This window comes from Denticeps clupeoides, chromosome 5 (genome assembly GCF_900700375.1).
Source record: "Denticeps clupeoides chromosome 5, fDenClu1.1, whole genome shotgun sequence".
Lineage (NCBI taxonomy): Eukaryota > Metazoa > Chordata > Actinopteri > Clupeiformes > Denticipitidae > Denticeps > Denticeps clupeoides.
In genome coordinates this window covers 9,865,323-9,987,218 of record NC_041711.1, presented here as the reverse complement: position 1 = coordinate 9,987,218, position 121,896 = coordinate 9,865,323, and the positions used below count along the sequence as shown (strand labels likewise).

Here is a 121,896-nt window from a genome sequence, read left to right as displayed (position 1 = left end):
GGTTCTGGTGTTGGATCTGATTAAAACAAGGTCATTGTTATGTGGAACATTAATCTCTACAGGGGGCATTGATTCCTCAAATTGCTTTCTCAACTTATTTATGTCTTTCATTAACCCGTGTTGGGGACTAGACCCATTTAGTTTGTAAACTCTAATGGGAATGGAAATTGAAAACTCAGATTTAATTTTGTTACAGGTCTCTTACCTTCAGGGGAATCGTTTGGTTTCCAACACCCTCACTCTATTACTTATAAATCAGAGCAATTACAATTAGCCTGAATATGAAACCGAGTCAATTGAAAATGAATTCTCTTGACCTCGTTATTTGTCTTGCTATACAGTCACAGTCACATGCAATTCAGTATATTATGCATTGGCTAAAAATGCATCCATTGCCTTGCTACCATATTTATATTTATTAAAGGGAAAAATGAAAGTGTGAAAGTGTGTTTTTGGATGTTGGACTGAACCCCGAACATCTAGGGGTATAAAACATAGCCATACTAAGATGGCAGGATACCACTGATCATTGTCAAACTAGAACTTAGGGCCTGTGGTTCTATACCCCACTTCAGTTTCAGTAGATCACATAAAATTGTGGCACTGCATAGGTCCTCAGAAATGGGTTTTGTAGACTCTACATATTTTTATAATCTTTAAAAACTGAAACTACAATGTAGCATTAACCCTTCTTGTGCTGAATTTGAGAAATTTGAGATTTACATTTACATTCATGGATTTATCAGTTTCCCTTATCTAGAGTGACTTACAATCAGTAGTGACAGGGACAGTCCCCCTGGAGACACTCAGGGTGAAGTGTCATGCTCAGGGACACAGTGGTAGTAAGTGGGGTTTGAACCTGGGTCTTCTGATTCATAGGCGAGCGTTTTACCCACTAGGCTACCACTACCACTCTCCTACAGGAAATTACATGGAAGCGTTGTTAATAAATTCTGCCTTTGACCACTATGTTGTAATAAGTTGGGCTTTAATCTGTATGTTTGAACCAAAGCTCAAGACATTTTTCAGAAGATTGAAATGCCAATACAAACAGACCATCTGCCTCTGTCCATGTCTGTGGAACAATGAACTAGGGCGGTATTAAGAGGGCACAATGTGTCCTTCAAACCATGGTCCAGAGGTGGCTGTAAACCCAGCTTGCACCAGATGACATACCCCCTGTGTAAAGGAAGAATATGAGGGAGAAAGGGTGTAGATTGACAGGAGGTGGGTTAAACTGTCCAGAATGAGAATAGGTAGGCTCCTCTCTTTTTTTAAAATAATTTTTTATACCCAGGCTGTTAATAAACCAAAAGAAAAAAATGACCGGGTGGGGTTAGCTAGGTCCCCCTTTCCATCAAGGTAGCTGCTGCAGCTACCTTGTGTATAAAAAAAAACAGATTTATAGGACACATTGTTTGATGGTATGATCACTAATATCCCATAAAGTCAATAATTATAATAATAAAGAAAAACCTGCAGCTGTGGATTAAAGGGGAGAGAACCTATTTTTTTTTTTGTTCACCTGCTCTCATTTCTGATATTGAGGAAGAAGTATTACAGTTTCCTGCTGAGGTGTTGGTGAACGTGTGTTCAGTCTCACTCAGCTCTGCTAAATACATCCCTGAGAGTAAATGACTCTTCTCTATGAGAACTGAGGTCAGACATCGTTTAGTGAGAAACATTGGGCTATTTGTATGGTGTTCAGGAAGGTATGTGAACTTTTGTCTTTATTCCTTACCTTACAAAGTTTATTTAAGGTTGTAATTTTTTTAAACACCATATGAGAAACACATTATGTCTTAAATAAGAGCAAGAGGTGAAAATCTGAGCCTTCAGCTGTGGCATTGTGTTCCCGCCGAAGGTTCTGACCTGTTGGGGAAGGGCGAAGTCAGGTTGCTGAGAAAGCAGGACAAGATTCATTAGCGTAATTAAACACAAAAAATGCATACGTGTGTTTACTGTTGGGGGCTCTGTTGGGGTGACACATGAAAGTCACAATTTTCAGAACAAAATGATACTAACTGTTTCCACAACAGGAGACAATATTTGGAGTATCTTTTCGTTCATGTGATTTCCTGTCATTTGGTGTACCAAAACTAAATTATTGAATGCTTATTGAATTGATTTTTATCATTGAATGCTTGCTAACTGATTAATAATTATATCCCTATCCCCAAAAGCAAAAAATAAAAATATGTAGGGAAAACATAACAAATCTATGTTTGCCCCCTGGACGGAATGAATGGATTCCCATGAGCTATGATGTGAAACTGTGTCTCCCTAGATGCTATGGTACACCAGCACTGTATATCTGTAGGGCATTAAACCTCCCCTACTCTCAATAAACCACATGCATATTCTGAATGCCCTGAGTCATCATTAACTTTCAACGGTTTCCCCAAACGCATGTCAAATACAGTAAGCACCTCCAACCATTTTTAATAATGCATGCAAGAAGTGCTTCATAACTTCCAAAAACTCTTTGTAGTGTCCAATCTGGCTCCCGCACCCGTCCAACTGAGTCAAGACCTCAGAAGTCTTATGAGTTCTTCTTCATAATAACAATGTTATTAATAATACATGCAAAGGAGATGTTAATCGATACCTTCTTTTTTGTGGCATTCTGTGCTTGACACATTGTATTTAAATTATATTTTCAGATTCCTCTATGATTACCTGACATTAATTTTGGGGAAAAAAGTGAAAATAATAAACAACCAAAACCATGTTTTTTTTTATATATATAAAATGTTTATTTGCACCCCTTTCATTACTGTATACAAGAGAGTATAGCAAAATCCAGATTAGCAATCCACTGAAATTTTGTGTAAATAAAAAGGAACTCGTAAGGCATGTCTGCTTGCACGACCCATATTAGCTCAAAGCAGCACAGTTCGATAATAAGTCTACAGTTTTTTTGTTTTTTTTATTCCCGATGTTAAACCATAACTTTCTTCAGGATGGCTTCTTCTAACTCACATGTAAACTCCATCAAACAAAGAATTGCAGAATGCAGAAGATCATACGAAAAAGTGCAATGTCGAAAAAATGTATCTTTTTTTCTTTATACCTTCTCTGGACTCTGAATGGTATCAAAACATCACGCATTCTGTACACCATGCAAAACCGATTGTGACGAGTGGGCCTCAGATTTCAATCGATGATGCCCGTTGGACACAACTGCCTTCGTTTTCAGCTTGTGAGTGCCAAGAATGGCTGAATGTGAGAAAAAAGGAAAGAGGAAGCCTCGCCAGCATGCTCTTTAAAGCCGCTCCTGTTCTTGAGTGCATGTGATTGACAGATGAGGCCCACGGACCATCGTCATTCACCGCTGGACAGCATGAGACAGACATACATTCAACCAATGAGGAAATTCACCCACCAAAAGGCCACCTTCTGCACGGTACAAGCTCTTCAGAGATCATGTAGTCCACAGCCTCCGGCGTTGACCAGAGTGAGGGGAGAACAGAAACGGTATGATGCTGATGTTGGGCGTTGTGACAAGCCCCATGGGGACGTGAGGTCCCACTTCTCAGTTAAAGAATATACCTCTGTGCTGAGGGGGACATGAAAAGACATGAAAATCTGCTGCTTTCAGTAATTCAACCCTCAGCGATGTGTTCAAACTTGACGCTACACTTTCTCTTCATCTACACTCGGCTCTCATTCTCCAAAAAAACCTCAGCCGTACCAAACGCACCGCAGAGGCAAAAATCTGGCAAGGCCTCTCCCCTCCCCTCTCAACTAGGTGAAATCCGAATCGTACATTCGCACTTCAGAAGGGATGGATTTGGTTGGGGGGCTCGCTACAATAGGTCCACTTTTCTTAAAACGAGAAACCACGCACTGGTTGAAAGGAAACCGGAATCTTCCGTGCAGAGGGGTTGCCGCTGTTCGTTACACGTTGTGATGTTCTGTTTGTACCTGGAGTCAAGTTCTCTCAACACAGTAACACACCGCAACAAACCGTGATCGGAAAACAGGAAAACGCTCACTGGCAAGATTGTAAGAAAGCACCGCGAGATGGTAGAACGGGGTTATGAATACTGTTAGGAGAAACACACAGAATAATCTGTGATGAGCGGCGATGGGTTGACGGAGGATATAACGTTTACAGACAGGTCAACCCTGAGTGAGTAGATATAGATAAAATTCTGCGATTACAAAAATAAATGGTTAATACTCGCTTGAAGATGTACAATGATGTTTTCTGGCAGCAGACACACACACACGGGCAGAGCTTTCTGAATGCATCGTTATTTGTGATGATAGGAGGCGGCGTGCGCCACTCTGCTGTAGGTGCGTTTAGCATAAAATGAGTTTTTGGACAGGGGAGATTTGATTTATGGAGCGGCGTTATGAAACTTGTGCAATTTTAAAAGAGGGTGTATGACTTCATTCACGCTCAGATTAATCATACAGGCTACTTGCTCAGTCCTTCACGTTCGTTTTAGATAATAACATCTGCAATTTTTGAAGGTAAAAATAAATTAACGCCCACATTTAAAGGAATAGACATGTCTTTGTTAGATATGAGCTTAGCTTTCAACCAAGGCTGTTAATTGATAAAGGCTAAAATATATTTTATCTGAAAATATAAATAAATTCTCATATCTCTTTATATAAGTAAGGAAAAAAAAAGAAAATTCTTAGCTAATAAAAACATATAAAAAACAAATAAACTTGTGCAATAGCTGAATATGTTTATATTAAGTTTTTTTTTTTTTTTTTTTATAGCAATATGAATTTTTTTTAGGGTGTGCAAAATCTCCTATGCTCCCTCTGTTCCAAAACTGGGTTTTAGTTTTTAATTAGTTCATGACAACAATGGCAGAATCTGTTTAAAAGTTGTAGTCACACAAAACTGCAAGCTCATATCCTCAGAGGTCTTACTTATGCCCGACCCATGCATTTCACAGTGGTACATAAGCAAAAAGTAAAAAAAAACCCAAAAAACAATATATTCAGTCAGGGATGACAGGTGATCAGGGTGGTCTGCTTCTCTTTGCATTAAAGGTCTCGTTTTTGTAGAATAACAAAAATAGATTCTCAATTTTTTGTCATTTTTTTTTCTTTTTGCGTCAGTCACTCCTGGGAATGAAGAGGGTGTGGAACGCTGCCTTGCGACGGAACCAACTGTTCTTTGGAACAAGCAGGATGCAGCGGTGTGTTCCCTCTTCAACCCGATTTGCCATTTTCTCCGTATGCGGGGGAGGGTAGAGGGTGGGTTAGTAAAAATGATCCTGTCCTGTTTGGGGAAGGTCCCCTGCGCTGCTCTGGTCGTCAGGAGAGTCCGAGTGACTGTCTGTCCCGCTCCCCGGCAGCAGCCCCGCACAACAAAAATGCACGCTGCCATTATCTCCACTGCTGCTGCACCACCAACACTGCGAGGGCCGCCACCGCCGCCGCCCATGGTGTCGCCGGGCTCCAGTGGGGGGCGCTGCCAGTTACAGGTCGCCCGTCGCTGCGGTCAGCACCCACCACGGGCACCTCGGTGGTCACGAAGTCGAACTCGGTCGTGCATCCTTCTGTGCAGCCACTGCCGCTGCCAGATCCGCTCCCTTCGTCGCCTGCAACACGGAGCAATGAGTTATGGGTAACGTATAGGGCTCTGTTCAATTCCGATTCCTTTCCCAGATTTTCTGCTTCCCTCCTGTTATGATGTCAGCCTCAGACGATGGAGACATGGCAGCGCTCGGAGTGGCTTGGCTTTCCGTCTGTCAGACAGGATCTCATTTCACTGGGATCGGCAGTGTGCCTGTGATGTGTGTGAGTGTGTGAGTGTGAGTGTGTGAGCGAGACGCTGACACCATCCAGACATTAATGAAGCTGATCGGTGATCTGTTGATGCATTTTTAGACAGAACAGATTCTCCTCTGAGTGACAGTGTGGATTTTGGAATGAAGTGGGGATGTTATTTAGGGAAGCTATTTAACAAAAGCCAAAACCTAAACCGCTAACGCAGCAAAAAAAGAAAAAAATGTCTATCTTTATATGTTACACTATCCAACATACACCGAGCAATGGTTACCACACAGCCACCTATTTCCACCGTGCTATTCCATTTGCACTATGTCCTTTTGCACACTGTGAGTCTCTAAAGCTTTGCAGTCTCATCTCTCTGTGTGCTCCTATATGGTGAGATGACAAAAAGGTCGACTTTGACTTTGACCTGGGGTAAATACAGTAGAATTTAGGGGCCATAGTTTAAGTTGCAATATAAGACGTTTATGGTCATTGTTCACTAATGTCATGTCAAGTATGTTTTTAGCATCTATTACATTATCTGAATATTTCTGCTGACATACTTTATATATGTTTTTAAAAACTAAAATGAGAGACTTACCCTACTTCCTCATTCTGGACATTCTCAGCATCTTTTTTTAACAATATGTTTATTAGTTTTTCTTTAGCCCCACTCCACATCTTAGATGCGGTGGTTGTGCACCATTCTACTGTGCAGCATCACCTAATCAAACATGACCTTCATATGTCCCGTGGACTGACATAGTTAGAATAACTTTTAGGGGGGAAATATGGGACATTTCTGGGAAAAAAAAAAAATCAGATTCAGGCTCATCGGTTAACAGTGTCAGCATGGAGAAAAATGGCAGCTCAAAACTTTTTTTATTACTTCAAAGCCACTAGGAACAGTAGAAATACATCCGTGACCAAGAACGGTGGACTACTCACTGGAGTCCTGGAAGTAGATGTCATTTCCATTGTATGCATTGCGTAACTTGTTGGTCATCACTCTGAGGGCCATGATCTGCTGGCGGATGAGGGTGTCTGGTCGGGTGATGTCCACCTCCACCTCAGGGTTGTTCAGCTGGTTGGTCAGCCCGTCCTTCACCACTTCGGGAAAATACCTGAAATAATTTACAGAGAATCCATCACAAGGGGGCCTTCAAACAAACAAAAAAATTTATAATAATTAACTGTTCTTAATTTAATGGTGGGTCTTAAACAGGTCATTTTAAAACTCGGATTAAGTAGCCTGTTCCCAGGAGGCTTCTGGGTTTTATTTTATTGATAAATCAAAACCCAAAAAATTGTCCAGCCATAACTGCAGTGCAAACGTTGAATGCTTTTCATGATGTACATCGTTTGAAATATTGGCAGAATTCTTTTTTTTTTTAAACAGAAATATTTCAAACATAATCAGACCATTCCGGTCCAATAAAGACCATGAAACCAGAGATCTTCTTCCAGAGCCAACAAAACCACTCAAGAGGAGCGTCGGAGTGGCCATAAAACAGCATAATATAATCAGAGCAGGCAGCCCATTACAGCTTTTCCCAGGAGTCCAGTTGTGCCGTGCCACTAGTGGAGCCACGTCCAGGGCGGGTGGGTGGGTGGAGACCCTAAAAGCGCTGCAGTGATTCCCTGACCGAGGCCCGTCCGCAGCCTGGTTTACCTGTGCAACTGTCACAAGCGCAGAGTGTTTGAGGGGCTTGTCTGTAAACGGGGGGTTACGGGTGCATGGGGGACCTGACTCCTCCGCTGACCTTGACTAAGTATTGAAGGGCGAGCTGCAGTGAGACTCGTCCTTTAGTGGCAGCTTGCTGGTGGCTGATGGCTGTTTTGGGTGGTTTCTTTTACAGCAGAATCACGGCGGTCCGGACAAGACAAACACAACGTATTAAAAATTTACATCTGATTTGCATGTGATTTCTATCCTAGCAGCTATAAGCCTTTGGGGATGTGGGGATGAACAAAAAGGCATATGTAAATAATACTAATAAGATTTACTCAAAGTTAACTAACAAAAAAATTAATAAATTAAATAAAAAATCTAATGAGACAATTAAACTAAACTAAAATAAAAAAGCAACTAAATAAATAAATACACTTTAATTAATATACATTTCTGATAAAAAAAAAATTATGTACAGAAACACAAAATGTGAATTTGCAAATTCATAACACAATAATCATTTTTTTTTATTGTGACCAGAGTTTGAGGCTGGAGTAAGGTCATTTTATTTATCTTTTGATGTTTCTCCTCGAGTTGTAGGAGGGATAAATGTGCAGGGCTTTTGGACTCTTGACCATTACTCCTGACAAGAAGCACAGCGCCATGTTGATGGCCAATGACCGCCCAGACGAGATGTGAAAGTGTTAGTGGGAACTGGACACCCTATCATTTCAACTCCATTTTCACAATGAGTCTCTAGAGTAAGAGACTGTAATTCTCTCCATGATTCTATCTATGATTTCAGCTAGTGGTCATGACATAAGTATCCATAAGTGGATTCTTGAATACACGTCATCATAAAATAACCATTACACTGTATGAGGACAGCATTTAATGTGTTTTACATGCCAGGTATAGGTTAATTAATATTTAACATAGTTGAGGCGGTGTTATACCAAATTGTTCAAATGTATTAAACTATACATGATATATATTATTTACATTAATGTCGGCTGATTTAGATTACATTTCAAATGTAGTTGAAGCTCTAGAAAAGACTCAGGAAGGAGCCTGTCACTTTTCATGTACTCTTACAATAACTCTCAGCCAATTGGAATGTGACACCAAAACTGCTATGACATACATATTGATCCAAAAAAATTAGAACAGGGGTCATCATCCCTGCACCAAACCTGGCGCAACTAGGTGTTAATGAGTAGACCAGTGTGCTAAATGAGAGAAAACCCCAAAATGTGAAGGACACATGTATTCCAGAACCAGGGTTGGTGACCCCTGACCTAGAACCATGGGAAACTAGAGCATTTACAAAAGTGTGGCAATTGTTGTCTCTGACCTGCCCTTGGTGTGACTGTTCCAGCAGTGCTCGTCATCAGAGCTCGTCGCTCCCCCTGTGGTGCAGATACTGTCAGGCAAGGTGGACCAGAACTTTTTCGACTGCTTTAGCTTCTCCTTGATGTCAGTCACCTACACAGAGGATCAGAGTCAGTGAGCGAACACCGCCACTGATTGATTCAATTATGCAGATAAATGAACAGCAATTTCCTCTTCAGCCTCAGCTGAGTGATGCGAATGAAAACTGAGAATTTCTGGAATGCGGCTACACGTCTGCACAGAGAGTAATGTGTGAACATTCAGCATTCAGATGCAGCCTGTTAATGTTTCATTGCGCTGGTGCTTTCTGACAACACATAAAAAAAAGACACACACACAAAGGGTCCCAAGACGTAAATAGCAAACATCACGTTTGTGATATCCACTGATACACCCTGTGTAAAGAAGAAAGGGAAGATATGAATGCAGCAGTAGACCAGGGATCAGAAGTAGGAAGCATGAGAGCTGTCAATTGTGCTTCAGACGCCTCTCTTTTGAAACTTTGTTCATAAAAAAACAAGGTTGTCAACTCCAAGCTAAAGAAACTTTCAAGCAGTCATTTCTCTTATGTCAATTTCCTGACTTTTGTGAACATGCCCATGCAAGCCTGATAAAAAAAAAGAGTTCACATTTACCTTTATGGCACTTAGCAGATGTCAATACCCAGTTCCCCAGGGGCAAATTAGGGATTCAATGGTAGTAAGTTGGGGCTTTAACCTAGTTGACGGGTGAGAATGTTACCCACTAGGCTACTACCACCCTGGTCATTCACTAGATTTCACCACTTAATTAATAATAATTTACCTGTATTTAGAATAAAGATGATTTTTTTCTAAAATGAGACATGAAATCACACTTAAAATGTGTGTTCATTCAGTTTAACTGGTCATGTAGGTAAGCCCACCTAAAATAAGCTTTATGGCCTTAAATAGGGTTTCAGTTATTAAGATATGATTCTTCATTAATTAATCCATCCATTTATCTAATTATTAAACTTGAACTCTCTTTTCTTGACAACATTCATTCCATTACCAACATGACAAAAGGCCATTCTGTGCTTAAACGCTAAATGAAAACCCATTTGTTTGAGGCTGTTAGCATAATGTTTTCCTGTCATGGCAAATTTGTGTTTCCCAATGAACTATTAATGCTCTGTGCCACTCTTCTGAAGACAAACACACTGATGGTTATCAGTCGTGCACCGGGGAGATTTCCCTCTGTGCTGATCTGGTTCAGAGAAGATGAGACAGGAGATTACAGGGGCCCTGTGGTCACGATGCTAACCTATATGAATGGCTTCAAATCAGCAAATGTCACTTTCGGTGGGTGGATGATGGCGACTCGGTTAAAATGGCCAGAGGACACAATTCGCAAAGCCATCTGAGACATGTATTGCTGCTTTGTCATTTAATTCAAAGTATGAATGGATGTTTAATTAAGCGATAAGGGGAGCGTAACGTAAGACGAGGGCATGTGAAGCTCCATCATGATCCTGGACGTCTGTTGCGGTGCCACCATCGCTGCTGGAGACCCCGACGCCTCGTTTGATGTGCTAATCCTGTCACGCAGATACTTGAACAAGTTGAACAAAGTCCAGAAGCTTTGTGCAGCTTGGGTGCGCGGGCTCTCAGAACGGAGTATCCAATGTAGAGCACACTGGACGAGTTCCACAGATGTAAATTAGAGCGACGCTACATTAAGGAGGGCTTGAATAATGGGAGATAATTGAGTAATGTGACAATTAAGCCTGGATAAGCGTTGCTTATGCTAGTGTTTCTGACAAGTGGGAATCTAAACACAGAGGGTGTTCATTTCAACACACTGCTATCCAGATCCAAGCATGTAGACAGGCAAGAAAAGGGCGTTGTGACATGTTCTGGATATTTCAAGGCAACTTTTCTAAGAAAAAAAAAATGCTGAGCATGGTGCAATTCAGTTTAAGACATTTCTTTGAGAAAAAATTACAATTGCTTTATTATATATAATTTCTGAAAAACAATAGCATCTTGTTCCAATGTTAAAATGCTGACTTGAAAGGAGAATATGAGCAACAGAAAATGAAAAGTGAAAGTCATTTCACTGTGAGCACCAGGTGGTGCGCTGTGGTGTGTCCATGAAAGGCGCTCCAGAGAAGCAGTGTGTGGGGACTTACTTGGAAGTATCGTGTTTGAACAGCTACAGCAGTCTATGGCTATTTTCATATAAACGTGGGCGTGTCCCGATGAGCTATAAAGCACAGGCGCAATGGAGATCCTGGGTTAAACCCAACAAAACTGAACCAAATCAGTTTATTAAGGTCCCATTCCACAGTGAGACAAAACATCACCTTTTTACTCAGTTCATTTAACTTCACTTCTTTGCTTGGCTAGAGACTGATTTCTGAATTAGCGACTCAGCAACATTCCGTGTCCACAACACAATAAGACATTCATCTCAGTAAAGACAATGCATGTAGAGCACCAGCCATGCACACACATATCGCATGTACAGCACGGCTACGCTGAAGACCACCACACTCGGGGAGTCAGCAGGAAGAGGGTCGGGAAACGCTTCGTCGTGCGGCTCTGGTGTTGCTGTCAGCGAAAGTGCTGAGGTCCTGTGAGAGAATCCTTTCAGTGAATTCATCACGTCCCCTCCCTCTCCACCCCACCCCACCCCACTGAAGCATGAGTCACAGAGGTGTCCATCAAAACCTCCAGACAGCCATTGCTCATCGTCCATATGCCTGTTCCAGCTGTCTCCCAGCAGAGATGAGCGGAAGAGAGGGAATTTATTTATTTCTTCCATTTCGATCTTTTCTCTCGCCTTTTTTTTCCCAGGTTGGGTTATAGCCCAACTCTAGAAATGAAACTCTGGGCAGACTACACACACTAACTTTAGCCAATGCCGCTAGACATTGGGAAACGGCGCAGAGAGGAAAGAATAAAAAGATGGCAAGAAAGAACAGGGGATGATGGGGAACAGGGAGATCACTCCCCCGATGACCCATGCAGCGCCGGCGACGCACATGAATAAATAAATCAGTGCGTGTTGCAGAGGAGTATTAGCTCTGTGTATTGAAAAGTCCTGTGCTGGCAAAATATGAACAGCTGTGTGTGTGTGTGTGTGTGTTTGTGTGTGTGTATATGTGCTGGTGATCATTTCAGACACACTCATCATTAGCACAGGGTCCCGCTATGAGGGGAGCAACTGGTCCTATTTACCATTTAACTAACAAGATGCAGAAAAAGCATAAAAATAAAAAATATATATTTTTGGCCTTTTAAAAGTAAAGAACAACAAAAGATAAATAAATACATAAATAAATAATTTAAACTGGAATTTTCCTGGATGTAATCCATCATCCGCATGGGTGTTGGATTACTGAACCTGATGATGTTGTTTTTTTGCTAAATACCCCCAAGAGATGGCCATGTGGTGCTAATGGAATCTGAAACCTCCTGGTGTCTTCCTCATGCAGAGGAAGATACACAAAGGCCAATACACACGTGCGCACACACACACACACAATATATATATTGTGTGTGTGTGTGTGTGTGCGCACGTGTGTATTGGCCTTACACACACACACACACACACACCAGTTTCCATTGATTATAACCCTGTGAGGAACATTGGTAGCCCCGGTTTCCCATTATTTTGCAGGGTTGTGTCATTTGTCATCTTCTGACACAATTTCCTTTGGACTCATTGATATTGAGAATAACAGAAAAACATGCAGAAAACAGAACTGATTAATACATGTAATTGCATATCTCCATGACTGCAGTTTGTCCACAGAACCGGATGCATTTGAATTGAAGTTTGGAGAGAAGAGGAACTATTGATTGTGTTTAACCGACAAAACAACTAATCAAAGCTCAAAACCTGCAAGACACTGTAAAAGGTAATAGAATAAGTATGTGTTCTTCCTGACAATTTAGCAATGTAGGGAAGCAGCGACTGTTTTCACCAGATATACAAGCCACTCCAAAAATAATGGAACAGTTAAAGTGAAGTGATTGTCATTGTGAAACACTGCAGCACAGCACACGGTGACACAACGAAATGTGTCCTCTGCTTTTAACCATCACCCTTGGTGAGCAGTGGGCAGCCATGACAGGCGCCCGTGGAGCAGCGTGTGGGGACGGTGCTTTGCTCAGTGGCACCTCAGTGGCACCTTGGCAGTTCGGGATTCGAATTACGGGGCCACTTCCTTACCCGCTTGTCCACGACTGCCCCACTGCAAGGCCAATAAATTAAAATGCATTAAATAGTATTTGTATATGAGATCAAAAGATGGATATGAAAAGAGATATCAGAGCATATCAGTTTTATTGATTTGTTCAATCATTAAGTAGCCTTGATATCTACACTCAGTTTAACTGCTGCTGTTCATCCATGAGGACTGCATTAGTGTTTAAGGGTACAACAACATGAAGACCAGAGAGCTGTCTATGGGAGAAAAGCCTTGGATGAAAAAGTGTTGGCAGTGAGGCCAACTTGCATCGAAGGGCCGTAGCCACGTGGGAGTCCCATCCCCCGGGATCACCGCTCAGCCTCTTATTACCGCGTGAGTAAGACGCCGAGGGAGGGTTACGTGTCTCTGGAGACTTGCGACCTCTCATTAGATCTGTTTATTCTCGCCGACTCGCACCTACCCACAGGAATAGCTCCGGCTCACTGATGCACTTGTTTCATGCTGGTATAGATTAAACGAGCGGACAGAAGTGGAGTGGATTTGGCTAATTGGACTGGGGATTACGCCGCGTGATATTGTTCTGTTTGAATACGTCCCTTGCCGTTTCTCTTTCATAGTTAAAAACGCATTAACAGAAAAACTTTTTGCAGGAGACATTACTGAAATCATGATTCCTGTAAATTTGGATAGCACCTGCCTCAAATGAATGACTCTTGGCGCCGTCTGTGTCAGTGTTCTGCCGAGGATCAGAGGAAGTGGCTAAATTTACACAAGCAAACATCATTCTCAAGTGAGCCGCTTTTAGCGTGTCCCGTGGCGGTAAGAAGCAGGGCCTCGGCACACGCTCCTCAGACGGATATAGCCCGGTGACGAGGCGCTTGTGTCGCACAGCTTTGGTTATTTGCTCTCTGCGGGGAATGCAGGTGAACTGACTGACACCACAGCGATACGTCCACCACCCCACCCCACCCCAACAACCGGAGACCACTTCCCGGGTCCACGTCGACCCCCCTGGATTTTTATTTCCGGATCTGTATGGCCGCCGTCAAGCTCTGAAAGCTGATCTCAGATGGAGGAGACACGAGGGACGTTCCAATTGCTTCCTTTTTAGCACCTGTCACCGGGCGTCCCGAGCAAATCGCCGCGAGACCTTTTAATGAGACCAACTTCTATGCAGTGGCTCTTCGGACAAATGAGTCAGGGACATCTCTGAGAACGTCTTCCTTCTGTCTTGAATTATTATCATTCTAGAGCATACTTTCCCACCTCAAATTAAAAGTGAAGTTCCAATTAGTGGGTGGATGGGGCCCAGTGGGACCCATCAGGACGCCACAAGGTGGGGCCCGGCTGAGACAAAAAAATTAATAAATCATGTTTAGATTCAGGTGGGGTTCAACATTTAACCACCACTCTACATCGAGCACTTCTGACAACTGACAAATCACAAATGTGTATTAAGACCTGTCGTTTCCAATAGCAACCTCCAATTTTTTTTTCAAATGCAATTATGAACATTTTATGCTTTTATGCTTTTCAAAAGCTTTATGAAATTACATGCTTTATATAATTAAACAATAGTTACCATGCTCCCATTTTGTAATCATTTTTAATGCTTAGCAAAGGCTAACTTAAACCTGAGATTCCTTAACTTAAACCTGAGATTCCTCAAATAAAATGAACATACAAAGGTTAAAGGTCCCCTATGAAGAAAATTTCACTTTGTGGGATTATTTAACATTAATAAGAGTTCCCATAGACTGTCTACGGTCCTGCAGTGGCTAGAAATGGCGATGGGTGTAAAGAGTGCTTTGGTCATTCTGCTTCACCATTCAGAGAGCAGCAGACCAGACGGTCAGATCTGGAATTTCTCCCCTTATGTCATCATAAAGGGGGAAGATTACCTCCTCTTTCTCATGCTTTTTTCGCCAGGAGATTTTTCAACCCCTCCTCTACAAAAGGAACTCAACCAACCATCATGGCTTCCAAACATGCAGTGTATTGCAGTTGCGGGGTGATTGGATTTAAAAAGGAGCGCAAAATGTATTTATTTATTTATTTAGTCAGTCACGCGAAAAATGCCAACATGACCTCATAGCTGCGACAAACGCTGTGGTTGGTGAATGGTGTTGATGACGTCCACTCCCTTCTATTGGCCACTCTCCACCTCGTCCCGCCTCTCTACTACTCATTAGCATTTAAAGCGACACACTTCAAAACTGTGCATTGTGGGGAAATCTCATTGTGTGACTGGCTCAAAGTGTCTGTAATTCTGCACCAAGGTTGGATTTAGGAATGGGACTTCAAATACAGTACTAGGGGACTACTAAGACTTCTATAAAAGTAAATAGGGGACCTTTAAGATGCACTGGATGAAGGAAAAATAGAAGAGAGTGAGCAACTCAAAACTTCATATTGAAGTAGCTGGTTTGATGTCAACCAAAGACAATTCTCTGCAGCTCTCTGGGGAGGACATTGCATTCCTTTGACACTACTAAGTCAATACACAAATAAAAAAAAAATCAAGTTGGATTTTTTTTTCCTATGACAAAGTTCACAGAGAAATGCCAGTACAATTAAATATGACTCCTATATATGCCTTTTATAGTGTCTTGATTATCTTTGAATGGAATCACAAGATTATCAGCCAGGGATCTGTGATAAGGATTGTGGTTTCCTTGAGCTGATGAGATCTAATGAACGCAGAAGGGGAAAATTGAGAGAGGGCTGTGTGTCTCCAGCCAATTTGTTATTCAAGCAGAAAACTAACAAAACTCAGAGAACTTAAGGGTCAGTCTGGGAGCAAATCTTTCCATTCCAGCGCTGCCTCCACCCATTTACCCAAACATCCTCTTCACTGAACTACAGTGTGTGAAAAGGGTTTAGTTGCAAAGATATATTAGCTTTGCAAACTGCCAATAAACATGAACAGGCTATGTGTGATACAGCAGCATTAACACTCTGCAGTCATGTGTTATTTTACGAAATAATACATGAGACAAGTGCTATACTGCGAGATATGTACTGTGTACTGTGGATTTAGTCAGGAGGACGGAGGCCAAGGTCGGTAGCTGGTGGCACAGCACTATCTCAAGTCTTACTCCATTTAACCATTTAATAAATGACAAAAACATTGATTCATATACTGTGAAGATATTGTTCCATCTATGATCCAGCAGTTCCTAAGCAAAGCCACCCAGACAGGAACAATATTATATATTAATATTCCATGTGAAACACTATTATTTATCATGAGCTACTGCCAGGATACATATTCCATGATTCTTATCAGCAAATCAAAATGCCAGGTCAGAACTAACTGTTGTAATAAGCAATTTAACTGACTATGGGTTGCAGCTAAGTAACATCATTCTTCATTCAGCAATGTGACAGAAAGCAGATGCAAGCCACTTTATGTCACAATGTCACAAACAGGAAAAAAGATGCATGAGCTTGACTCAAACATGAATAATAATGATTTGCATAACAATGCATGAGGGCCGACATTAAGACTAAATGCAAATAAAACAGCCACGTGTAAATATTGTATGTATAAAGGTACCAATGTTACACAAGAACCCAAAATAAAAGAAAGGAGAAAAGATAGAGAAAGAGAGAGAAAAAGCCAGGAGAAACAGAGAAAGAAGAAAAGGCTCTGGAACTGGAAGGCCCAGTTCCCGATGGAAAAGAAAATGGAAGCCCTGAGACCACAAGAGAACATTCTTTTATACATTGACTCCCAGGAAGTTGCCACAGACTGTCACGTCCCCGGTGTCTCCCGTCTATGGCAGACAAAGGCAGAGTGGGGGATCTCAAAACAAGTGGCTGGCATTTCACACCTCTTGCCATTTGACAAAGATATGGAAAATTGAGGTGATGAATCTCAACCCAAAAACAAAGGTGCATAAATGTCATGGCCCTGCGATGTCCCATCTCACAGTCAGAATGAAAGAGGACAGACAAGGACTGGATACATAGATCTCTACACAATACCACAGGTGAGAAGGATGAAGGAAACCAGGGAATAATGAGACAAGGCACAAAGCTCCGGTCGTGAAAGCACGGAACCGGAGCGCAGATAATGTCAAAAAAGTTCAATGAAGTGTAATGTTACATAAATGATAACTAACAGCTGCTCCAGAATGCATGTATATTTGTATATGAAGATCTGTAATTGGTTTCAATGTAGTTGGTATTTAGTTCCCTGGAATGCTCAAGAGAAAACTGTAGGTGGGTAATCTCCACAATGCAGCCCTGCTGATTTCCAATTTCCACTTTCATAACCGTAGCACTCAATTTTCAGTTAATTCTGACAAGTTCATTTTGTATTTTTCAACTGAATGCTGTTTATATAAAAAGGTTTATACACTACCTGTAGGCACACCTACTCTTTAGAAAATCCATACATTTTTGTAGCAAGAGAAAGCATGTTTGTCTGATGAATCTGTTAATTATATGATCTCCTCCTACGCCTGGTCTGTCAACGGAGTCAGGTGGGAAGACCCGTGGGGTGGACACAAGGAGGCAGAGGACGACAACGATGAATGGTGTTTGAGGAGGACAAGAAAGGGCTTGACTGCCTTGCAAATACTCTAACAGCGTTAAGGCCAGAGCCAACACCTAAAGCCTCTATACCGGCACCCCTGCTGACTACTTACCCTCTACCCCTTGCCCCTTTACCCACTCCTTTCTCCTCTGCGCCGACCAGTGGGACTCTCACCACTTTCGATGTGGTGTATGGTGTCCCGGCCGGCACCCACAACAGCTCTCCAGCCTCAGCCCGCATCGCGCCTGCCCCCAGCCAGTGAATGCCAGACTTTGCAACCTGGAGCATCACCATGCTGTCTGGGAGGGCACGGTGGGCGATGCTGTTGGTCAACCTGAAGCAATGAGCCGGGGTCAGACATGCAAGGTTTCCACCTCCGTTCCTGATGTGAAGAGGGAAGCCATTTGAAGGTCCAGGTCCGCTTCCCTGCCTGCAGCAAAAAAGGAAGCCGGCAGAAACTCCAGGCACTGTGTCCGCCTCCAGTGACTGTTTTTGGATGCTTTGGTGTTGCATCCATAGAGGGGTGCATTGGGATGCCACCGGGCTTAGCTGATTTTTGGGTCCTGATCAATCACAGCTGCCGTTCATTAGTGAATATACGACCCTTTTGATCTATACAAGAGTGTGATGCTGTGTGTGGTTTCATTTAGTTTGAATGTGTTTTAAGGTCATATTTCAGTTTCCTTATTGTTCAGTGTAAATCTTTAGGACTGTTTGAAACCATCCGTTGTCTAACTTAAGGTGGTGGTGCCCTCACAACAAAAATTCCCTGCTTTGGAGAGACTCAAATCTCATTTTTACTTGTTTATTACATTTCATATAAGGGTGCATGCAAACCTTTTGACTGACAATGTATCTAAAATGTTTCTGCAATGCCATTGGTTATTGGATCTTGGGAAAATAGACTGCATTTTTATTATTAATATCTACATAATATTTAACCATTACTGAATATAATGGTGACCTTGCATTTGCATGAATGTAAATAGGTTGCATCTGTCAGCATCAGAGACCACTGTTAAGCTGAAATTTGAATAAATTTCATCACTGCTGGAGTCACTGTGTATCAGGGTGTCAGTGTATAGGACGAGATACATCTCATTAGATGTGATAAATGAAAAGCTAACAAAGGCGTTCTTAATCTCCCCTCTGCGGACGCTTTATTGGACCAGCACATGCTCGTTCAGCACAATGTGTTCTTTTCAAATGTAAGCACAGATGGGGAATTTTATACCTGAGCGCTTTGTCCTCTGCCACTCGGGTCAGGCGTAATAACGGGAATCATAGTGGACAATGTTTTTTTTCATGCCACTGTTTTGACTATGTAAGGATCCGTGATATAGTGTGTTCATCTGTCCTTGGTTTGAAACTTAACCTATGCAGTTGGTAGCTCAACTCAATGCACAACTCAAATAATGGACAATTAACCATTTTGTATTAGTACTTGTATTAGTACTGGGGCAGTAGTGGCCTAACGGTTAAGGAAGAGGCCCTGTAATCAGAAGGTTGCTGGTTCGAATCCCGATCCGCCAAGGTGCCACTGAGGTGCCACTGGGTAAAGTACCGACCCCACACACTAATCCCCAGGCGCCTGTCATGGCGCCTGCCACTGCATCACAATTTGGTCACTGTAATCATGAAAACTTTCATATGAACTGTTTTCTGAAATCGTCAACATTCCATTCCACTCAGAATATAAGCATTTACAATAGAGACCAGGTCTGGATGCGGACCCAAAAGCTCCTGTTGGCAAGAAACAACATTACCACTTAACAGCCAAATCCAGACCCAAATCCAGGCCTTGCTCACACCCTGAGTTCGTGCTTCCCTCCAAAGTCCTGAGCAGAATATGGTTCAATTTAATCAGACAGAAGACAAAATGATTCCTTGCTGAAATATTGCGTTACCCAGTCACACTTGTCACCAATGCATACTAAAGTTGAACAAAAGTGTCTTTTAAAGGGTTACACCCAGCCTGTTGCCGAAAAACAGCTGGTCTAGACACACTTTGTTCCCTGAACATATGAAAAGAAATGATGTTCCCAGCTTGAGCCAACAGATATGGCACATACACACAGAAGAAGATATATAAATGTTTTAAGTGAATTTCATTGTCACCAAGGACCACCAAGCCCAGCTAAATGTGTTACTGATTACTAAAAACACAAATGAATCAATCGATGAAGTAATCAGGCAGAAAGTGTTAATGTTCTATATTGAAAGTGTTAATGTTCTATATTGACCTCCACAAGCTCATTTACAAAATCTGTCACAGTGGTACAGTGGTGAGGAACAGTTGTGGCCTGCTTCAATTTTCATTACTTGGTCAAACGACACTGCAAAGTGTTGAAGTGCAATTGTTCGGTTTAGGCCGAGCTCTCGATGCAAATGCATTGTGGGCTCTCTCTCGCTCGACCAAGAACAGACCACTGGGAAGACTGGTAGGTAATTCAATTCACAGGAGGAGATGAGTCCTTAAGCACTGGTGTAAATCCTCCAAGGGTGCACATCCACACCACGAGGACGGTGAGGTTCACTGCCTCTGAATTGTGCACATTGAAATGCTGACATATTGTAGTCTCTGTGAGCTTTTATCTGAGCTCCAGGTATATATCATTTAAAGGGTTCTCAACGCTGTCTTTTTTGAGTCGTCCACTGTGTCAAGCTGTGTTCATTTAAAATATTCCACCAAAGCAGCTTTCTTGGGGATTGTTGCAACATAAAATGACTGATTTCGTGGCCATTTAACACAATAATAATAACAATAATGTGTGCTTTAGACTTTTTCTCGCAGGCGAAACTGGATATTGCCTGAGAAAAAATAGTTTCATATAATTGATATGAATTATAGAAAGCTCCAAGGAACATTTGTGTGTCAGTTGTGGCTGCCGGATCTGCAATGCTGCTAATGGGAGTGAAACTTCACCTCCACTCCTTCTGGTTTGTGTGCATGCACCTGCATGCAGAGTATCAGAAGTCACATGTTCGGCCTGTCTGCTATTGAGAGATGATGCTTATAATTAAACTCATTAAAATGTTGTCTGGACAAAATTGTGCAGAATTCAGGTGGCTTGGTTGAACTTCCCAGCAGGGGCTAATAGGTAAACTTGCCTGCACATCTGCCTACCGTTAAATAAAGATTGCACGTGACTGAGGTAAAGCTCTTGGAATGCAGAGTTTACCCTCGAGCTGGTAACTGATTGAACAAGATAGAAAGTTGATAGGAGATTATGGGCTGGAATGGGCTTCCAGGGCGCCCTGTTGCCCATGGATGAGAAGGGAGTTCAGGAAAAGGATATGGGTCGATCTACAAAGGAGGGGGAGAGAGGCACACCGCGGGGTCCATTGGCAGGGATTAATGAATGGATTTGCCACTGCGGGGCATGCGCGGAATGGTAAGAGGTGTTGGTGCTGCAGCGGGACGGTGAGGAAGCACAGCAGCTATGGTAATGAAGAAATCGAGAGAGAAGTGGGCGGCATTAAAATGCATTGCCAACCTTCCAGGCCTTCTCTCCAAGTGACAGCGGGGCTAGCAGAGTTCAGTTATGTTCAAATTAATTTACAGAGCTATTTTTAAATAACAGTGCTGCCTGCGTGAACACAAGGACAAATGCAGACACGGACAGACTGATGATGATGTCGCTTGCAACATATGTGACATACGGGAGCATTATTAAAAACACCCCGCCACATGTATCTGTAACCTGCAACTGGACGTTTTATATACTTGAAAAAATGCTTTGTTTTGGAAAAGTTGAGGGAAAACTTGGATCACAGGTTCAAATCCCCTCTGCATCTTCCCTACACATGCCATGCAAGGCAGGTTAAAGAAGCTGGTTGAGGTGATTAAAACTCCTGGAAGCCACTGTAGAGTAAGTGCACAAACAAAAGCGAGGAAACTAATTATTCAACACCAACTTTTTTTCCCTTTCATCCTATTTAACATGCATTTGTTTTATTTACAGATACATTTTATATTCATTTAGATGTTTCCTCTGGGAAAAGAAAATGCTGCACGGTTGCGGATGAGCAGTTAAGAGACGGACGGTAGTTATTCCTGTCATAAAGGCATCTGCTGAATGCGCACAATAAAATGACTTAGCACCATGTCACAAAAAGCCCAGCTAAATGACTGACTGGTCTCCTGCTCACCCCACCGAGCCACACAGTAATTGTGGCTTCGGGGGGAGTAAAAAATAGAGTGCCTATCTGAATCCATGCCTCCATTAAGCTGTAACTTAAGCCATCCGACGGAATGGCTCTGTGTTTTAAAGCGATTCAGCTCCGTTACGGCTGCTCAAAATTGGCGGTTGTTGTGAGCCAGTGCTTTGGAAATCGAGACGAGGTAGGCTTTTTACCACATCCTGACTTGTCGTAGTATTTAGCGCAGGAACGAACTGCCTCTGACCATAAATTGTCACCGCAGAAAGTCAAGCGGATGGCGAACATGGAAAATACTTGACAGGGACATGAAACAGAATCAGCATTGTAGCAATTAAGCCCTAATGGGCAATTTGCTGTGGTGTTAATATTTACTGAAAATGGAGATTATCAAATGGTATGTAGAATGAAACACATATTTACTGTACATACAGTACAGGACAAAAGTTTGGACATACCTTCTGATTCAATGTATTTTCTTTATTTTCATGACCATTTACATTGATAGATTCTCACTGAAGGCATCAAAACTATGAATGAACACATTTGGAGTTATTTACTTAACAAAAAAAGGTGAAATAACTGAAAACATGTTTTATATTCTAGTTTCTTCAAAATAGCCGCCCTTTACTCTGATTACTTCTTGTCACACTCTTGGCATTCTCTCAATGAGCTTCAAGAGGTCATCACCTGAAATGGTTCTCCAACAGTCTTGAAGGAGTTCCCAGAGGTGTTTAGCACTTGTTGGCCCCTTTGCATTCACTCTGCGGTCCAGCTCATCCCAAACCATCTCAATTGGGTTCAGGTCCGGTGACTGTGGAGCCCAGGTCTCCACTTTTTGTTAAGTAAATAACTCCACATTTGTTCATTCATAGTTTTGATGCCTTCGGTGAGAATCTATCAATGTAAATGGTCATGAAAATAAAGAAAACACATTGAATGAGAAGATGTGTCCAAACTTATACATACAGACACACACATATATGGTTTCTGTTTCAGCAGACAGATAACTCATGTTATTATGGGAGTGCAATATTTTAATTAACAAGTATACAAGGGACTAAAAGTTGGATAAAAAAAATCCTATTAATGCAGTAAGTTTATGGATCTCCCTGACACCTTGTGTTAAAGATGTTCAGGGGCTAATTCCCCATTCAACTAGACTGTGCGTATGACAGTGAAACAAGCAAACAAGGGTGTGTCACAAACAGAACCCCATAGAACCACAGTCAAAACACAGCTCATGAGCGCAAGTAAACAGTTTGTGACCGATGGCTGTTTTAACTCTGTTTTATGAGCCAGTGAGGTTCCGATAACGGGATAGAACACATTCCATTTCATGACTTTATGGGAATGAACAAAGTAATGAAAGTGTAATAAAAAAAAGAGACTCACACAAGTCGTAAAACATTTTCATTATTTTGGACGGAACTCCCATGCTGGCACTCGAAGACAGGACTGTTGATCCTGGCCAAAGTCTTGGGAGCATAAATCCGGTGTTTTGTATCTGCGCGGTTAGCACTAGCATTAAAATAAAGAAGCCCTGCTATGTGTTTATGACAAGCTGCATACTTGTCTGAACGCTCAGTGGCCCTGAGACATCTCAGTCAGAGTGTCACGGGGAAATTACAGTTTGCTGGATTAAAATTACAGTAGAAATACTGGAAATATAACACAGTGTGTGTGTGCTTTGAATGTTATTTTCTTTAGTGGACCAGTGGACCACAAACCTCCAACCTATGCCTCAGTTGAAGAATATATGGCCAGAAATATATATAAATTATTGGACGAATATTTATATTTGTGAAAAATGTTTAGAACCGTAGAACTCTCAGGGGACATCAACTTCATCGTCATCAGCAGTAGGTTCCGACTGGTTCCGCCATCAACGGAGAAAAACCAGAGCAACCCCGACCATCACCCCCCATCTACATCTTGAAAGCCCTGCACATCTGTGCATTGAGCGGGAAGGTAATTAGCAGGAGAAGACATATTGTGTGAGGAGGAGCGCGGCCCCATGAACGCCCCTCGAAAAGAGATGGGGCTGAGTGGGCCGATCCGTCTCCAGATCAAATGTTCATTGTGCGTCTCTCTGACAGCTGGGACATTAAATCGTCATTAGAGCATCAGCAGCTCCAGTAACACGGATACACGTGCATTTCTGAGCAGGTTGCGGCAGAATTCGGAGCATCGCGATGCAGGACTCTGGGCAAAATATAGTCAGTGTGACGGCCTGAGTGGATTCCTAAAGGGACACACAAACACACACCTAAAAAGATTACACACACCTCCCACACAACCCGCCCGCCTCACATTGAAAGTCTTGGCCGGCAAATTTACGGCTAGTCTTATTCATCTGTGGCTCTAGTTTTACGCTCAAAAGCGCAGGTAGGAAGGGATTATGGGATGCATATTAGCATTTGATACCGCTTCACTGGGAACATTAAAGCGAAGCACACTTTCTTGCCAGCAGCATTACCTCACAGTCTCGATTGCCGCTATGCGTATTTGATTAAAAAGGGTCTATTGTTCACCGTTGATACGGCAGAAAGTGACGGTTGGCGTCCATAAGGCCTTTGGGAAGCTTTTAGATGCTGGAATGATCTTGCAACGCTTCTCTGGTGTGTTCGCTCCTTTTTATTAAGCAATGTGTGCAGTAATGCCCTCATAATTATCCCCTTTTACATTGAAATTCTAATACTGGAATTATGGCTTCTGCAATTAAAAATCAAGGAATGGAATTAATGGAAATATATAAGAAGCCTTAAGAATTACACTGATGTCAAGTGCACAGCGAAGGAAGAAATAATGCAATATCTTGAAGGAACCAATAGCATATTAGCGCTAATAACTGTTCCACAAAGAGTCAACATTCGCACTACAATTATCTTCTGATGTTTCAAATCAATTAACTGGAAAAATAACTATGTCATTTACATGTGGCTTGTTTTTCTAATTAATAAAATGAACGTATTTGGATGTGCATTGTGGATTATGGGGTTTATTTCTGGGATAATGCCCTCCATACAGCGCCAGCTCCCTGCATTAGCTCTTAGCTGGAGCAGTCATCTGGCGTCGGCGCGGCTCCTCCAGGACTCCAGTCCATTAGCCGGGCCTGAGAGAGGCCTCAGGTGGGCCGGTGGTGGGAATGGATCCACAGGCCGGAGCGGATCTCCGCGGAGGGAGAGCTGACAAGCACAATCAGCCTCATTCCGTACGGCCGACTCTACCGTGGACCCGATGAGGTGGGTATGAAAAAAAAAAAAGCCCCACAGCTCTTTCAGGGATGGGGTATCGAGTTGATTTTAAGTGCACACATTGGTTTAAGGTTGTTCGTTTTAGGAGAAACGGAATTCATGTCTGCAAAAACCGAAGAACAGTCCTTTTAACGTGCTGGCCTGGTCCAACACCTTCACGACCTTTTAATAATAAATCAGCCAGCAACACAAAATGTCAGTGGAACTTCACATGGAGCACAGGAGCACAACAGCGAGATGGCGAGGGGGAATGGGGTTGCATGGGTTGGTGGAGGGAGGGAGAGCATGGGGAGATACAGGCAGAGCTGCAAGCCACAAGACAAATGACTGAGATAAGGTAAGAAAAGGTTCTGGACGCCTTACGCTGTGCTGCATTGTCTTCCAGACAATCCTCTGGGAAGCGGTGGGAAAAAAAAAAAAAAAAAACAGAGAAGAAAGGGATACTTTTTTTATACTTGTTTTTATTGAACAGGTAGATGGAGAGAAGGAGAGAGAGAGAGAGAGACAGCCTACCTTGAGGTGAACATGAGATTCATGCACGATGATGAATTGCCTATCGGGCTACTTTTGCACTGCGCGTATACATTAGCCTTGTGAATATTAATGCTCTTCGCTCATATCTACATTTGTTTTAATGCTGTAAGAAATGAAATCACCCAGCGATTGGACGAAATTCAAGATAAAGAAATTGACGGCACTGCTGACACATTCTTAAAACTTATTATAGAAACTCACTCTAAATGACAAAAAATACAAATATTTTTCCCTTTCAGATCGTCGAAAGGGGAAAGGTTGACGATTCGGCTCTGTGACAGCCACTCTCATCATGCAATTAATAATTCAACACGGCGTCATCTTGATGAATCATTTCAGTCGAACATGAATGGTTCCCTCCTCGGCCTATTTCTGGAAGTGAAGTTATATCTGTCAGAGGAGATGGAGGTCCAGTGTGTGGCATGCAATTCACAGCTTGACAGCCGTGTCTTTCTGTCCTGACGGTGCCTTCGATAATGCCCATCAATTACGGAACATGCTACTGAAAGTCAGTAGCATGGGGACTATTAACTAGATTACACAAGGGCCAGTTTTATTTCGAATATGAATTTACTTATAATTGACTGACACACTGAAAACACAGAGTAAGTGAGGATATTATCTGTACTAACTGTACTCATGCATTAATAATTAGCTAATAATTACTCATAATCAGCTAGGCTACCACAGTTTGATAACCAAAGATTAAAGTTTAAATTAAAATGATTTAGTTCAAACAGATGAAGATATAAACATATAATTAAACTGTAAAATGCTTCACTGTAAAAAAAAAGTAATGGAAGTAATTTCCATGAAATATTTCCTACTCATAACCTGCACTCTTAAGTGAAAAGTGATTGTCATTTTGACACACAGCAAGCACAGCACATGGTGCACACATTGAAATGTGTCCTCTGCTTTTAACCATTACCCTTGGTGAGCAGTGGGCAACCATGACAGGCGCCTGGGGAGCAGTGTGTGGGGACGGTGCTTTGCTCAATGGCACTTTAGTGGTTCGGGATTCAAACCCACAACCTTCCGATTATGGGTCTGTTTCCTTACATGCTAGGCCACCACTGCCCCATTACTCTGTAACATAATATAATGCAATTGCTTGAATGCAAAAAAAAAATATTCCTGTTTTTTCCTGCCTGAAAATTACATCATAAATCACTATTTTTTATTTATTTGCTGTTGCCACTGCACTGCAGCGATGTCTAAAGATAAGTGGGAAAGGAATCAATACTAAAACTTAGTAAATGCCACGAATCCCAGGTGAATCCAGAGTCAGTTTTCGGCCTGCGCAGTGGAAAAGTGCCCCGAGTTCAGAGTTAAAAAGCACCTGCCGTTGTTAAGTCTAGTCACAATGTCACAATGTGCTGCATGTTCCCCTCGTTACAGAACCTGCAACTAGATCAGGTGAAACAACCTAGACCATAATGATCTCAACTCCCCTTTGCTGCTGTACGTAACACTGTACAGAAAAATATTTCCCTTTCGCTTCAGTGTATGGTTTAGCAGATGTTGATGGGACCTGTTGTTTCATGCCACCAACTCTAATCCTTCCCTTAATGGACTTTTATAGCTGTGTGTAAATAGAAACTGCATTTGGGATACAGACAGAAACACCAGTGCTGTAAGATAAGCGGGGTGCTGGTTCCGAACCACAGGATGTCTGTAAATACTTGTGGACAGCCATTTCCGCCATGCCTGCATATCATTTCCCAGATTCTGAGCGCACTTCCTCTCGCCATGCCCACCCCGGTACCCGCAAGTGCCCCACCCCTCGGTCCTTACCAGTCGGTCCAGGCTGGTGCCAGCTGCCGTGGTGGGTCTCTCTTCTGGACTGTATGGCCTGAATCGGGTGTTGAACACGTCAGAGATGCCGCGGGCAGACCGGCCCATTCCAGCGGGTTTGGGGTGACCACATCCTTGGAAAACCTGCAATTACAAAAAATAACCAGTGCCGTTATCCATGTTTACATGGAGAAAGGAAGAAAATAACAAAAAAAGAAAAAAAAAATCACATAATGTCCCATCTCGGGGTCGGATGGGGCGCAGAAGAGTTCCAAAGGAAAGGATTTTATTATAAACACAAACAAACTCGGCTCAAGGGCCAAAAGGAAAGCAAAAGAAACACCTATCTCGTCAGTAACTGAAACACAAAGGGGTAGCGTTAGAGTCCGCATTAATGCAGCCGTGCCGTAAAGCCCTGGTCAATCAGGCCGGATCGAGCTCAGATGTGATCCACCAGGGCTCTCTAATCCTGTGCCTGGGCACAGGCTGTGAGCGCCCAACCCGTGGGCGTCACATATAAGGTGCGAGACGAAGTATAGCTATTTAAATTAACTTCTCCAAATCTGAGGATGTGGTGATGAGAACCTCTTTTCCTTTAAACAAGTAAAATGCTTCAGCAAACAAATTCATTATAATGGCAAGCACAGGCACACATATATATATATGAGTGTGTGTGTGTGTGTGTGTGTGTGTCCCTTTAGCCTAATTGGCGTCATCTGGGATAGATCAGGACTCCACAATCAGGTGTATGGGCAACGGGGCGTCACAATGTCATCCAACTAGACCCAAAATTAAATACTTTGCTTTTGCAATTTTCTGTCACAAATTAACGTAACTGACTGGTTTTTAGTACTTTATAATATGTAGATAATTTTAATGCATATTAATAAAAAATATTTTGTGGAAAAAGAAATCAGGAGTGTTTTTATATTCACTTTGGATGCCTTAAAAAGCTGCCGGCAGCGTTTGGACAGGATATTTCCACACATTTCTGAAAAATGTTGCAGTTCACATGCAGTGGATTATTATTCAGTGCAACATTGTGCATCCTTCCCATCATAGTGACTGTTAATCTCCCCAGACAATGATGGAGCATTTTCAGCACCTCGACGCTCAGTATAAGAGCCCCGCCCTAACAGCCATTCCTGTCCGTCCCTCACAGCCGCTGAAACGTAGAGAGACACACCATCAAGGTGTTTCCAGGGTGGCACACTTTTTCAGTGAACCCTCCCCCACACACTCCGCTCTGTCTTGTCAGAGCTTTTTTCCCCCTGTATAGCTGACCCTCCATGGCCCAACCTCACACATTTTATCAGGAAGTATTTTCTGTGCCAGGATGTATTAAAGTGGGCCATTTCACTGCCATATCTTTACACGCCGCTGATCTCCTTTCTTTCCCTTCCAGACAGAGCTGCTCAAAAATCACGTCTGTGCTCTGAAACACGTTTTTGGTGCAGTGGCACTTTAATTTTACGATAAAACCTCCAACACTGAGGGCCTCCTCCAAGCAACAAATCACCATTTTAAAGTGCAATTCTTCCCTGTCCGCAAATAGGTGACACGACTGTCAGTTTATTTTTGGAACAAATTACAAAAAAATTATATTGTAATGCTGAAGAAGAATTTTTCAGATCAGCATAATAAAGTACAGCATGTGCATGTAATAGCCAATCCTTCCATCTGTCTGATTTATAAACTGTTCATTTGCATGTATACTATTTTTGAATCAAGGCTCTGTTCATTCTTTTGACTGAAGGGCAGTTGAGATGAGATGGACTCTCTTTGTACCTTGGCTGAAACTTGCATAGTGTTGTCCTGCATTGTCATGATCGCCTCCGAGATCTTGACGTCGATGGGTTCCATGACGGACTCGATGTTGAAGGGGCCCTCCAGCCGCTCTGCCACCAGCAGCATGGCATCTGTCATAGCAAAGAATCAAACACACACACACACACACACACACACACACAGGAAAGTGAATTATGCTAAAGAAAGGTGGAAGAATTTTACATTTAAGTGGTGTACTATCTGTAGTTACAGGGACAGTCCCCCCTGGACTTTCTCAGAGACACAATGGTAGTAAGTGGGGTTTCAACCTGAGACTGTCTGGTTCGTAGATGAGTGTGTTATCCTATGGAATGGCTGATCATTCACCAGTCAGTTTTAGAAGCCTAAAACCTCCTATCACTCCACACATTTAATGCATTTAGCAGAGATTCTTGTCCAGAGCAAAGGACATCAGTTAAATCTATACTTTTACTTTTAAGCACTTTTCAGCAAGCTGCTGAACTACATGAATTTGAATTTGTAACTTAAAAATACAGAAACACAAGCAGTAGGACATTAAGCATACTATTTAATATATTGCACACAGTAAACACTACAACTGGACAGGTAATCAACATTATCAATTGTTTAGATTGTTTTGCATATAGATGTTTGTATATAATATCAATAAAATTTATATTATTTATGTTCTCATGGCAACTAGCAGCTTATGCATTTTTCATGGTGATGAAGAACCCTTTTCGGCAGTGCTGTGATCCATGTGAGACCAGACTGTCAGCACTTGTAAGAATGATATAAATGGAAACTACAGTCTGTACAGCACAGCCAAAAATCATGATGACATGTTCTGTTACGGTCGCTCCGGTCGAGATATTAGATATCATCAATAACACACACACACACCACCTGCCTTGAACCAGCCCCATTACATGGTTTGTACAGCATGCCAAATACAAGGAGGACTTGTATCATTTCAGCTCAGACATTCTTTACTTCCCCCCCCCAAAAAAACCACTCCGTTCCCCAGTCCGGCATGCTTTGGTGCCGGCACCTGACCACTCGTCTTCCAATGAAAGGGGTGTTAACAACAGCGCTTGGAAAACAAAAACCTGAAGGTTGAGATGCTTATTTAAATTCATACTGACACTGCTGGGCCTCAGCAGTGGCTCCGCAACATCAAAAGCCTCAAAAACCTTCTCTCTCCCTCACACACACACACACACACACACACACTGGTGCCTTTTCAGGTGGGATCCTCCAAACATGCTGTTCTCACAGCTTTGAAACCAAGTTTTGTCCAACTGTGGCAATTATTCCATCAATCCTGTCTTTCAAGATGATTTTAAGCGTTCGCTGACAAATCTTGTTTACCAGGGCAAAAAAAAAGAGCCTTCTGGTGATTTCTGGTAATTGAACAAGTCCTAAACGACTTTGTGCAGAAATGACTCACTAGCAAGATGATAAGATTGGGTGAGGGGGACGCAAAAAAATAAGCGATGGCTCGGAGACGGTAAACAAGCTGTTGCGTGACAGCTGTGTACAATCGGAGGTCTGATTTGCATCACGAGTTTGGTGGCAGATGAAAATGTAGCCATCCATAAATGTCTTGTTTTTCATCAGGCAGCCCCGCCGGCTAATGGGGCGAACGCCAATCAACATTTCCAACGCTCCGCCCGTGTCGCTCAGTGTGACGAATCCCTGTCCCGACCTTCAGCCGGCTCACCCGCATGAGCCAGAGTGGCAGAAGTGTCACGCCGGACCCCCCGTGATTCCGTGTCTGCGGCGCCGGTGACGTTTACAGACCCATGGCGGACGAAGGAAGGGGCTTGACAGGAAGCGTTTGCATATATGGCCACTGTCTCGGTCCCCTCTCTCTGTTGCAGATTTAATGCCGTGTCCAGACCATTTGGTTCTGTTTACAGGTTGCCACGGCTGCGTTGAGCTCCTGCTGAATGTATTATTCTAAAAACTTTCAGAATATTCCGGTTTAATATAGATGTGTCACAGCCCCTGTTACGCCACCTCAGGGGGCGCCTGGCCACCCACGGCGACTGCCTGGAGTGAAGTGATTTTGAGACACTGCAGCATAGCACATGGTGGACACAGTGAAATTTGTCCTCTGCTTTTAACCATCACCCTGAGTGAGCAGTGGGCAGTCATGACATGCGCCTGGGGAGCAGTGTGCGGGGACGGTGCTTTGCTCAGTGGCACCTCAGTGGCACCTTGGCGGTTCGGGATTCGAAACGGCAACCTTCTGATTACAGGGCTGCTTCCTTAACCGCTAGACCACCACTGCCCCCGCGGCTTGTAAGTTGTAAATTTGTTTCTCAGTCTCCAAAATGTCACTAAATAAAAAGCCAGTACTTGACGCCGGTATATAAATGAAGCAAAATATGTTGATAGAAAACAAGCATTTGCTATATATCTTTGCTTTACTGTTATATCCCCTATTTTGGTGGAAGAGGCCTGGTAACAAACTCGATTCACTGTAATTACAGAATAAATCTCTGTCCAGTATCAGTAATATCTTTCATGACTGCTACTTAATTTGATGGTTAAATAATTAAAATAAAACATACTGCAGCATCTGACATACGGTCTCCAATATGCGCCTCTATTGACCTTCAATGGAAAAAAAAAAACCTACATTGTCAGGATTGCCTGCAGCTGGGCTCCACACCTGACTCAAATCCTGACGCCCCATAAATGCCGGAAGTTTCCGCCCTTTCGGGGTCTCTGGCATTTTCGTGGACTCTGCACGAACTTGACCTGGTTTTGTTATGAGTGTTTTGAGTTCTGGCAATCGCCACACGCCTACGGGTTAGTTTCAGTTCGTTATTTATGTTAAACTGTTTTCGGCCACCGCGCCATTGTTTCTTTGAGTTTATTGTTTGTTTATAAATAAAACCCTTCCCAGTAAAAAAAAAAAAAAAAAAAAAAAAAAGAAAAAAAAAAAAAAGGGACCGGGGCCGCCACGCCTGACCACGCCGGGGAGCCAGCCCGAGGGACCGGGTCCTCCAAGGGGAGGATACAGCAGGGCAGGAGCCCTGTGGTTGCCGCCGTCCGCCCCGCCGCCTCCACTGATGGTACTGTTGGGGCTCCGAGGACGTAGCCCTTGGAGGGGGGGCTCTGTCAGGATTGCCTGCAGCTGGGCTCCACACCGGAACCCAATCCTGACGCCCCATAAATGCCGGAAGTTTCCGCCCGTTCGGGGTCGCTGGCATTTTCGTGAACTCTCTGCACGAACTTGACCTGGTTTAGTTTTATGTGTTTTGAGTTCTGGCAATCGCCACACGCCTACGGGTTAGTTTATGTTCGTAATTTAAGTTAAATTGTTTTCGGCCACCGCGCCATTGTTTATTTGTATTTCGTTATTGTTTGTTATAATAAAACCCCGTTCCCAGTATGTCAAACCTCTGCGCTTCCTTCCCCCGTAAGTCCGTAGTCGTGACATACATAGTCTGTAGTCTGTACAGTTCTGCCAAGACAATATGTGGAAAATATATTTCAAGCATTTGTCAACATATGATCAACCCTTATTTAACATTAAGTCATTAAGTTATTATAAAGATTTCGGCATGCTGTGATAGCGATCACACTGGATGTGCGTTTGGTGTGGGGTCTCCAAAACTGCAGACGCTTGTGTTTTCTGGCTTCCTTTTTTTTTTTTTTATCTTATCATGAGCCTTTTTTCAGAGTGGCCAGGACAGCTGCAACGAGGAAAACCTCCAAGGGCAAGGACAAGAGGGGCCGGGAACATCTGAGCCATTCCCCTCACAACCGACAAAATTATTCTTTGTGGTCTTGCTGACATAAATCGATAGAAGAGATAGACGATTCGACGATCCCATAGTTTCATCATTAAAACGACGTGTTATTAATTTGTGCCCGCACGGAACTGGCTGCTTCAGATTGGATGGTGCTATTGATCGGGCAAGCTTGGTGAAAAATAAAAAAATAAAATAAGCAATTTGATCTTTTCATTTGGTTCAGGCTCATCTCTCAGGCAAAGATTTCAGAGCCTCTAGGTGCTGGCGAGGAAAGAACACGGCTTCGCTGTTTCATTACGTTGCACAGAAGGGTGAAAGTGAACGGGCGCGAGTGTCAATTAGTGGCCAGAGAGGAGGCAGTCTGGAGCTCTCGACAAAACACACCGCAGGGCACACACACGTACACACACACACAATGGGACACAGTTCCACCAGCAAAAGCAATTAAACCTCAGCCTGCGTCTCCATACTGAGGCGTGACAGGTATCAATCCATCGACTGCCAACTCAATTAGGAACAGCACTGCAGAGTTAAAGGGAAACGATTATCTGCGGTAAGGGACACTCTTCCATCAGGATGCAGCACAATAACAACCAGCACCAGCAACAACACCGGTCCTTACTTCTGATTGGTCAGAAAACCGGCAATCACAACAGCAAAAAGTGAGAATACAGCCATCTGGTTATCAGTCTGCGATGCACATATTAAAACACCCATTTACACTCTTAATTACTTGCACAACTAAATCATAATTATCATAGCTACAAAGTACAAAATAGTTACTTCTCTTCTGGCTGTTTGGCCTCATAACATAAATTCATTACCAATAGATATTACAAAATGCGTGGTGCCATTTATTTTACGGATGTTTTTAAATTTTACATCATACATGTACATTAAGCTCACCAGGACCTGCATAATTCCTGCTATCAGCGTTAGACTTTTCATATTTCAACAAAACTCATCCGAGTTGCTGTGACCTCATCCTGATGATGAAATGGAATTATCCTCATAATCTTTCACGCAATTTGCAGGGCACCCGAATGGAGCTACGCTGCTGGCCTGCCTCTCCGCCCTCCCCAGCCTTTGAAGAGCACTTCTGTTTGTTTACACTGAGGCTTCAAATTGCCCGTGATGCTTGGTTAGATTTCCATCAGGAGCCGGCTGGAGGTCAGAGCACAGGGCTGACCTGGATCCTCCAGCGCTGTCAGGTGCTGCGTGTGGCTCCCAGTTTTCTCACCGCCACTCAGGACCACCGGGCTGGAGGTCTCTGGGGGTGACGTGCACAGAAGCATCTTCTTTTTGCCGCACCCCTGTGATGGAGCAGCTAAATCAGTCCTCAGTTCTCGGCAGTGCTCAGCACATGCTTTGTTTTGCAAAAATAATATTTAGCAAAGGCTGTGCACATTACCAGTTAAAATTGACACGTTTTATTTCCCTAACCCATGTTAATGTGTCTCTTGGACATTTTAAAAGTGAAGGTGCATAGCACGGTGCATACAACAGAATGTGTCCTCTGCATTTTAACTCATGAGCAGCCATAAAAGGCGCCAATAGATTATAAATGCTAATTAAAATGTATACAATGATGCATATTACATTTTATAAGGCATCCTGCAGTGGTGCCATGCCCTATGTGAGTCCCCACCCTGCAACTGGGATGCTGAGTAGAGCTAAGTGGTTATGGAAAGTAACTGAGTGAGAGAGTGAGTATTATGGTAAATAGTATATTGTAGGTATATACAAAAACACACAATTTACATCTATATTTATTGAAGCATTTAAATTATTTGAATATATTTTGGAAAAAAATGTTTTTGGTATCTCCAATAAGCCATTATATTTTTGCATGTATTGTTTTTGAATATTCAACAAACCATTATGAGAATTATGCAGGTTTTTGCTAAAATCAAACACACAAATTTTAAAGGACTCTTTTGTGTTTTACAAAACAATATGGGATTTACCACTAATTTCCTCAAGGGTTTTACTTTGTTATTGTACATTATACTTACTAGTACTAGTATGTGTGTGAGTGTGTGTGTTTTATTCTGATATATATATCAGAATAACACAGTGAAATTAAACCAATGTACTGTGCAGCTGTAAATAATTTAAAAACCAGATCATTAAAAGCTGTATTGGAGTCAGTTGCCACTCATCACATAATTTCTTTTTTCCTTAAGGACCTCATCATAATTAAAATCTGTAGCTGCCACTTTCTTGCCTTTTCACAATGGCAGTCTTATAGCAGGTCGCCAGGGCGGAGAGGTCACGCAGGGTTAGACGTCTGTGTGTGTGCGTGTGTGTGTTTAGGTTGCCGTTGTGCTCGCTCGCCAAGGTTTGCCGTACACACCCGTGCATGAAGAGTGGCCCAGAGGCTGCAGCGCTTGTCACCAGCTGGAGCGATGGCTTTAATTTTCACCAGAAGCTTGCCGTGCTCCCTCTCCGCCGAGTGCTGATCACCAATTGTTGGCATTATTCGCTTTTTGCATATGAAGCGAAACTGTTTTATCAACACAACAAGTCACCGAAGGGAACGTGTGGAAATCAATTTCTGCGTTGGCCAGATTATATTACGAGGTCTGAACAAGCTATTTCACAAGTCGTTCGCAAAAAACGTAAAAAAAATAAAAGAGGAAGTGCAGCATGGTGTAGCAATGTATTGAGCAATGCTGAAGAATGCTTTATAATTTATAATATGATTTACAGGCTGAGCCTCTTCCTTCAGGCTATTGAAATGTTTATTTATTGCCTTTATTTTCTTGTAATCTTGGATCACTGAGCCACTGCAGAAATAATGTTTTTGCTGTAGTTTTTAAGGTCTAGCTAAAAAATGTTATTATTATAAAATTGGACACAGATTCTTTCATAATCCAGTGCATGTGCCATGACAGATCATGTCTGAGGGAAAATAACATTTGCACAGGAAAAAAAGCAGCATACAAAAAATGCTTGTTCTAGTTCAAGTTATCAATTTTTTTTTTTACAGCAACAGTCACTCTGTGAATAAATATGATCTTCAGTACCAGATTTCTGCCTGCGCATCTCTTCTTGGCCCAGTATAGATTTTCTTTTAACAATCCTCGCGAGAGTCATGAGGGGAACGGGGGTGAAGTTTCATACCCAGATAACTCCGAGCTGGAGCTGGACTAAACACTGATCCTCTGAGCACAGCATCCAGAGGTGTAAAAAGAGCCTCTTTATGCCATGTCTGCTCCAAACACAAGGATTCTGTTCTGCTTTTACCTGTTTGGGTTGGATTTGACTGGGCTTAGTGCTACAGGAGCACTGTTAGACCCTGTTGAAATTCGTCTTGACGGCAAAGTAAACAGCGGGTGGAAGGAACGCTTCAGGCAATGAAAGAAACCCTAATATGACCTCAACGAAGTCCATTCAGTAGAAACTTGCCCACATTTTTAAGCGCATATCCTTAAAGGGTTTCATGGAAGGGATAAATTATAATAAATCCGATAGGGAAATGTTCTTCAAAGTCCCCAAATTCTCTGCACAGATGAAAAGTGCAGCAATACATGTGTCTGTTAAATGTCTGTTATGGAGGGAAAAAAGGGGGATGAAAACAAAATATTCATAGTAAGTTAAGTCCTATAGAAGAACCGAGGTCAATTCGACCTACTGAAGAGAATAAGGGCTTTTGAAAAACATGGACCACTTCTGAAGAATTTCTATGGCTCAGCCATCTTCTCTGCAGGAGTCAGAGTTGCAGCATTGGGTCTGCAAGTCTGGATCGGTTCTTGGCTGATCCCAGGACACCTTCCAAATTCAAGGCCTTCTTGGACAGCACCTCCAATTTCCTGCAAGGTTCTCTGGGTGACTTAGTTGGCTTCTTCAGCCACATGCTGCTATATCCAAGCTGCTCTGAAGGTTTGTGTTGACATTCCTTTCATATGCTTCCATGGTAGAAAACTATGTAGAAAATCCAGTCCCTCCAGGACTTTGTGGGTTTTGGAAGGATTGTTGCAGTCAATAATAAGAGCAATTGTCCTGCTAGCGGGAAAGGAAGCTGACTCATACCCGTAGGGTTGCCGGAACAAATCCCAAACTGTCAATGTGCACTGAGGTGCCACTGAGCAAAGCACCGTCCCCACACACTGCTCCCTGGGTGCCTGTCATGGCTGCCCACTGCTCACCAAGGGTGATGCAGGGTGAAATGCAGAGGACACATTCTGTTGTGTGCACCCTGTGCTGTGCAGCAGTGTTTCACAATTGCAAAAACAATCACTTTCACTTTTAGTTTCAAATGTCTCATCCCAACTATAGTGTACAAGAGACAAGCCACAGTAGAAATGGAAATGTTAAGTAATTTCAACAATTAGCATTTGAAGAGCTGGCTAATTAGAAAACTGGTTCCAGACAAAGAACTGGGATGGACCTTTCCTCCATGAGCCTGATCTTTCTATTGCTGACAAAAATGCTACCAAAGTACACATTAATATGTAGTAATATCAATACGATTATCATCTTTTTTATGTCTTCAAAAGTTGCATGCAGCTGATTAAAGTGGACAAATTCTCTGAACCCTGCATTTGGTTCAGCTCAGTCTCTCTGGATTACGTGAGCAACAAGCGTGGGCCGGCTTGTTTGCTGTCAGTGTTTGCATTTAAATAGGCATGTGGGAGGAGGCCGCATCCCTGCTGGAATAATTAGTCGCTTAAAATTATGGAAACTGTCTTCATTAGCCAGGCCCTTTAAAAAAAAAAGGGAGATTTTTGATTTTGTGCCCATTTTGCATCTTGCATTTTGCATTTACTAAGAACATCAAACACGATGTGTAGTAAATTGGACTTATTTACAGTCAGCAGCATTCAAGCAGCTTCTACTTGCTAAACAATTTCATCTTGCTCTTTCTATCGTCCCTTCACTATCACTATTTGCTAACGTGATACTAGAGGACAGGAGTCTTTCAGTTTCTGTCTTCATGAGGAGGGAACTGCGTAAATACACACAGCAGAAAAATTATATTTTTGTAAATATTATAATATTATAACTCAAATCACTCTTTCTGTCAAGCTAAGGTGAATTTTTATTAGTGAGATGCATTTCATTTTGGTTTAAATGTGATTCATTTTTTCTTGCTGATCCTGAATACTGTCGATATGTACTTTGGGACAATAAATAAATAAACAGACATGCACCAGCGGGATTCGTGGGCTTTTTCAAAATCAAATTCTTTCAAACTCTTTGCATTCAGCCCTCAGTGGTTTTAAACTGACTCACATACATTATGTGAATCATTACATCAGTTTCATTTATTGAGCTCTGATGTTTGATTTTAAGGATTATGTTCATTTTTCCAAGCAGTGTATATTTATTTAATTATGGCAGAGCCAAAAGTTTTTTTTATGTTTCCAATATGCTAGACAATGAAATACACGCGTGCTGTGTGACTGGGAAAAATGGAGCAGTCCATCTTCATTTCGACTGCGCCTACTCCTCAGACAGTTTTATAACAGGAAGAACATAGCTGCTGCTGCGGCTGCCTTTTCATAACACTGCAGGGGGAAAAAATTCTGAAAAAAAAATGTTTATTGACCAGCAGAGCTGCTAACTGGACTTTCCTGGAGTTCTTTAAGGAAAATTCACAGTGCAGTGCCCTCCCCATCTTCACCGGACAGCTGCGTTCACACCTCCTCCGCCATCGCTGCTGCAGTAACCGCTGTTATTCGTGGCTGGCAAGTTGAGAATTAAGTGCGGCATGTCTGAGACCATGTGTTCATTAAAGTTAAAACCCATCTCAATTTTTAATAAGATGCATATACATATACTGAACAAATTTGCGTTTTTCATTTTTTTTAGACTCCTACGCCTGAGCTGACCAAATGTGGTTTATTCAAGATCAATATAGGTACTGGACTTTTATTCTGAAAACAATCTACAAAAAAAAAATAGGTGCAGTAGAAGAAACAGGTCCTTTACATGCTTCATGGAACCTAACAAACATGTTCCCCAAACATTTACCTAGCATTTACAATGTCCTTGTGAAGCAGTCTGAATGAGATGTTCTCACTTGGTCCTCCAGGTAATGCTCTCATTTGGTCACAAGGTGTGGATTTTGTGACTGAATGTTGTTGTGGATGGTTGAAGCAGCTCACATTTGTTTTAATATCTAATTAGCAGTAGATGCAAAAGTACCACAACTAATGTTACACAAATTTTTTTTGTGACATTAAAACATTTGCTTGCAGCTTGTGTTTGTGCCAGAGACCTTTGCACAGTGCTGTATATTAACTTGAATTTGAAATCAAAGTCACATTTACATTTACAGCATTTATCAGACACCCTTATCCAGAGCGACTTACAATCAGTATTTACAGGAACAGTCTCCCTGGAGCAACTTAGGGTTAAGTGTCTTGCTCAGGGACACAATGGTAGTAAGTGGGATTTGAACCCGGGTCTTCTGGTTCACAGGCGAGTGTCTTACCCACTAGGCCACTACCACCTTCTACACACAAATCACACACAAAGGACCCAACATTTTTGACCAGAATAGTATCTTGATGGTTGTGTGTTTGGATGCATCATGGCCAGCAGGAATAAATTAAAGATTTTTCCTCAACACAGGCTACTGACTGACAGACAGGATTAGCAGTAGACTAAAGTGTGTTTATTTCATAACTAAAATCCCACCATGCAAATTGATTCCATATTTCTTTTGACAGGAAATCTTTATCAAAGATCAATTAATCATTTGTAGAACTCTCAATACTCTCAAAAACCAACACCCTGACTCAGATGAACTGACCACTCCACATTTCTCGCCCAAATCCGTTGCATGGGTGGGGCAGTCATCAATATAACGATTAATTATCCGATGCCACATGAACAGTGAAATTAAACAGGCCTTCCTGTTAAATGGCTTCTTGCGGGTGCCAAGATGGCTCGCCCTAACTCTCTCAGGATATGAGCCTTCCTATTTATATTTGCTTGACCCTGCTCAGCTGAGCAATGAAATGGGCTAAAGCGATTGTGGCGAGAGCAAATAGCCATTATAGGGCTATTTACCGGGGGGCTCAGTAGAGTAATGGCCCAGTAATGGACAGCGGCAGGGATGAACGAGCAAAGGTCAGACCTTAACTTTATCAACCTGGAGAAGATATTAAATACATCACAGGAGTTACAATTACTTGCGGAAGAGAGAGAGAGAGAATGCCCTCAAACCTTTGGCTGCACAAGTCGGTGCTGTAGTTATGGTGAGGGCAACTTCAGCCTGCAGCTTAGTAGTCTGCTTTAGCGCCGCATTCTCAGATCTCCCCTGAATTTTTCATTTGCGCGCTTTTCACAACGCGCGCGGTGTGTGCGGGGACGTGTCACCGAACGCAGCAAACATCTGTTGGAACAACAGCACAAAACGAGTTGCAGCGCACATGAACAATGGCAAGAGGCCCTCTTCAGGGGCAAATTCTACTACTTTTATCAGAACAAAGTCAGAGAAGCTTGGCAACCAGCGCCGTTTTGATAAGATCAAAGTGTTCTGATATCTTGCTTAAAAAAAGATATTGTGCAGCTCTAAAGCTTTTGAGTGTTTGTAGCACTTTCATCTGCTCAAACCTTCTACGGTAACGTGACAGATCTGCAGCACATTAAGATCTTGTCAAACACAGCTCTAAAAAGCACTCCAAAAAAGACATCTCGTAGAAAACAATAAGATCTCATCTGACTTCAGTTCACTCAGCTTAACTCTGCTATTCCAACCATAAGACCAAAGCATATTAATTGAATCCACATATGAGACACATATACGTTTGCATTTCAAATGGATATAAGGTCACACCTAATATTTTTGCATTGACGTAATGTAAATAAACTGGTTAGAGCAGGTTTGACTGGTTTATTTATGGATTTTATTGATATGTATGCACAGAAAAAAGTCAATCGTAGCTGTTGTTTGTTTGTTTACTTTACCATAATGCTTATGACAGCACGTATGTCTGCAAAAATATTATTTGTGACAGATTTTTTTAGGTTTAGTTATTGTTCATTGTGAGCTGGACCTGTAACTCACTGGTCAAAACGTGATTCATGATTCAATTCAAACAGGGAATTAATGAGAGGCTGAATCGATCATATTAAACATCACACTAAATGTAATAGATTAACTGTGATTAACAAGAACTGTTGGCCATTGTGCACTGAATAAAGGGACCACTTCCTGAGGATGTACATACACAGAAAAAAAGAACAGCTTGGTATTTATCTATATATCTACTGAGCAATGAGGTCTATGTAGTTTAGTTTCATTGTGAAAAGTTCAATGGACGCTGTATTACCCTTGCAATACCCTTAACATTAATTAAGACTTGAGCAACCTGTTTTTATGTTAAAATGGCACTAGAGAAAAAAATAAGCAGTCAAATCTTTTGGGTAAGTGACACCACTGCAGCAAATTGAGTAAAGCTGGGACCAAGAGATCAGCTCAGCGATGGAGACGCCTTTATTTCTTGCATCAGCGGTGGAGTGAAGCGTATTTCCTCCCGCTACAGACCACTTCACACGGATTGAACAGGCTGTCGGTCGAGCAGGATTACTCGAATCTGTTGAAGAGGTCTATGACAAACAAGCCCGCAAGGCCTTCATTTATTAGCAATACAGAGACTTGATTTATTTACAAAATGTTCATTCATTCATTCATTCATTCATTCATTCATTCATTCATTCATTCATTCATTCATATCAAATAAAGCACTCCTTAGACCAAGACAACAGGCACAAAGTAAAACGAAAGAAGCGAGCAGTGAGCTCAGATTTGCTGAACTTAGCACAACTTTGGTGTCAGAGGGGATCAAAAGAAAAGGGCAATCAGAGCCACGTGAAATGTTTCTACTGTCATGACAACTGCTGTGCCCTCTTCTGGTGACAGTTGCACTGTGAAAACAGGTTAATTATAAAATGCCAGATGACAGGGCCTTATATGCGAGAGAGGTGGGGAAAAGTCATGATTACATTACTGCCATTTATCCATGTGGAGAGGCATAATCTTCTCCTGTAGCCTTCGAAGGTTTTGTAAAAAATGCTAAAAATGAGGAATTAAGACTGAAGGCTACTGTAGACGTTAAGACTGATTTTAAGGGTAAAACAAACTTCTTCTGGCTGCTCCAACAGCAGATCATTTTTTTCTCCATATCCTCTCCATCTCCCTCAAAAGAGGAAGATAAGCAGCTCCCGCAGTGCAGGCTACTGCATCCACGATATGGGAAGGAAAGATTCAGAAGATCTTTGCTTCCAACAGCTGTCAGACTTTACAACAAAGTCCTTGCAGCTGACCAAACATACATAGACTAACAAACGCACATCCAATACACCATAGTGTGTGTCTTCTGTATATACATATATTTTATGTGTACATACATGCACATATTTTATTTTTTCTAAATTTACATATTTACATTTATATACATATATGCACACACACATTTCTATTTTCAATATACTCATTTTTTCAGATTTGTATATCTTTCTGTAGTTTTTGTATAGTTTTTTTATTCTATTTGCTCTTATCTTCATTCTGCCATGACACTGCAAAAATTTCCACTTGTGGGACTATTAAAGGAATATCTTATTTTATCTTATCACTCTCCACCTGGTCCTTCCTCTTTTCCTCATGTGTAGCACCTCCATCTTCAGCATCCATCTCCCTACATACTCGGCTTCTCTGCTCTACACATTTCCAAAACAATGCAATCTCACCTCTCTGACTTCATTGTGAAAAGATATTGAATGTCCAGAAATAAATGAAGTACTTCTTTTCCTGGATGGTAGAACAGAATGTGTAGAGGAACATTATTATTACTTTTTCCCCCAGATTGACACCCCTGGTCGGCAGATCATGAGGTTCTGGGGAGCAACCAACAAAAAGTCATTATTTTGAAAGTGTATTTCTGAACACTGTCCATGGTGGTTTGCTGTCTAAAATTCATTCCTATTTGTCTGTGAAGCAATGCAGGGTTAAAATAGCAGAAAAGCTAAATAACCGATGAACAACAGGCCTGCCACACCTGTTCATTTCATGTGGTTGAAAACGGGGTGGTCGACACAACATTTCCTCTAACTTCTTACTTTGCCGTATCTACAGGTAGAACTATGAAATATTCAGCAAACAGCAAGAAAACAATGCTGAAGTCACGTAAAAACCAATGTAAAACAGTTTTTTTGTGCCTCCCATGACCCTGCTGAGGCAAAATAGAGACACATTGTTTGTTTCTTTACTGTAGATTCTTTCTACCCCAACTGAATTTTTAAACAAGAATTCAGGTCTAATATTCACTAAGGCCTCACAGCAAATATAAGAGCAGCCTTTTCATGTTACCAACCCATAGTATGAGTGGCTGCCTTCTCATGAAATAATAAAACAGGTTTGGCTCTGCTTCACATGTCTGAGACATATGGGCATGTTGGAAATAAACAAAATAAAGCAATGAAATGATAAAACGTTCAATTAAAAAATAATTCCTTAGATTATAAAAAAAACTAACTAAAACAGAAGAAACTGCAGGCAGCTGAGCGCATGAATTTCAAGAGACCCGGAATGATAATCGCATTAGTGCTCCAGTTGACGCCCACAGTCTGATGTCCCTCTCCCCCGCCAACTGGCTGAAATGACAACAACCAACTCCTATAACTGAATGTCATGAGTTGTTCACTCAGAATTGTGCATTGAATTCCAATTTCGAACACACGTTTCCATACATCTTTGCCAAAGGTGACAGACCCTTAATCTGTCACCTAATCCAGCAAATAATCACAGACAGGAGTCTCCTCAATACTGTCGTGTTTGATACGGACTCTAATCCCCTGAGTCACATGACTCCTACACAGATCGTGCACCTTCTTTGGTATCCACCACAACACTTGAAAGCGCGAGTCATCCCTCCTACATATCTAGATTAGCCGAATAAGTCGTCTCTCCGCGTGCCCACGAGGATTAGCGAGCGGAGGGATCGGCGTGGTGAACGGAGCCATTGTCTCTGAGGGCCTAAAGTAACTCATCCCACCCCTGCCTGACAGGCAGGAGCACACGATCTCATTTGTACCTGTCATATCTGTCACCGACGCCTTCAGCAGCACCAGTCATTTCAAAGGAGAAAAGGCGGCAGATGGAACCTTTGACAAATGCTGGCAAACGCGGCCAGGAACTGAGGGGAGGGCGTGTGGACTACAATCAACACCTGAAAACACTCCAGCTTGTAAAAGCTCGAAGAAACACCCACTTAAATTACAAGGCATGAAAGGCGACAGTGGCTCGGCGCTAAAGCAGGACAGCTACTCGGAGAAAGGAGTCTATTAAACAGACCGGGTCAGAGAGTGGATGGGAGTGGAGATGCAAGAAGTGGCTGGACCCCGGAGAGTCAAAAATAAAAAAAATGCAATCCCATGTTATTTTGGACCTTTTCTACCCTAACGAACCCTTTTCGGTATTTTTTTTTCTTGATGTGTGAAAATAATGACACAATACAATAAAATATAATATTTGAGTTCCCCACGACACACATCTGCTTGTGTTTACCAAATGTCCATCCAGATACATATTCATTTTTACATAAAACAATGGTAAAAAGTGATCTTACAATTGTGATTGAGAAGAGTACATCCGTATGAATAAAGAACCAAATGTTTGAGACCACATTTAATTTTTAAGTTTAAGATTCTGCAGAATATAAGTGAATTATCATCTTGGCGCCACAAATGTGGACCCTTGTGCTGCAACACATTTCTCTTTTCTTTTTTTTTTTTTACTGGAAGTCCTTCTCCGAGGGCAGGAAATATTATTGACTTTGGTGCTCATGAATTGTGAGGTTGCGGTAAGATCCCTTTACACCGAGAGACGAGCCATGCAATTAAAAAGAAATGAGCAAATAAAATCGATGCGTATCCCTTACACTGTGGTGACAAAGGACTCAACAAAGGACAACAAAGCCCTAAATCTTAATTAGGCGAGATAATGAGCAGAATGCACAAGTGTGAACCTGGATTTACCCTTGGTTATGACATGAAATTTATAAACCAATAAGAAAAAAAAAACGTGTTCTCTTTTTGTGTTCATATAGTTGTTGTCTTTGTTAATGTGCATTTGTCTTTTTTTATGTCATTTTAATGAATGTATTTTGCTGTGCCGATTCTGTATAATTCCGATTAAAATTCCTTGGACCAGCAGTAAGTCCTTGTGCACCGCAGGGTTATTTGCGATTTCAGGAACATACTGATGAGTATATTCACTTTCAGGCCTCCGTCAGGGGCTTCCGCAGACTTATGATTAAATTAGCCTGGTGGCTTCAAACGAGGCTGTGTTTCATCACCGTTACACCATGCCGGCAAATATCAAATTTGTGCCGTGGGATTTGTGAACATAAACACAAACATGCGGTGCAAAAATGCTTACGCATACGTTCTCTAATTGATGCAAATGTATGCCTGCCCTTAAAATGCCAAACCTAATGATGGTGCATGTGTGAGAGTTCTCTGTGGTCTGGCTGCATGCAACAGGCTGTCGATGCATTAAATAATGTTGTTGTGTTTTTAACCATAGTTTGGTTTATTCCTTATTGGAAAGTGTACCAATTATCTATTCACTTGTCCATCCATAACAAACACTGACATTTAGAACCTACCAGCTTTCAAAGATGAAGGTCAGCAAGCTTGAGTGAAGCCAACTGACCCATAGCCTGATCACAGGTGATGAAAACAGAAGCAATGTGCACCACAGACTGACAACTGTTTTTTATTTTTATTGGCAACAGGATTGCTTAAGGAACCAGACCCATAATCAGAAAGTTGCCGGTTCGGCACTGAGCAAAGCACCGTCCCCACACACTGCTCCCCGGGCTGCCCACTGCTCACCAAGAGCGATGGTTGAAAGCAGAGGAAACATTTCATTGTGTCATCATGTGCTGTGCTGCAGTGTTTCAAAATGACAATCACTTCTCTTTCACTTAATGAAAACCTCATATGTGTACCCAATTTATAAGACCAACTGAAAACTGCACATGCTTGCTAACTCATTATAAATACTGTTCTAATAAGAAACTTTCATAGAACAAGATGGTCCAAATGCCAAGCTGCAAAATAAATCAATTCCCTTTTCATACTATGTTTTATAGGACTGTAATATTTTGTCTTTCTGCTCAGAATACTGTATCACAAAGAAAATGTACTGCTTCTTACAGCTCAAGAAAAGACAAAAAACAAAAAGAATCTGCAAGTACACCCCGATGACCCGTCTCTGCATGGGTTCCGGTATGCACTGATATCACAAAGCTCTAAAGCAGAACCTGAGAGAGACTGATGCCCCCTGGACTCACATAAAATGATACTTCCTCACATCGGTGACCTCAGCCTAGAAGCTAAGAATAAGTCATAAGGATGGCCATAGATCACCTGCATATTAATCAATTTATATTTCTATAGGCTCTACCCAAACCAAATACTAGCCTAATTTCATGCAGAAGACATACCAGTAATGTTCAAAGATGCACAAATGTCACGTTATTACATCCTTTCAGCAGACTCATTTCCTTTCAGACTGAGCTAAGCACTGTCTTTTGGTCATAAATGGCTTAGAAAACTGCTCATATTTTGTCTATAAGGTCAAATCAGGCCTATAAGGCTTTTATTTGGTGCTTTTATTTATAACCCTAACCCAAGTTTAATCACATTTTGTTGTTTTCCAAGTCTCCTTGTTTTTCCTGATGAACATGAATTGAAAATGATTCCATAAGGGATATTGCATTTTTTATTTTTATGACAATGTGTTCTCTTCAAGCAATACTGAAACATATTAAATGAAGGTGGGGTAAACAGAGGTGATGCATTCTGATGCTCCTTGGAGCTTGCAGATAATCAATAAAGGTGACAAGGCCGTTTCAACACCGTCTGCAGGTAAATGCCATGTTTGCCACAAAGAGCAAAGGTTAGTCCATACTGAGGAGCAGCAAATCCAATCTCGTAAGTGATGATATTTAGAACAAAAGAAAGTCTGCACACCTTTAATCTATAAATATTCAGGACACAAATGGATTCTCCTCTGGTGCTAATCGACCTGTGACATGGAAAGCCAAGTCGATATCTGTCTGTGGTGGCACCGTATGCTGATAGAAAATGATTAGCTTGAAGAATGAATTTGAAATGCCAACCCGTTGTACATGGCAAATGCGCCTTTCGGCACATGCCGAAAGTCAAAAGTCAATTGTCAGATCTTTTAAACAAAAATGTTCAAAATCCCCAGGCCAATTTATTGTCACACTTGAAATTGAAAAGGAGAAATCGCTTTTCCTATGGAAACTGAACGCCCATTTGGTGATGATAGAAAGATAACTAGAAATCTGTGAATCGTCAAAGATTTCTGGTGCTCCTTGTAAGAAACCATGCCAAATATATAAAAATAAAAAAAAATAAAATATAAAAGTTTCTAGAAGCCCTTTGTGCTCTGGTCTTCAGACCGTGCCTCTCTGAACTGTTCATCACAGCCCACAACATTGCAGGATGGCAAAGCATGTCTGGATCTTCCACCCACCGCAAGTGCTACAAGTAACTTTTTCTAGGAGACACTGCACAGTAACACTAACAAACTAAATACAAACTAATAATCCACAACTTTGAAAACCCACTTGTTTTGAAGCATCAAAACATCCCACGCATGCTTGATCATACTGAGATTTGGGGTGTTTGGAGGTGAATTCATTGCCCCCAAATCCCACAGAATTTTGTGCAGTGGGACAGGATGCTTTACAAGGCCATTGCCATCAGGGAATTCCCTTAACATAAAGTGATGCATGTGATCTTTAGAAAGGGCTACATGTCAAAGAAATTCCCAGCAGAACGGCCCCAGAGTGTCGCATAACAAGAAAGACTTGCTTTTTTCCCCACTGTGCATGCCGTTCTGACACTCACATGCCCACCGTTGATGGTTTTGGCTCTGAACAGGGCACTCTGACACATCAGCAGAAACAAGCTGTGCCATTCTTTCAACCATTACAGGTCTCAGAAATAGCCCGTGTTGCATCAATTCAGGCTCAAACATAACTACACATTTTTATAGAAATGAAAATAAAGTGGTCAGAGTCGCCGTGGGTTCCCTTCCGGTTCCCCGCCCTAAGGCATGCAGTCAAAGTAGATTGGAAAACTGGCCAGTGTATAACTAAATTTAAATGAGTTTGTCAATGTCAGTGGAACACACAGTGGAACACACAAGGTATCAAAAATGGATTCAGTGAAGGCAACATTGACTTTGATCATTTCAGATGATCTGAGACAGGTAACATCCAAGATGGCATTTCCTTTCACGTGAACATATACTTAATGCTTGAGAACATGATGTTGGTATTTTTCTGAGCCTCGCATAGCCAAAGGTGCTCTAAAATTTCACAGAGAAATGAATTCTCTCTCCTGGTGGAAGTGCATTCATTTTCTTGAAAATGCAACTTTAGCAGCAAGTGAAGTTGGACCGTCTTACCTATAAATTGGTTCCACTCTGGGTCCAGGTCCGCCTGATTGGCCAGGCAGCCCTTCATGACGTTCTGGCAGTAGTTGGCACAGGGCTTCACATCTGGCGTACCTCCACAGTACGGGCAATACAGCATTTTTGTCAGTGCCCGGGAACAGCCTGGGGACACGTTGACCTACAAACAGTGAAAAGAGGAGGTCCAAGATGAGTTCCACTCCATGCTTTACAAGACACACATCGTTTGGACATAATTCAAAGCAATAAACGAGTGTGCTTATTGGAGACAAGCAAACTAAAGAGTCAGATTAAGTAGACCGAATTCGCTAATTATATTTTTTGCTGCAATTGTTTCATCATCCCCATCCAGGCACATGTTAAAAGTTACACTTACTTCATGTGAAAATCATCCCCTGCATTTTTTGATAATCTGTTAACAGTGACATCTCCCCTTCAAAGATGACAGACTGGAAGTGACAGCGTTCTCACATCTGTCAGCTTTCAGCAGAAGAGAAGCACACCCCGTCTAACATCTGGTAATTGGATGTCAGGTTCTATCGTTATGCTTCGCTTCACAGCTTGTGCTCTACACTCCAAATGCCCCCAAATAAGCAGAGATGGAAACACCAAGGTCAAGGTTGCTTGAAGCGCACGGCAAAATCAAAAAGTTTCGTACCAATGGGCGGGTGGGGAGGGGTTGATTTGCGTACATCAAGCAAGGCCAAATCAGACAGAGAGCCAAATCCGAGCAGACAACGTGTCTCTTGTCATCACAGTATACATGTCTATACACATGTTTTAATGGCATGCGTCACACAGGTGGCCATTCTTTTCAGAACCAGACATAACACTAAAAAAAAAAAACACTTACACATACAAAGCAACTGTTTTTACAGGAATCAACTCTTTCATATAACTGGAACGATATGAAATAATTCAGGGTGGTAGAATATAGGGTGGTAGTAGCCTAGTGGGTAACACATTCGCCTATGAACCAGAAGACCCAGGTTCAAATCCCACTTACTACCATTGTGTTCCTGAGCAAGAAGTTGCTCCAGGGGGGGACTGTCCCTGTATTATTTCCTTTTTTGGATAGTGTTCTATTGCAAGCTGTTCCTTTCTTTGACATTAGCGACAAGGAGAGAGCCTTTCAGTCCAGTTAAGGTTTAATGAGATCATTTTAGGAGTAATAAGTAAGAATTTAAGTTTTAAAATAACGTGATGTCAATAACTAGTAGACAACCAGTGTCAATGTCTTGTAATACTATTCCATCAAGACAATGAGTCATGTGAACTGGACACATGACTCACACTCTAGGCTTATTGAAGTTAAACATTAAAGGTGAATTAGAATATTCTGTTTGTATTCTGGGTTTGTTTAATCCGTATTTTCTCAGGTTATCAGAAAGCTTGATGGTCTGGACAGATTGGAGCAGATTCACTGGAAATCAACAGTATCAAGAGTCACCAAGAGAAAAATGAGTTTTTTTAAACGGGTTAAACAGGGGTTTTTACATTAAATTAATAGGGTTGAGATCTGATGTATGATGTATATGATGACAAATGAATGGACAAAGAATACTATGAATATGAATGGACATAGAGTAGCAGAGTAGTATTTAAAATAATTCTACGCTTCCTTGAGTCCTCTTTTGACCAAAATGGCTTCTGATGAACACCAAATGTGCTCCATGTCTTGAGGTTTAAAAAATTCCCACACTCCCCTCCTATACCCTGTGATCGACTCACATTCTTGTGGGTTCAGCGGAGGAAAACTCCAGCAAGTACTGCCTATGCCGAGCTAGTTAAAAATCGGGGATCAAACAAAGCCCGTCTGACACACACAATTTTCCGGCGACATCAGATGATAACTCGTAGTGGGCTTTGAAGACGATGTGCTGTTGATGTCATCGCTGGTTGTCATGCCCACAACGCTTGTCCTGGCAATTTGTTCTGATGAGGCAACAAGTGCGCGCGACAAATCAGATCCAAACCTGTTTTGAATATGAAGGCGAAGCTGCTGCCAAGCGGAGCTCAGTGTGTGTCTTATTTTCACTCTGATGTTGTGCAACACTGCAGGACTGGTGACATGACACAAATATGGTTTAATAAGTTCCCGAGGCTGAAGGAAGCAGGCAAGAATCTAGAGTGTTGTGGAATTATTTCTTTCACACTTCCTCCCGGCGCAGAATTCGCCTCCCATACACGGTTTGGGTAACGGGAGTAAACGGATTTCAAAGTGGCAGGAATTCGCACCACATCAGCTCCACTTTGTCGTTCCAAAACTGCAAGTTTAATAATCATGTAGCTGCATGGGACGTGCACGGCACAGACTGAAGTGCAATGTTCTTAGTATCTCTATGCTGAACCTGAGCACATACGAGAACGTGTCGCAAAACTTTTACATTTTTGTCATTTATCAGACGCCCTTATCCAGAATGACTTATTGTCAGTAGTTACAGGGACAGTCTCCCTGGAGACAATCAGGGTTAATTGTCTTGCTCAGGGACACAATGGTTGTAAGTGGGGTTTGAACCGGGACCTTCTGGTTCATAGGCAAGTGTGTTACCCACTAGGCTACTACCACCCTCCTACAGCAAATCAGTGATGCAAATGGTGAGCAGGTGTCAGTGAAGAGGGCGGGTAGTGCATATGAAGGGGTTAATATTCCTTTTGTTGGGAGTTCTACTCTATATTAGTATTATCGGTATACTATTATTTCAAATATTTGTTGTTTTTTAACAGGCAACAGATTTTGAATGATTGAGTATGCACTACAGAGGATGGAGAATTTAGTGGCGAAATGCACTGAAACCGCTGTCACATATTAATTTAAACACAACATAATCCATAATCCCTGGCTCAGGGGAAGCAATCTGCACAAAGCACGATAAGAAAACAGTCTGTGCTCCCGTATTTAATTATGAATGGGTGGGAAGATTTCGCTGCTGACTCACTGCAAGACCTTAACCTCAAAGGCATGTTATAATTGCCATGAATTCAGATGACATAAGCGCTTTTAGAGGAGTAAACCGTGTCTTTTTTAACCTCTCTATCAGTTGCTTGGAAGCTCACAGCGGTGCTACGGATCCTGCGTTGTAGACGGAGCTCGTGGAAGCGTACCGGCCCACCGCTGCGCCTTTTTTTTAATAAACGTCTGATGTTAAAAACGGGATGGTGCCGCTGGAGGCCTGAAATGCTAAATTGACGGGCAAGAGTGTGTTCATAATAATCATAGAAACACACACGCTTTACTGAATACGTGGTGCTGATGAGTCACAGCCACAGTCTACTGTTACGAATCATATCCGAACAGAACATTCGGGAGATATTTAATATAAATTAAAGAGCTCTAGAATGTTCTGAGATGTGTGTGTGTGTGTGTGTGTGTGTGTGCCCACAGACTCTGGGTGGATGGAAACAGGGTTATTTCAGAGAAATCGCATGGTTGCCCATTAAAAGTACCAGTTCCGCGTCCTTCCCGGCAAGAGGTAATTAACCTTTGGGTCAGAATGGCAGTGTGGGGTTGTGCGGAGATCGAGTGCACTGAAGGAATTGTACAGTTCCTTAAAAGAGTCACAGTGTGGGTGGATATTTTTAGCGTCTCCTTCTTTTTTATCCCCCCTCCTTTACCATCTGATGACTGGGATATATGATGTAAAGGATTCAGTCCGAGATCAAAGCAGTAAAAACCTCTGGGTTAAGTGCTCTGTTTTAAGTTCAGATGTCTGGGGCATGTCTATCGGGGGATGTCATGATCTCTTTTCAGCACAAAAGAAAAAAAACTATAGTGTTAAACTTAAAAAAAAACGGCCTTTCTTAGATCAGCTTATGCTGCACATCTATTTTAGACCCTTATTTAAGAACAGATATAAAAATAGAATTAATGAATTACATACAAATTACCACTGCTATTAAACCCTACTATGTCTTACTCACGCGCACTTTCCACACCTGTTTATTCCACACCCAGGGTGGGGCTCTAGGCACTCACACCTAGTCATCCTCCTCATCTATGGATCTCTGGTTCTACTGGGTCAGAAGTGTAGGACAACCTAAGGCAAACATGCCATTGGACTTCGGGAGGGAACCGGACAGTGCACAGATCCGGGGGCGGGATTCAAACTCACGACTTTGGAGGTGTGAGGCCAAGGCATTAAACATTGCGCCACCATGCAGCCCCCTTCTCCAGCACCATATATAATCAATTTATATATATTTTATATATGACACTGCATAGGCTGAAATTATTAATGCATTTAACTGCCCCACTTGAAAGTGTTACCTTGGACAGGAAGAAAGCCTGAAAAAGTATTATGGGAGAGAATTATGTTCTATTAACCTTGCAGGATGTTAAATGGTATGAGACAATGTGTGCTATAAGACCTGCTAAAATTGCCTCTAATGTGACACATTTGGCATGGTGATAGGAACATCCGGGCGGCTAAAACACAATCCATTGGATTCCAAGCTGGCAGAGATCCTCGTTCTCCCAAAGAAACGTATAAATAAAGCAATAAAGAGGAAAGTTGGAGCTGTTTCAGGATGTCAGCTTTGATATGATGTAATTATATCATGAGTAGAAGAGTGCGCCTCCCTTCCTGTCTCCATTCGCTGCCTTTCAAATGTCACCCGAGCAAAAAAGAACAAAAGTTTGCATGTCTCAGAGAACAGTAAGAGGATATAGGGATGTACGTCTACATGCAAATATTAATCACGCACAAGGAAAAAATGCTTCTGGAGGGGAAACGTGTTACATGATTGATGAAATGAATTTGAACAATTTCACGTAATACATGCGTCTTATGTCTCAGACATCAAAATGTAGGGAGATATAAATTATACAATTACTATGGCTGCTCACAAGCAATACGCAATATCAAAATATGGTTTGTTTATTTATTTATTTGAATATTTTCTGGATCCGGGATCAGTGAGCCCCAGGTTAGACAGGTTTATATTGAAATCCTGGACATTGTTATATTCTATGGCATTTTGAAATACTGAACAACCATAAAACACAAATTTAGTGTCACTGCACAGCTGCAAAGCTACATTTTGTGTAACCCCTGGCTGCAGCTTCACTCTATGCAAACACCCCACATACACAGCATTAGTATTACTGCACATAAGGACTTGGAGCAAATGTTTAAATATTGCGCATTTTTTTACGGACTGTATTGTATATTCGTATATAATTAATAAAGGTATGATGCTGTACCTTCCCATGCTGAATGACCGGTAGCTCTCACACGCGACGAGTGCACGGCATCAGTAGCTGCTGGCGTGCAGAGCAGAGGGTGAGACCCCAGGCGCCACCAAAGTGCGTCTACATCCAGCGGCGTGCGCCCGCTTCGACAACACGCCGCTTACCGGATAATAAAGACGGGTGAGCGTCGCTGTTCTCCATGCTCCACTGACACAGGGCACGGTCTGCTGCCCACACTTACTGCCTTCGGCAGCTGCTGGTGCTTTCAAGGACAAGCGCCGGGCACAGTACCTAATCCTCCCCCCGTCACACTAATAAACGGCACATTACAGCCACAACAGGACCACGATATTAATTGTTACCGTTTATTCCTTTTTGACGTTCCCTACCACTGTAAATGGAGACCTTTGATTTTATTGGGTGGAGCGTTTTATTCACAAGGGCCTTTTAAAGCCTTTTTAATGCGGACAGGACATTATTGAGACACGTGTCACTTGCACTGATCTTGGTGACGGAGCACACATTCCACATCCATTTGACGTTAATCAGATAAATGAGTTTGCCTTTTCCAGTAAAATGGGAGTAATGTAAAGCACATGAGGCCTGACAAGAATCTTCCCGCCTGAGCCAAATAAAACAAAAATATTCTCTCCCTTTTTTATTCTTTAACCCGACCCACATGTGACCGTCAGACCCGTCTCAATTAAGCGTTTCCACATCTGCCCGGTTCTCGCCGGCCTAAATTTAGACTGCGGGCTTCGTTCGGTGGGGAGCGAGAAGGATCCCCTGCGAGGCGGACGGCTGGGGACCTGGCCTGCGTTTTAAAGGAAGCGCAGGGGGGCGGAACGGCACTCTGTCACTTTTTGTAAAGTCAAAAAGGCCCACTCAAGTGACAAGGAACTACAACCAGGACCACAGAGGAGGCGGTGACAGCACATGCATTGCGGCAGGGAGGCCATCCGTGGTCGTGATTTACCGTGACAAGCACCGGCCTGAAAGTGTGGTGCGTCCGCGTCGTGAGTGTCACGTCGGTGATCCGTCTCCCTCGCCTCCGCCTCTTCTTCAGATGGATAAAAGCGTCACACGGAGACCTCCTTGCATCCCGCCGCCTGCTCCCTTCTATCCCACCCCCGCTCTCCGGCTGGACGAGGAGCTCGCGGATCAAAGTTCCGCTTGGCGTTCTGACCTGGCCTCCGGTCCGGCGTAAATGTCAGAGGTGGAACCAGGGCTGCTGGCTCTGCCAGGAAGGCCGGGATGTAATGTCACAACATGAGCGCTGACAACCCGCCCTGATTGCTCATTAAATAAAGATGCGCCGCTCGTCTTTTCTAAATCAGAACTTGTCTAAATGCTGGACGCGAGGGACTAATACACGCGCAGTGAGATAATTACATAACTGTGCATAAATGCAAGAAAACTTGTCAGACATATTTGAGTGAAAGACTATTTAAATAAATAAAAATTATTCTGCTTCTGTGACTTTTGCTTTACATTTTTTATTTTTTCTCTCTGGCTGCGAGGTGACCTCATTATGGCATCAAAATTAAGATCTTTAATGGTCAGTGATTAAAACATGTGACATTTATTGCTGCCGAGCTGCACATTAGTCACACACTAGGAAACATCGCCATTTATGATATTTACAAAAGCCGCTCTGTGTGTATGAATGTGTGTTTGACTGTGTGCTCACTTCAAAGAGCCATAACTTTCAATCTGTAGAAAAATGTAATCTGCAAAATCGCCTTAGTGTTCTAATGCAAATGGATTTTCATAATCCCAAATGCGGGACAATTTCAGATTTTAATCAGTGAAAAGAAAAAAAAATATGGCAACAGTGTGATGTGGGCAAAGATTTTCATAAATGTATCCTGATTTATGGTGCATTCGGAAAGTATTCACACACTTTTCACACAATTTATTATGTTACAGCCTTATTCCAAAATTGAAGAATTTTTTTTTTTCCCTCTTACAATTCTGCACACAACTCCCCATAATGACAATGTGGAAAAAGTTTAGAGGTTTTAGCAAATTTATAAAAAAAAAATAATAATAATAATAAATAAATCACATTACAGTACATGCCAAACGTTTGGACACACCTTCTCATTCAATGTGTTTTTGTTATTTTCATGACCATTTACATTGGTCGATTCTCACTGAAGGCATCAAAACTATGAATGAACACATGTGGAGTTACGTACTCCATGAAAATAAAGGAAACACATTGATGTTCAATTGGATTCAAGTCTGGACTCTGGCTGGTCACTCAAGGACATTCACAGAGTTGTCCTGAAGCCACTACATTGATATCTTGGCGGTGTGTTTAGAGTCGTGGTCCTGCTGAAAGATGAACCGTCACCCCAGTCTGAGTTCAGGAGTACTCTGAAGCATTTCTGAACTGTCAACTGTGGGACCTTATAATATACCCAAATAATAATAAAACTTTTTTCCACAGCTGGTCTCCAATTAAGATGCAAAACCATTTTAAAGCTTCATGGCAAAGGCTGTGAATACTTGTACATGTGACCTTCTTATTTTTAATAAATTTGCCAAAACCTATTTTCACAAAGTCATTATGAGGTGTAGTGTACAGAATGTTTTGAAAAAAATGAATTGAATCCATTTTGGATTAAGGCTGTAACATAACAAAATGTTGAAAAGAGATGTGCTGTGAATTCTTTCCAGATTCTGTGTAAGTTCTCATAGTCTAAAAATGAAAGAAAACGCAATAGACAGCCAGTAGTTAAAATATTATTATTATTATTATCATCATCCCATGAATAATAATACTCAAACAGAGGCCACTTTGAACTTTATTCTTAGTTACATTGAGCATCTCTTAAACTGTTCTTGTTCTGCTGTGCATCAGATGGTTTGCACGTAACACTACCGCAGCAAAGTGACAATCAAAGCATCTGCTATGCTGTCACTTCCAGTCCTACTCTGCGATACCCAGTCCTGATGCTACATGAATCGTTACAGAGTAGACAAGCCTAATCTGTCTATGCATACACCCAATGCCCGCACGACAAACCAGTCCACGGGATGGTGTGATCCAGGATCAAGATAACGGCGCCTTATCGATCCCCGCTCAGCGCAAAGGGAGGATAAAATAACAACTTGAAAAACACACAAGTATCCACTCTGAGACACACTCATCACACCAAGGATATACACAAGAATATTTAAATCCGCATCTAATCTCACAGGGGCGAACAATGGGCGGCGGCGCCGACGATGACGATGACTTCAGTTCACGCCGATGTCAGAAACCGACTGGATGGTCTGTCCCCGCATGCGTGTCCCAGAAAGATGACAGCTGAAGATCCGCATGATCCAGATCTTCACAGCACGCTCTGATGTGTGTCCCAGGAACAACTTTGAACCAGGCAAGGTATCCCCAGTCGTCGCCTCCCAGCTGGGTGACCCATTTGCACAGGCTGGATCAACGCGGGATTCCGGCGCGATCCGTTTTTCCGATCGAATCACCAGAATCCACTTATTGTCTGTAGCGAGTTACGTTGAGAAACACACTGTAATATGCCGGATCGCTGCTTTCTCCTCGCTGGAAAATGGAAAGATTTAAGCCAGAAGAGGTTGTAAGAGGCATTCCATCATAGCCAATTTGGGTGGCTTTTTCAGCAAGGCTCTCGCAGGGCCTTGTGGCACACGGGCTGCCACATAAATATCGAATTTACAGTCTGCGGCACAGAGAAGTGCTAATATTAAGCGTGCATTAGCCCCATTTTCGAATGGAGGGCGAAGTCCCGCGAATCTCTTAAGAGATTCTTCTGAATGAAGATATAGAGCTTTCTGCTGCCTCCCGGGATGCGGAAATTTAATCATTTGAATTTTTTTTATCATGGCCACTTTGTGCTGCATTTCACCGGAGGAAAATACACACTGAGCTTCTTTTGAAGAAGGTCTAAACAGAAACCTGAATGCTCTAAAAAGGACTTGATCTGTATTTGAGGAAGATTTTGTAGCTTTGCATATTATTTTTGGGTCGAGGCTGTCTAAAGAGGTTGAAAGTCGTGTATATGCCACGTAGAGAGGGGAGATGAAGTAATCATACACTGTGTCTCCAGCCTTGCCCTGGACAAGTCCCATTAATCTCAATGATGGATTTAATGGCCACAATCAACAGGTAATCCTTCGGCTGAAGGTGGGAAATAAGGGTGGTAAAGGGAAAAACAAATGCAAACTAATTCATATTCAAATAAAAATGTATACAAGTAGGTCCCATTCACAACGTATTGTGAATAAATGAGAACATTTTTACAAAGGACCACATACCTTATTTTATTATTCTGCCAAGCAGCATAAAAATAATCACCATCTGACTAACATCTGAATGACGCCATCACAGATGGAACTATCACATATGCTAAATCTAAAGAGTCATAGTAGTATTTCATTACTGTAGCCAATGAATAGCACTGACGATGGACAGTATACAACAAAACACATATATATGAGGTAACTGCTATTCAGTCTATATTCTTTTCACTTATTGTTAACATTTTTATTAGTTTAATGATCGTCAATAATTCCTATTTGAAAATACAACATATTGATTATGGTCACAGATGGGCATTTCATATCATAAGGCAAAATGCAAGTTTTGATTTTAGATTCAAGCTTACCAATTCCTCAGATCGTTGCATCAGTGCCTTTTTGTGCAGTTGTACCTTTTTCATTGGATTATAACACAGCTGGCAGTTGTGCTAAACCTGGTCCTGAAATGCTCATTATTATCAATTCACTGACCATAATTCATCCATAAAAGCAATATTTATCACAGAATTTAAACGGTTCTGAGGAACCAGTGCCACCTACTTCAGCTCCATAAAAGCAGCAGACAGAAAAGAAGGGTAAGCTTACCTTGGCCACTCTAATGGCCACCTCCCGGCCCACCATGAGCCCCTGCACAAACGTCCTAGCCGCAATGAAGGCCCTGGTGACCTGAGCTTTCAGCTTCCGGGGCACATCACCAAATGGCTTGAGCTGATCCGTGTACTTGCTGATGCACTCCAGGTAGTCGTCGGTGAAGTGGTACTGCGAGTTGAGCAGCTGGAACATGCGCTCCAGGAGCCGGGACCAAAAGTCGTTCAGCATCTCCTCCAGGTTAACGTTACCCCCAGTGTAGTAGCGCCTTAGCTCCATGAACAAGTCCTGGAAGACCTCAGAGTTCTGCATGTACAGCTTGCCATACGTCCGGGCAAACATGTCATGCAAGGACTTCTGGGAATTTTCCAGCAACTCCAGGAAAAATTCTGCAAAAGAGGACAGAGATGTATGGGTAATAGGCCAAGAAAAGCAGGGCTTTAAAAGATCAGGGCCATCTTGAAGTCATCTGGACTTCACATTACTAGACAATATGACTGGAGAAGAAGTAAAAGAGAGGGGAGAAAATGCTTAATTTGTTATTTAAATGACACGTTTATAACAACCAGAGGTGCTTGACATGATTTCCTTATTTCACACTAGCAGAGATGAGATATCAAGTTCCTTGGTTCAAAGAGGACTTCTGAAAGCCTGCCAGTCTGCCATATGGCATTCAAATTACAGCCTGAGTCTAAACTTAAACGGTGCAAGGGTATTGATTTATGTAAGGTCAGTGTCTTGGCTGTCTAGTCGGTCAGACGGTCGCTGTCTTGGTGCTCACCTCCAGATTTCATCGTCCAAGTGTTTATGACCCGAGGGCCCCGTAACTTGAAACCTAAGTGCCACTGGCCGTTGTCATATTTCAAATGAGGCACTTAACAAGAATGACTCTGAGGCTGGAAATCGCGCCACTTCTTAGTTACACCGTGACCTCAGATTTTACTGCACTTAATTCACTGAAATTCATACATGCAAACGTGCATTTCCAAGCCCCATTTGTGAGAAAGAGCACCATTATGCACGGGGCGTCCTTCCAAAGTCATGAATAATTGAAAAATCTAAATAATGGTCCACAACTGCCATTAAATATTAAAGGAAATGTTCTAATTGCTATGGGAAATAAAACAAGGCCTTGGAATTTGACACCATTATAACTAGTGTTGCTCTCTTCATTAAAATCCACCCCCGCCCCTCACTTTATTCTGTCACAAATGCCTCTCTGATGGTACGTGCTCATCATGCACAAATACAAACTCTATTGCTCAGAACATTTCTGTGAAATTGGAATAAATTTACAGCTCCCAGAAAATAATAATTACATTTACCACGGTGTAAACTGGGTGATGCTTCTATAACAGAACGTGTGATGTGAATCGTCTCTAAAACGTCTTTAAAAAAATAAACAATCCGAAATGAAACAACTTGGTTGCAATGGCAAGAAACATGAGGCAAAAATATTCTAAATCTAATTATAATTTTAATGAATCAAACAAGGCAGACAAATATTGTGTTAATCATTGCAACAAACATTTTAAACATGTAATGTGATAATGTGACTGTGAAAAAAAAAATGTACTCAATTTGGTCACACTTGTGACCTAATTTCTCAACGGTGCGACTAGAGCAAGTTACCGTCCCCACACACTGCTCCCCGGGCACCTGTCATGCCTGCCCACTGCTCACCAATGGTGACAGTTAAAAGCAGAGGACACATTTCAGCTGTCCTGTGTTGTGTGGCATGTGACAAATAATGGCTTTCACTTTCATTTTAGAAAATGACCACATCAGGTCCCTGTCTGAACCTCTTGCCACGTGTCTCTGCCGTAGTTTGAAGTATGCATTAAAGCAAGCTTTAGTCTGAAGAAATAATTGTGGCTAATCCCAATTAATTTGCTGTGCAATGTATGGAATGCAAATAAGCCTAATCATTCCTAATTAGGACAGGGTGTGACCTACCCATCACAATCACAGCATCCGCACTTGCTAAACCTCATCACTTGACACTCCGCTGCGTATTGTGTGCTGAAGGAGCGCTGATGACAGCCCTTCATTTTGTTTACATCGGTCCCGGTAATCAGACGCTGAGCTCTCTGCCGCCTTTTGTCTGGGCTCCGGTGTCTTTGGCGCCCGTGCACCTCACAGCATCAGCTTTGAGGAGATTCTTTGTTCGGAAGACTTAATGTTGCAGAAAGCATTAAAAAAAAAATGCTGTTCCTCGGCCAAAAGATACGTTTTTTTTTTTCCTCCGTGTGGAGACATTGATCTGACAGACGGAGCCGCTAATGATGCACTGTGGACTTCTGCTGTCTGAGGGCCAGTAGCTTCTGCGAGAAACAAGTGATGCATCTTTCTTTTCCCTTCAATGAAATATCAAAAATAATGTCACAGAAATGAAGCCAACAGAAACTTAAACAGGTGGAGCCAAAAAAAGAAGGAAAAAAAAAAAAATGCTGTCAGCAGAGGTTATGGTGGAAAATAAGAGTCCATATCACAGGCTGGGCAAAGATTAAAGGATTTAATGGAGGGACAATTTGAAAGAAAACCCGCACTGTGTTTTATGTTGATCTGATAGCACAATGGAATAATGGGTTTTGCTTGTTACAGTCTTATCAGCTGGGCTTTACTAACCTTCAAATACCTTTTTAAGTGCTCATTAGAGCAGTGGAATGCGACAGACTTCACACCGGTACCTGGGTCTGTACTCCCTGTAAGACTTGCAGCACGTGTGTGTGTGTGTGTGTGTGTGTGACGTTTCTCACCAATCGCCCCCTCATAGCTGTGAATCCTATCTTAACAGGTATATCAAATGTTCTCATTAAGCACAAGTGGGTCCCCAGTCACTCATTCTAGTTTCACAGCGGCTGAGCAGACCGATGATTACACCTTCATTTATTTAAGTAATAATATCCCTCCAGCGTTTTAATTTTCACTTTTGAAACAAGTCAAGGACAAGTGGTAACATTAAAGAGTATCGCGGAAGTCCTGCAGTTCTGTTAAGGTCAGTGTGTCCACAAACGGCTGTGAGGAGGAAGTGTTGGCTGTTGGCGCGGCAATTCAATGCGGACGAACAAAATCTCATTCATTCAACATCAACAGAACAAGTAGTGGCTACAAGATGTCTCTGGGCTATTTTTCCCTATTTCCACAACTCTCACAGTGATTGATGGGATGACATTAAAAAGCATCACATCTTCATTATAAATCAAATTACCAAAATTAAACAGTGATGCCGGGTCCCAGAAATGCCAATACTTGATCTATGACCAAGCATCTTTAAAAAGACCCAAAATAAGAGCAGGGTCAACTCAAGAAGGCAAATTCATCATCTGTTAAAGTGCCTGTGACTTCCTCTTGCCACTGAGCTCTTGCCAGAGACTGAGGGGTGCTCGAAAATACACGCCAAGGTGGGTGTCCTCAGCGATGATAATTAATTGAGCTCTGCATAGGCTAATTGAGTGCAAGGAAATAATTTAAAAGGCCATTACCTCCGTGTCACATATAATCACATCACCTCTTTTTATCTCTCAGGCCTGATCAAAAAACTGTCACTGCAATGCTAAACAGCATGGTAGAATGTGTAGTGTGTCTATTTAATCAACAATCCTGATATAAAATATATGTGTATAATGTATATATGTATATGTGTGTGTGTGTGTGTGTGTGTGTGTGTGTGTGTGTGTGTGTGTGTGTGTGTATGGATTTATGTATGTATGTGTGTTTGTGTGTGTACCAGACAAAAGCTTGGACACACCAACTCTGTGGCGGTCATGGAGGCCATTTTGCAGAATCCAAAAAAGAAATATATAGACTTTTTTTTTTTTCAAGAGAAAATTAAATATGGTTGTTCCCTGTTGTTTCATCTTCAAAAGCCGCTTCATGAGATGCTCATTAACATGAGTGAATGATAATATAATGTTCAGCGAAAACCCTCAGGACTGTTAGAAACCATCCTTGTTGTCTAACATAAGGTGGTGGAGAATTCAAGAGTGTGAAATGCTGCCATCACAGCAAAATCTCGCGACTTTCAAATGTTCAACTTTTTTGCCTTGGTGGTGTGGGAATATTCTTTATGCAAATAAAACACTCTTAAAAAAAGTACTCTTACTTTCCTTTCCCTTAACTTAGGATTATTTCTTACTATTACATTTGAAAATAGCATCATCTGCCAACCAGCCCAGCCACTGGGGATGCATGTGTCAGTATAAGGTAAATGGGGAGGTTTGAATCAGATTTCTAAAGTATATAACCACACCCATAGTCCCCTGTAGCAACCACCTTTTCGTATTTCTATTTTTGATGGATAACACGGAAATTCTCATGGAAATGTTCATGTAAGGATATCAGCAGCATCCATAACAAGGGCTAAGTTAATATAGTGGACAGTGGCTTTGAAAAGTCACCTGTTCCTACAGTAATTGAAACCAGGCCTGCACAGTTCTGGTCCATAATACACTGTATATGATATCTGGTCAAATATGTTGTTTTTTCTGGATATTTTTCTTGTAAGTATACATTTTTTATCACTATTGATCTCCACTTCAAAATCTAGCATAATGTCTTGTCTGCACTGTTTGTTGTCTCTGTCTAAAAGCGCTGGAAATCAATGTAGCTGGATTCCAATGGGAAAAAAAAAATATATGATGGGGACTCCCACAGCAATGTCACATGACCAAGTGTATCAAAAACTGTCAACTATTTGTGTGATTTGTTCCTCAGAATTAGTTTTTAGTTTAAAGTACATTCCCCCAAATTTGAAAGTCAAGAGATTGTCATTGTGATACACAGCGTGCACATGGTGACACAACAAAATGTGCCCTCTGGTTTTGACCATCACCCTTAGTGAGCAGTGGACAGCCATGAAAGGTGCCCAGTTTGTGGGGAGGGTTCTTTGCTCAGTGGCACCTGTGCGGCCCGGGAATCGAACCAGCAACCTTCAGATTACAGGTCTGCTTCCTTACCCAGTTGGCCACCACTGCCCCTATGAATGTGTATGAGTCAACAGTAAACTACCAATACTACTATTACTATTATAAGTTCATACAGAGAAGAACCTCACCACACCAGTTCAATAGCCAAAAAGTGTCTTTACAGGCTGAGGAAAGCCGATCTCCCACCACCTTCTATAGAGGGACTATTGAGAGCATTCTGACCAGATGCATCACTGTCTGGTTTTGGAACTGCACTGTATCGGACCGCAATACCCTACAACAGATAGTGAGGACAGCTGCGAAGATCATCAGAGTTTCTATTTCCTCCAGAATGGACATTTACAACACACACTGCATTAGGAAAGCCACCAGCACTGTGAAGGACTCTACACACCTCTCACATGCACTCTTCACCTCCTACCATCCGGGAAAAGGTACCGAAGCATTCGTGCCCTCACTGCCAGACTCTGCAACAGCTTCATCCCACAGGCCATCAGACACCTGAATACTCAGGGACTTTTCTCTTTGGACTGACAAACACACACACACACACACACACACACACACACACACATACACACACACACACACACACACACTACCTCTTTTAGGTTTAAAACATATCTATAACAGCAGCATTTGCACAGTTGTTTGCACAGTTGTTCTATTCTTTGTTGTCCACATGTTTTGTTTGATTTAGATGTTATTTTTGCACTGCCTGTTTCCTGTGTGTGTGCTTTGTGTGGGCCAATTAGTCATTGTAGGACACACATGCACGTTGTAACTTTATTTACAGCGCATCCGGAAAGTATTCACACCACATGAGAAAAGTTTATTTGAATTTTCGTTGCAAATTTATTAAAAATAAAAAAATTAGAAATTGCATGTACATAAGTATTCACAATGTTTGCTAAATACTTTGTCTATGCACCATTGGGCAACAATTACTACCTCAAGTCTTTTAGAGTATGATGCCACAAGTTTGGCACACCTATCCTTGCCAGTTTGGCCCAGTCCTCTTTGCTGCACCTCTCAAGCTCCATCAGGTTGGATGGGAAGCCTTGGTTCACAGACAGTTTAATCTCTCCAGAGATGTTCAATTGGATTTAAGTTTGTGAATGTCGTTGAGTGGCCCAGCCAGAGCCCAGAGTTGTTCTGAAGCCACTCATTTAATACCTTGAATGTGTGTTTAGGGTCGTTGTCCAGCTGAAGGATGAACCGACACCCCAAGAGCACTCTGGAGAAGGTTTTCATGCAGAATGTCTTCCCCTCTATCCTGACTAGTCTCCCAGTTCCTGCAGCTGAGAAACATCTCCACACCACGATGCTGCTGCCACCAGCCTTTACTGAAGGGATGGTATTGGTCTGGTGATGAGCGGTGCCTGATTTTCTCCAAACATGACACCTGGCATTCACATCATAGAGTTCAATATTTGACTGTCTGGCCACTGTACCACACAGGCCTGATTGATGGATTGCTGAAGAGATTGCTGAGTTGTTCTTCTAGAAAGTTCTCCTCTGTCCACAGAGGACCTCTGGAGCTTTTGGTCGGGTTCTTGGTCACCTCCCTGACTAAGGCTCTTCTCCCCTGATGTAGGGGGAGATCAGATCCATCTCTAGGAAGAGTCTTGGTGGATTTGAACTTCTTCCACTAATGGATGTTGATGGCCACTGTGCTCATTGGGATCTTCAAGGCAACAGAAAATTTTCTGTAACCTTCCCTAGATTTGTGCCTCAAGACAATCCTGCCTACAGACAATTCCTTTGACTTTATGCTTGATTTGTGCTCTGACATGAACTGTCAACTGTGGGACCTTATATAGACAGGTGTGTCAAAATCAGGTCCAATCAACTGTTTTTCCACAGTTGGACTCCAATTAAGCTGCATCTCAAGGACGATCGGGGGAAACAGGATGCACCTCATCTCTATTCTGAGCTTCATGGCAAAGGCTGACCAAGTTTTTTTATTTTTAATAAATTTGCCAAAACCTAAAGTTTTTTCACATTGTCATTATGTTGTTTGTAGAATTTTGAATAAATGAGTCCATTTTGGAACAAGGCTGTAACATAACAAAATGTGGAAAAAGCAGTGTGCTGTGAATACTTTCTGGATGCACTGTAAATGTTACATGTAGCATCAGGTTTTGGAGAACATTATTTAATTTAACTATGTACTGTCTAACATGTAAGTAGCTGAAATGACAATAAAGCCACTTAATTTGAACTTCAAATGCATAAAGGAACTGAATGAATGTATTCAGTCTTCATTATGTAATGCGGTATTAAATACAAACATGTGTTAAGCTATCTAATGGATTCCATTAAAGGAAATCAAAGGCCTTGGGACCTTCTTGTGAAAATCCATCCTTTGCTATGGGAACAGAGTTCCGAACGAGGAAGCTTTTGTCAGAGATTCACAGAGGCCTGGCCATGGATCCCAGTGAGCCAACATGCCTCTTCAGTTCGCTAATTGCCGCATCACACATTGAAATCCCTAACAGTATTCAGACTCATTACACCCAAAGAGTTGTCAATGAGTTGAGACTTGGTTGTGTTTGTTTTGTTTACTTGGGATTCATTACCTGTGGAAAGATGACAACTGTGTCTACATCTCTCCTGCCAATTATGCTAATGGTGTTTGTCTCGTTACGGATGCTACCTCGTTTACATTTAAGAGAAATGACGTGGAGCCTTTGGAGACCACAAAAGTGTTTTCCTTCGCCTGTCTCCGGTGGCATATAGTTCCTGCATGAGCAGACAAGCCATTTGAGCTCAAGAGTGACTGCTTAATGAGCAAAGCATCGACGGATCAGCGGCCTCATGAAGTCACATGGCCTGTCTTTAATGTAAGGAGAAACCAAAAAGCAAGGATCTGTTCACTCTTTAAGTCGTTCACATCACCCATGCTTCCAATAGTTAGCAATATACTTGAAATTAGTCACTAACACTTCATTAGTGAGCACTACAATGATGAGATATTAAATAAAGTTAAGTTTGGTCTCCCCTAAAAGAACAGATGCATTGGTCCTTTCCTGCAAACTTATACCAGCACTTGTTGTCTAAAAATTATAACCCATACATTCCTCCTTATGATTCACATCCACCTGTATTGATATGCCTGAAGATATATATTTTCATCTGTATGTAATTCATAATATTACAGAACCTGGATAGATTTGTTCAAATAGCAGCTTTAATATTGTATTAATCAGCCCACTCTGAAAGATGGCCCAGAATGGACGTTGGCCCAGAATGGACCGTGCATTGGGAAATGACAGTGACATGAAGGATGGCTTCAGATGTGCTGCTTCATTGCTTTGAAAGAGTCGGGCAATGACTGATGAGCTGCCGCATCACAATCAGAGTGTCAGCATCTGCCAAATCCTTCTCTTGCCTGTAAGTAATAGCTCAAACCTCCAGTGTCTGCAGATGTTTCTTGTCTTTATTCGATCTTATTAGTTTCTGGTTTTATGTGTTTGCGGTGTCTATAATCATTCAGGCCCTCATGTATGATGCCAGGCAAATGAATACCAGTCCAATGGGATTATTTCAATGACGTGAAACTTCTTTTCTGCATTCAGTTGCTGCACAGCGATTCACTTGGATAAACATATTGGCCTCGGACATATTTCTCAAGGCTTTCCTTCATCTCAGCGTGTCTTCCAATAACGATAGAGAAACATTTTCAGATGATGTAGGACAGATACCATTGCGGAACCTGCCGATGCCACACGGTTAAAAAAATGTACCTTCTTACAAATGCACTGAGTGCACCTCAGTTAAGCTGACAGCAACAATATGGGGGTCATATAATTAAGGCACTCTATTGTATCATGCAGAGAACAGGGGAGAAATTTCCCCGACCCCATCCATCTTTAGCTGACAGCCCGTTTATAACATCTTTAAAATTAAGGGTGGAGCAGCCCTCCGCTTTTACTGGGAACAATTGGCTTTTGACAGGCCCGTGAATCTCTGCCTGGGATCTAGCAGAAACTGCGTTGTTTGATTTTATGCAAAGCACTGTCAAAATTGAATTACACAGGGATATAGTTTACAGACTGCCCTATAGCTAGCACCAGGTTTACCTTATCACGTCTTTTGTTGCAAAATTGTATGAACTGCTTGCTAGTACAGAATCTGATTTAACTGACAGTAGATGTAGATAGTGAGTCAGTAGATGGAACTGAAAATTCATTTCACAAGTCCATGAGATCCTGGCCATTTACTTGTCCACAGTATTAGTGAATATGTATGCTCTGTTCAGCGTCTACTTTGTCTGTTTTTAAGTTTAAACTGCTGAAAAATGTGAATTTCCCTTTAGGAAGAACATAGTATCTATCGATCTAGCTATACTGATTTTAACAGGTCGTTTGTTCTAAACACTCATTGGTGTACAGACTGGGACCTTCCCAAATTAGTCATCATCATGGTGATCCAATGACGGTGACCTTTTTCAATTCCATTCTAGAGTGTAAAAATCCCATTAATGTTTCTCTTTTCTCTTTTTTTTACTTTTTGAGAGGGAAGTAATAATCTTAAAAGTCACAACTTGTCACTAGTTAAAAAGCATTAAAACCACTTATTTTTAAGCGCTATTTTTAAGTCCTGAAGTGCAATGCCACATCACGTATTCTGGCTTTTTGCAAAAAAACACATCAATTTTCATTATGGATAATGTGTGATTGGCAAATCTGATACATTACACATGGTCATGTGTTAATCCCATAAAGTCATGAAAGTCAGAAATCAATATTCCATATTCTTAATTGCACTGCAAAACACATGTAAGGACCAAAACACAAAAAGACTTGACAGCTTTCAGACTTTTCAGATATAAAGACGCTAGCCGTGATTCAAGTGACCCATCAACTGAGCCTTCTGGAAATCCACTGGGGGGAGGATCTTTGACTCATCATTCTGTCATATGGAGGCCAAGTGGAGGTCCCGACTCACTGTGGTTTGCCCGGGTCTCTCTGATGCTTTGCACAAAGTCTGTCGGGTGCATGAAGTAACGGGCCGGCCAAATTTTCATTCTGGCCCTAACTCTGGCCATTTAATCAGTCCCTCATCGGACTAATTAAAAGGCTCTCTTCAGCAAGAGAAGGGAGCTCTGGGCATATTGGCACACAGAGGCTGCCAACACGGGAGAGGTGCTGCAGTAAAATTTAAAGGTTGATATAAATTTAATACAATACGGCGGGGTCATGCACTAGTAACTCCATTAATAAAAAAACAAACGTCTAATACTTTAGCGCTAGGAATTAGGAATTGTGTTCTGGCATCATTAAAACAAAGCTAAATCAGCGAGTTTCTAATGAGGAAAAGTTAAGTCTGTAGATGAAAACAGAGGATAACAGCAAGAGCTTTGCACTTAAGTACAATATTCTGTGATCTGGCACTCTTGCTTTGAAGTTCATTCTCGTTCAGTGCTAAACAATGCTTCATTGTCAATTCAGCTTTCTTTCTCTATTCAATATTAATATCATTATACCAAGTAAACACAGTCACATTATATTTCATTAACAGTAAACCGTATTGATGAAAATAAATAAATAACAAATATTTAAACTCTGGTATTTCATGCTGAATTATGTGTAAATTAATGATTTAAAAGTGTGTCTCTTTAACCAGTCTAAAAGCTCCGGTTGTGATCAGGACAATTAATTCCTACAGAAAATGTTATTGGTGTTAAGTTCTCCGGTAAAACCTCAGTGCAAGCGGGAGATCCCATTAGACAGTCAAGTCTTTTTGTCCACTAAGTAAAAAGGTGTCACCAGTTGCTCTGTAAAACAGACCTGTGACACATACAGCTGCTGCCTTAGGAAGGAATACTCATCACTACAGCAACTTCTGCTGTGAACCAGGCGCCTATGGAGTCTCAAATGAAGCTGAGGGAAGCACAGTTTCTTCCTCTGTCCCAGATCGATGCGAGGCATTGAGCTATGGCAGGAACATAATGGTAAAAAATTGGGTAATTGGTCAGTGGTAATTGATGGCAGCTAGGAGAAATACCCCCGTCATCACTAAAGGGACTTCTGCTGACAAAAGCATTTGTGAAATATGTGGATGGGGGGGTCAAATGTGAAATGGTCCATCCGTTGGCATGTGCAAATAGTTAATCCAGTTGTACTGCCTGTACTGTATGTGCTAATGTTTGTCCCCTCCCTCTTACCCCATTGAAATATATTTAGCTGATGCTCCCTCAGGATCAGTAGTTATAGGGACAGCCCCCTACGAACAATTCAGAGTTCAATGCCTTGTTTAGAACCCAATGGAGGCAGGGTGAAGGCCTAGTGGCAAGCCCCACTTACTACCATCATAGGACTGACCATGCAACTACTGGTTGTAAGTCGCCCTGGATAAGAGCATCTGCTAAATGTTGTAAATATAAGATGGAATTGAACCTGCAAGATTGTGGTCATCTGGTTCTTTGGCAGGCGTGTTACCTTCTAGCCAGCTAACCCATAAGACAGAAGGCACTGTCAACGGCGTTGTGAGAACTGCTCAGTTGAAACCGACTGCAACTGGGTAAAAAAGGAACAGAAAAACAATGCAAATCCGTGAAAGTAACGACAAAGCCCTTATGTTCGGACTCGAGGGCTGGCACCCACAATGCAAAGGAAACCACTCAGGTGTCCGCCCCAGTGGCGCAGTAGGCGGGTTCGGTTCCTCGCCCAGCGGGGGGTATTGGGATGTTTCCAGCTGCGGAGAGGCCATCTGCTCCCATCTCCTTCATTTTAATTACCCGCGGTCTTTTCATCACCGCGTTCCTGCCTCCTCTCCATGGACTCTGTGCGCATGATTATGATAAACAGGTCGTGCAGACTGCTGAAGCCTACAGACAAACACAGATTAATACTTCAGTCTCTCTATCAAAATATGTTGCGCTTGGTGAACTCATAGTCTGAAAACGCCTAACTGTACTTTTATACGTTACCAACAAAAATACCCCTTCAGCTCTGAAGTCAGTGTCTGATTCCAATAAACTTGATTATATCCTGTTTTCATGGTACGTTTGCTGATTTCTTTTTAGAATAGACACCTATCCAATCACATAAAGATATGCTGTTGCTGATTATTTTAACCCTTACAACACTGGAGTCTGTTCTATGTGCCGCAAATGTTAACGGAAGCACGAATGTGTTCCCTTTAGTTGCTTTTTCAACAAAATGACGGAGGAGACGTATTTTCTTTGGTGTCATGCTGTTTTGATCTCCTGGATTCTCTCCTCACCATCTCATGACTTTGTCTCTGCTTGACCCCTCTGCTGCGAGCACGTTCCTGTGTTTTGATCCTGGCCTGTTCCCAAGTCCTATACTACGAGTGTGTTCCCTGCCTGTTCCCGGCTCCCAGCTGGTGCTCATCCTCCTGTGCATTACTTGTTGCCTGTTCTTGAAGCTCTTGCTGCCTGGATTCCTGTCCAAGAAACTTCTGCTGCTGCCCCATCTGTAGCTGCAGTGCTCCCAGAGATTACCCCCAGAATCCCACTGTGCCTTGCACCTAATAAATCTTCTTCTGGCAGGCTCATTCCTGTCTGTTTTTGCATGTACTTTCCCATGAACGTACACTTTGAAATAAAACAATACAACCAATCTTATGACTGCCGTGCTGAGGACCATTATGTGACATTAATGCTCCATTAAACTGTGCATTAGTTAGTGTTTAATGTGCCCCAGCTTTTCTGTGCCTGTTTTTATATATATATCCTTACTAGCTACCTCCTGATTGATTGTCATACGTTTCATTCTTCCGACTCCACATGTGTATGTTTCATTAGTTATGATTAATAGCAGTCTATGTACTGCGATTAACTGGACAATTAAATAGCCTAATGTAAAATACATGGTAAATCCATACATAAATACTGACAATTTATGATTAAGAAAGCAGAATCCTCTTCACTATCTGTGCTTGAAGCTTTTGTAACTATTTATATCCTAAACCCTAATAACAGTTAATTATCTGGCAAAGAACAGCCCAAAGTCTGAGGTCATAAGAGCTGAGAAGCGGTTCATCACCCTAATAGCAGTGCAGTGCTATAAAGAGGATCGTGTGCATAATTAACCTTAAAAGAGCTCCTTTCTTCTGCCTAATCTATCACAGAAGCAAACAAGGTCCATCTCTGGCCGGGGACAGGCTGCATTCGGCGTGGTGTGGTCTGGTTTCTGTGCTGATCAGATAATGAAAGCAAGCGGCTTGCCAGCGCTGTACCCAGGCCGCTGCTCCATCTCCAGTCAGGCCAGTTGCGGCTCAGTCGAGCAGGGAGTGAGCCAGTGCTCAGAAGCCAGGCAAGGCCGCCTGCCAGGGCCGGGCTTATCACTGCAGCAGGGCTCGGGGCTGTGAGTATTGGGTGTGCATCAGTGGCTTTTCTCTCTTAAATGCATCTCTGCCAAACACCCGCTGTCAATCAAGTGCTGCATTATCGAGAAAGCAAAATGGGATAAAAACGCTCTATTAGAAACAAGCATTGTGAGAACTGTAAACACTACATATCACAGCAGCAAGAACAATGGTTAGAAAATTGTTATTTCACAGGCTTCACAGAGCCAAGATTCTCATTCAAAAAGTCCAACTAAACTTTGTACTTAAAAAAAAAAAAAAAAAAAAAGGCTGGAAAAAACACAATAAATGTCCCCAAGGCCAACAAACTCCCGCAGAGGAATTAGAACACAATCCAATATGTGGGGAAAAAGCAGGAGAATTCCATTATATAATACATATTCAGCTTAGAGGTGAGGTTTATACATCTACTAATTGGTCACGGCTCTCGAGTGCATTCCTGTAGAGAATAATGAAATCAATAACCGCATACATAGGTAACAGGAAGATATCGAACAACCAGTTCAATGCCTTTCCTTTCAGTGGAGCACTGTGCAAATACTGCATTTATTCAGCTAAAACATGATATACTCACACAGCAACTTTTTCAACAATTATACGTTTTTTACCAATTTTAATCAAGTGACAAAGCCATTTTTTATGAGTAAATAATGATGTATTTAATAATGTTATAGTCATATAGAAGGGATGTAGTATGAAGTAAAATGAGAAAAAAAACTAAAGCCAAATCTAAATGTCAATCACTAATTTAGTTTCAACTCTATCCTGGTACTTAAGAAGTATGGAAAAAGGAAACAATGAGTATATATGAATTTACCTGAAGAAACCAGGAATGATTTGGTAATTCAAAATGATTTCTTTGTTATATTGATCTTAACATTTATACAGGGACATTTCAAAATGCTCATACTGTAATATGACCCTTAAGTCTGAACATGAGAGATAAAAATAACCTCATATAAATTGTGAAAAAATGATACTTTTCCAATTTTCAGTGTTCTGCAGTGTGACAAGATTATTTTGTTGATTACTGTGTTTGGCCTGAAGATGAACGCAAATGATCTGGTATATAGCAAATAATTTAACCAAATTACCTGCTGGATGACATTTTCATTGAGGGGTGACATGTTTTACATTTAAATATCCATTTACACATACTGAACTTTTTATGCACTCTTGTTCAGGGTGTATAAGAGGTATATGTGGTCCAACTAAATATATATATATATATATATATATATATATATATATTTTTAGTTGGACCACACACACACACACACACACACACACACACACACATATATATATATATATACACACACACACACACACACACACACACACAAATCAGAAATCAGAAATCATGAAAAGAAGGCTAGAGGGGGAAAAAAATCAATGATGCAGTAAACTGCTGGACTAAAGATGAAAAAAGAGAATTTATCAAAAGCAAAGTTCAGGAAAAAAAACATGATCTACGTGCTATTGTGCATGCCGCCCCTGAACTTGCAGCAGAGATGGAGTTTGCTCACATTAAAAGCATATTTGTTCCTTTGGATCAAGACATTCAAAAAATGTGAACATTCTTTCAAGACGACGGACTTGTAACTGTGTTTGGTTCCAAGAAATTCAATACATAAAACACAAACATTTTTGTATCCGTATATAATAACTTTAAAAAAAAAAAGATTTTCCTGTGGGCTGCAGTATGGCGTGGCGGTTAGTGACATGGTGTCACACCTCCAATGTTGGAAGTTTCAAACCTAGCTAAGACTTTGCGTTTGCAGAGTTTGAATGGTCTCGCTCCGTTAGTTCCTCCCACTAGTCTTTACACTAGGTGGATTGGCAACTCTCTATTCACCATAGATGTGAGTGTGTGAGCGACTGGTGTGTGTGTGTGCGTTGTGGTGACACCCAGTGTCACATGATGGGCTCCTTCAGCCACGACCCAGAGAGAGTTGGGTGACAGAAATTTACCTGTTCAACAGATCTGGTAAATATATCGACTTATTCATGTAGTTCTATTAAAAGAAAAACACTAGTATGTCTGCAGTCTGTGATTATATGGAATTGTAACTCAGGCCATACATAAGTAACCAAATGAATTCATTAATTTCTGTAATGTGGCATTACAGAGTTTGTCTCAACAGCATCTTTCTTAAATAACAGGTGCAACGCCATCACAGAAAATCACATGCTAATTGTTCACTTCTGCAATTGAATTAATACGTCCAACATTTTGAATCTCATTCAGAGAAGCTTTTTTTAAGTGAAAGGGCCCGTTGATTTTTCACTACCAGAAAAATGTATCGTGACAATTTAACTCTGTACTTGTGCTTTTTGACTACAGCAAATTAGAGGAGGATATATATATATATATATATTGTTGTTTCTTTCTCTTTTATTATTCAGGTAAAACTCTCCAGGGAAGTTGTAAGGTCATTTTTAAGGTGTGATGTTTCATTTATTTTACAAAATGTTCTTCTAAAACCAGCTTCCTGGTTCCTCAGATCCTGACATTTTTCAACACCTGGATATTACACCTCTGTGCTGTGTTGCTAACCCTGCTGATGGGATTCACCATCACTGCTGGGAGGAGGCTGGTCCACAAGCCAAAAATATCCACTGCTTATGAATCCTCCATGATGAAGGTCCATAAGATGCCTTAAAAGAGAAGCTGTACACATACAAAGTGTAGCTACAGGTTTGGGAAGTCCAGTCTTGTAACGAGAATAAATGTGCCTGCACTTTTAACTCTCATTACACTTAATGCATCGTAGGCTATAAAACTTTGGAAGCATTTGCCCATGGTAATGGAGTGTTTACCGTATGATAAATCTCTCCAATGACATATAAATGTTTAGAGTAAACATGTGGTGGCTGCCGCAGCCTGACATTTAAATGATACGGAGAACAGTCTCAAGCTAATTATCATTCTTATCTCTTAATGTGGAAGTGATGTTGAATGCCAAGTACAGCTACATTTTAATCATACATAAATAACCCAATCAATTGTTTGTATTTATTTAGTTTTGTCAATTCTTTATTATTGTGATTCTTCAAAATTCACATTTCATTTATTTTATACATTCCTTATTACACTTATTTGTAAAGTAAAATTTACTATAAAGTATAATTTCCTGTGATTTGTAAGGACAATACTTTTTGAACTGTACACCATACAAGTAATGAGTGGAATGCAATATTTAATTGGAGTCATGTGTGATTAACATATTGCAAAACTTCAGGATTCTGATTAATTTGCAATTAATCCGTCCCTCTTCCATATTGGATCGCTCTGGTCTCTTTAAACTCTCTCCGCTGAGCGGCGTGGGATGATGTTTGTAACTTAATCATAAGCAACTATTAATGCCTGAGCCATGTTGCAGAAGCTCTATAAATGCTAATATCCTCTTAGGTCAGCAGGCATCTGCTTTGGGATGTACAATTTTACTATAAAAAATCAAGCATTACATAATGGAAAACTGAGCACTCTCTGATGGATGCCGTGCTTGGGACAGAATTATATAATTCTGGATGTATTTATTTATTTCTGATGAAATACCCCATGGACACCACCATAGCATTAAAATGTCAGATAAAGATGAAACAAATACATGGAAATACTTTTTTAAGCCTCTTTTAGCCCAAGCAGGCACTTTATACAAGCTGCACAGAGAAGTACGGGACGGCAACAGCATCGTAAAAACTCTCCAAGACTCTTTCAGAGTGTCAGCTAAATTTTAATAAACAGGATCAGGTAGAAATCCTTCTGCCTGCCAGGGAAATGACCTAGTATGCTGCGAGGACTAACGAAAAATGCAAACTGAAAAACAAAAAGCAAACTTTTTCCCCCTTGGTGCATATGGAATATTAATGCCTGGTCAAACAATTTCCACCCAGTCTGATTTTCTGTGGAAGAAATAAACCTTCCTGTGCTTCTCAGCACATCGTACTCCACCTAAACCTTATTTACATCCTGTGACCATCACATTCTCTACAGACACGTGTCAAGATGTGGGCGGGGCAGCTGAGGCCTGAAAAGCCTGTGAGGCAGAGAAGAGAAGCTGAGAAGCATCTTGGTCGGCCCTTTGATGTGTGCAGGCGCGGGGAGCCCAATGTGCTGCTGACGCCTGGAGGGAATCCCATCGATGATCACACCCTCTCTTTCACAAGTTTTGGACTCGGCCCTCCCTTGCGGAGTGCATCCCCGCAGCGAATCGTGGCTGTGCTGCAGTGATTGGTCACTCTTTTCCTCAAGACATGCCTTAATAAATACAACAGAATTTAAACTGATGTGTGGTACTTGCAGAGGTTTAAACCGTATAGAATAATGAGCTAGCATGCTTGAGAGCGTTCAGCCATATTCAATTTCTCTTCTTCATGAAAAAGTTAGAGAAGCGAATCACCAAGCTATTCTTTGTTGTTTTATAGGCACCATACTAAGTACTACGAAATTATAGTTTAATTTACATCTGTTTACATCTTTATTTTTCTATCTATAAAGATTGTAATCTTTATTCAATGGTTGTGGCTTTTATACTGTCCATGAACGCAGTGAACTGGTGCCTGAAGGACAGCCGTCCCTTTGTTCAATGCCTCATGGACCACAAACCACACTGTGTAACAGGGTTTAACCAAGTGGAGAAAAAAAACAGACAAGGATCATTTGCAAATCACCACGCCAGCGTCCAAAGGAGATAAGTCAAGCCCGAGATGTCGGTAAGGACCACGCCCCTGCGGCACCCTGCATTATCTTCTACTAGCAGCAGGTTGAGCATGGCGTCTGTCCCCCAGAAGACGTACGCGTTTCAGTCGCTGTCTGTCAGGCACACCTACAAATCCTACTAGTTCAATACTGTCAACAGAAGGTTAATAAAAACCTGTAGTAAAATAAGCATTCAATAAAGACCCCCCCAACTATTCCCCACTGTGACATTTCCTTCCGCTAACGGCCTGCTACTTTTATGGTGATTGATGCTGCAGCTTGTGACTGTCCTTTAGCTTTTTCAGCCATATCCGTTTAGCGAGCCATGAGGCAGCCGGCTGACACACACGGCATTAGGAACCGCAACATCTTTCATTACAGAATAAGAAAACGTTCACCTATGTAAGAGGCTCTGTTTGGATTCAGTATGAATTTTCCTACACAGCTAATCTATGATCAGGCCTGGTTCAATAGGATTCAAACCATGAGTATATTTTATTTATCAGACTTAAGAGTTGAGACTTAAGTCAGACTTATAAGAACGTTACAAGTTAGTCTAAGTATTTTCTAAAGAGGAAGGTTTTAAACTGCCGTTTGAAAATACTCAGTGACTGAGCTGTTCTGATCTCGAGGGGAAGTTCATTCCACCACCGAGGGGCCAAGATGGAGAAGAGTCTAGATGAGTGGAGGAACCAGGCAAGCAGTACTGGAGGGTCAGGGAATGCAAGGTGCAGGGCTCTGAGGTATTACCCCATGTTTGGCTTTGTAGGCCAGCATCAGTATTTTGAATCTGATGTGTGCAGCTACTGGGAGCCAGTGGCGGGAACGTAGCAGAGGGGTGGTGTGGGAGAATTTGGGAAGGTTGAAGATCAGTCGTGCTGCTGCATTCTGTATTAGTTGTAGAGTCTGGATGGCATTCCGAGGGAGACCAGCTAGAAGGGAGTTACAGTAATCCAGTCGTGAAATTACTAAGGACTGAACCAGTATCTGGGTGGCCTGTGTTGATAGATAAGGGTGAATACAGCAGGACACATACAGCGGGAAATTGATAGCAAGATCCTGATGAGGTGAAGAATCTGTTGGAATGAATATAATTTTGGTTTTGGTGGGATTGATTTTTAGTTTTTGGAAGCAGAATGTAGATCTGAGTGAGGAAAAGAGAAGATGAGTTGTGTGTTGCTGGCATAGCAGTGGTAGGATAACCCTTGTGAGGAAATTACCTCACCAAGTGATCTTGTGTAGAGGGAGTAAAGGAGAGGACCGAGTACTGAGTCCAGAGGTACGCCAGTGGAGAGCCTGTGTGAAGCAGAAGTGACTTCCTTTCCAAGTCACTTGGTGACACAGCTCATCAAGGTAGGCAGCAATTCACTGCCATGCTAAGCCCCAAATTCCAAGTCTCTTGAGGATAGGCAGGAGAGTCTTGTGGTTAAGAGAAAGAGAAAGTGAGGAGAGGAGTGTGTTACTGGATGTTTCCATTGGTAAGGAGTAGAATGAGTCAGAGGTTGGAAGATGTGAAAGAGTGCAAGAAGATACTGATGAGACACTGTGAAGATTTTGCCGAATGAATGATGGATGGTGGTCACTCTTGGATCCGATATGAAGATTGAGGGTGAAGGACAAAAAGTGGAGTGAAGTGGATTGGAAGAAAGGTCAGAGGGGGAGAGAGATGACCAAGAGAAGACCTTTGTGTGGGGAAGAGCTGCTGCTGTTGGCCAAGGAGAAGGGGAAACATTTTGTCTAATGAAAGATTAAAGATTAAAGTCCCATGTGTCTATGGGAAAATTCATCAATTGGACACAGGTTCCAAGTTACCCCGGAAGGCGATATATGACAATGAGAAGGATGTTCACAAGAGAAGAAACTTAGACTGCATGAAACTCAAAGAAAATAATTTAAGTTTGTGAGAGGCAGGGGTGTGAAGTTTTCCTCAGAGTGTGGGAGAAAGTAGCAGAAGAGAGAGCGGCAGGTGTAGCTGTATTCTGGGGGGATGTCCAAGTCTCGGTTAAGTGCCGAGTGGGAGTGGAAGTTAGGGAGTGGAGGGTAGTAAGGGCATGTATGAAGTCAGCTTTTTTAACAGTTCCAGAGTCCACCTACCACTCTGTTGTGAGAAGCAGATGACAATATGGGTTAAATGAGGTTGCTGATACCAACTCATGATGGCCGTTTAGTAAAAGGGAGAAATTGTTAGTCCTACACAATCCTACAACTAAGTTTATAAACAGAGAGTAAACAAAGTCTAGATTCCTACCTTTCCAGAAGAGACAGATACAAAGATGGACTTGAAGCATTTAGACAGGCGGCACCCACGCTGCCTGCTGGCGGTGTATGATCCCGGCAATCCTCGGTTCACCAGCTGCAGCGCGCACGTGTGTGTAGAGCTGAGTCGCCGAAAGCATATTCAGTTATTCAGAAAAGGACTCCACCGACTGCCTTTGAGGTCTTTTTCAGGTACAGCACAGCAGTAGGGCAAAATAGCAAAATGGATTTATAACGAGGAACGCCATTGACATGTCAGATTCCTAGACCTCCAACTTTACGCTCGAGTCTTGTAAACTCGTGTAATACTGACAACTGTACCACTATCTGGCAGTTATTCAAAAGCAATGATTACTGAATACTGTTGCAATAAAATATTTCTATTTATGAGCTACTGCCTTCTAACGTTTCATGAAGATCTAGATCTGTTTATGTGCTGGTGATCAGTCATTTTCATGTGACACTAAAAATAACACTTTCAAAGCCTTCAGAACCTCGTCCCCTGAATGTGACTCTAAACAATGACCTTGTACACACAGTAGGCATATGCTAGTGCTCAGTTTGTGTAGGATTTTATTTTTTTTTATAAAATGAATTCATAATTTGCTTGGCACCTACTAATCCACCTATATGGTTCTCTTACTTCAACTTCAAAAATCAGCACAATGTATATATAAATAGGCACTGATACAAACGTAAAATTAACGTGCTCGTTATGGTCATTATTGGGAAGTGATAAATGATGACGCGTACGGTTCCACAGACATTTCTACTTTATACAAATTAGCTGAACTTAACCGCAACCCCCCTAATGAAGAATAGTATGAAGTTAAAGAAATGAAAAATGGTATGGTGCATATTTTGTTATAACCATAATAATATCATAACAGTCCATGAAAAGTCATTTTATAACAATTCTATGTGTGACTTTTTGTCATAAAAGGGAAAAATATTTTTTTTTTTCAGCAAATAGGGCATTCATTATCATGCACGCATTTCATCAGAGCAGAGGGCCGACGCACCAGCCCACTTTCCTCCACGCTCCCCTGGACTTATTAACACCTGACTTGCTCACAATGCCCTGATGGATGTTTAACACACTTCAGCTCCGACTGCGCCCAAGCCCCCTAAGAATCAAATCCAATGTAGGCTCATTAAAAACTTTCTCAAATTCATTAGCAGGGAATGTGCTTGTTATCATCCTATGGGAGTGTATCCATGGGATGCCCGTTAGGATGATAATTCAAGAATAGCGTCTCAATTCATCAACAACAACCTGAGCCCGAGGTAATAAATGGAACAAAATATTATCACTGCGTGCCATCAAAGAAAAAAAAAAAAAAAGATAAAAAAGTTCGGCTCACCTATCAGGCAACTTGTATCCATGACGACCACAGGGCCACAAGAGTAAGAGGGATCAGTGATTCATTATTGAAATTAGGGCTACACGATTTACACAGCATTAATTTATGTGCCAAGCATTTGTGTGTCCAAATTTGACCAAACAGATAGGACTTTACTATCTTTATACTCGCCTCCCAAGTAGGTGATATAATGCTATGTTTACATGTTAATATTAATTTTTATTTATGTGGATGTTGACAATATGTTAGTGTTTCCACTACATATCAATTTATTTAAGGCCTGTTTAATAGTATATTCTTATTTCATTTTTGTTTAATAATATTTTTTATAGATATTAAAAAACAGGCAAGGCAAGGCAAGGAAAAATTTTGTTTAAAAGATGCTCTTGTTTGAAGACACTCTTGATGAGTGTTTGGTTACATGTAACTAAAAAGTAATCTTTGAAAGCAATTCATATTGTGTTGGCAGGTCTATGGTAACAGCAAACCAGAAATCAGAATATCTGCTGAGGGTTTTAAGTCATTCATAATGTTTTGAAGTCTAAATATTTGCAACTTCCTTGACATATTGTTTCTTTTTAGCCTGAATTTGATTTAATTAGATCAGATGAATATATATTACCTGTTTATTTTAGTATGATCATTACATACATAAATGCTTTTTTTAAATTGCTAATAATAATAATAATTTTAAAAGCCTTTCTCTAGGGAAATGTTATATCGCAAGAAATGTCATTATCGCAATATTCATCAACAATATTGCATATCGCATATTTCCCAATATCGTGCAGCTCTAATTGAAATTGACCAACGTCTGTGAAGACACCCGGACTCCCAGGCAAGCCAAGGTCATGAAGTGAGAAAAAGACGTCACAAGGCCACTCCTGTCATTTCATCCGCCGTTTTATGAAGCCGGCACTTTCCTCGCTGTCTGCCTGACGCCGTGGTGCCAATGAGGCGCCAATGTGGATATCAGTCAGTCATCTGGTCTGTGGGCTCTCTCTGCTTTACGCTTTCGCCGCCCTCCCCTCGACCCCGACCGCTGGCTTTCTTCAATTTACTGCTCCGTTAACACACTTCTCACGGCAAAACTATTGATTGCGCTGCCGAATGCGTTGCTCACAGAACAGAACGTGTCATGAGGCACTTTTAAAAATTCATATTTAATGCTATGTTTTGTTTTTTTTAAGGGTCAAAAGTGAGATTTTTTTTACTTTTCCGTACATTTTTCTTTTTGCCTGTGGGCCCATGGCTTAAGTACATCAATGCAAAATTATGGGAGTACCACCACGATTTAAAGAGCTAAGTAGCAGGAAAGAGAGATCTGTAGAGACCTTTACAAGGTTAAATATTCTCTAGGGGGCTGGAAGGACTTCTATTACATAGCATTATCGTCTGAGCTCCGCACAAGTCCCCCAGAGCTGTGAAGAGCGGCGGCTGTGACAATGTACAAAATCTCCTTAGTCAGATTTGGAGTAGGGATACTTTTCTCTCTCTGGGTTTTATTTTATTCGTAGTCACTCTTTCTCCTCTCTCTCTTGCTGTCTTTCACACAGTTTCACAAAAGACAAAAAAAAGTCGTATTATCACAACTGGGAGCCAGAAATCTTGCTAATTTAAAAGGGATCAAATGCTTATTTCATTCATGAAACTGCAAATAAATTTTATAATTTCTTCTGAAATGCATTATTTTGGATTCAAATAATCTTGCCATTGATATTACACACTGATCTTTTCTTTATTAGGAGGCAACCTTACAAAATCAGCAGGGGTTTAAATAATTCCCCCACTGTATGTTCAAGTATCCAAACCCACTCGCACAAACACACAAGGTACCAGCACATCTGTACCAGCACATCTGTCGTTACCAAAGATATGTTGCACTTTTGGAAACTGGTAACATGTTGTTTCCAAAAATGTATCAGGCACCTGGAACAGTCACACAAGCCACGTTTTTATCAGGGATCTGCAAAGCCACAAAATCTCACTTTACACAACTGACACTTCGTTCATCTTCTGTGAAGACGCAGCTTAGATAGCACCGGAGCAGATGTGGAGCAGAGCCGGCGTTCTTCACAAATTCCATCACATTCCACATTAAAAACCTGTCAGATCTGAACCCTTGGCGGCAACCTGTGACGCTCCCTTGCCTAGATGTCAGCTGCAAACACTCGTCCATCTGATCAATCAAGTTCATGCTACACAGTGTTGATGGAGTAACAGTATAAAGTGTTCACTAATCTCACATCAAGCATGTTTTTTTTTGTAGCTTCAGAAATAAACGGTGAGTTTGGTAATCTGAGAGTTAAGTCCCAGGAACTACCGGAGAAATGATCTCCTAGTTGTCTTGGGATTGCCTTGGAATCACCCAGGACTGACTGGAGACCATTGATGAGTTGAGGAGTGTTTCTTCTGACCAGCTCTGCCTGCTGACACCGCGTCCCTCATTTGGACCGAGCGGGTGGATACTGTCTGACTGACAAACCATTAAAAAATAAAAACGGTGCTACTTGTCCATCTGGGACAGGAGGAACTGAAGCACCCAGAAGTTTAAGAGGCCCATAGTGAGCTATGTCACATACCCTCCTACCTCATTCTGGACAATTTTAACCCTCTCCTGTCAACTTGTCACATGTAGTGAAATTGTAGTGCATCTCCTGTCTTCCATTCTCTGTGCTTCTGCCCCATCCACCTCATGAACATGATATCCATGATATGCAGGACGATTGCATGGACCAAACCAAATATCCAGATAAGCATTTCTAAGCATTAGCCCACACTTTTCCACTTGTATACTGTTGGAAAAGTATCTAGCACTACCCGTTGCCCAAACTTGCATCATATAGGGAGAAACAACAGCACATGGACAACCCTGGGAGAACAAATGCAAATTCCACAAAGGGCAAGAACCCACCACAGGTTTACACTAATTTGAAATAAGTCCACTAGCTTTCATGGCCTGAGGCACTGGTTCTTGTAGAAGATGCTCAATAGTGCATGGAGTCCAGACCCCAAGGTTTCAGCAGATGTATGGGCGAGACAAGGAACCAGCGTGTACGCAGCAGACACCCATGAGGACTGTGCTGTGATGTAACACCACTGAATTCACTCTCACACACTTGAATGTTGCCTCCAGTAAGCACTGTTGCTTTAAAACACAGGGGCTTTCACAGTTTCCCAGCAGAAAGTGTTATAAGTGTCAGCGTCGGATCCCCCAGTGACCCGGTTGGATGGAAAACTGGCGGCACAAGCCACTGCATCCCAGAAGCCCCGTGTCACAAGACTAAGCAGCTTTGTCTTAACCTCCCCGTCCGAGAGGCAAACTGGGCTGCCCTGAAAGGGAACCACATAGAGGTTTGTCAGGCTGATCCATCAGAGTGCAACATTTTTATTTCATTTTTTTTCTGGGCCCGGGTGCAGAAAGGGGAATCGGGTTCCCACCAGATTCGGTGCGGAGCAGCGCTCGCTCACATGACCAAGAGAGGCCACCAGGCCACATGTTTTCAACAAAGGGAACATTATTAAGATAAAAAAAAGTTGTTAAAATACCATGGAAATATGGTTTCTTCAGGTTGTTCCCACACAGCATAACGTTTAGAGCGGCTGTGGGGCAGCAAAAAAAATGTGCTGGTGCGGCTGCCGCAGAAACCAGGAGACTCAACAAGTCCGAGACGACCACAAGGAGTGCCCAGTGGACTCCCAACAGCGAAGTCAACATCTTCTGGCCCAGCTCATCCGTTGCCCTGCCAGAGGTCTCCACCCAGACGAAAATAACGGCTCCATAACATTCCCACTAGCATGTGCTGCACACTCACAAACACGTGGGCTTGTGGTGAAGATGTGCCCAAATGACAGGCCAGCGGGGACATTTATGGTGCAGAGGAACAGGACATGATATATAAGAATTAATAATAACAATATGTCTTAAAATGACCATGCAAAAGGCCAACCAACATATCATATCAAAATCATATTTCCCTGCAGAAAAAGTAGAACACAAGTCTACACTAAAACTGCACACACAAATCTGGTCAGGTTAAACAAATAAGAAAAAGCTAAGTGGAAATCAAGTGGAAATGATTCAGGAGAGACCAAGCTAAGGTGCGTGAGAGGCTCTGTAGAAACTGATATGACTTAAAGGCACAATGTGACTGGGATTAATAAAGCATCTGTCATACAGACTTAGCTGCAGATGAAAACTATTAAATATCGTCGTCAATGTGCATGGGGTGGAATATCAGCTTCCTTTCGCAATTTTGCGGCTGCCTTTTGTCCAACTCACAAAACAAACAAGTTTGAAAACACTGTAGATCATATGATCAAATGTGGAATAAATTTATAAAATCTAATGCTGTTTTTTGACCAGTTTTAAATGGTCTGAATTGGTATGGCCAGCAAGAAAGCTGGTAAAATATTATTACCTGAAATGTTCCATTTTAGCTCCAACGTAAAAAATGCATCAGTTTGGTCCTTCTGTTGCAAAAATTAGTACAGAATCCCTGACATGTCCAGCTGTACATTCTGTCACAATTAAAACGGCATCTCCACGTGTTTACATCAAGCTTTGCATGTGAAGAAAGATGCCATCAATGCTTTTATCACAGAGAGCTGAGAAACGACAGGTCTGCCTGGAGTCCACATCCCATGTCTGTCCCGCTGTCCCTGGGGTTCGCAGTGACTGATGAGCCTCTTTATAAACCGCTGGGTGATTTTTAAACATCCACTGAACGTTTCTTGCATAGGGTCTGAATTTCTCCTCCACATACAGGGAGTGCAGAATTATTAGGCAAGTTGTATTTTTGAGGAATAATTTTATTATTGAACAACAACCATGTTCTTAATGAACCCAAAAAACTCATTAATATCAAAGCTGAATGTTTTTGGAAGTAGTTTTTATTTTTTATTTTTTTTTAGCTATTTTAGGGGGATATCTGTGTGTGCGCAGGTGACTATTACTGTGCATAATTATTAGGCAACTTAACAAAAAACAAATATATACCCATTTCAATTATTTATTTTTACCAGTGAAACCAATATAACATCTCCACATTCACAAATAAAAATTTCTGACATTCAAAAACAAAACAAAAACAAATCAGCGACCAATATAGCCACCTTTCTTTGCAAGGACACTCAAAAGCCTGCCATCCATGGATTCTGTCAGTGTTTTGATCTGTTCACCATCAACATTGCATGCAGCAGCAACCACAGCCTCCCAGACACTGTTCAGAGAGGTGTACTGTTTTCCCTCCTTGTAAATCTCACATTTGATGGACCACAGGTTCTTAATGGGGTTCAGATCAGGTGAACAAGGAGGCCATGTCATTAGTTTTTCTTCTTTTATACCCTTTCTTGCCAGCCACGCTGTGGAGTACTTGGACGTGTGTGATGGAGCATTGTCCTGCATGAAAATCATATTTTTCTTGAAGGATGCAGACTTCTTCCTGTACCACTGCTTGAAGAAGGTGTCTTCCAGAAACTGGCAGTTGGACTGGGAGTTGAGCTTGACTCCATCCTCAACCCGAAAAAGGCCCTACAAGCTCATCTTTGATGATACCAGCCCACCTCCACCTTGCTGGCATCTGAGTCGGACTGGAGCTCTCTGCCCTTTACCAATCCAGCCACGGGCCCATCCATCTGGCCCATCAAGACTCACTCTCATTTCATCAGTCCATAAAACCTTAGAAAAATCAGTCTTGAGATATTTCTTGGCCCAGTCTTGACGTTTCAGCTTGTGTGTCTCGTTCAATGGTGGTCGTCTTTCAGCCTTTCTTACCTTGGCCACGTCTCTGAGTATTGCACATCTTGTGCTTTTGGGCACTCCAGTGATGTTGCAGCTCTAAAATATGGCCAAACTGGTGGCAATTGGCATCTTGGCAGCTGCACGCTTGACTTTTCTCAGTTCATGGGCAGTTATTTTGCACCTTGGTTTTTCCACACGCTTCTTGCGACCCTGTTGACTATTTTGAATTAAACGCTTGATTGTTCGATGATCACGCTTCAGAAGCTTGGCAAGTTTAAGAGTGCTGCATCCCTCTGCAAGATATCTCACTATTTTTTACTTTTCTGAGCCTGTCAAGTCCTTCTTTTGACCCATTTTGCCAAAGGAAAGGAAGTTGCCTAATAATTATGCACACCTGATATAGGGTGTTGATGTCATTAGACCACACCCCTTCTCATTACAGAGATGCACATCACCTAATAAGCTTAATTGGTAGTAGGCTTTCGAGCCTATACAGCTTGGTGTAAGACAGCATGCATGAAGAGGATGATGTGGACAAAATACTAATTTGCCTAATAATTCTGCACTCCCTGTATGCCCAGCGCTGTTTACCTTATGCCTGCTACAAGGAGCTATTGGGAAATTCAATTTTATACCAAAGATATGGAGATCTACCAGAAGACCAGATGGGTTTTCTGTAGGCACAGAAGAACACCTCAGTACAGTCCAAATCAGACAGGGCAGAGGAATCCACTCTGGCTAGACTGTATAATTAGCTTCTCCTGCAGCATTATGGTGCAGCATTATGGAGCATAAAAGTAGCCTCAGAAGCATTCCAGTCCATGTGAATATTTTATGTGTGCTTGTGGAGTAGAGACACAGATGTATCCACAGACCTTCCTGGCACTGCTCATACAGAACAACCTGTGCTCTGCAGCATTTCACAATCAAAAAGCGCCGTCCCTTGATTGTGTTTTAAAGTTCTGCATCTGCGATTTGTACTGTAGTGTTTGCTCTGAAACACATCATAGTAAGATTTTGAGAAGTGATCAGTGTATTTCAGTGAACTTCAGTCCGTAAGCACATTCACATTCCCAGTCTCTGATACTCACCCTGTTGCAACAGTGGAGATGAAGGTCGTGTGTTAGTAAGAGTCTAGTTGGCAAGACACGTGCCTTTGTTGCCAGATTTGGGGCATCTGAATTAGGGATGAGTACCAAAACCCAGTACGTAATCGCTCTCTGTGCCTAATTATAAAAGACAGAAGTATGGATAAGCTCTCACTTTAACAGTTCTGCTGTCCGCACTGGACAAATATAAAAAAAATCCAAATAAACATTACCTAGCATATTTTACCAGACCAGCCTTTCGTAATTTCCAATGATATTCGTTATACGCCTGCACTGCCGATATTTGCGATCTCACGCAGGAAATGTCTATTCCGCAGTTTGTTATAGATTAATGTTGGCTAAGCTATAGATAATTATTTTACTTTAAATTAACAATGTTGTTATTTCTGTTGTCAATTTCCCAACAAAATTTACAATAAGAGTACGTTTAAATACTGAATCGATAAGTGGTATCAATAGAAGTAGTAATACCGTTAAAATCTTAACAATACCGATCCCTAATCTGAATTGGACAATTTGTTTAAAAATATGCTTGTCGAAGAATGATTAAGTAGTTGGAGCAGTTAAATACATATAGAAAATTGGCAAACTGTCTGTGTATTTGAAGGCATTTTTGGACGATTGGGGGAAAAAAATTTACCATCTTGCAACAATATGTGATTTGTGAACGTCTTGAATTAAAATATGTGTGAGAGCTGTCAGTCATAGCCACAAGCTCCTCCCATTTTAATATTTGTTCATACAAAAAAATTCTTTTCTTCTGTATTTCAGAAATAGTTAACAGCAAAAAGTGCTGTTCCACCTCTCCAATTAACAAGCAAGCAGTCTTTTCGAATACTGTAACTTATTTGTATAAATCCAGAAGACTTGAAGTGGCATTAGACATCAAGTGTCACATGACTCAAACCTCACTCCTCAGGCTGTGAGTAAGTAACTGGGCGTAACAAATTACTATATGTAGCCCCCGAAAAAACTTAAGTCTTCTTCTCTACTTATCAGCAATTCAGTGGCTATTGTGTACTGTGGATGGAGGCGAGATCACCCTGGAAGACACCAGTCCAATCAGGATAGATGTGTTGCATCAAGTGATAAAATGCCCCCGCTGCTGCTCCACTCATTCTTTCTGTTTTTTTTTTCCCATTCAATTGTGTCCCATCTGGGTCTTGATTTCGTTGGCAGTCACGCCTGATTTCGCCTAGTTCTGTAAAAAATGAAGCTGCCTCTGACCCTCGGCAGCTGTACTTACTGGAGGCACATGAGGGCACAGCCCAAAGTGGAAAGTGAATGAGCCGTTAACGCCTGCCATTATGGGGAGGGTGACACAGCTATTTCCACAGCCCTGCCCGTCCACTGAACCACAGTCTAAACAACACTGGACCAAACTGAAATGGCAGGGTAGGACCAAAACATACCAAGGAACTTAGCCAACAATTTCCAAAGAGATAAAAAAGAACAGCACTATATAGCACATAGCAGGTGAGATATGGCTGCTCATGTACTACACAATGAGAACTGCACTTAAGACATCTTGACGGATGTCCACTGATGTCCACTGAATGTAGGTCAAATTTATCAATGAATTAGGTAGCTAGGTAAAACTGTACTATATATCATTAAATCTTTATTCTTTATTCTGCACAGGCCTTTTTAATTGATTCAAGCCTTCTGGTGGAAACAATGGTCAGCTGACACGGACTGAAAGCCCCGACTAAATGCCCCGACTAGTGAGACAAAACTTTACCTCCTAATTATGTTGCGTTGAATTTACTCGACATTCTCTTTTTTTCAGATTTTAACTTGAGTACTTTCAATATTAAACTGAGCAATTTTTTTGTACACTCAAACGTAACAGGCCGCCTATATGAGTTTCTCAACACAGATTTCTGTACATTCAAAAGCTGTGGTATTAGTGACCACACTCTATGTGCTACTTTTTTTTTATTTAGTGCCCGGGAAATACAGCCCATAGCCTTTATTTGTAGAAGGGCAGTGGTCATGACTTACCAGTAAGGACACACGGTAGCAGTTGAGAAACCGCGGCTCAATAAAAATAGCGCAGACATTTACGTTGGCCCGGAAAATCAACAATTTGATATTTTACAAGAGGGAAGAGAGCAACGGTCTGGGCGACATAACGCCCACATCAGGCCAGTCCCAAACCGAGCAGACTGCACACGCAACAAGGTGCCACTTTCGGTTTTCCCATAATCAAGTAATTTAAGATAATTCTGTCAGCACATAAAATGCAAGGGCTTGGTACTTAGCAGGCCGGTCAAATTTCCCTCTGAAGACAGAGTGGGAGAAGGAGAGGAGGGGGTGGCGGTGGTCTCAGCTGTCAGCAGCACAAACTCAATGTAAGTGGAGATTGAGCACAAAGTAAATTACAGCATTGAGGACATTTCAGTGTCCCTCTCCGACATAAATAAATAAATAAATAAATGAAAAGAGATGAAATCTGATTTCCGCAGATCTCATATAACCACTTCAAATCAGTTCCAGGGAGCCGGTCGGTTCCATCCCGGAGTGTGGAACAAACAGGGGTCCGTCTGTCCCGACGTGATGAAATTACTCAAAATGGCAGACTGTCCCCCCCTTATGGGGGCTGCCGCCAGCCACGAGCTAAAGTGCTGGACCAATCCGATTGCCCTGCTCCGCTGAGAATACTCTTCCTCCTGACGGTCACTTTAGCTGACACAAGCCCTTCACAACAACACTTACTTATTCATGTAGGCTTCCAGGAAGTACACATATATACATGGTTCTGGTTTCTATCCCCCAGCCTGTCTCTAAAGTCTTCTCCCACTCATCCTCAACAACCTCAATGCATGCACTTCGCATCCGACCCCATGAACCCAGCTCCTCATCAAGAACGGACACTTCTGAATCTGTGTCCAAGCGGCAATGCACGAGAAGCATTTCACTCTGCAACTCCCTGTCCTGTTCAGCTGTATATACCGGGCCGTGTGGTACATTACACACACACATTCACTTCTTTGTGAGGATGTGCAAAATGTGTGTAACAAGATCTGTCTAAACATGACCCACAAAAAAAAACGCATCTTTTGAATCCATTTCCGTATTTGAAGTGCACTGCTTGAATCAAGTAAGAATTGTGTTTTAATGCAGATAAATAAAAATGTTCTGAGACGAGCTGAACATTAAAAGTGGTCCAAGTCAAATGAGAGCTGCTAAAAACATTTCTGATGATATCCTTTAAGGCACGCTAGGAATTGTGGGTGCACTTTCTCAAGACCTCACTGAAGCGGTCTATGAATAGACACATCAAGTTACAAAGATGATAAGTATCTGTTCTAGTCCTCCACAACTATAGAACAAATAGCAATCGTACATGATTCGCTTTAATCTGAGCTTATGAATCTTGTCCCATGTTATTTCTTTTTTATTCATAGTTCTTGCTTTACAACCAACAAATAACCATCACTCTTTACAACCAAAAAAGAGCCATCTGCTCTGTCCAGACACTTTAATATTTACTATGTGTTATAATATCCTGGATGCTTAAATACATGCTTCAGCCCTAAAGCGCGAGAAGAAGAAAGTGAGAATTACAAGAAATAAGAATTACATCAGAAATGCAAGACATAAAGACAGGGTTGTAAGGGTGAAAAGTCAGAAATAGGTTTCCATATTTCACAATATGCTACTTTTTGGGAAAAAAGAGCACATTAGAAAAGCGAATGTTATGGGCTGGTTCTGAAGTGTAACGTAACATACATGGGACGTGCAACTTAATGGATGTAAAATAACAACCCCTTGCCCTTATCATTGCAGCACAGATTTATGGCATCGTTTCCAACTGGTCCAACAACCAGTAGATTGAGCCATTGTGGTTAAACACCATGTTGCTACAGACTATTAACTACTGAAAGCCAGATGATTGCATATAATTTATGTATTCTTCTTTTCTTTTTACAAAATAAAAAAACAGAACTTTAAAAGTCGTTTAGAAATGAAAAAATAATTGTGTCTTTTTTAAACGTATGCAAGTCTTCTCCAGAAACATGAAAAACGAGCAGAATTAGGGCAAGGACGACAGGAGACAGAAGAGTGAACTTCATTCCTCCCAGAGCTCTGAGGGGAGTGGCCATGTGTGCCACGTCCCTTCTGCCAGCACCCAGCTTCCACATTTTACAGAACATGGAACAAGCGTATCAACACAGGCGTCTAGAACCTTCACCTGCTTCTGTGTTCGAGGGTTAATAAAGGAATAAATTGCTGGAGGAACGTTGCTGCATCTCCGCATCACCGGCACGCCCTCCCCCGGGAGTGTCAGGTCCAATCGGCTGCCGCTCCCGAGGCCACTTCTGACTGGATTTAAAATGATGGGGGAAACGAGGAGGGAGAAAGTTATGAGAACTGCCATATGGGAGTGGGAACAGTCTCCACCAGGCACCGATTCTTTATACACGGCCACCCTGCGGAGCAGTTCACTGAGGAAGAAGAGGAAAAAAAATATATATTGTGCAATATGTGGGAACTGGAAAAACCACACCCACACATACGGTGTAAAGGAAAAAAAAAACAAGAAACACAGATGCTCACAGACACGCACTCACTCCAATACTGAGCCGTCTGTGTTCGCAGTGCCGCGAGAGCAAAACCTTCCATAAACATCACTGGCTCGAGGACTCGGCTGAAAACGCAATATTTACCATCTGCAGCGTCCCACCCTGACGTGATAATGTGCCCCGCCCACGAACCCATCTGCCCGCGTGCAGCCGGCGGAACTACATGTAAACACTGTCTGACGTAAAAACACAGCTACAACAAACGCGAGTCGGATTTTTTATTTATTCGCTTTTTTTTTTTTTTTTTTCACCCGGGGGCTTCGGAAGGCTTCCTTTTCACAGTTGCCGGCTGTCACACTGCGATGGAGTGATGGGGCACTGCACCTCCCATCAAAACTGAAGCAGCTCCTCCTTTCTGCTGTCAACAGTTAGCAGTCAAGTATCAACCATCAAATTCCTTTAAAGGTGCAACTATTTACTGAGTCAGGACTGCTAGTGCAACGTAGATGCACGAAAGAGTGTCTTCATAATGGATGTTTTCAACCTGCTGTAAGCCAGGCAACATCTGAGCCCCTTCCTCCAGACCCGAAGGCCAAGCAGTGTACATCTGACATAAAGTGCTTCTTTAAATCAGTCTTGTTAGCACTCTATATTACCAAATGCAATTGGCCAGTCATGGCATAGCGGGTAAGCGGGTAAAAAAAATGTAAATTTCGTCTAGCACTTAACAATTCCCTAGCATGTTCTATTATTGACAAGTAAGGCCTTATCAGGGCTCTTAGTTTTATAAATCAAAATCTATAGAAACCGAATTAGAATCCTCTTGTAATTCACTTTGGATAAAAGAAAAGTAAAGTAAGGAACCGCCAAGACGCTGCTCCCCGGCTGTGCTGTGTATCACGATGACAATGATTCACTTTCTTTCTTACAACATGACCAATTCACCAAACAATCTGTACAAGTTTATAATATATATATATATATATAAAACAGTTAGAAACTACACAGCAACGGCAGTTGAGGTTCTGGTTTTGAGTTGGACTTTGAGTAATCAGAAGTTTGAATCCCGATCCGCCAAGGTCCCACCGAGGTGCCACTGACCAAAGCTCCACACACTGCTCCACGGGCACCTGTCATGGCTGCCCACTGCTCACCAAGGGTGATGGTTAAAAGCAGAGGGCACATTTCATTGTGTCACTGTGTGCTGTGCTGCAGTGTTTCACAATGACAATCACTTCACTTTCACTTTCAGATAAAGGAGGTCTCTATGCTTCTCACATTTCAATGATGGGTTCTGGCATCTAAATGTACAAAAGCCCTCAAAAAAAAAGATTCAACTCAGGAATGTCTAACGCACCACAGGAAACCAGGATAAACAAAAATCTAAAGTCAGCGACGTGAAAAGCATGCAGTGGAGCTAGAGTTAACTTTTTTTTTTTTAGTATTATTCTGCATGCTTTCACATGCCAGGCTTCAATCATCCCAAGCTGCTTTTGCCCTGATGTAATCAAGTCTGAGGATTACAGTTTCCCATTTTCAGTGAGGCAGGAAAAGTGCTCATATTTGTATAATCCTGGAGATCCAAGTTCCACATATGCAATGCTTAAAAAAATGTTAGAGCAAGGCACCATATGGTTTTGTAATGCAGTCGTGCTCCAACTTTTAGATTTAAAACATAGCAACAATTTGCAAGCCTCTCCTGGTCAACAAACCAATTCTCACATGGCCACATGTTCATAGAAGAATGTGTTAGTGTCGGCTATAAACATGCAAAATTGCATGTATTGCCACCTCTGGCAGTGTTACATGATTATTTTCATTCTTATTCATTATTCCAACAAATCTTTTATTTCCCCTAAAACCTGACATTTTTACTGAAACTTCCTTTTTGAACCTATAATTATATAATTGGTGTGTTAGAGACTTTATGGGAAATTTCACACTTCTGGAATATCTCTTGACACTGCCTTAAAATTATAAAAAGCTTGCTTTTCAGCAGATATCTCAAATCACACTTACACTAATTACACATTAGCCAAGAGGCGTGCAAAAACAACAAAAATCCCACCACTTTCAGCAGCATTCACAAGTGTACCCAGGCTAAATCCCAGATCCACTCAGAGACCCCAAACGTACCGAGCTTACTCAATAATGCATCAAAAAGCCCATAATCAAAAGTTGGAGCTGAGGATTGCTAAATAGGCTCCTATAAATAGCCAGGGACAGAAATGAGGACATATCGAATGGATGAAGAGTGGACTTTTTCATCTGAGTCCAGCCCACGTCAAAACCCATAGCTTCATGGCTGCTTCATGCCTGCTTCAAATTTAATCGGAATAAGACTTTATAGATACAGCAATCCTAACAACTGGACTTATATTGTAAAATGTATTTTACTTTACTTTACTTTACTTTATTTAGCAGACGCTTTTATCCAAAGCGACTTACAATAGGAAGACACCAGCAATTCTCGTTCGATTTCCATAGAATATCGAGTTTACAAACTAAGAGCCCTGATAAGGCTTAGACTTGTCATTGAAGAGCATGCTCGGAGAGTGTTGGGTGCTAGACTAAGAAAAATTATAATGTATTTATACATTTTGTATTTGTTTGTTCAATGTGTACGCATGTGCTTGTGTAAGTGTTAGATTTGTCTGTAATATTTTTGGAATAAGAGGGTTTTCACCTGCTTCTTAAAAGTGGTGATGGTCTCGGCTAGTCGTGTGGAGGAGGGCAGGTTGTTCCACCAGCCAGGGACAACAACGGAGAACAGACATGATTGGAATCGGAGACCCCGTGAAGAAGGAATTTTTAGTCTCCTTTCGTTTTCCGATCTGAGAGAGCGTGCAGGAGTTTTTTTGCATAAACAGTAGCAAATTTGAAACACATAAGAATAATTTTGGTGTGTGTTTGTGTATTAAATTCAGAATGGTTCCGAAAACAGTTTTTACAATAAAATATGTGTGTGTGTGTGTGTGTGTGTAGGGGGAGCCAGAGGGGGTGTTCTCCCATGGCACCAAAAAGGCTAGGGTCGTCCATGCCCCTGAAGGTATACATTTAATCTGAAAATGGGACGTTCAAGAATATGAGGAAATTTTCTACTTCCCAGTTCAGAAATTGTAATTGTGACTTACTCATGTTTCATGTTTAAGTGAAAATTTGGACCAAATGAGCAAGAAGCTTTACTATTATTATTTCATTTAACATATAGCACAACAATACATTGAAGTCTTGCCCTGCACCATGTTTGTAAGTGTCACGATGACTGGACATGGCGAGGAAGTAAGTCCTTACATTGTGACAGTATGTCATAAATCATTATATTCAGGGGTTACGCAACACCAGTAGATGGTGATAAACACAGTATGAACAAAGTAGTATATTTAAGTAGTCTTGAAAAAGTCTTCATATATTTTGGCCAATATGCTATATAGTGAGAAAAGTCTCAGCATGTGATGGGATGGATTTAATAACAGGACCTCTTAATTGGTTTCCCTTTAAGGCGGCTTCCAGCCGAAGCGTCAATTTTTCTATTTGAATCTGTTTTCTTTCTAATTATTTCCTCCCTACTATGAAACAGACTGCAGTGGCCGCCTACAATTCTCAATTACGAAAAAAATATAATTACATGTCTCAGCATTTATTTTATTAATGTTCATTTATGTTTTGCATTAATGAAACATCATCCAATTAAGAGCCTTTTTTCCCTGCTCTCTGCGGTGGCCACAAGCTTAAGTCTATTCGCTGTGCAAAAAAAACTGTGGAAGTTTGCTAGAGAAAGGAGACTTTATGATTTTTTTGCATCATCAATTAAGAGTAGTGCTAGAATGTTCTTCTTTCAACAAAGGGACCAAAAAAACTAAATATGAACAAATGTAATTTTACTAAATCCTTAAAATCCCACATTTCCCACTTCTTCCCAGCATTGAGGTGGACTTTGAAGGCGTGGGTCTGCAGGGCCCTCACGGTTAAAAATGTGAACGGAATTAGAGCCGGAACATGTAATTTAGTGATTTGACATCTTGCTTGAGTTCAGATTAATATTTATTCAGCTGTTATACCAAGGTCTTTCACCTAGATTCTTTCTCCAAATCCCCTCGCTGCTCAAGAGGCAAAAAGGTTGTTTTACGGCCACGTTGGAGTATACAAACGAGCTCACATCCACACATTACAACAACCCCGAGGAATTCGAGGAGCCGTCCTTCGCGCGTGTCAGCAGTGATTTTCTTTCCCTCCCAACTCAACTAATGTCACCTTGCTGAAGTAGGCATTCACAGAGCAAAGAAAAGAACCCGCTAAACTCACCATCGAATTTTTGGTGACGGGACACGAAGGTGGTGCGCAACGTGTTGCTCGTCTCCTCCACCAGGCTCTCGAAGTCCAGCTTGCTTTGCTGGCTGAGCCGGTCCTCCATCTCCGAGGTGCAGCAGGTGTAGCCTTGGGAACACACGCGCAGATGTTCGCCTACGACAGAAAGGGAGACAGAGGAAGGTTGGTTTTTGAACGTGGGCTATAAAGGCAGCCGCCATGAAGGAGAGAGTCCATCAAACCCTCACAGAGAGAGAGAGAGAGAGAGAGAAAGAAAGAGATGGGGTGGGGCATTACTATTTGATCAGGCGGCTCTTGTGATTTTGGTATTCCCGCACCAACACTGCATCAAAGTAGCAGTGACGTAAGCACTCCTGATGAAGTCGAAACCTGCGCCCCACACTGGACGATCACAGTCAACCAATTTACCGTTTTTAAAAAAATATCAAAATTATGTTCTGTGTTGTGTGACCCGCCATGTGCACAGAACATAGAAGGATTACTTTTTTAATCCAATTTGAACTAATAAATGTCCTATGGTGGCACCTCACACCTCCAAGAAAGAAAGTGAAGTGATTGTCACATGTGATACACAGTAGCACAGCACACGATGCACACAGTGAAATTTGTCCTCTGCATTTAACCCATCACCCTGAGTGAGCAGTGGGCAGCCATGACCAGCGCCCGGGGAGCAGTGTGTGGGGACGGTGCTTTGCTCAGTGGCACCTCACTGGCACCTTGGCGGATCGGGATTCGAACCGGCAACCTTCTGATTACGAGGCCCCTTCCTTAACCGCTAGGCCACCACTTTGAATCCCGGATAGGACCTTGTGCCTTTTGATGGTTTCTCCATCAAAAGGCACGTACACTAGATGGATTGGCGACTCTAAATTGACCGTGAGTGAGTGTGTGAGAGAGTTGTGTGTGTGTGTGTGTGTGTCCGCTCTGTGACCACTGTGCTGGGATGGAACCCTGAGTGACAAGACTAACCAGTTAAGGATGGTGAGTGAGTGACTGTATGCCACTCTATTTTTTCAAAGAGAAGAACTTTAAGAATTTATTGAATTGACCAAATTTATGTCAACTCTTCAAATGTACATTTCATATGTGAATTATAATGTTGTTGTAGATATATTGGTTTCTATGTTTCTAATTATGGTAGCATTCAGGAAGAAACTTCATATTTATTCATTTTTGCCATTTGCATCTTTAAGGACCACGTTTGTAAATTAGGATGGTACAGTCCTTATTTGACACGATTCACTAGTTTTATTTCTACTTCAAGATCAGCCATGATCAATTTAACTGCGCCAACTGCACATTATTAAACGCTACGAAGGCTGACCGTCTTTCTACCCATCTCAGCCCACTGGCTGAAGCATCAGCAGTAGATGAGATATCTAGGCTGATGGCCCTAATTATGGTCTTTGATTCGATTTTTGTTGATTGCCTTGAACATCACCACACACTCAAGCAGATAATAGTAAGCCTCTGGCTGCCCTTGTCAGCTGCTTGAAGTTGCCAAACAATTAGAAAAGTTGGAAAGAGGCTAAATCTTCTGATGAGGTAACAAGGCCACGTCAATGTTGAAGAGCGAAAGAGCGGGGAAAAAAAAAAGGGGGGGGGGGTGATTTATCTTCAACAGCTGCACCCCTTCTCCCCAAATCCCAGTTCCGTCGCTGCTCTGCAATGAAGACTTCATTACGTGTCATTAGAACGCATAGTGATGGAACACACTGTCAGATGGAACACACTCCCTAACGCGGCAACTTGTTCCCAGGCTCAGCACCGGCGTGGCGCCACATCTGGAATCTGGGACATTTTAATGCAGGGCAAAACGGCCCAGCTCCTGGCTAATGATGGGGAAAGTTAAAATTACCTTAAACCCGGCCATGAACTCATTAAAGCGCTGAAAAAAATGGAGCCATCATTCCGGTCAGTGGCCAGAAAGCAAGTGACAAATTCCTATGATTCTCCAGAAGGCGCTGGAGATAATGGACTCGCCTTGATTCATTGGAGGCTACGTGCAGGCAATGTTTTTTGGCCAAGTATCTAATAACAGCCATCAACAACCCCATAAGTGCAAACACTTAGCCCAGAAAAGATTGTGCAAGCAACCAAGTCTCATCTAGACTGCAAAGAGAGCAAATGGCCAATGCATAAAGAAGTCCTCACTCCTCACTCCACTCTTCACAAGTGGGGCCTTCTGCTGCATGCATTTCACTGATTGCTTTTCTTCTGGCTGAGAATTTACGGCCACGGAGCAATTAGCATTTTTCAAGACAGATTTCAGAGGCTGCTGCTCAATGGAACTCCTTGCAGAAGATGTAAAACATGGTTAAAGTGCTCGTTTGAAAGATGTCCTCAAACCACAATAATGAAACCACACACTTTAATTACAGAGCCGCCACACAGTTCTTCAAACAAGGATCTATATTTCAAGGCCAACATTCAGTTGCTCTCATCCCAGGTAGGCAGGTTCAACGTATGTTTTATGTTTATTTGATCGTATGTAGCTTTCAAATGAAATGTTACAATGGATGTTATTTACATTCATGACTTCAATTCAAATTCCCAATTTCAAAGAATTCTCAGGATGTGTGTGTGTAATTTCTTCTGTCAACCGTCAGTACAACACATGCAAGGTCATGTTTCTTTCTGGATTTATCTATTTATTTATGTCAGTCTAGAGGATGCCAATCTAAAACGTCCAGTGTTACGTTCTACACTCCACATTATTAATGTATTCCGTTATCTTAAAATGATCCTTGCTAGAAATATGTTGCTACATTTACGATATTTTTGAGGTCCAAACAAGTTGCACGTAAATAGACGCAGAGTAGAGCGGTGGTTCACACCTAACAACCGCCACTCCCTTCAGTGTTGCGAAGGATGGAAGTAAATATGTAATGAAGAAAAGGAAAAGAAGGCACGCTTCACATTGAGCCGGGCATTGCATCATTGTTATTTGTCATTTAGCCTTCATTTGTGCAGGAAAAGCCCTTGGGGTCAGTCCTCTGCTGTGAGAGAGAACAGGCCGGAGGGAGAGCAGAAAATAGGCATGGCTTTCTATGGCAACATTATAACAGTACTGTACAAGTCACAAAAATAAAAATACATAATAAGCGAATCACAGTCATCCAAAAAAAAAAAAAAGCAGATATCAGCAGATTAATACATAGTCTGATTTTCAGAGCTTAAATCCAAACGTTTTCTAATTTATTTTACAAATGTCCAATTAAAGTTTTATTAAATACTAAAATGATAAAAATCTGTATAAAATAAATAGGCCATATCACATACTGGCCCAAACCGCCCCCCCGCCTCCACCGGCCACCACTTCAACGCGGGGATCTGGACTCTTATGGTTCTTGATTGTTGGTGTCTTTAGTTTTCCTCTTGCTTCTTGTTTCTCATGATTGGTTCTCATTATTAGCTTCACTTCCGTCTTGTTTCGTTCACAATCATGCAGCTCCATCTAGAGGTACTTCCTTATATAACACTGAAAACCAACGCATTTGTCATGTAAATAAATACAGCTCTATGAATCTATTCATGTTCTTATAAATCTGGAAATCTGGAAAATGTTGCTTATCAGTGAAAAATACGCTGTTTCTAAGCCAATTTCATGAATTCGCAGCAGAAGTCTTTGCAGAGAACATCCGGCTGACATTTGTACGCCTTGAAGTTGGGCCAATGATAATGTCATAGGTTCCTGAGCAGAAGACGGTTTTGTCTTGCGCCAGCATGTGAGCCAAATCAGCCTGATTACGGGCCATCTTGCTCCGGCAGCTGCTTCATTTTGCTCCGCATTCACAGATGTTGTGAGACACCGCTCTACATGTTCCTTATTACAGGAAAGAGATTGAAATGCACATAATTATATGGGGGGGAATAATTGAAGACAAATTATAATCAGTAAAACTTTACGGCGAAATGTCCTGACATCTGCTCAAGTGCGTTTTTAATGAAAGGGGGACGGGCGATGGAACAATAAGCCACACCCCCCTCATAGATGTGACTGTGGCAGATTTACGTTTTTGCATTTTTCTTGCCTTCCTAAGCAGATGTGCAGAATCGTTACGGCTTATTATCTTCCTGGTCCTGAACACAGGGCAGGATAGCGGCGCAGCATTATAATTAGTCCTGACCTGCTGACTGCTCAGCCCGGGAAACTGCGGCGCAGCGAAACCCCGGTGAAACACGGAGAGACAAAAGCCCGCCATCAGTCAGGGGGTGCAGCAAGTTCTCCAGAGTTGTCCGCCATCGTGGGCATGATCGGTTTTAGGGTGGGAACCAAGGGTCTGACAGAGCATCATGTGGGTGGCTCCGTAGCAGGGAATTCTGGGTCCCTCTTGCCAACATCCTAATACATTATTTCTGATGTGGCCCTGTCCAGCGGATGGCCCGCAAAATAATTACAACCTTCCACCCCATTACTGACGGCCACGCATGTGGGTGCAAATTGTGCGAAACCAACTGAAAGAAGAAAGAAAGCTTTATCATCTTAGGGGATGCGCTGACCTTCAGCACAATATTATGAAAGAAAACCATTCTTGGCTGAGCCGACCTCATCACATTGCATAAAATGTTTACAAGAAAAGTCTCAGAAGATATATATAACTGACGGTGTTCTTTTTCAGTGAACGAGCAGGATTTACAATCATTGCAAATGGAACATTTTAAAATAGGATTTTAATTGAAAACAACTGAAATATGCTGAATAATTGAAAAATGCACAAGAAATATTTGTTGGTAAAGTAATTGCTTATCCATTGAACTGTAATATAGTAGTTAGTTAGAACAGTTAGAACAGCTAGGGCTGTGGCATTTACATTTTACGGCATTTAGTAGACATTTAGCCAGAGCACCTTACGATCAGTAGTTACAGGGACAGTCCCCCTGGAGACACTCAGGGTTAAGTGTCTTGCTCAGGGACACGATGCATAGTAAGTGGGGTTTGAACCTTTGATTTGTGGTAGTGTGGTTCATAGGTGAGTGTCTTACCCACTACGCTACTACCACCCCATTATTAAATGAATCACAATTAATCACAATTAATACCACCATTTCGGTAGTAGTAGCCTTGTGGGTAACACATTCGTCTATGAACCAGAAGACCCAGGTTCAAATCCCACTTACTACCATTGTGTCCCTGAGCAAGACACTTAACCTTAAGTTGCTCCACTGTCCCTGTAACTACTGATTGTAATTTGCTCTGGATAAGGGTGTCTGATAAATGCTGTAAATGTAAAATTTAAGCCTTAAGAATAAAACTTGCTATCATGCATTTAAATGTAACTATTACGGAGACAATTGTGCCAAACAGGCTCAGATAAAAATGCTATAAAACACATAATGTCCATCTTTATTTACGGCTTTTCTCTGGTTAGAATGAATGTCGCAGCCGTGTCATACATCATTCCAGAAGACATAGGAAATGTACAAAATACAGTAAACATGTTCAATTTATCACAGCATTCATTTTTGTTCACTTTTAATAATTAGTATTACTGCTTCACTAAAATGAACGAGAAAAAGGCTGTGTGGGAGAACTCCTCTTTACACGCACTGTGAACCAACACCTATCCTCCCATTTACCTTGCCCTAAAAACATGCCGCCAAAGTGCTGCGAAAAGCCCCATTCAGAACGCCATTCATCCGCTGAGCTGAGGTGTATTGTCGTGTCAGAATATGTCATTTCTGTCAGCTAGAAATGGGGGCAACAGAGCAACCGGAGGCCGAGGCAGACAAGCGCATCAAATGCATTTTTGTCTTGTGAACAACAACACACTCATAATGCCACATTTTTATACGAAAAGCGTTCTCGGGTGAAATCAGGAGTTGATTGGCAGTGGTGAAGAGTGCAACAGTTTTGGTTCGATCCGCACAAAAGCTATGGATGCAAATAACCAAGTGGTCTGTCGTGAGACTGTGGCTCTATCCAAACACTGTTGTAAGTAAGGGACGCAGAGTGAAATTAGCCAGGATTTTAATTGGGGCAGTGGTTGCCTAGAGGTTAAGGAAGCGGCCCGGTAATCAGAAGGTTGTTGGTTTGAATCCCGATCCGCCAGGGTGCCACTGAGGTGCCACTGAGCAAAGCACCATCCCCACACACTGCTCCCCGGGCGCCTGTCATGGCTGCCCACTGCTCACTCAGGGTGATCGGTTAAATGCAGAGGGCAAATTTCACTGTGTGCATCGTGTGCTGTGCTGTTGTGTATCACATGTGACAATAACTTCACTTTAACTTTACTTTAGATGACCAACAACACCTCGCTGCTGTGTTCCAAGATTCCTTTTCAGTTTACTCTGTATTCAGCTAGGCTGTAAGCATCACTGTTTAAGTCGTTAACAGTTTTAATAGGGGGATAAAGTTAAGTGTGTAGAATTGAAATAAAAAGTGGTAGCACTCCTCATCACGCTCACAGTTCCATGCTTAATGACATTAAGAGGATTATAATGAGAAACAAATGCCCTTTTTGTTTTCTTTTTTGTGAGATAAATCTCTGTTTTTGTGCTGGAATCACTATTAGAATCACTCCACTTTAAGCTGGTAATAATTACCACATGGATAATGAGTACTTAATTGGGGTGTGAAGCAAATTAGCTCGCTTTAATAGTCAGTTGCTAAAAAGGAATTGATGAAGGGATTAAAGCATTAAATCAAAAGAAAGTTGATTCTTTCCACTGGCAAGAATGTAGGCATGGAAATTTTATTTGGAATTATCTTTTTGGATAAGGCCACTTCCAGCACGGGGGTCTCAGTCAAATGGATGCTCAGTGTGTGGGAGAGGCGCAGTCTACGGCAGTGCAGGTCTTTTCCGAGCGTTAACGCCAAAATCCTTACGGGATTAATTCCTACCGAGACTCACACTCTACCCACTTTGATTCATTAACTAATGGCGTTTAAAATGAGGTAATTAGGTGAACTGGGAGAAGTTGGCTGCTGCCTGTAGAACACTCTGATACTTCAGATCTGCGAGCGCCTTACTCTTGCGTACCGTCTTTTTGGAAATGAAGAGCTTATAAAGCAACACAATTGTGAACATTCCTGCGCGGAGTTCTTCACCTCGCAAAATACCGCTACGCCATTACCTTCTGATGTGTCCGCATCTCTCTGTGACACGAGGAACCTCTCTGTGAGTCATAATAAGTCATATTTCTGCTCAAAATGCCAACAGACCCAAATTTTCACTCTTTGCTTCAAATGTTAATTGTAAAAAGAAAGGAAAACTGCAAAAGGCTTCTACACTTTTTTTATTCACACTGGAAACCCTTTTTAACCCTTCAGTATAGGCAGAGATTTGTGCCCGTTGAACCTGATATTGAATTGAATACATTTAAATCTGAATTGCACAAACTGAAATTGAATTGAATATATTTGAGTCTGAATTGTGCAATTCCGATTAAAACGCATTCATTTCAATTTCAGTTTGACCCTGGCCATACTTCAGGATCAGCAGAACTGTGTCCCAGGGCTACTCCTCCACACCTACACCACCTAGTCACCACAACACATAAAACTCCCTCTGCCCTGACTGTGGAACAGCGCCACGTTTGAGCTCTCCTCCTGCTTCAGCTGCTGCACAACATAAAGTACGATGCGTGCCGCTTCGTTTTCGTCACGGCTAAAGTGAATTCGTGCTCGTGCACCTAGCCGTGGGTGGGATTTATTAGACAGTATGTTGATGTGATGGTAGCAGGGGGGGGGCAAGGGCAAGTGACTTTGACGAGAGTCGATTCGGGATGGCTGAAGCTGTAGCTCATGTAGGATGTTCTGGGTCTACAGTGGTCGGGACCTAGCAAAAGCAATGACGTTTATCATCTGTGCTCCAGTAGCCGATCTATGCCGTGAGTCCTCCATTTTTAGTAAGAGTCGTAATGTTTTGGCGCCCCGCCGATTGCGTGACATTTAATTATAGTTTTTCTTGCACAGTGAATTATGCGCTCGGTCCCTGTTAAAGAACGTAGAGCCTTCTTTGCATCACTCCCAACAAGTGCTGCTGTCATATTGTAATATCTGCAATTTAGCCGACGGTTAATGGTGCCCAACGCAGGACGTGCGCGCTCGTCAAAGAAATCCATGTTCAGATCTTGTGCGCGCGTGAGTGCAGTTCATTAAGTCGAGCTCGTCTCTGCTGAATTGAGGCGGGCGTGGGGACGGATCGCGCCCACTGCTCTTCACCATGCCAGAAAAGTTGAGGCAACCCTCCATGGTATTCATTAGTCTATCTCGCCACAAGGGCCTTCTACATATGGAGGCGGCCATATGCTAAGTCCCCTGGACCCTTGTGGCAATTTTCTTTTTTTTTCTTCCTTTTCTTTTTCAAGTGTCCTTGCCAATCCCTCAAGCTAAGAAATAAAGAGCGCCGGTCGTATAAAAACCAGCTCCTCTTTAATCACATACTCCATGCTTTTATGAAGGGTTAGATAATGCTTCTGAGTGGGCGAGAAGAGAAAAGAAACATTCGTTGTTATCTCTGGCCGGTTCGGCGGTTGTAGAGACTTTTGTCACCAGACACAGACAGACAATCATTTACCAAACTGTTCTGTTCTGTGAGGAGCGAGCAAGAGCCCGGTCAGAAACAACAGGGAGATTTTGGCCACTTGTTCATCACGAAAAAAAAGGGTCGGCGTTGAGGCGGAAACCGGAGTCCGGTGACTAATCAGTTCCCCTGCCTGGCAGCGACGGGTGTTTTTTCGCACCACGCAGAAAGCCGCGCTCGATAACGGGCAAACTCGGCGCGGCATGAATCACCCTCGCCGCCATCGATCCGCCATCAGACACGGCCTCATCAAAAATCACCTCCGGGACGCGCGAGGGCGGCTGGGGCCGCCGCGGACCTCTGCAGCCGGTGCCTTTCATTAGGGCCCCGGCAACATGTTCAGATATTAGGCTAATGTGCCAAGGCCGTCTCTGCGGATTTCAGAGACGCTCTCTGTGCGATGCTCTCATTAGTATTAAAACAGCGGGCGAAAAACGGTGCCGCGGCCCAAAAGCCGGCATTGATCGGTGAAATGAGATGCAGAACCCCCCCCCTTCGCCTTTCTACTTTCTATTTGATCAGAATAACAGAGGAAGCCTGCAGGGAATACAACTGCACTTGGTATCTACCAGGGCTGACTGCTGCATTTTCTTTACTTCTCTCTCTCTCTCTCTCTCACTCCGAGGGCAGTGGTGGACTAGCGGTTAAGGAAGCAGAAGGTTGACGGTTCGAATCCGATCCGTCCCCACACACTGCTCCCCGGGCGCCTCTCATGGCTGCCCACTGCTCACTAAGGGTTAAATGCAGAGAACAAATTTCACTGGCATGTGCTGTGCTGCTGTGGATCACAAGTGACAATCACTTCACTCCCTTCGGCCCTGCAGAGCAATGACAGGGACAGGGACACGTCAAAAATGATACAATTAAACAGGCCTGGAAAACAGACTCGTGGAAAGACAGGTCGGGCCACGGCTCTTTCACGTTTCAGCGCCATCAGGGAGAAACGCTCCATCAACTGCTCCTAGGCCATACTCATACCATACCGAGGTCCCGGAGTGGGCACCGGCACGGCGAAACGCACCCTTGATCTCGCCGGCATGACCTACGCTGCCACACAGAGGACTGCAGGAGAACAAAAGAGTTGTGTCCCTCGGAAGAGAAAGTGCTCACAGCGGAGATTAAAGGTTGCAGAGCAACGCGCCGGGAGTTGTTTCATCTTCAAAGCGGGGGACAGGCGTCTGTAGGCCACTCCGCAAACATGATTATATCATGTTCGCTGCTGAGCAAACACTCCGTGCTCGTCAGTTACATTTCAGAGTACTTCGTTACAAATGCTGTGTGCTTTGCAGACACCTCAAGCCTCATTTTTTGTGAGAATCCTGTTACCACGAGAAGAAGAGTAATTAAATAGTCAGCATTACTGCTTTGTACCTACATAGATTTGTTTTATGGGATAAGACTAGGCCCAGGTCACATTATATATCATAAAACACTGACATTGTACTTGGCTGATATAATAAAACCACAGCTCAACTTTCGTAATTTGATTTTTAATGATGATGCGAATTTTGCACCTTTTCTTGTCTTCGCTCTTCACAAAAAGCGGAAATAGAAAACCAACACTGATTTTGATGGCAGGACAAGGCAACCAGATGGACAATCCCCCTATTGATTTCATTCCCAGTATCTATATTTTCCACTGGGCCCTGAAACCCAAATAAAGCCTCTTCAAAAAGCCATGCTAGATAATTCCCTACACCGAAAGCCACCATATGTCACCAGCCCAAAAAGTTGAGAAAATCATATCTTACTTTCAATAAGTTGTATTTCCAACCTTCACAATAATGGACTCATCTACAGTCCAGAGGTTTTTCCCAGTCTTGCATCTGATGAAGTGTATTAAAGTGAGTGTGGAGAGGCAGCTTTAGAAAGCAAAAAAATAAATAAAATTATCTGCCAGCACTCGTTTAAGAAAGTTATTTATCTTAGACATACAAATTTAGTCAAGTCAGTTCTTTAGTCAAGTCCAGATTTTCTTGCTTGTCAAAAATGTGTGAAGTACAAAGGATAGACTAGAGAAGTGAACGTATTTAACTTTCAACAGTATAATGCCTGATAGCATACTGCAGAGTTAGGGATGTGCACGCTTCATTAGCATCTGCTTCTACGGGGCTTGAGCTTAAATATGCCTCAAATCAATATGCCACATGGCCCACTGGTTCATTGGCCTTTGTAACCATGGCCTGCGATGTTAAAATGGACATTTAATATGGCCCACCTACAATGCATCTTCTGATGACACACAGGTCATGTAATGGTGTGGCACTACACCACACAGTAATTTAAAGTCAATTTAATGTACATTAACGCTCTCATGAGCATTTTTACAGTCCCGTAGTCAAATCCACTGAACTCTAATTAGACCTCACGCTTGACTTGAATCTTGGAAGTTCTTACAATAAATGTCAGCTGTATCCATTTGGATGGATTTTCCAGTGAGGCCTATTACCTTTGTTGGGAAACGAAATATTGTCCATATTGTGGCAATGTTGTCCATTCAGAGTCAATATGGAATATGAAATGCATTTTGGAAGCTTGGAAGAAGCAGACCTATCCATAATAGAAAAACAACAGCGAATTACAAAACGGAGGCATGTAAAATGACCACCGCTTTAAATGTAAGGCAAGTGAGAAAAGCCCGGCATGCATCTAACTCCCTGGATGCTATCTCCACAGATGTTAACTGGAGCATGGCACAGCAACCCAGGTAGCAGCTGGTGGCTGGACAGGGCCCAAGGAAAGCCCTGAGGGGTCTAATGATCCCCTGCATTTGGGTCTCACTCCAACAGCAGCAGTGCCAATCTGGGCGGAGCGCTCATGGCGGTCCGCTGCTTGCCAGGAGGCAGAGGAAATGTTGTTATCACCACCCAGTCCACTAAAACACAAAGCCATCTGCATTGGATGGACAATTAGGCGTACTTTTCAAACTCCATATGTGAAATGTAGGTTTCTGGAAAAGCTGTTGGGCAGAGAGCGTAGATTGGGCTTTTTTCATCAAGAATCATTAGGAAAGCTGTTCTGATTTCCATTCGGTGATAAATATAGAGGCAGAGTAAGGCAGAGACAACGGTGAGTCAACTATGCAAACCAGCATGCAGTTATTGAGAGGAATGTGGCTTGGCAAGTCATAGAAAGAACTATGACCCTAACCATTGGTCAAACTACATCTAATACTGTAGTTTGACCTCACACTTGGCTCTCAACTCGGAAGCTCTAAAAATAAGCGAAGCCTGTTGCCTCTCTTGGACGATCCTATCCATTTGGCAATGTTATCCATGCGGTGGCAACATGAAATATGGAATGTGCAACAGAGACCAACATAAGGCATTTTGGAGTTTGGGAGAAGCTTTGAAAGAACTGAGACACTAACACAGCCATTACTGCAATTCAACCTCAAACTTAGCTTGCAAATTGGAAGTTAGGTAAATACAATAAATGTTAGGTCAAACTACAGCAGTGAATTGAAACACTTCAGTAACTAGTCTTGTGATGCAATCTAAAGAGACATTTTGCATTACAAAATGGGGCAGATGAAAATTAAAGTGGTTGTTTTTGTCATTGTGATAGACAGCAAGCACAGCACAGGGTGCACACAGTAAAATATCTCCTTTGCACCCTTAGTGAGCAGAGGGCAGTCATGACAGGCACCCGGGGAGCAGTGCGTGGGGACGGTACCTTGCTCAAGGGGACCTTCAGTTCCGAGTCCACTTATATTTACAGCATTTATCAAACGCCCTTTACTTTACTTTACTTTACTTTACTTTATTTGGCAGACGCTTTTATCCAAAGCGACTTACAATGGGAAGACACCAGCAATTCTCGTTCGATTTCTATAGAATATCAAGTATACAAACTAAGAGCCCTGATAAGGCTTAGACTTGTCATTGAAGAACATGCTCGGAGAGTGTTGGGTGCTAGACTAAGAAAAATTATAATGTATTTATACATTTTGTATTTGTTTGTTAAATTTTTAGTCTCCTTTCGTTTGCCCTTATCCAGAGCGACTTACAATCAGTAATTACTGGGACAGTCCCCCTGGAGCAACTTAGGGTTAAGTGTCTTGCTCAGGGACACAATGGTAGTAAGTGGGATTTGAACCTGGTTCTTCTGGTTCATAGGCGAGTGTGGTACCCACTAGGTTACTACCACCCACTTCCTTACCTGCTAGGCCACCACTTCCACACAGACATTAAATTGCAGTGTTAATGCATATTTTTAATTCACTTCCATAATTCAGGCTCAGGGGGCACCAGCCCTGCATGTCTTAGACCTTCCACTACACTTGACTCAGCTCAATAGCTGGGTCATAGCAAGCAGAGAGGTTGAATCATTTGTACTAAATGAGGATAAAGTCCAAAAAAGTGCCCTCTGGGTCCAGGCTTATGTCAGCTCAAAATGAATGCATTGCTTTCAGTGCTGATGTCAAACACTTTGTTGTACTTTATGGTCCCTTATGGCCAGGATTTGACAGGCAGTGTTGGCCTAGCGGGTAAGGATCCGACCCGTAATCAGCAGGTTGCCAGTTCGAATCCCCGAACCGCAGAGGTGCCATTGAGTAAAGCACCCACCCCACACACTGCTCCCCGGGCGCCTGTCATGGCTGCCCACTGCTCACCAAGGTTGATGTTATTTCACAATAACAATCACTTCACTTTTACTTTTGACAGTTTTCAGTCCAACCGTTGCTTAATTAGGAGCCGGTTAAAGTCAACAAACTAATAATGCAGAGGGCAGGTTGAAAGCACAGAAAGGTAAGAATTAAACTATTCAGCCAAGAGGAGGGGAGGACTGGGAACGTACTCAACGTACATGTCAAACTGTTACATCCCATGGTGATGTGTTGTCTGTGTTCTCTGTCTCGTTTGTGTTTTCCTTTTTGTAACTCCTCCGATACCTGACGCCGAGTTGCACTCCTGTCGGAATGAGGCTGTTAAAGATGGCGTGGGTCTGCTGAGAGGAAGAAAGGGGGAGAAAGGGGGGAAATACGCCAGACAGCTGCCCTGTTCACAGTAGTCGTCTACCTTGCACTTCCTCGTAGCCAGACTGCGTTGTTGTCTTTGTGTCAAGGCTTGAATTGTGCTTTTTTTGATTTATTAAATGAAATGGTTCAAACGTTTCATGGCGTTTCAATCCCACTTTCCTGACCTAGACCAGGACATAATAAAAAACTGAGAGCTGCCAGACGACTGACCCCTTTGGGCCAAAGATCAAACTTTACATGTGATTTGATTATGAGTGCAACTTTTTATGTCAATCTAACAATCTAACATGTATAAGTCTTAAGGTTTTCAGTGAAAGAGAAATTCACGCAGTTCAGAGGTTGGTAGAATCAAGGTTGAATCATTAGACAAATGGAGAGGACAAAGTGAGGCAACAGCAACCCACTGCCATATAAAAAAAATAATGTCCAGAATCGTGACAATCGTCACAATGGTCTGCTTTTTGACTGAGCAATTTTGACTTGTTTAAATTGATCAAGGCTCAATCCTGATCAAATTAAGCCCAAATTTAGTCACCTAAATAATGATATTTGAGGTGTCAATGTGATGAGTGTTCCACGCCTACCCCTGATGTTAATGATTATTTTCTGCTTCAACAGCGCTATTGTTTAAATATTAGTGCAAGACCCAGTCCATTAACGAAAAACGGGAAGCTCCATTATCCTGCTTTTTTCACAGAACCACCTCTCTCCCAGGGGCTTTGCCGATGTAATGGCATGTGAATTCTCCATCTAAGCCAAAGTCTGATACATTTTTATGTGATTCATGGACAACGATGCATAAAGTGCACCCCATTTCATTAGAAATTGCTGACAATTGCCATTTACACTCACAACAAATGGGGAGGGACGTAAATAAATGGTTGCATACAGCACAGCATGCAATGTTCTCTTGATAGGTCAATATTCAGGGGGACAGATTAACGATTCACACACGAATGTCAAGTGTGAATAAGCAATACACAAGCGTTGAAAGCCATCCCCCTCCACTTAATGACTTTTGAGTTCCAGAACTATTAGTCTGGTGAACTTCTGCCACATACAAATTTGGGAAAATGTATGCCAAATCAACAATGAAGAACTGTCCATGCCTGAAACAGTGGACAGTGGTGGCCTACCGGGTGAGGAAGCGGACACGTAACCATCAAGGTGCCACTGACGTACCATTGAGCAAGGAGCCCCTTATTTGATCATTTTTTTATTAGTTGTCACATGTAATACACCAAGGCACAGCACCCAGTGCACACAGTGAAATTTGGTCTCTGCATTTAACCCAGTGGGCAGCCATGAAAGGCTCCCGGGGGACGGTACTTCGAGAAGAAGGAATTTTTAGTCTCCTTTCGTTTGCCGATCTGAGAGAGCGTGTAGGAGTGTATCTAGGTAGTAGTGTGTTGATGTAGGAGGGCGCAGTTCCATTTACAGCCCTGTAGGCAAGCATCAAGGATTTGAACTCAATGCGAGCAGCTACCGGGAGCCAGTGGAGGGAGGTAAGAAGAGGTGTAACATGGGTGTATTTTGGCTGATTGAAGATGAGGCGGGCTGCCATATTTTGGACCATCTGGAGTGGTTTTATGGTGACTGCAGAGGCTCCAGCCAGGAGAGAGTTACAGTAGTCGAGTTTGGAGATGACCATTGCCTGGACGAGGAGCTGCGTAGCCTGTTGTGAGAGAAAAGGCCGAATCTTGCGAATGTTGTAGAGAGTGAACCTGCAGGATCTGGAGATCGCAGCAACATGATGGTTCAAACTCAGTTTGTTATCTATCCAAACCCCCCGGCAACCTTCCGATTTGGTGTCACCTCATTTGCTTTGCTTGGACTATTCTCCTGGCTATGAGGCCCATCCTGTTACGCACAGATGCACGAACCTGCAGAAGGAAGAGTGAGGATTCTCATTCCAGCTAGACAACTACACGACCAAACAATTAGCTCGGAACAGCTAATGAACGGCAATCCACACCGGCTGACAAAGTGGCGGTGAACGCTTTCAGATGTTTCCGTGACACTCCCTCTGGCGTTTTATTTGTTTTGGTTAAGGAGTGCACTGATTACGTCCCTTTGGGTGCTACTGACAACAGAATTCATCAGCCCTGCAATGATTTGTGTACACAAACAACAATAAAAAGAGTCTCACGAGTGAGCTCAGTGCACACTGCTCACATCTCGGCGCCATTTGAAGGTTTGAGGTTCCTGCTCGCTTTGCGCATTTCTGTCTGTCTTTTGGATCTTGAAACTTCAACACAGACGTCCCAGTAGGACACAACAAAGTGTTCTTACATATGGCTGGTTCTTACATACTGCCTTCAGAACTCTGGTAACATCAGACACCCACATCTCAGATGAAAATCACGTCGTGGCTTCCAGCACACAATGCAAACCTGATTTCATTTGCTCCTTGCTTGACGTCCTTTATTGTATGATTACATATGTTTAATAAACTTGAGTTTAACATTGCTTCAGCACTGCGGAAACCGCTGAATCAGACAATTTTTCCTACCAAATGTCATTTTATTTATGAGACGGGAAGCATTGAAATGATTAAATCCAAAAAAGAATCTTAAGTTATTGACAGCACAAATGATTGCTCCTTATACATTACCGAAATTTCCTTGTTTTCAGTTTGAAAAAATATTTAAAAATTAATAGGAATTTGCTGATGCACCAGATAGTCTGAATGAAGGCAGTCTCATTGCTTTTTTGTCAGTGCAACTGTTACTAAAGTCATTGCAAATGAGAACTCGATAGACTAATTGTGGCTGTTTTTATGCAGATATTCCTTTCATTAGTCATTTACAACGGCAGCAATGTCTGAACAATGTTTGCTTTAATAAATCTGATGTTCTCTTTCCATCACTTTGGATTAGGGCGTCTGATAAACTTCTCTTTGGATGCTTACCAAGGAGAAGGGCCAGAAGGTTCAGAAAAAGTCTTAGGGAGCTATGAAAAGAGATGAAAGTTAAGTTAAACGCAAAAAATAAATTATCTGTGCTCAAACTATTCTGGGGCCAGTCTTGATCTTTTTGCGTTCCTTTTTATAAATATATATTCCTTTTTTAGGGTCTCCCTCATCTGATGAATGTAGAACAAGGATCATTTCAAGTTCTGAGCCTTCAATGGCTTTAATCCCTACCATTTAAATTCTGATAGATTATACACTCATTCGGCACCCTACTCATATAAAAGAAAAAAAAAAACTCTTGCTCACCCTTTCCAACTCACACCCTTTCACTGGGGTTATTTTATTCCGAGGGGCGCCTGCTCCCACTCCCATCTCACTCCGTCTCCTGCCTCCAACCTTAATCCCTCGATTTACCGTTTAACTTATTCCTAGTTAGTTTATTTCTGAAGGACTGGGTGGAAGGAAATCCGTAATCCCTGTAGCATTACTGATGTGGCCTGGCAGCTGATTGAAAAGGGAATGTGAACTGCGGCATGTTTTTTTTCACCCCGCCGTCTGCATACCTTATATAGCATTAGGGAAACGCTGTTGGGGCCAAGCACACCGACTCGGCCCCCATGCGTGTACATTTCACACATGGGTGCTTACAGAAGTTTGACAGACTCTCTATGGCAGCACTCGGGCTTGCTTTAATCCACCATGATCGACTCAAAGTTCAGGCCTTTTCCAACACCTCCACAGGAAGGAGAAGGTTGGCTTGTAGCGCATGGCGATGAAAACTGAGGGGTCCTTTCGTGATCACCTTATTAAAAAAGCACGACAATCACATGTACATATGACGGCACAATCAAATGTGGCACAGTGAGAGCTCGCAGCTCAACGTTCGACGCGCATTCCAACTGCAAAACTCAAATCACACCCACGAGGAGCGAGAACAATGGTGCCACCACGCATGCATTATTCAAAAGACTCACACACACAGAATTATTTTATTCTTTTTTTTTTTTAAGGTATTATAATAACGAGGATCATTAAGTATGTGACGCAGCTTTTCATAATAATAGGACTGGCGATCGATTCAATCTAACGTGTAACAAATAATTCATTGTGAATTCATTGTGAGACCCAGGTTCAAATCCCACTTACTACCATTGTGTCCCTGAGCAAGACACTTAACCCTGAGTTGCTCCAGGGGGGACTGTCCCTCTAACTACTGATTGTAAGTCGCTCTGGATAAGGGCATCTGTTAAATGCTGTAAATGTAAATGTTAATGTAATCATGATTAATCTCAATAGTTCCTGTCCCCAAAGGCTGAGTCAGATGATGCGCCCAAACCGCACTCACATACGCACTATCCATAACTGTTAATTCCAGATCTGGATAATACATTCTGGAGCCAATCCCGGGACAGGGCGTGGCTCATGTTGTTCATCTCAATCTGGCCATGATGTTCTTCACGTGGATTTCCACAATGAAGAATATTATGAGATTTCTGTAGCCTCTAGAAAGCCTCAGAATTTTTTATTTCTTTTGACAGCATCATTTTCTGAAGAGAGTGTCTTATTTGAGAGAAGACAGCGTGGAGATATGAGCCTACTTATCACTGAAGTTGCCCTAAAATCCCTGTTCTATCACAGTCCAGTGTATCATGCAGTCATTCTGCCACCACAGTTGTAACACACAAGAATTCAGCTACAGAAAGAAAGAAAGAAAGAAAGAAAGTGTTTGGCCTTGTGCTTTCTTAATGATGCCTCCTGAGTAGATGCCCCACAAGCGGGAGTCTCGGTGGGAGCTCTCCATCTTAGCGCTACACACACTAGCCCTCCCACCAGCAGCGCTATTCAAAGCGCAACTCTCCAATCACTCCAGATCCCACAATGTCCAATTAACTCCTTCTGCGCCGCAGCAGCCACGGTGTTGAGAGGCAGGGGGCAGGCCGATTTCCAGACAACTTGCAGGGTCACGCTCGCGCAAAGCGTCCCACTTCCGGATTTGGCTAATGCCCACTTCCGCCCACACGTGGGGGGCTAGGAGAGATCTGTCGCCGGGCTGCGCCTCCACTCTGAGTGCGTATCAGTCATTGCCTCCGTCACTATGAGTGGAAAACTGAAATCTGTGACTGATCGCCAACACACACACACACACACAGACCTACTATTGCATTCACTGCATCCAGCAGCTCTAGGGCAAGAGAAGTAGGGGCTCGCTGGCATGTAATGAAGTGGCTGACAATTGCTTTTGCCGTGCAAGCCCTGCAGCCCACAGGCTGGTGAAGGACCCCATCTGAATGGGAACCACGCAGGCCTCCCATTAAAACCAGTCCAACACATTGCTTTGGTACCCCAAAAAGCAGCACTCTGCCAGATTTAGCACAAGAGGCTGCTGTCCCAACCCCGAGCTACGGATCCAGCCATTGTGCCCAAATAAAAATGCCTGAAAGTGACCCCTAGGCAGCCCATTAAATCCTTAACGACAAAATCAGCCACGGCTAAATATAGATTTCAGATGCCGTGTATGTGTGTGTGTGTATATATATATATATATATTTTATTATTTTTTTTTTATGTCTACACACCAATGACGTGTGAACCCAGCTCAACGCAACTGTGACCAAAAGGTGCAAATGTTCTGTTGCCATATACAGATAACAGCGCAACATCATTATGAGAAGCCAGCGCAACTTAGCGAGACCGTAGAACAGAAGACTGAAAACTGGAGCGTTTATAGCGTCTGTAAAAGGGTGGAACGCCGAACAATAATTTTTTTTTAAACCAGTAGAAAACTACGTTCTGCAAGTCTACGGATTCACACAAGCCCTGAAGAAGAGAAGGATGGAGAAGGAACCCGGGGATCTACCCCCCGACAACACCCATATGGTGCTGACAGCAACTATAAGCAGTATTGTGTGGCCTCTGAGGATGAGGAACATAATCAGCACCTCCATAACGCTGATAACACCAAAAAATGCGCTTTTACCTCTATTACCACTGTTTTTTTTTTTATTCTTCTAATGTATGCACTTCTTTTTGTATGTTAATAACCACTCCCAAGTGTAAAATCTTTAAAATGTATATATATTTATATATAGAGCACTCTACGTGTTCTTTATGGCTGGTGATATAAAGCACGACGTGGCCCGAACCCGCCTCGCCCACATTGCACTGATCTGGAGATGCATGCTGGGCACCTGACGAACTCGTGTTGCCATGGCTAATTAGCAATAATTGAGCACTTTCTCCAGCCACTCTCCCGGGGGCAGAAGCCAGTTGCCGCAGTTTTTTTTTTTTTTTTTTTTTTTTATGCAAAGATTATTTCAAGATGTTACAAAAAAAAATCCAATTACACGTGGAACAGAATTAGAATGAGGACCGTTGTCCCTACAGTGTCGCACAAAAGCTCTTAACAGTCAGGCTTGTTAGCACGCGGGGGGAGAGAAAGGGTCACGGTGCGGCACGAAGAATGCATTCATTTCATATTTTAGAAAAAGCTCTCACTCTCCACGCAACTGGCCTCGCTGCGCAGATGGTTCCCCAATCCGGATAAAACAGACAGGGTCTAACAGACTCATGGGATGTATAAATTACAGCACATTAAACTCGACATGGTGTTCGGAGTAAGGGACGAAGAGCCTTGCTTCTCGTCGATCTGTTGGAATGGGTCTGCATGCAGAGGAGACAAGTTTTCGCTCGTCTGTGCATAAGCACATCTCGCCGTGGCCCTTAGGTGCTATCCGATTTCTTAATATTCCTTTTAATGGGTGAAACGGGAAAAAACGGGAGCCAGATACAAATCCGATATGAATGCACACTGACCCGTCTTAACCCCTGCATCTTCACGTACAGCACCTACGCGTGCGGACAGCGTCCCGAACAGCTATACGCAGCTTTACTGTAACCAGGCTGACATAACCCTTCTGGAAAGGGAGCGACTTAACTTTCACCAGCATTTCAGTATATGTACGACCATACTTCCTTTAACCGGGGAAGCTTTACTGAGAAAATTCTTAAAAGCAATTGACATTGCAAAAATAACCTTTTGCCACTAGCACCTTTGTATTTTTTCGTGCAGAAACATCCAATTATTTTCAGATAATGTTACATTGTTAACAAAAAACACCTTTTTTTTTTATCCAGCCGCACTAATAAACACACATAAACACAAAAAAGGCCCAGTGTATGTCTGTGTTACTGTACAGTACACTGTGAATATATTCACACATAATTATACCTGAATATATTCACGTATAATTCATCACAAACACTTGCATTCACAAGTACTATGCAGATTTGTCGCGGGCAACGGTTGAAACAGCCGCACTTTTAAGCGGTTATGTATTTAGTTGGCAACATCGCTTCACCCAGAAATATTTCGATGAGAAAGAGAGTGGACAGACACGCAAGCTGAGAAACGGAGCGTCCGTCTGACCTTCAGACCATTCCGCTCAGCATAATTATTCCACGCCAGATGTAAAGTGAGGTGAAAAAGACCGGAGAACATCCCCTCTCCAATTAGAACGTTGCGTGACCTCCCCCCTTTGCCCTGATAATCCACACCCCTCGTTCAAAAGCAGAAGAGCGGAGCTCGGCCTGTTTGCAGAACCGTCAGGCCCGTAATGGACGCAAATGCCACTCGATACCTTCACGGTGGACAAATAGGTCCGGCAAGAGCAGGGCCGTGATCAAAGAGCCTCGCGTTGGCCTGACATTTAAGGGGCAAGATTTTCATTCCGCACCGTGATTACAAACCAGGAGGGGGGTGGGCGGCGGCACACGGGGCAGATTCTCTCGGCTGGACCTTGTGAGGCGCCCTGCAACCCCAAACACCCATCTACAATTTGATTACAATTATGAATCATATATGCATATATACTCTCAGTGTACTGCAATTTATTTAGTTATTTGTACGAGCCCATGATCCTAAGATTCTTTTATATGTGTGCGTGTCGCCCCCATATTGTACCCAATATTACAACATGAAAATATTGTATTACTGTATCCAGGGTTGCCATGTAACAGAAACTGAAAAATGACAGCATTTACAGTTTACTGTTTCCATTCATTTCTATTTTATTCAGAAATACGATAATACTTCTGGAATGTACAACAGTTTCGACTCATTAGGTACATTTACTTTGTGGTGCATCTGGAAAACAGAAGCTGAACGTCCCCTGAAGATTAACAACGTCTCACACACGGAAAGCTCCGCAGTCTTTTCACAGGCGTGTGTTTGCTTACTGGGGTAGTAGAGTTGGGCATTTGTGCTCGTTCAGAAGTTGATACTTAGCAAATAATTGCATTGGTGCAGAATCTTGTGATGCGTCGTTTTTCCGATGCTGTGCAGGACAGGGCCAATATCTGGCACAATCACTGGACCCACCGACACGAACGAGCCCCAGGACAGGAACTTCTTTCCGAATGTGTGGATTGAGGAGTTTCGGTAGCACCGAACTCGGTGAGGAACATCGCTCTCTGAAAACTGCCCCTGCTGCCCTATAAATTTCCAGCTCCTGTTACGCATTAATATGATTTCGCTCGGCCGGGCTATTTCTTTCACTCGAAATAGCTGTAGGTCAGGCTCCAAATTCGCCAGATTTTACCCCGAACGACTTTACAACACCAGCATGAAATTACATGCAATCATCTCTCCTCATGCTGCCGGAAATGATTTATTTTATTGCAATCGAATATTTTATAATGAAGAAGCAATCAGCTTCAAGATAAACGTTAAGATCGACCGTAAGATAACCTAGTAATCTATTCAGGTTTTCTTTCTCTTCTTCAGCTGAGGCAGCATGTAGGAGTCAGCCTCGGACCCTGCACACACGTCACGCTGGGATCTGCGACCAGGTACTAATCTGACTCCGAGCGTGATAGCAGCACGCCAGACGAGCGAGGCAAGAACCCCACATCCGAGATAAAGCTTGAGGAGTTTTCACCAGCCTTCCTTCCTTCCCTCCTTCCCTCCCCACTGTGTGATTAGAGCCCCCTACTGGTTCCATGGCAGGGGCACTGGGCACACTTTCCACAAGTGCCAGAGAGGCTGAAGCAACTGTGCCATCTCTTTTTTTATTTAAATGGCATCATAAAAAAAAAAAATTAAAAAAAAGTTCTGTTTGCAGATTAAGCAGAAATATTCATTTTCTTCTTTTGCACAAGCATGACAACAAGTAATAAAAAAAGACGAAAGAAAACTTTTTTTTATTATTATTCAATACGTCTGGATGCTTCCCAGACATTTAAGGTTCATAAAATGACCTTTTTTTGTAAATCACATATGATGAGTGCTGAAAATTTCACAGTCAGTTTTATCTATAGAGATTTTTGTTGTTACTTAATAATCAAAAATGTATCAAAAAGAAATTAAAGAAATAAAACGTGCTTAAGCCGAGCCACGTTCGGGACTTTTCTCCGGCTCACCTGAGATCTCCTGGTGGGGGACGCTGGCCAGGCTGAAGCCCTTGGCGGCGTACGCCTGCCGCACATCCCCGCAGCTCCGCGACCTGCCGTCGCCTCCGTGCGACAGGGACAGCAGCAGCGACAGGGCGCACAGGGCGAGCTGCAGTCTCGGCATTTCCCGGCGCGCTCCGCGGCGGCCGCCGCTCCCCGGCGCGGACCGACGGATGCTTATCACTCCCAGGTTGGAACCAACAAAAAAAAATGACGGGAAGACGAGGAGGAAAAGAGGGGGAGGAAAAAAATGAATTATTCTTTACTTTGCGTCCACGTCATGTCAGGTTCGGTAGTCCCGTCCAGATTCCGCGCTGTTCCCCCAACTTCTCTCCCGCTACACCCCACCTCTCTGCTTCTAACAGTCTGCGGAGGAAACTGGAAATCTTCTCTCTCTCTCTCTCTCTCTCTCTCTCCCTCTCTGTCTCTCTCTCTCTCTCTCACACACGCGCTCCGGGTCCGTAGACACCCAGACATCGAGCGGGAGCGCGCGGCAAGACGCGGAGTGGATTCCGAGCCGGAGTGGATCCCGACCCGGAGTGGATCCGCGTTTTACTGCTTCTGACTTTCCAAATGTCGTAATCGGACGAAGCCGAGTGCGGCGTGTCTTCATGCTGGCGAGTAGAAAGTTGTAAGAATTTAGCTTCATGTCAGGAACTGTTCGTCTTTTTAATGTTTATAAAAGGCTGTGCAGGTATTTTTATAGTTTACACAGGTATTAGTTCTAGTTAAAAAAAAATTATTTTGTAAATTCACGTGTAATATAAAATTTATATACAGTACAGGCCAAAGGTCTGGACGCACCCTCTCATTCATGACCATTTACATTGGTAGATTCTCCAGTACATAACTCCACGTGTTCTTTCATAGTCTTGATGCCTTCAGTGAGAATCTACCAATGTAAATGTAAAATACACACACACACACACACACACCAGTATATCAATAAATGATATATTGTTGTACTGACAATAAATCCCTCTTGAATCTTCAATCTTTTAAAGGCAGGGACATTCAAGATTTCAGATTTCAAGATTTTTATTTGTAATGTGCATAGTTACGGCATTCCATAAGTTCTGATAAAAAAAAAAAAACATTTAGATTATCTCAATATTAATACCTTACAAGGTAGCTTTTGAATTCTATACAACTGCATTCATTTCAATGATGAGTCCAAGGTTGTGAGTTTGTATGCTGGCGAGGACCTTGTCCTCTGCGAGTTTGCATGTGCTCTCCATGTTTGTTTGGGTTTTCTCTGGGTTCTTTGGTTTCCTCCCCCCTTCCAAAGGCATGTATTCAAGGTGGATTGGAAACTCTAAATTGACTGTAGGTGTGAGGGTGTAAGTGAATGGTGTCTGTGTCTCCGCCTTACACCCAGCGTCCCAATTGCAATGTACATCTTACAAGGATGTATTTCTTCACGCAAAAGAAAACTTGTCAAGCAGCTTGTCAAGTTTTTCGACTAGCTGAGGTCGATGGTTTTGAACTACAGCACTGTAGTTTTTGCTACAGCACTGGCGGTATGGAATGAGACTGCAGTGGTTATTCTTCCCCATTTCTTTCTGCTTTTCTGTTGCACTGTGTGGATCAAGAAAACTAATCTATCGGCTTTTCACTGTGAGAGTGAGTCCAAATCACCTCTAACCTCTTGAAGCCCAACCATCTCCAGATCACTGAAAGAAAAATGTATTTAGATGCTCTGCCTGACTCTCTACAGTAGATTCTTCCGTTCTGTGAGTTATGTGAGCAGCAACAAACACACAGATCTGTGAAATAAACAGCCGACCTGTCCTTAAAGTCATATTGCCACAAACCTTTTTATAAAATGTGCAAATAGATCTCAAATATAGTTAAGCACCACAAAATCTGGGACGATGAAGCAACATCAACATTCTTGTAAAAACCTTCAACGTTACAATTAGCCCAAACTTTGTGTTAAGTTTCTTGAATTACAGAATAAATTTCTCCTTATATATAGTCATGGCGTGCACCTTGGCAGGGGCTAGAGCGAGCCAGTTTCAGCACTTGTAGTGTGGACTCGCGGCAGGTCTCAGCCCCTGATTCGCCACGGTGGCGACGGAGATGAAAGCAGACCCCGCAGAAGATCATCAAGTTGGCGGCCCGACCAGCACAAAGTGAACTGTGTGTTTCTGTCCCCCAGACCCCTTTGTTCTCTCCCCCTCTCCTCAGCCCCAGAGCACCTGAAAGAGCACCAGGCGTCGTGAGTTGGCGTCGGAGAAGAATCAGAATCAGAATCCATTTCTGGCCCTTTGATGCATGCTGATCAGCCCTCCTCTGATAAAAGTGTGGACACCTCGGGTCCAGCGGGTGCCTCTTGTCGTCATTATTCATGTTTTGCCAGAAGCTCAAATGTCAGAAGAGCCTATTGACTTTGTCGTTGGCATTCGTGGCCCTGTACCCGTCGGTGTGTTTTGTGGTTGTTTGGGCTTGCAGCAGCGACACTGGCGTAACTACAAAGTGTTCTTCTTCTCCCCGCTTAAATTATTGAAACATTGCACTGACATTCCTTAAATCAATGCATTAAAATTACATTTGCAGGCATTTTTATTTGTGATTTTGGGGCCTTTTGTTACGTGTGCGGTTGACAGACTTTCCACCACTTGAGGTAAGAATGCTTTAATCTTCCCCTCAAATCAGCACGACGTGTAAACACAATGCGGGCATCCAATCAAATTTCTCAAAGCACCGCACCCATTAAAATGTGAGGGTACGTATCGCGCCCTTGCGGTCGAACGCAACACGGGGCGAAAAATGACAGAAAATAGCCTTCTGTCGTCCTCCAGATGGATTACACTGTGGTTTCTCACCACAGAGGGGGTGAGTGGTGGCGACGACAGAGAGGAGGTGGAAGTGGTGCCCTGTTCAGCTTGTTATCTCATCAACACGTGTCCCCCTGGGGCACCTTGCGGTGACCGAATGGAGGCCAGATCAGGACTGGGAAAAGGGGGAGGTGACGCCGCAGATGCATGCGAATGGCACGCACCCCAAAGTATCTGCATGCCCACCTCTACTTTCCCCAAAAGCCCTCGCAAACAAAGGATCGGAGACTTTATCAACATTTACAAAAAAAAAAGGTGACCTGCATGAAGGTGACTGGCACTGACCCCAAACAAACTTTTACTTCCGAACTGAGATCAGGATACGCTCCTTATCAAACGGTTCAGGGGGAGAAAAAAAAAAAAACTAGCACGTTTGTCCAAGACGTGGTTACAGCACACATACGATCTAATAAATGAGCAGTCAGTCTCTTTTATGGCCTCAGGAAAAGCTCTCCATGTGTTGACATGAGCCACCTTTTTAATGCCGCTTATTA

The 121,896-nt window shown here is 42.3% G+C and overlaps 1 protein-coding gene and 1 long non-coding RNA gene across 3 annotated transcripts; one reads left to right on the top strand and one right to left on the bottom strand.

Moving 5' to 3' along the window:
* Positions 1–4,258: 4,258 nt before the first annotated feature.
* On the bottom strand, positions 4,259–118,983 carry gpc6a (glypican 6a). 2 transcript variants are annotated; one of them, XM_028980484.1, is made up of 10 exons: positions 118,533–118,983; positions 95,669–95,827; positions 58,387–58,778; positions 48,306–48,471; positions 29,073–29,203; positions 27,285–27,428; positions 25,317–25,346; positions 8,775–8,905; positions 6,697–6,872; positions 4,259–5,573 (listed from the first exon to the last, which is right to left on the bottom strand). In XM_028980484.1, exons 1-10 carry the CDS (start codon positions 118,684–118,686, stop codon positions 5,359–5,361), a joined length of 1,698 nt encoding a protein of 565 aa, XP_028836317.1. In that variant the 5' UTR covers positions 118,687–118,983; the 3' UTR covers positions 4,259–5,358. The 2 variants fall into 2 exon arrangements, with proteins under 2 accessions (XP_028836317.1, XP_028836318.1); XM_028980485.1 differs by lacking the exon at positions 25,317–25,346 and having other exon boundaries at positions 118,533–118,980.
* Positions 88,317–89,734, top strand: LOC114790423 (uncharacterized). Its single transcript, XR_003749800.1, has 3 exons — positions 88,317–88,392; positions 88,476–88,558; positions 89,614–89,734. It is a non-coding gene; the product is annotated as an uncharacterized LOC114790423 (long non-coding RNA).
* Positions 118,984–121,896: the final 2,913 nt, after the last annotated feature.

Coding starts and splice junctions, on each gene's coding strand:
- gpc6a (XM_028980484.1), bottom strand. CDS start 118,686: ATGCCGAGACTGCAGCTCGCCCTGTGCGCCCTGTCGCTGCTGCTGTCC. Junction 48,472..58,386: donor TGGCCATTAGAGTGGCCAAG/GTAAGCTTACCC, acceptor CACTGTTTGTAG/GTCAACGTGTCCCCAGGCTG. Junction 29,204..48,305: donor AGAGTGGAACCAATTTATAG/GTAAGACGGTCC, acceptor TTGCTATGACAG/ATGCCATGCTGCTGGTGGCA.